Source organism: Myotis nattereri (genome assembly GCF_964212035.1).
Source record: "Myotis nattereri genome assembly, chromosome: 2".
Classification (NCBI taxonomy): Eukaryota; Metazoa; Chordata; class Mammalia; order Chiroptera; family Vespertilionidae; genus Myotis; species Myotis nattereri.
The window spans coordinates 168,036,119-168,159,739 of NC_138076.1; the positions used below are offsets into that span (position 1 = coordinate 168,036,119).

Below are 123,621 nucleotides of genomic sequence, written 5' to 3' on the forward strand. Positions count from 1 at the left end.
AAAGTCATTTATAAAACCTAACGCAGCGTGTCCAAAAGTATGAACGATGAAAAAGCTTTCCACTAGCTGCTCCAGGAACACGTAGGTTTGGACAGCCCTGCACCTTACAGCTCCTGCTTGAAGAGTTCCAACACAGATTCACACATGAGTGGCTCTGAGAAGTCCTGTTGTGAAGAAATCTATTTAAGGTTGGCTCATGCATTCATTTAAATATTTATTAAGTTTTACAGTGTGCCAGGCATTATTCTAGGCACCAGAGCTGTGGCAATGAATAGGAAAGCTATAGTCTTTTTTTTTCTTCATTTTATTTGGAGGAGCAGATAATACACAAGTCAAACTGTTAAAGATTGTGATGAAGAATAATGTGGTGGGGGTATCAATCTTATTATACTATTATTTTTTAAATATGTTTTTATTTGTGTGTGTGTGTGTGTGTTTGAGAGAGAGAGAGAGAGAGAGAGAGAGAGAGAGAGAGAGAGAGAAACATTGATTGGCTGCCATCCACACTCGCCCTGACTGGGGATTGAACCTGAAACCTGGGTATCTGCCTTGACCAGGAATCAAACCAGTGACCTTTTGATACATGGGACAATGCTCAACCAACTGAGCCATACAGGCCAGGGCGGAGATTATCTGTTTTAAATGGCAGGTCAGGGAAAACCTTCTCTGGGTATGTGACATTTAAACCAAGACCTAATGACCAAAAGAAGCCAATTATGTGAAGATCTTGGGGGTACATTCCTGACAGAGGTTCTAGCAGATGCAAAGGTGCTCACACTGGAGTGAGCTTTTGCATGTTTGGGGTCTGAAAGATGGAAGGCAGGTGCACCTGGACCAGAGGAGAACAAGGGGAGAGCTGATCATTAGGAAGGAGCTAGAACACTCAGGACCTTGTCATCCTCAGAAGGAATTTTACTTTACTCAGCATTTTCTAGCCTTATTTGACCAGAAAACCCTCCCTCCCACACCCGCTGCCGGTTTACAATTATCTACCAAGACGCCATAGAACTAGTTTGCAAAACCCAGCCTAAAAGCTTTATCCCTTTCAGAATGTTTGCATCCTCTTGAGGGAATTTGTGTTCTAACAGGGGTTTAAGTAGAGTTGCAGACTTCAACAAGCAAATGGGAGAGTTTTTGTTTCTTTCCTCTTTTGATGCTTATTTTAATAATAAAACATGCCCTGGTTGTCAGAGGTCATTTTAAAAGTTCATAAAAGGTTATGTATGTAAATTATTGGTTTTGTAAGTTTTAAATATTTTAATGCCAATGTTTCTTGAAGGTTGGCTTTTAAAATTACATCCTAAAATGTTTTAAAATCAGTATGATTGAACAACAGAGAGAGGAGGGAGGGGTAAAGCAATTAAGATTCTTTTGTGTGGAAAAGAGAAGAGATGGGAACGGAGAGTTTTTATCACAGAGTTAAAGATCAAGGGCAGTTATTCCTTATCCTCCCTGAGGAATGAATAAGCACATCGGCCGGGGCCCAGGAAAGGGAATTGAAATCAGAAATCAGGAAGAACCTCAAGACCAACAGAAGAATGTGGCCCTGCAAGAAATTACTGAGAAATAGTATAGAATGTTCTAGCAGCTCAGGAGCCTGGGGAGATTTTAGGTTAACTTCCTGGAGGTGACAGTGGGAGGGTAAGACATCTGGGGAAGGACTATTTCAGAGTCCAAGAAAGTGAACAAGAAATAGTTTCACCACGAGAAATAACGCAGCTTCCAAAGCAAATCAATATTATTGAGATAAAAAGCAAAGGAATAGTATCTGACATTTATTGAGTACTTGCTACATTTCAGACAACCCGCTACGTGCTTTGTGTATGTTATGTAATTTAATGTACAGACACCTCTGTGAAGTAGAAAAAAAATCCCTATTATACAAATGAAGAAGCTGGGGGTTCACGTGGTGATATAATTAGCTCAAGGTCATGCAGTTATCGAATGGCAGGCCTGGGATTCAAATGCAGATCAGTTTGAGCCCAGAACCATAATACTAATCACTGCCCAAACGTGGAGGCAGAACATTGATTATTAACTTGTTGAATTTGAAGGTAAGATGGGGAAAAGGAATTTTTTAAAATCTTAGATCCATGTACAGATCTCTAAACTATTTTTTTTTCTTGTCTTCAGAGAAGAACACAAACAGCAGAATAAGAAGACTGAGCCCTAGCTGGCTTGGCTCAGTGGATAGAGCGTCAGCCTGCGGACTGAAGGGTCGGGTTCGATTCCTGCCAAGGGCACATGCTTGGGTTACGGGCTCGATTCCCCAGTAAGGGGTGTGCAGGAGGCGGCCGATCAATGATTCTCTCTCATCATTGGTGTTTCTATCTCTCTCTCCCTCTTCCTTCCTCTCTGAAATCAATAAAGAAATATATTAAGAAGAAGAAGAAGAAGAAGAAGAAGAAGAAGAAGAAGAAGAAGAAGAAGAAGGAGAAGAAGAAAAAGAAGAAGAAGAAGAAAAAGAAGAAGAAGAAGACTGAGATGTAAGTGGGCAAGATTCCTGCAAAGGATGGTGACAAGAAGTTCATGTGAAACAAGACCTTCAGCCTCAGATAACAGGATGGATTTGTAAACTGGAGCCTGGGGCTGTGGAATGTGGAGAGATGTCCAAACATGAACAAGTCCGGCCCCAGTGGGAGCTGAGGAGAGCAGACCTGAATGTGCAGCCCTGGGAGGAAGCACGTGCCAGGAGTGACTGGGAAGTTCAGAGGGCACTGTGAAGACCGTGCACACAGTTACCTGAAATGATCAGATAGAAAATGAAAAGACTTATGAACACAAATTTAAAATGAGAAACTGGACTGTATAATGGAGTCAGCCTTAGTGAGAAGAGGTAAAAAAGGAATTCCACCTACTGAATGCTGCTCTTAGCTCATGCCCACCACCTCAACATGTCTACGTAGCTCACTTACACATCTTTCATTGAGGTAGTTAGTTATTATCAACTAATGCACATGCATATGATTCAAAAAGAGCATATTATGATTATACACAGTTGAATTCTAATTCTAGTACATGTTACAATGAATACCCATATGTCTAGATTAAGAAAGGGAGCAATATCAATACATCAGAAGCCCCCTCTGTGTGCTATTCCCCTGACAGTTCCCCATTATTCTAAACTTCGTGTTAATCATTTCCTGTCTTTCTTTATAGTTTTGCCACCTGTGTATGTATCCCTACCTATTATATGATCTAATTTTGCATGCTTTGGGCATTAAATAAATGAAACAATTTTGTATATATTATTCTGTCACTTGCCTCTTTTGCTCAATATCATATTTTGAGATCCAACCATGTGGGTATGTATTATTGTACTGCCTTCATTTTTTCACTGATTTATAGTACTTGATTTTTGGAACATACCATGATTTATCTATTATACCACTGATAAATATTTGTTGGGCTGTAAGGTTTGAGTGATAGGTGTTCTCTATGCTGGCTCCAATATACCCTGCCTTCTGATTCTCCTAAAACTTGAGTTGACTGACTTTAATTGGGAGGTGTAAAGTAGTATTTTATTTTGATTTTAATTTGTATTTTCCTGATTACTAATGAAGTTGGATCTCTTCTTTCTGGATACTTATGGATCATTTGTGTTTTCTCTACTGTGAAATGCCTATCTGCTCACTTCTTTTTATGTGACAGTATTTTTCTTATTGACTCATAGCTGCTCTTTGTATATCCTTGATGCTGATCCTTTGTTGGTTATCTCTGTGGCAAATCTCTTGTTCCACTGTTTGGCTTATCTTTTTACTCTTTTGGTGGTCTGTTTTTATAATCAGAAGTTCTCCAGTCTAATACAGTCAAATTTGTTAGTCTTCTCTTAGTTTACCCCTTTCCTTTCTTGTTTAGGAAACTTTTCTTTTAAAACATTCAATAAACTTTTAACTTCAGAATAGTGGTTGATGTGTAGAAAAGTTGAAAGAGTATTACAGATGATTTTTATATACCATGTCCAGTTCTCCCTATTGTTAATATCTTACATTGGTACAGTACTTTTGTCACAGCTAATGAACCAATATTGCTACATTGTGATTATCTAAAGTCCATATTTTATTCAAGTTTCCTTAGTTTTTCTGTTCCAGATTCCCATCCAGGTTACCGCAGTACATTTAGTCATCAAATCTCCTTAGGCTCCTCTAGACTATGACAGAGTCTCAGACTTTCATTGTCTCTGGTGATCTTGAAAGTTTTAAGGAGTACTGGTAAAGTATTTTATAGAATGTTCTTCAGTTTGGTTATGTATGATTTTTTTTATGGTTAGGCAGGAGTTATGGGTTTTCAGGAAGAGGACCACAGAGGTAAAGTGCCATTTCATTCTATCATATCAAGGTTAAGTGCTTTAACATCACTGATGATGTTAACCTTGTTCACTTGAGTGAGGTAGTTTTGTCAGGTTTCTCCACTGTGAAGTTCCATCCCTCACCACTTTCCATCCTCTGCTCTTTAGAAGGAAGTCATAATGTGCATACCATACTCAATGAGTAGGGAATTATGCTCCACCTCCTTAAGGGGACAGTATTATAAATTATTTGGAGTTCTTCTCTATAGGAGAGTTGTCTATTCTCCCCTATTTGTTTACTTATTCAATCACTAATTAATATTTACTTATCCTGGATATTTATTTGTGGACCATTGAAGGTGGAAGCCAAGTTTCTCACTATTGGAGAGGAAGGTTACAGATAAGTAAGGGGAAAGGCTGGAACAAACCATGTCATTCTAGTTGAGAGTTGAAGACATTAATATGAACTCAGGTTTAGCTTAATATAGATATTGACACTTAATATGGATAAATATAGCAATAATTATATATGTGTATACTAGTATACACATATATTTCCTAGCTCTGTCTGCTGAGAGAGTCTACAATACCCCAACAATAATGAGCACACCCAACAATCAGTTTTTAATTTCTAATACCATTCACCAATAAAAAGAACCAGAGACCTTGGAGAAATGTCCCATTATAGGGTTAGGCAGGAAATATACAAGATGAGCCAGGAGCATCTTAGAGGGACAGAAAGTAAGGAAGTGCTCAAAATCTCACAATGATGGGGGTATGTCAAAGGAACACAGAAGCCTTGAGAGCTCCTTGTGGCCAAAGTTGGAAACAATTTGAGCAACAAAATAAATTATAGAGTATTGAGTTATAACCCAAAGTATAAAAAAATCCATTTTTAAAGTCAGTGTTCTATCAGGAGTCTCCCATATTATCTTCTAACAGTTTTCTAAATTTGCATTTTCCCATTTAAACCTTTAATCAACTTGTCCTGGGTTTATGTATTGTGTGTGAGGGAGAGATTCAATTTAATCTTTTTTTTTCATATGGATAACTGGTTGTTCTAGCCTTCTGTACTGAGCAGTCCATCCTTTCTCCACTAACATATAATACTCAGTCTATTACAAATAGGACTCCATTCATGTGTGGGTCTGTGTTTCATTTCTGATTCATTGGTCTAATTGTCTTTCTCTGCCTCAATATCCCAGAATATTAATTCTTAGAGTTTTATACTGTGACTTGATATTGAACAGAGTGAGTAACCCACCTTATTCTTTTTTTTTAATCAGAAATATTTTGTCTGTGATTGGCACTTGATTTTTCAAATAAATTTTAGAACTAGCTAACCCATTTCCAAGAAACATTTTTGTTGGGTTTTTATTGGAATTGCATTGAATTCATAATTCAATTTGTAAATAATTGACATCTTTATTATACTGAGTCACCTTAGCAAAGAACATGGTGTATCTCTCCACCTATTTGATCTTCCTTAATGCATTTCTGTAGAGTTTTATATTTTTCTCCTTGAAGAACTCAAACACCTTTTGTTAGATTTTATTTCCTGGAACTGTATATTGCTGCTATTATTACAAGTTTCTTCTTTTCACTCTTTTAATTTTTCCATCAGATAACTGATGGTATATAGAAAAGCAAGTGATTTTATATTTTGTTTCCAGCAATTGTCTTAAACTGTTATTAATTCTAATGTTTATTTGTAAAGGATTTTGGGTTTTCTACATAGATAATCACATCACCTACAAATAATGACCATTTAACTCCTTTCTTTCTAATCCCCATAGCTTCTGTTTATATTTCTTGACTTATATTAACTGGCCAGTACTTCCAGTATAATGTTGAATAGAACTGGTAATAATGGGCATTCTCATTTTGTTCTAGGTTTTAATAAAAATATTTCAAAGCATCATTGCTAAGTATGTTGTTTTCTACATGTTTTATCAGATTATGGCAGTTCCCATCTATATCAAGTTTTCAAATGTTTTTCAAAAGCCAAGAATGAATGTATCATTTTATTGAACACTTTTTTTTGCATATATTTTAGACAACCATGTGGCCCTTTCCCCTTTAATCCATTAGTGCATTACACATTGCTAAGTTTGGTTTGCTAAAAGTTTGTCTAACATTTTTCTGTTTATGTTAATGGGTGAGATTAGCTTGTAATATTCCCTTCTTATACTGTTCTTGTCTGATTTTAGTATCACGGTTATACTAGTCTCATAAAATGAGTTGAAGAATGTTCTTTATTGTTTGCAAGTGTTTGTATAAGATTGAAATAATGGGGTCTTTGAATGTCTGCTAGAACTTATTGAGCGCATCACCTCTTGTGTCTCACTTCACACCACTTTTACTCCAGAAATTGCAGTGAGAACCAGCTTCCCCCGGGTGTGAAGATGCTGGTGCCACCAGACCAGAGCAGTCTGGACACAGAGTTACACATAGTGGGCAGCTACCCTGGACAGCTACCCTGGCGGGAAGTCTGCACCTGAGCAAAAAATAAACATCATTGTGTCAAGCTACTCAAGTTTTAATGTTGTAATCACAGCCTAATCTAGCTTATCCTCCTGGTATTATTTCCATTTTAACTGAATAATGGTCAAAGAATACAATTAATTTGAAAGCAATCTATTAACCTGACAGCATCTCACCTCAGCTGCCTCATCTATCTCTCACTTTAAGTCCTAGGTTTTCTTCACTACTGCTGTTGAGGGGAGCCTGGAGAAACCCCTAGCACTTGAGGGTTTGCAAGACTGGAATTTCAAGAAAGTTAACACTACCTTGACCAATGGGGGATGGAAAGCAGTGGATAAATGCTTTCCTCTTCCATCCCTTGGACAAACAATTCTAAGATGCATTCTACTTATCAGGATTGCGCCCTATTTACCCATAGTGGTGACACCATTGTGTTGGCTAGTCTTCTTTCCTGGTTCCCCATTCCCACAATTAAACATTTAACTTTCTAAAATAAACCACCTACATACAAGCTCTTGACTCAGGCTCCACTTTCTGGAGGAACCCAGGTGTCATAGCTATGTCACAGGCTATGACACTGCCTGTGATTAAGCTGTTTGGTGCTTTCTTCATGGGAACATTTTTCACTATCAAGTCATTTTTTAAAAATAGACTATTCAGGTTTTTATTTATTCTTTTTAAATATATTTTTGTTGATTTCAGAGAAGAAAGGAGAGGAAGAGAGAGATAGAAACATCAGTGATGAGAGAGAATCATTGATTGTCTGTCTCCTGCACACCCCCCACTGAGGATCCAGCTCACCACCTGGGAATATGCCCTGACTCTATTTATTCTTTTTTTTTATTGTTTAAAATATTACATATGTCTCCTTTTTCCCCCATCAATCCCTCCCGGGCCACTCCCACCCCACAGGACAAGCCCCCACCACCCCAGTGTCCGTTGGTTATGCTAACATGCATGCATACAAGTCCTTTGGTTGACCTCTTACCCCGCCACCCCTACCCTCTCCTGTCTTCCCTCTGAGGTTTGACGATCTGTTCAGTGTTTCTTTGTCTCTGGATCTATTTTTTGTTCATCAGTTTATGTTGTTCATTATAGTCCACAACTGAGTGAGATCATGTGCTATTTCTCTTCTTCCAACCTGACTCTATTCTTAATCAGTTTTGGCAAAGTGTGTTTTTCTATGAATTTATCTCTTCTAAAATTTCAAATTATTGGTAGAAAGTTGTTTGTATTTCCTTATTTAATTTCTACATCTCTAATTAGAACCCCCTTTAATTGTTGATACAGTTTCTTTGTACCTTCCTCCTTTTTTTTGATTAATCTTAACCTTTGTCTTGCAGTAGGTTTGTCTAGTTGTTTCAAAGAACCAACTTTTGACTTGGTTGATCTTTCTGTTATATATATATTTTTTTTTCTAGTTTAATTTCTACTTTTTAAAATAGTTTTTGGGGCCATCCCCCCAACTTCTTCCACAAGATACTTAAGCACATTAATTCTGAACTTTAAAAAATTCTAATATAAGCACTTGCAACTATAATACATGGATTCTGAAGCCAGATTGTCCAATCCTGGCTCTGCTGCTTGCTAGCTGTGTGGCTTCATTTGCTTCTCTGTGCTTCGGGTTCTTCATTTATACATGCTTCCAGGGTCATTATGAACATCAAATGAATAAAATGTGTAGAGCACATAAAACAATGCCCGACACATAGTAAATGTGAAGTAAATGTGAAAATTGTATATTTCGTTTAAGTACTATTTTAGTTATGCCCATAAGTTTGGATGCATAATATTGTTATTTTTAAGTTCTGAGTATCTTCTCTTTTCCACTATAATTTATTCTTCAGAAGTATGTTTTACAATTGCTAGTTGTAAAGTTTCTTTCCTGAACCTTTTGTTATTGATTGCTGTGGTGTTCATCAATATTTCCAGTTGTCCTCCCTTCCTGGATCTATGGGAGGATTACACTCCACCGACCCCTGAAGTTGATCACAGCCAAGTGACTTGCTTTGACCAATGAAATGTGAGTGGAAGCATTTAGGAAAGCCGCATGCAATTCTTCATGCTTTGTTCCTTTCCATGGGGATTGGGGGAAACACATGCTGAGGTGCAGGTGCCACCAGACCAGAGCAGTCGGAACACAGAGCTACACAGCGGGCAGCTACTCTGGACAGCTACTCTGGAGGGCTGTCTGCCCCTTGAGTAAAAAGTAAATGTCAAGCAACTGAAGTTTTGATGTCATAACCACAGCATAGTCTAGCCTATTCTCTTTGGTGTTATTCCCATTTTAATTGAATTATGGTCAAAGAATATAATTGGTTTGAAAGTTGTTGAGACCAGCTTAGTGGGCTACCATGTGGCCAATTTCCATAAACATTCCATGTACATTTATATGGAATATTTATGTTTATATGGAATATGCTTAAAGAGAACATTTATCCTCTAATTGTTATGTACAATGCTCCTTCAATGAATATTAGATCAAGCTTGTTAACTATCTTCTCTAGCCTCACTGATTTTTTGTTCTCTTAGTCCATCACTTCCTGAGCGAGATATGTTCAAATCTCCTACTATGACAGTGGTTTACCATCTTCTATCATCCTGTCAGTTTGTTCTATATTTTTGAAGCTGTTATGTCATGCAAATTAAGAATTATTTTTTTAGCTTCCTGATCGACTCTTAACAGTGCATATCTGGAATTTTAAATATCTAACCTCTCTTCATCCTTTACTGGAACATTTATGTACTTGTAATTTACTGTGGTTATTGACATATTTTTATTTATTGCTCCCACCTCACTAAGTGCTTTGTCTTGATTTTTGTATCTGTTTCTTTAATATACCTTTCTTGAAGTTATTATACACTCTTTCTCTACTTTTGATGGTTATCTTAGCTATTTTTATATTTATTCTTACTTTAATGAAGACTGCAATTAATCAATTTCTGTATCTTCCTCTTGAACAATGCAAAGATCTGAGAACACTTTAACCCTAAATGCCCCTGCCCAACCTAGATGCTTTTATTGTCCATTCCTTTAGTTCTAGCCTTCCCCCACCACACATAAATTAAACATTATCATTACTATTTTAAATACTTACTATTTGTTAGTATTCATTTGTGTATTCACCAGGATCTATTCACCATTTGTGCGTGTATGTCAAATGGCCAATCTAAGATCATTTACCTTCTGCTTGAAATAAATACGTGAGAATTTCCTTTAGTGAGGATGTGTTGATTGTAAATACTTTCAATTTTTATTAGAAAATATCTTTGTTTTGCCCTCATTATTGAAAAATGGTTGCACTGGACATGGAATTCTGACCCATAGTCACTTTATTTCATCACCTTGAAGATATTGCTATATCCTTCATTCTCCTGGCCCCCATTTTTACTGTTGCGAAGTTGGCCATAAGTTTAGTTACCCTCATTCTTTTGTAGGTGATATTTTTCCTTAGCAATTTTTACAATCTTCTCTTTTTTCTTTGATGTTTAGTTTCCTATAATATTCTTAGAAGTGAATTTCTTTTTATTTGTCTCTTTGGCATTCACTGGGCTTCCAGAAAGATTCACAATTTCCACAGTTCTAGAAACATTGCAGCCAATGTCTCTTTGAATATTACCTCTTCCCTGCTCTTCTATTTTATTCTAGAACTCTAATTAGGCACAATTAAATTTTCTCTCTTCTTTATGTCTCTTAACCTTTCACATTTTCCATGTCTTTATCTTTCTGGTCTATAGATAATTTTTTTTCATCTCTAGCTTCCAGTTCACTCATTTTTTCCTCAGCCATGTCTCATTAGCTACTTAATCTATCCACCGAGTTTTAAAATTCAACCCTTTTTTTATTTCTAGAAATTCTTTTTGGTTCTTTTCCTAGTTTAGTTATTTATAGTCTCTTATTCTCTGCTCACTTTTTTCTTACATTTTTCTTTATTGATTTTTAGAGAGAGGAAGTGAGACAGGGAGGGAGGGAGGGAGAGGGAGAGAGAGAGAGAGAGAGAGAGAGAGAGAGAGAGAGAGAGAGAGAGAAAGAGAGAGAGAAACAGTTGCCTCCTGTACATGACCCAACAGGAGATTGAACCCATAACCTGGGTACGTGCCCTGACCAGGAATCAAACTCACCACCTTTTGGTGTATGGGACAATGCTCCAAACAGGAGTGGTCAGGGCTCTACTCACTTTTTGAGCTTCTTTTATGTTTCTTTAAACCTATTAAACTTAGTTCTATTCTGTCTCTAAAAATTTCAACATCTGAAGCCTTTGTGGGTCGGTTTCTGCTGATTCTCACTCAATGTGCTTTATTTCCATGTGTGTTTTGTGATTTTAACCAGGAGTTGTAATTTTCCTTGAATTTTCAATGGAGGCAAGTCTTTACATGCTAAGATGAGGTTGAATAAGCCTTACAGAGAAGATTTACATCTGATCCAACCAGTTACCTGAGCAGAACCATCTGGGATCACTTTAAATTTTCTACTTGAGTTTTTTGAATTATGCAGCATGTGAATTTGGACTGCAAACCCAGCTGAGCACTGGCTGTGGTTGTGAATTCTGAGGGGATATTTATTATTTTCCTTACCATCCAGCAAGAACCAGGCCAGTTTATTCGCTGTCACCTTCTATGGGAGGATTTATTTCTCATTCGCCTACACAGAGTTCTGCAATGTACGTCTTGAGGGCCCAGCTTTATGCAAAAGAATCCCTCAGCCTTATCTCCTGACCCTATGCCCTGTGAAGCCATCAAAGTGAAAGCTCAAGATTCGAAAGACTCTCTCAGGGCACAGACCAGCTTTGGTCCTTGCTTACCAACCTGTGCTCCTACTTTCACTTTATTTTGAGTTCTTCAGATTACTTTCTTTTGTGCCAGCTTGGTGATATATTTTTAAAAAATGTTAATTAAAATTGCTGTTATTAAAATTGTTGCTTCAGTTGGAAAGGTTGTTCAGGGTATGTAATACATTGTACTGTTAGAAATGAAACATCTTTTTCAAGGCTGGGGTTGAGAAAAAGGTAATGCAACCTAGACACATGCAATTCTTTGTCAATTGTTCTCGTTCCAACATCATTTGTCCTCAAATGCTCTCTACTTAAAGGGTGTATGCTGTTTTGGAGAAAGAAACATGGCAATAAATCTTTAATTGCTGTAGGTCAAATGTCAACATATAGCTTAATGTAGTAGATAAGGGACTGGAGGGAAAACTCTTATTAATCACAGAGCAGGGATTGTGTCTCCTCACATTCAGAGCTGTGACAAGGAAGTAAACCAGCTGTAAGCACAAAACCAACCTCTATCAGCGTTGTCACAACTAACAGGGTGTACGGTATCAGTCCAAAGTTTAGGCCTCATGGAAAGGGGGAGAATATGTGGGAGGGAAAGGTTATGTAGAGACGGGTGCATCTCTAGAGTTTCAGCTCCCAATAGTGGAAATGGTTGAATTACTTCATTCATCTTTAGGAAGCAACAGTGGAGACTTCGACACCTGCCTATGGGATTTACTTCCAATTCCTGTTGAGATCCAGCATAGGGTTCAAGACAGGGAACTGGGATGCCAAAATTACTTCAAGGACATAGGTCACAAATTCAATTGCTGTAATTCATTGTTCTGAATCCGGCATCCCAGAATCTCCATTCAAATCCGGTGAGGAGCCAAGGAGTTGGGCACCTGAACTCCCTGCTTAAATGTTCTCTCTTGACCTATCTTCACCCGTGTTTTGGGTTTCACTGGAGGAAAAGGCAGGGCAAATGCAGGAAAAGGTTGGCAACTGGGATATTCTCTTTTCTGGGCAGGTCCAAGTCTCATTGACCACCAACTCTGGCTGGCCCTTAAACACCCTATCACTTGACAGATGAAGAGCCTGGTGATGAATAATGTACAGAGGTGTGTGAGGTAAACTGGGGAGCAGAGGGAGGCAGAAAAGCAAGTTTTAAGGAGTACTTGGCTTTTCTAGACAGAGAAGAGTGGGTGGAGGAAGGTTAAAGGCTAAAACATTCCACTGAGATGAGGCCTGTTAAGAAGGAATGGAAACCCCTGATGGTTTGACCTCTTCACCACGTTCTTTCTGCGCTTGGTAGGTGCTGCTCAAAAGTCAGTCAAGCTGGACATCTCTCCTTCCCAGGTTCCAGGAACCCCAACTGAGTGACAGCGCTTCCTGAGAATGAGGGTTGAAGGACGGTTTTTGGTGGTGGACAAACTAAGAATTTACAGGCACTCTCCTATTCCTAAATACCAAAAGTAGGCCACCACCTAGGCTGGTAGTCATTGCCTAGAGTTTCTGTTATTTTCATCTCTGGTTTAATCTGGTTGGGAGCCTGTGGCATCAGACTATTAGTCACTGTGAGACACAGATCTCAATGAATTCTACCTGGATCTTGCCTCAGACCCTGGTTACATAAGCCAAGAATTGAATTTCTCAGCCCTCAACAGGTTCACGCACACACACACACACACACACATACACACACACACACACATACACGGTGTGCTTTCATTTCTCCATGAAGCAGAGGGAAGAGGAGACATACGGTGATGAGAACAGTGAGACCTGGTTTTCAAGGCAGTAGACATGGCCTCTAGTTCCTGCTTTGAAACTCACTGACTATAAACTATAAACATGGATGGGTCACCTAAACTTGCTGTATCTTTTGGGTTTAAATCCTACTTCTCTCTTCTCTAGAGCAAAGGTCTTCCAGGGAAGATGAGCTACATGATCCCCTGGGTATAGGAGGATAGTATCAAAGGATTCCTTTTTGATATTTTACCTTTTAAAAATTAAGCTTTAATATGTTTAATATATAGCACCATCACTTTGTCCTCATATCAGACAGTCAACATGTGAGGGCTTTTGGACGAGGTACCTGAATATGAAGAAGGTAGTGTCAGGGAAATCAGTAAAAATTTCAAAAGTATCAAGAACATCATTTGACATACAGATTTACATTCATTAATGTTGATGATGAATTGGGCTCCCTCCTCTCTGGTTTTTGGGTGCGTCGCCTGAGAACCACCACTGCCAAGTCACTGCAGGTTGGCAGCTCCTGCATTGAGCGTCTGCTCCCTGGTGGTCAGTGCACTTCACAGCAACTGGTTGGATGGGCAGAGGGATACTTAGCATATTAGCCTTTTATATATATATACTAGAGCAGTGATGGCGAACCTATGACATGCGTGTCAGAGGTGACACGTGAACTCATTTTTTTGGTTGATTTTTCTTTGTTAAATGTCATTTAAGTATATAAAATAAATATCAAAAATATAAGTCTTTGTTTTACTATGGTTGCAAATACCAAAAAATTTCTATATGTGACATGGCACCAGAGTTAAGTTAGGGTTTTTCAAAATGCTGGCAGCCGAGCTCAAAAGCTTTGCCATCACTGTACTAGAGGCTTTTGTCAATAGGGTTTTACAATAAAAAACATTTAATGACCACTTCTTGGTTATAGGACGTATGGGTGATACAAAGCAGCACCACACCACTGCCATGTAGTCCAGAGTAAACTCTGCTGAAAGCGGAGGTGGACACCTGAAACATCAGTTTCAACAATGGCGACACATTTAATGACATAGGACAACACAGCAAATACAACAGAGAGAGGCACCTATGTCATACAGTATGTCTGTTCCAGGTCAGAGACCAAAGGCAAAAGAGAAGAGCTGTCAGCATACACATCTTCCTAGAGTTGGGGCCCCAGGCGAGAGTTGTTTAATGCATTCCTGGCTGCTTACGGAATGCCCTTTCCGTTCCTCTGGAGAGAGAAGCTGCCATGCCCAGGATAAGGCACGTGGGGCTTCTGCTCACTGGTAAGAAGAAAAGGAGATCGTCGCATCATCACGGTCCTTCCCTGGACACCTTCCCCTGGGGAAGGAAAGCTTCTTTTGAAAAGAGTCAGGCTTTCCCAACTGACCTGTTCAGCGGTGAAGTGACATTCTCACCTGCCCCCAGGACACCTACCCCCATGCCAAAGAGCCTCTCATCTCACCTCCCTCACTAGGCTCTCCCACAAGATACTTCCCTAGAGGAGCAAGATCAGAATGTCCCAAGGGTGAGAGGATAGGAGTCACTTCATTTCCCACTAGAGTCATTGTAGTGGTTGCAAAACTGACAGCCACAGGAGTCATGGAGGGGAAAGGACCCCGAGCCTCTAGTGTATTTCACTGGTCTCTATGCTTGAGGTTGGGGCTTAAAGAGTCATCATTGTCTGCTGGGGTTTGGATGGGAGCCAAGCAAATACCTGGGAGCTTGGGAGAACTCTGCAGCTGGCTCTGCCTGGAGATGCAGGTGGGAGTCTACACCTTCCTTCATCCGGCCCCTAGGCTCTGTTCACCATGCCAGCAGACGCTGTGTGCGGGCCAGCAGGCTGGCAGCCTAGGGCTCAAGGAGGTGGGAGCAGGTGGGAAAGACAAGTGCCAAAAGCCCAGAGGACAGAGACATGAGCTGGGCTACTGGGAATGGAGGCCTGGAGCCAGACACATTTGGCTTGAATAACCGGCCGTGCCCTACACTTCCTAGGGCAGGCTGAGTCTGTGGACACTCACTTCTCATGGCTTTGCACACGACTCCCCCACAGCTGTCTTGTTCTGGAGGAGTCAGGGTTTCTGAGATGCAATAAAACTTCCTGAGGCTGAAAGGACTCCTCGAAGTTGGAAAATGCAGGAGCATGGTAAGATAACAGCTGAGTTCAGACCACAAAGGCAAACACTGCTTCAGTGACTTAACCCTGACCATGTGACCTTGGAGGGAGAGTCCTCAGCCCCAGAGCCACCGTGGAGCCACTTTAGGGTTCTGAGGGTGCTCTGTATAAGCTGGGCTGGTCTCTCAAAGGCCTTTCTGGGGCTCTCATGTTGCAGGTGCTAAATGAGGGCATCCCATGGTGAGAGGCTTTTTCAAACTTTGGGTCACAATCCATTAGGGACTGTGAAATCGACTTGGTGGATCCCCCAAAAGAAAGACAAAAAGGTAAAAGGAAGGGAGAGAGGGTGAGAAGAGAAAATGATAGAAAATGATTTAAGCATAGATAAACTAGGTCATAATAAAACTTATTTCTTACTATGGGTTGCAGTTAAAATTTTGAAAAACATTGTCCTGGGAGGACACGTTTGTTTGGGTTGATTTATGTCATTGTTTACAGCTTCTTCCATTTATCATCCCATTTTTACCATCTAGAACAAAAACACAAGAGAACAGCCCTAACATAGCATAGAAGAGATAAATTCCTTTCTGGACTTACTACTTTTTAAAAATCTCTAAAACAAGGGAACTGCCTGAGAGGCCTGGTGGTTGCCATCTCTATGAATCCATGACTCTGTCTCTCAGAATGTTCTTTGGGAGTTGGCTGATTGAGACCCTTCCATTCATTCCCACCATGCACATAACCATAAAATTTTTAAGAAGAAAAGGGGGCCCTAAAAAAAGGGAAAGTAAACAGTTAGATGGGAGCGCTCCAGGGAGAGCTCAAAGGGCACATTTTACCTGCATCCAGAGAGTGGCTTCTGGACAGCTTTTAAACCTCTGTCCTTGGGGAGAGGGACTCTGGGAACCTCTCAGGGACAAGGTGATCTACTACAGCCCTGGCACCACGGCAAGAGGTTCAGAGGATGCCAGTCAGCTAAGAGGACAGTGACCAGGCTGCAGTAAAGGGGATCCATTAGCTGAGCATAGTCTGCAGTCCTGTGGTCTGACTGTAGGCCTGCCCTGCCACCCGCAGGCACCTAGAGCCTGGCAGAGGCCGAAAGTCCAGCTCTGCCTTTCCCCTGATTTTGTGAAAGGAAGTACACCTAGGTGGCCTCAGCCTGGCATCTCGGAATCTCTTCTTCCAGGCAGGCCACACCTGGAAGAGCTCTTTTGTTTCTATACAGACCATTGAGTCTATAGCATCTACTAGGTGCCTAGTAGACGGTCCCTGATGTAATTTTTAAGAGAGGAAAACTGACCAAAAAAACACAATCTGAACGTTCTATAAGGAGTACCCTTCCCAGGGACCAGTGAGAATACAAGAAATGTTAACTTTTTGGGAAAGAAAGAAAATTAGTGTTTTCAGCAGAGGTTCTGGTACTTGTAGCATACAACAGTCAAGCTAAAGGAGTTTAAAGCTATTACTTCAAGTACAGGAATGCTGTCTGTCATCAAAGTCTTCAAGAGAACAGGGTATGGATAGCCAGTCCCTAACTAGGAAGAAGCAAGATCAGGAGACAATTAGTGATTATGACAAAACCGGGAGAAGTGAATCTCATGTATTTTGCTTTTCTACTTCTACAAAATAGCATTCTTCCTAAGAATAAAGCTGAAGTAAAAAAAAAAAATCCATCTTTATTCAATAAATACAAGATGACTCAATATCAGGTTATAAACTATGTAATACATAGAATACATGCTACAAAGACCAGAGAATGATAGGTCATTTTGGCCTGAAGATGAAGAGGAGAGGCCTAAGGTGACAGATGGGATCTGAAAGAGTAGAGAGCCTGGAGAAACAGATAAGAGAAGGAAGATCAGGTTATTGGCGGAAGATAAAAAGAACTTGGTTAGGGACATAGTGATGGGGCTGACGATAACATGTGGAGGGACTGCAATGACATCTATAATCCTGTAAATCTGCCAAAACCCAGCAATAGCTAAAACGCCCATGGACATAATTTCTTTTAGAGAGGCACATGGAGCAGTGGACAGTGCAGAGGGAAGACCTGGGTTCAAGTATCCATTGCTCCCCAGCTAGAAGAACTTCGACAACTCTGCACATCAGTTTACGATGGAGAGAGTATTTTCTAGTCGACCTGACTCATCAAATGAAAAACTGTGAAAAGAGACCAACAGTCCATTACTATTGAAACATGTAGTACTCATCTTCTACCACTTTTTGACAAGGTTTATTTTTCCCATGTTCACCTGTTTGGCCAGGTAAGCACCACAGAAGTGACTTCTGAGTCATTTAACTGTGTCCAGAGGCTCATGGTACTTCTTGAGAATGTCCCAAAGTGTTGGTTGTCAGAGATTTCCTCATACTTTTCTTTGCATGAGAATTACTGCTGGCTTTCCCACAATGCTTTGAGCAAGGAGATTCTTTTTACTTTCATTACAGTTGAGAATACATCCATCAGACTGGCGGGACCTCCAAAGGGACACAGTCTTTCCTCTGTTTCTCAGAATAGATGGTCCATACCCTCGTTCAATCAATGAGTCTCTCTTCTATTTTGTTAAATCTTTCCAGAGAGAACGTTTCCATGATATTCCCTTAATGAGCTGCTTCAGTGCTAAACAACCCTCACCATTTGAAGGTTCTTCCTTCTGTTTAGACTCAGTCCACTTTTCTTGATTCAATTATTGAGAGTTTGAGCAGGGCTAGTTACCACATAGTCTAGCATAGCTGTCTCAGAAATGGTTCCGAAGCCATCCGGTCTCTGGTAGTGCCTTCAGCGGTGTGATGTTGGGCAAATCACTTAACCTTTCCATGCCTCCATGTCCCACCTGCTCAGCTTGTGCATCTGAGCCATAGCTTCCTCCTCTGCTAAAGGCGATATCTTCCCTGGCGTGGTGGGCATCTTTGTTGTAGAACAGTATGCTGTAATTACTATTTATGCATACACTCTCCCACTGGACAGAGAACTCTAAGAAGGGGGTAACCACGTCTTCGTATCTCCTCCAGCGTCTAGAGTTGTGCCAAAGAAGCGGAGTAGAATAATCTGTAGCCAAAATATTCTATGGCGAATTTTCCGCATCCACCTACAATTACAGGTTTCAGGATGGACTCCACTCCGCCCTTCTCTTCACACCAGTTGTAAGCTGGAGTACGGGTGGAGGGAACTGGGGACAGGGCCCGGGAGGCTAACACTAAGCTCGCTTGCAAGAGGTTAAGACTGGTCAGGAATGTGGTCAGCCGGGGTCGCGGGTGGGGGCGATGGTGCAACTACACTTCGGCCACGTTTTCTGTTTGCGCTTTTATTTTAGGGTGTGGGGTAGGGCTGAGCTCCCTGCAGCTCTGCAGAAGTAACACACGGCTAGCTGCGCCGGGAATTTCCCAGTAACTCAGTGAGAACCTTTGGTGCTGGCGGCAGGCGCTCCCCAGCGCCCCGAAGACGACGAAGTCCTGGCCGGGTCAGCCCAGGTGGGGGTGACGCACCTGGAAAGTCGTCCGCAACAGGCTGGGTAGAACCACAGCAGCAGGGAGTGGGGGGATACATCACAGATGATCGCAGGCAGAAGCGTTGATCTGCACACACGGAAACATCGAGAACTCTCACGCACGGAGGACAGAAGCATGCACTGCCCTACGGACGGCAGTCATGGGGGGCGACACCAGGCAGAGTCTCCCAAACCAGAGTGCAGTGGTTGATTCCAAGTCCAAGATGGTTGCAGCACAGTTGGAGCTCTAGGCAAGCAAGGACTGGACCTGTGGGCGGGACCTGTGGGCGGGGTCTGCCCTGTGGGCGGGGCCTTGCGTGGGCGGGGCCAGGTGCTGGGCTGTCTCTGCTTGTCAAAAGGCTGCCGCGCAGCCAGACCTCGCCGGGAACGCGGAGCAGCGTGCCCACCCGCCAGACCAGGTGCGGACCCGGGAGCGGCGGGGAAGGGGGCCCCCGGGTCGGGATTAGTCCCGGGGTGGGGGCGTCAGGAGTACCAGGCCTGAGTGTCCAGGTGCAAAACTAGAGTCTAAGTCGCAGGGGCAAACTTGGCGACTAAGATCCGGGCTGTCGTGCCATGAGGCTGGGTCACCGAAGGGACAGACACTGTGGTCTGAGAAAGAGTTGAAGTTCATGCCAGGCTGGCGAGGGAGCAGCGACCTCTCCGTGCCCAAGCAGCTTAACGCAGATACGGTCCGCTAGCACAGTGCTCAGCACTTGGGCAACAAGAACATTTGTTTCCTTCCTCTGTCGGGGTGCCTTGGCGTGGAGTGGAGGAATAAGACAGGGCGAGATTGGCTGTCGATGGTGCTAATGTCTCTTAGGGGCGGACTGTGTGTGGCCTTATTATCTTGTAGGACCCAAGTATGGTCACTTGCCATGGTGGATCTTTTAAGTAGAGTGTTTCTCTTTTCTTTTCTTTCATTTTCTTTTCTTGACTTTTTAACCACTAATGACTTTAGACCCAGTTGGCCCTAGGGCACTGGCTTTATGTTTCAGGAGCTGTCCATAAATGCCCAGCCGAACTCAGGGGCAAGCATCTAATAGAGGAGGGGGCTCAGGGAGTAGTTTCTGTTTTGGAGAGTGAGGAGCTGGCACGTTGTGGGCAGTGGGTGAGGAGGATTCCGGGGAAGTATCTAGGAGGGCACATGTGTTCTCGAGGGAGCAATGGACATTGCCCACCTCCCCATGGACTACTGAGGCTGAGACCCAGGCTGCCTGAGCTGGGAGAGCCCTGGGTCTCTGAGCCCAGGCCCTTCCCGCATCTCCTCCTCCTCTTTCTCCTCCTCCTCTTCCTCCTCCTACTCTGTGTGGTGAGTGAGTCAGCCTCCTGTCTGGGCTCAGTTGCAGCCAGAAGGGCCAGAGCCCAGGCAAGCAGTTGGGCAGGCATTTTGGGAGCATTGCTGAAGCTCTCCTGGGCAGAGTTCAGCTCTGCCCCGGCTCCCGGCTGCAAGGCCATCTTCCTCATGGCCGGTGGTGGCCACTTCTGAAGGAAACACCCAGCACAGCAATCATTATGGATGGCTATGATATGATTCCAGGAGGGATTATGTGAAGGGATTATGGCTTTGTGGTAAATCCACAGCTCTTCTTCCAGGATCAGGAGGAGCATCCCAGCACTGCAGACTTTTCTAGCCCCTCATTCCATGTCTGCCCCGTGAGCTTATTAGCTGCCCCTCTCTGTTAGTGAGGTGGGTGTGCACAAGAAGGCAGGAAGGTTCTGCAGCTAGGGAAGCCATGGTGTTGGCAAAGGTTTTAAGCCAGGCTAGGAAGTGGAGGTGATTTGCTGAGGCAGAAATGGATTATTCAGACACTGGAGTCTCAACTCTATGAACCAAAAGTATTGTGTATTGGGGGGGCCTTCCTCGTCTCCTCCTTGCCCAAGTGCTGGAGGGATTGTGGGTCCTTTTGGGATGGTGTCAGGACTGGGGTGCAGTCAGGCCTGGAGGTACTAGGACTGCAGTTTTTTCTCTGGCTTTTGTTTTGGACGCTTCAGATCCTTGAGCAGAAATAGAGGCCCCCAGAGTCCATTGCCCCTCACTCAACTGGCCTCTCTGAACCCATTGGAGAAAATTCCACAGCCAGTTGTGGGGCTGAATCAAACTGGAAAAAAAACCTGGGGAATTCAGTCGGTACTCTGGCTGGTCCTATGGCTTCTGTTTGGCTGATCTCTCATCAGCCACAACTTGGACCCTTTCCACGGCAAAGAATGAAAAGGGAGGGGAGAAAAAACTTCAGAAAAAAGGAGAGTGGGACAGGAAGGAGGAAGAGGAAGAGAGTTCGAAAGCTTTCCTGACCCCTCACAGCTCTTCAGCCAGGACGTTATTTATACAAATACTGTGGAAGGTCTGATGCTGTCAGGGTGCACTGGCTATTGGTGTTTAAGGTCTCTCAGTCTTCCTCCTCTTTTCAACCTCAGAACTGTCTCCTTTAGGGACTGAGTCCCCAAGAAAGCACCACAAGGACCTCTTGGTCCCCCACCCTTCACTCCCAGAATAGCTAGTGTCTAAAGCCAATGTTTTCCATGTTTGGAGAAAGGCCTGGGGCTCAGTGGACCAGGCCACATGGTTATCCACAATAGGAGAAGGCATTTCGGTCTTTACCCCACATCCGAAGGAGGCAGCGGCCATCCCGGTGGATCGGCCACTGCTGGGAGCCAGCAGGTGGGTTCTAGTGGCCAGGGAGCCAGAGTCAGGAGCACCTGGAAGGCTGAGCTAGTATGACATTCTGGTTGGTTACCGGACAGGATGAGTTACATGACTCCAGTTTCCCACTTGTCACTGCTGCAAGTCTGTTTTGCATGCAGGTAGAGAGAAGTAAGGAAAATGCCAGGGTTTGATTGACAGCCTCTTGTTTGCTCAGAATGACGCCAGACCCTCTGAGCATGAGAGGAAGCAGAACCCACCAGACCAGGCCTCTTCCCAGAGACGGTCTGAGTCCAGGATGGGCAGCTCTGGCTGTTGCTCTGGGCCACCAGGACCTCACTTCTAGTTACATTTCTCTGATTCCCCCTTGACCCTCCTGCGTCAGTGCCCTCATGGATGTGCTGGCGAGTGTCCATGTAACTTATTGCCTATTGAGACTTTTTCATGAAAGGAGGTGCTATTAATAGTTATGTCAGTACAATAAACCAAAACTGTCCCAGGCAGAGTGGCATATGTAATCATTCTAGTAAATATCACTCGAGACCTAGTGGAGGTCACAGAGGGAAAGGTAGGTGGAAATGGGTTTAATGAGGAGGAGAAAATGGGGGTGGTACTTAATGGGGAGGGGAAGATGGGGATAGCTTAATTCTGAGGGCAGCCTCCCCCGCTCCCCCCAGTCTGCTCCCCACGTATTATCAGCCAATTTCCCTCTTCTCCCCGAGGGCAGCCCTGCTCCCAGCCACCCTCTCCCAGGACCCAGCCTACCTCTCATTCGGGTGCCTTCCTTTCACCCTTGACTTGTGACTGGCTTCACCTTTGGTTTTCCTGCCCCACCCCTACCTCAGACAGGGACAGGAAGGCCTGCCAATTCCCCTTTAGCTGCCCCTGGGGGAATAGGATTTATAATAGAGCCAAGACTCAGCCCCATGCTTCCTCTTCCCTCTTCCCCCATTTCTGCTTCCCCGATCTCTGGGGGCCACACCATTCCACGGGAACATCCAGCTCTAACGCAGGTAAACAACTAGAAAGGGAAGCGCAGTCAAACCTTGCCCATGTGGAAAAGGGACACAGGTCACGTGTAATCAGGTTCCGGGGACATGGTAAGCAAAGTGGAAGCCAGAGCCAGAGAGAAGCTGCTTCGCAGGAGATGGGGGTCAGTTCCTGGGCCACTGGAGTTTAACTCCCTGGTCTGATCTGACTATTGGGGAAATGGTCCAGGGTGGAGACAGGCTGTTCTTGCTCAACCCAAGCCATAGGCGTTGGTGGCGGTGACTGCATCCTGCCCTGGTGACATGTGGAAGAGAAACTGCCCTCCCTTCTGAGTCCTTGGTCCTTGTGGTCCAGATGCTCAGGGTGGATTCCCTGGAGAGTCCCCAGAGCAAGTGTTCGAGTGATGGGGACGTCAGCGCGGAGGGGTGGAGCCTCCTTGATGACTGCAGTGGTTCTGTCTATTCTGCAGAAAGGAAGTCATTCTCGTCACTGACAAATGACAAAGGCAAAGGAAGACCTTTTGGGAAGTCCCACCCTTTGAAGTGACTTATGGGGAGGTGGGAAGGGGAGATACCTCCTGGGCCGCCAAGGAGAGGATGGGGGGCTGATCAGTAAATGGCAGGAGTGAGAGGCAGAAGCAGCAGGCTTCTGAGTGTGTGTCATGCTTTTGCAAACCTGCCCTGCAGGTCCCGTGCCAAGGAATAGACCAAGCAGTGTTCCCACAACCAGATGCCACACAAAGTCCCCATTCTGCACAGGGGAGAGTCCTGATCCTGAGCAGGGTGTGGGCAGCTGCACCAGCGGGAAAGTGGAGTTTGGGCAGGACCAGCAGCTGGTTCCTGGGAAGCTGCTGCCTCTCACTGGCCTTCTGATGACAGGTTGGAACTTTGAGGTGTTATGCAAGGTGACATTCAAGGCCCTGTGGGGCACCTAAGGCTTTGCTGGTAATACATCCAGTGTGTGCCACCTGCTGGCACTGAAGCTGTAGCTCCAGGAACAGCTACTTACGGAGCCCTCACTTGTACCAGGTGCTGTGCTAGGTACACGGCATGGGCAGCCTCCCGGGCCTGCCGCCATCTGAGAGAGAGAACTGCTGTGATCCTTTCACAAATGGAAGCTGAATCTCGGTGAGATTGAGAAGCGTGCCAAGGTGACACAGCTGGTGAGTGGGAGTGTCAGGATTCACACTCGGGTCTGTCTTAACCTCCATGGAACCCTACCACCTCTACATTTATGGACAGCCACAGGGCGTTCAGGGCCATGCCTTGCACATAATAGGCCTGCAATAAATGTTTGTGAGCGGCAGGGTTAGATTCACTAACTAGTTTGAACAAGTTGACCTGGGAGCAAGCTTGGTTTCCCCAAAGGTTACTCTGGGGACAGTGGCTTCTCAGAAGGAGGCTCTCTCTGCCAGCACCCTCAGGCCTCCGTGCAGTCCTGGGTAGCTTACTTGGGTAAAAACAGCTGACAGGAACCTGAGAGAGGTGGCTCTGTGCAGGGTGATCGCATGGGAGCAAATAAGACTTGAATGGTCTGGAAGGCAAATAAGAAACACTTTCAACTTCAAGCAAGCCACTTTATTGATAATCTTCTCTGAGCTAAGTGTGCCAAGAAAGAAAAGGCCATTGTCCCATTGTCACCTGGGAGCTATTCTTGCCTTGTTTACCTCTTCCCTTCCTGGCTACCCTTAAAGAATACTCTTGAATCTAGCCCGCATGGAGGGGGAAGTGGACTCTAGCCTCATCTGATAGCTGCTGCTGGGCATTGTGCCCATCACTCTGCTTGTCTCCGTCCATCATCACAGCTTCTCTCTGGAGTAAGTTACTATGATTCTCTCCAGCGTATATGTGGTGAAAATATGGTTTAAAGAAGTGCAGTAACCTGCTCATGGCTGCAATGTTAATCCGTGACCATGCTCTATACCGCTTGCTGGTGCAGGGCTGGTCTTACAAACCCCTCCAAGTGCCAGAGCCCAGACACAGAGGTAGAAGGAGAAAACACTCAGCTTACCGTCCTCAGCTCTGGTTCTCAGGGTTCCTTGGTATACGGCTGACATTTTAGGCAGTGCTATTAAAAGCTGAGCCAGCAGCCTGGTGGGATGAGCGAAACACAGGGTTTGCGTTTGGGGTTCAAATCCTGGTTTTATCACTTTCTGGCTTGTGTCCTTGGGCAAGTTTCTTAATCTCTTCAAATCTCAGTTTTCTTATCTGTAAACTGGGGGTTATAATAACTCACGTGTAGGATTGCGTGAGTATTGAAGATGATCTAAATCAAGCGCCTGGGATGACATAGGCCCTTGAAAAGCATGTGCAGACAGTCATTCAGTAGATACATGTCAAGGGCCTTCTGTGTGCCAGGTAGTATTCAAGAACCTGGGGATTTACTCAGTGAAAAGACTCTTACAGATGTTTTCAAATGTACTAGACCAGAAACTCATCATTGCAAGAGGTTTCTTTAGAATCCAGGAATGGCTGTCTGGGCTAGACTCAGATTCTGTACAATTTCTCTTTCTGTCATTTGTTAGCAGATGAGCGTGGGAAAGTCATTTAGCTTCTCAGAGTCTTCAGTTCTTTTTTTTTTATTTTTTAAACTGTGAAATATATCATGCACACATGAGTATGCAATACACTTATGTATAGATTAAAGAACAATATAATATATCCTGTACCTGCCTCCAAAGTTCAGAATGGAACATTTACAGTACCAGAGAAGCACCCTTTGCCCTGCCCATTTGCATCCTCTTCCTCATTCTCTACTCCACAGTAATTAATATTTTGAACTTTGGTTAATTATTTCCTTGCTTTTCTTTGTAAGTTATCATCTACATATGTTTTACAAAACAATATATTTAGTTCTACATGTCTTTGAAGTTTATATACATTTATGTTCTCTGTGATGCCCTTTTTGTTTTTACTCAATATCATGTCCCTGAGAGGCAGCCATGCCGATACACCCAGCTGTAGCTCATGAGTTTTCACTGCCATGTGGTATTCGTTTGTGAGAATATGCCACATTCATACGTCTTCCCTCTTGTTGATGGGCGTTTGGGGTGTTCCTAGTTGGGGGCCATTATGAGGAGATAATACTGCTTGGAATATGTTGTGCTCCTCTCCTGGCGCATATGTAGGCATTCTCGGGGGCACATCCCCAGCAATGGAATTGTTAGTTCAGACCAAATTCCATGTTTGGCATGACTCTACAACGCCAAACTGTTTTCCACAGTGGTTGTACCCCCTCCAGACTCACCTACTCCTCACAATAGTGAATAAAAGTTCTCCTTATTTCTCATTTTTCAATATTTGGTACAGACTTCATTTCTAAACATTGTACTAGATGAGTTTCTGAAGTCCCTTTCAACTACAATAATTATACCATTCTTGACCTAAGGACCTAGTTTCTGGCTGATGTATATGCCAGTCTGGTGTGTTGTGCTCAGGTGGCTCCGGACGTGCCACAGCCTGACTGAGAGCCTGGGCAGGGTCTCTGGGTGCCCCTGAAGCACTTCCTCTCTGTGCTTCCACCAGCAGCGGGTGAGGGACCCAGGGCTCCACATCCTCCCCACACTTGGCATTCTGTTCCATTTACTCAAAAGCCTGGTGTCAGTGCTGAGCACATACGAGGTGCTCAATGAATGCCCACTGAATTGCATTTTTTGTCAAGTGCATTAAGAGGGATGTATGTTTTCTCTTCCTCGGGCATCAGTTTTGAGAAAAGGACATGGAAGTAACAGGAGCACATGCGTGCTAGCTAATCAAAGCACATGGGGCTGGGGGCTGTGATGGGATTTATGTCTGTCCAGGGCTCCTTGATCATTTCAAGGCTCCAGGTGAGGTAAACTGAATTTAATAGTCCGCCCTGACCGATTGCTCAGAATCTGGCCTTGTTCTTTGACCGTCTGATTTGTCCAATCTGAGCAGGGAGTGGCTGCAGGACTGGCAGAGAGACAACGGAGGTGGTGCCACGTGGAAGGAGCAGAGTGCCCACAGAGAACCCCCTCTCCTTCCAAGGGCTGAACACTGTTCCAGGGGGTGCTGGTTTAAGAGGTGCTAGATGTACCCAGTGTTCTGGCAGCCACGTAAACAGCCAGCTGCCCACTCACCGGACAGAAGAATGTGGCTGGCTGGGCAGTTGCCTGGGCCACCCCAGCCCGAAATCCTGTAATTACTCATCTAGTCGGTGCCTGTCAGCTCTGGAGGCAGGGGAGCACCTCTGCTCGAGGCCTCCTCACCAGGCCCACGCTGGGCTCAGTGTGGGCCCCACCAACTCTCCCGCCATCCCCCACCCCCAACTCTGTCCCTGTGTTTCTCTCTGCATCAACCTTTGACCCTTCTGAAGCTTACATATCACATAATAGCTGCCAGTGATTATTATAACTTCCTCTATTCCAGACACTGTGTGCAGTGTTTCCCTGCATTTCTCATTTATGCCTCTCAATAATCTTATGCGTTAGATAATATTATTTCCCCCGTTTCACAAAAGAGAGAACTGAGGTTCAAAGCAGTTAAGTGGCTTCATTTCTTGCCCAAAGCCACGGAGCTCTTAAATCAGAACCAAAGCTTAAGTTCAGGTCTTCCCAAGTCCTGAATGCATGTCGCTTCTTCGCCTGCTCATTACCTTTCCCACAGTGTCCAGGCACTCAGCTCGGCCCCCCCCCGCCCCCACCCGCCCCCCTAAGGAGGCTGGAAAGGAGGCAGCAGGTGGTGCCCGTGGAGGGGAGTGGGGCAGTCCCAGGCTGGCCCGGAGGATGCTGGAAAACACCTTCGGGGCAGAGTTCTTTGTTCCAAACGCTCTGAATTGCCCGGCCTCTGCCAGGGGTGGGAAGGTACTCCTGTCCAGCCTATTTGGCAAGCGCACCAACGTCTTGGGTGCCATGATGTTGAGAAGTGGGGGGCGGATTGCCTCAGGTAAAATTCCATTATAATGAACTCCATCTGAGATCTGAGCAGCTTTGTCGAAATGGAATTATGTTAACCTGTGGGCAGTGGAAGAACTCAAGTGTGCAGCTTGAGAATCTGGAGGTGAAATGGAGCTAATGTGCCACGGAGTGTTTCTCAGTGAAGCTCTGGAAAGGTTCGGAGCCTAGAAGGAAAGGAGTCAGGCACACCCCCAGTTTCTTCTCAAACGCTGCGCTCCTGGACAGTTGGGGAAGGGCAGGGAGGAGAGAGCTTTGTGCTTAACTCCACCTGACAGGACCGTGACTGCGCAAGCCCCGCTCTGCTGGGAGCCCCGGAGAACAGGCCTGAAACGCACCTCCCAAGCGTCACCATTCACAATACCTAACCCATCGCAGAAACACCCAAGGGATGTTTATTGGGTGGAGATACGTTTGTAGGTAGACTGGGTCCCCTGAGCTAGAAGGGAGATTTGAAAGGCAATTGCTTTGTGTGGCTGACACATCTTTAAAGAGCTAGGCTGCAACTCACATAGATTCTCCCCAGTTATTGAACCAATGGCTCAGAATAACAAGCAACAACCTTTACCGCGCCGGCGCCGTGTGCCAGGCACTGTGCTAAGCACTTTACCTGCATTATTTCATGTAATCCTCAGACCTGTGAGGCCGGTATTGTTACTCTCCTCATTTTCTAGGTGAGGAAACCGAAGTTTAGGGAGCCCAGGTCATTGGTTCTGGTCACACAGCTGGGAGGGAGCAGAAGGCAGGGCCGGGGTTCACACCCAGGCAGCCTGTTCTCTGCATCGCGTCTCCGTGATCACAGAGCTCCACTGGTGTCACTGTGGGCTGGTTCCGGGGGTGAGGCCTGGGGTAAGAGTGAGGCTGGAGGGATGCACACCCTGGTGGGATGGACTGGAGGGCACAAGCCTGGTCTAGGGGCAGTCTTGTCTCAGGCCAGCAGGGCTGCCACTGGAACTGCAGCCCAGTGTGGCCAAATTATCTAATCTTAAAAATAGAAAAATAGACATCCAGATTGTTGTTGTTTTTTTCGAAAGTACCATTTCTCTACTTTTCAAACAGTGACAACTAATTTAAAAATGTATAGTTACTGGTGGTGATGGGGGGGGAGGGGGCGGGGCACACAGAACACAGCCCAGTCACTGCAGGCCTCCCGTGTGTTCCCTGGTATAACAGGTGCCTGTTACATAGAACGGGACCAGGAAAGTCCTCGTTTAGATAGGATTTCTCACTGAAGGCGCGACAGAGCACTCTCCTGGGTACTTTGTAATGCAGAGTGAGGGTTTTTCTGAGAGAGATGATGAACTCTTTCGGCCTGATGCTATTCCATGAATGAATCCTCTCTCCCTCCTCCCCTTTTTCCTCCCCGACTCTGTTTTCCAAGTTGTTTCTAATAAATATTTTTCTAATATGTATTAGAAAGGAAATTCTTAATAGAGAAATCAAACAGAAACTAACAGTAAGGAAAGGATCTCTAAGTATTAAAAAAAAACATGGAATGTTCTGGAGGGCTTGGTAGGCAATGAATGGCGCTTACCACGTATGATCTGCACTTCGGGCCCTCCTGGTTGTGAGGGCCTCACGCTGCCAGAGAGGGTCATGCTCTGTGGAATACTTCAGAATGTTCTCTCACAGCCTCTGCTCTACTTTACACCTGAATCTAGTCCTCCTCCTTCTCATAAATACTGGGAGAATACTAGTAACCTCACTAAGTAACATGTTTATGGGTTATAACGATTTTTATAACACACTTTAAATATTTCATCTCTGCTAATACAACAGTCCCATGAGGTGGGCAAACGGGTGTAGAATCCCCTTTGTGAGGCTTGGTGAGGTGGCAGCGTAGGCGTGGAGGACTGAAGCCCACGGTGCAGGGAGCCCCGGGCTTCCACGGGCCTTTCCTCACCTGCCGCCCTCACTCCTCACCTGGGGTCCACAGGTGGAGGTGGGTGGGGCAGATGGTAAGTCCTGAGCCCCTGACTAAGGTCCCCACCACCCTGAGAATCCCGATCCAGGGGAAGTGGGGGGTAGACATGGGAAAAACTCCCTAAACTGACTCTGGGTGGCCGGTGGCCAGCCTTCTCCCATGCCTACCCCTACCGCCTGTCACCCTGAGCTATTGTTCCCAAAGCTGAGCAGAAAATAGCTCACTAGGGAATTATTTTTGTCTCTGTTAAACTTCAATCCCTGAAGAACCTGGCCGCAGAGTTGTTTTTCAGGTCAGGGGGAGTTCTGGGAAAAGTAAGAGGCAGGGGAGCAAAGGGGAAGTAGTGGGTGGAGGGGCCGTCACTTCTCCCCACTGGGCGGTGATGGGCCACAGCCCTGGCCTCCCCCTTCCCATCAGGCTGCCTGGCTGGCAGCAGCTCCCGCTGACAGAGAGGAGCCTGCTCAGCCAGCCAGAGCGGAGGATCACTCACAGCTCCTTCAGTTGGGCGCAGGCTATGAGCTGGTGCATCACATCTCTTCCCCGGGGATGCTTGCCTTTGCTGGAAAGAGTTGGGTGAAGGGAGTAGGATGTCTGTTACCCTGTACGGAGGCCCAGGTGGGCAGCCAGGGCAGAGGGGGGCAGCCAGCTGACTGCTGAGGAAGGAAAGAGGTCGTTTCTCTGGAGACCCTGGTTTAGCGCCTCCTGAGGCAGCGTTGAATGCTGCTCTGTGTAGTAAATCTGTGCCATCTTTGCCCCTGGGCACCAAAGAAAAACAAGGAAGAGGAAGATGGCCAATGGATAGGGTGGGGGAGGGGGGTTATAGTTTGGAGGGAGTGCATGGGTTACCACAAAGGGAGTTCTTTCATACCACTTGGTGGCCCTGGGAATCTCCTGATAGATTAGGACATTTTGACCCGAAACATTGAAACCAAAGGATATCTTCTATCATAGCTCTGAGGGGAAGGCTGAGCTTGTATTACATAAGCCAGCAGTGATGTGGACACCCTGACTCAGAGTGTGGGCTGGCATGTGCCCACACGTGCAGGGAACTTCCCACACATGTCCATGGTGCACGTTGTTTGTGACCATCGTGTATTTGTGGCTGATGCTCTTCCTCAGAGCGATTCCTGGAAACGAGGAAGTGACCTTGTTGACCAGGAGAGAGGAGTGGGCCCTGGGGTTGGGTGGAGTTGGGTTTGGGATCAGTTGGCTGTGTGGTAACTTGGGTCTCCCTGTGCCCAGCAACCATATCTGCCACCCTGGACAGATTGATGCATTAAATATGGATTGAGCTGGTGATGTGTGACTGAGAGTTCACCAACTTCCATCTGCCCTTATTGAACCTTTTGTTCTTTCTTTTCATTTTCTCTCAGAAAACAGTTTTCCCTATTCATCTGGGCTGAATTTTCCAGAACTCTCTCCTCTGTTTCTCCCTTCCAGCTCAGTTACTGATGGTCCAGGGTAATGGATTCCACTCCCCTGCCCCAAAGGAGGGTAGGGGTGGTGGTTCTGGGTGTGTACCAGCTGGGACCTTAACTGAGCTACAGGGGTGGCCACTGCTTTGCTGACCTTGGGGGCCCTTTTCAAACAAATTGATGGAAGGGGGGCCCGTTTTAATTTACTTTACAACAATCAAGGCTGATTCATTTTGGAATGATTCAGGGAATCTGAATGGAGCCTAAAAGTCTTCCGTTTCAAAATATTACAATAATTAAAAATTCCTGGTATTCAATTCTCAGTGGTTTTACTAGAAGAAGTATGCAGTAGAAGAAAGAATAGAATAGACTTCCTATTAAAATGGCCAGTTGTTCCATCTCTTCCTGATGCCCCCTCTCTCTTTCCAGCCATACAGAGCTAGTTTCTCTGCCTCAGCTACACTCTTCCCCTTTTGCTGCTTAGCCTTTGCACATGCATATCTGCTAGGGACCCTTGTTCTCCTTCTTACCACTGCCTGTCTCAGCGGAGAGGCTGGGAAGTCACCTTCTCTAAAGAATCTTCTCTACCTGGCCAACACAGGCCAGATGTTCTCCTGCACACTTCATCACCCTGTGCGTACCTGTACCACAGCATGGACTGCACTGAGCTGTAGTTCCTGTTGGCCTCCCCCAGTACACTGTGCGCTTTAAGATGGCAGTGTCTGTGTGTGGCTTGCCATCATGTCCGTGGCTTCTAATATAGGGCTTGCCACGTAGTCAAGTACTTAAAACCAGGCAGGGTCACCATCAAGGATAAGGCATAGGAAGCCAGAACCAATGCCTGCTAAGAAGAAATGCTGTGGCTCCCTTGGCTTTCCAAGGGTTCCCCCAGAGGAAATCTATGCAGAAGAATGCTGGAACCTGACCATACAGAAGCTCTGGAAAAGCTCTCAAGGGGGGAATCATTCTAATCAGGACCCGAGGAGCAGCTGGTTCACCCAGGGTGACTGCTCTGCTCTCTAGGTGAATGGGAACCTCCCTGTTGGCCTCAGCCCTAGAAGCTTCATGAATACATGAGGAGTGTCTACCCTGGCGAACAACCCAGAAGATAGAGAGGGTGCCTCTGGGTAAGTCATCCTCTTATGGGATGGAAGCTGCCTGATAGAGAGTTATCCCAGCCCTCCCCATCTCAGAGGATCCGGGTTCCTTTACTGATTCTGACAGAGGCTTCAGAATCTATCCCACGATAAGTGAATGGCCTCCCAAATCCTCCAAGAGCTGGAGGCAACCAGGAGTCCAGGCCCACTGAGCCATAGCCAGCCCAGTGTCTAGGTTAGGGGTCACAGCAAGGCTACCTGCTGCCAGGGCATCGTCAGCCTTCACTGCCACCTTCAGGTTCCGCCCCCCTGGCACCCCACTGCAGCCTTTCCCAGTGCTCTGCCTTCTGCTGCATGCGCTGATGGGTGGGGGAGGAGGTGCCACTGCCTTGATGACGAACAGGGGGACATGATGGGATTGCTGAGCTTCAGGCCCCACTAAGAGGAGAACAGATGCATGACAGATGTAGGACAAGCTCTAGATGACATAGGAGGTAGGAGAGAGACAGAGCTGGGTGACAGAGGGAAGGGAAGGGTGATGAGCATGAGAAAGGTTCGTAATCAGTGACACCTTAGAAGCCCCAGGCCTTACCTTCCTTATGGAGGAAAAGTCCACATGTGTGATTCAGCCACCCTGCTCGTTGGAGAGACAGTAGAATGATCCATTTCTCCCCACCCTGAGCAGCCAGATTTTTGGAAGCCACAGCCAATGGGTGGGGTGGTCAGTTGCTTCCCAGTTCAGCAGAAATGTGGCTCTCTGAGCAACGTTTGCTTGGAGTGGAGCGTTTGGGGTGAGAGCGGGCTTCCCGCCCCCACAGCACCTCTTTGGGCCCTGCAAGTCTTCTCATTTTCCAGGCCCTCAGCTCACCAACTATTGTATAACAGCTATAGTTCTAAAAATGAGCTAACATATACAACTACAGTGTGCCAGGAGCCGTGCTGAGTGCGACCCAGATATCTTGGTCCCCGCAATAGCCCTGAGACAGCAGTGCTATCATGTCTCCAGGAATGGGTTGGGGAGAGCTGGATGGTGGTTGGGTAACCAAGGGCGTCAGCTGGCCATGTTGCTTGTGAGGTAATCAAGGGATGTGATGCCAAGGATCTTGAGTATCTCAGAGCTGGCGGGCCCGGGGGATGGGTACTGTCCTTCATACAGAACAGGAAAAGTCTGAGTGATTCAGAGATCACACTGGTCCCAGAAGAAAAATGAGGAAAAGAAGACTGGCTAGGGAGGCTGTGGGTGGAGCAGGCCTCCAAGCCATCTCTCTGAGCAAGGGTGGACTTGGGCTGGGGGAATGCTTAGTCTGGGTAGAGGCTAAAAACTGGCCTGAGAATCTCTTGGGAAAAAGAAGCAGCTCTCTCCTACTGTTCTGCAGCCATTGGAGTCTTATGTGGGGAGGGAGGATTTCATTAGCCATCAACTGCATCAGCAACAGCAGGGGTTCAGGTCTCCCCGAAGAGGCCTAGCCTCACTCGCCCTGTATTCTTGATGTTCTTCCTTTGGGCCGCCTTGGTTTCTATTCCTTGGTCTCCAAGTCACCGGACACAAAGTCTCCCTGCCCTATCAACTTTCGCCTGTAGCTGATACCCCAGGGAAGTACCCTCATGCTGGTATCTCAGGAAAGCAACCCAGAAGAGGGAGAGAGCAGGTCAGGTGTATCCTACTTCCCTCTCAAATGGGGATGGGGAACCTTTTTTATGCCAAGGGCCATTTAGACATTTATAATATTCTCAGGCCATACAAAATTATCAACTTAAAAATTAGCCTATATTTAGTCACACATTTAATTAAGTCATTCCTCATGCCTTGTCAGGGCCAGACCAAATGATTTCGCAGGCCTTATACGGCCTACGGGCCAGGCGTTCCCCACCCCTGCTTTAAAATAGTCCCTGTCCTCAGTCCTCGTCCATTTCTTCAGGCCATGAAGCCAGAGCAAGGGAGCTGGAGTTGGTCAGGCAGGACACCCACCTCTTTGTTTCTCTGTATTGCGTGTATGGATGGAGGCTGTGTTGGGTGGTCCTACTGCAGTCTACACCAGACTTCCTGCGTGGCCTCCCACAGCTCCCCTCCTCTGAAGAATGAAATTCCCCTTCCTCCCGTGGCCCGTTTCTCTCTCACCCGACTCTGTCCCCCTGGAAGCTGCTCAGGCTGGCGATGAGAGGTCTTGGGATTTGGCCAGGGCGGAAGTGGAGAGTCACTTTCCCTCGTTGTGTGGCTTTGGACAAGTCGCTCCCCCTCTGATGGTCTCATTTCCTTCAACTGTAAAACCAGAGATATTGGGCTGTAGCTTATGAATGGGTTGGTGCCCTATGCTTCACTGGCCACTGCTGCTGCCCACACTTTCCAGCAGTGACAGGGCATGGCCTGCCTGTTACCTGGAGAACAGTAATCAACCCAGAAATCTTGTTGACAAGGCTGAGGGCAGAGTTTCCACTGGAAAAAAGCAGCTTGCAGGAATAATTGCTGTAGATAAGAAATGGAAATATATCAAAGTAAGCTATGTATCTCCTGCTCCATGGCCTGAGGCCTCCTGAGACCCTGCCTCTAGACGCTGCTTGGCTCCAAGAAGCTGCCAGTGCTCTCAAGAGTGACAGGACAAGCAGCCAAGGCAGTCCTGGGGAATGGCCAGGCCAGGGAGTTTATAGCCTCATTTCTCTGGAGTGACCTGTTAACCCTTGACACTGCATGGGGCATCAGCCCTTGACTTTTAGAAGGTTCTCCAAGGTGCTGTCTATTCCCCAAAGAGTTATTTGCTGAGATTGCGGGTTCAATCCCTGGTTGGGGCACGTGTGGGAGGCAACCAATTGATGTTCTCTCTCACATCAATCTTTCTCTCTTCTCTATCCACCCCCCCCCTTCCTCTCTCTAAAGTCAAATTTTGTAAAAAGAAGCACCTTCAGAGCTACACTCCTTCGTGCAACTGCTGAGTCATCAGCCACTTCATTTCCCATCATTCAGTCAGTCATTGAATAGCTCGGTGCACCTCATCTGTGTCTTAGAGCTCAGTGCTGGGGCCAGCCTACCCTGGAAACAGTGGAGCCCCAGACGGAGGAGGCAGGAAGGCTTGGTAGAGCTCATGCAGCTGTTCACACTCCTCCACAGCGTCCTTTTCTTGGGCTAAAGATTGTCCTCCCCAGGTGAAGGCCACGGAGGCCGATGCTGCCTGCATTCACCCTTACTTACCCTGTGGGACTCAAGATCATACCTGGCAAATTTATGAGGTCAAATCAAATTCAATGTAGCCCAGTCTAGCCTCCTCTGCTTCTCCCCTGCCACCTCACTCACATCATAACAATTTTCCTTTCTTTCTTTTTCATGACAATTTTTTCAGCAGATGGAAAATGGGCCCCTTTTTCTAATTTGCACAGTGGCACCATGTGGTGGCCCGGCTGACCCCTCCTCTAGAGACCCCGTGGGAATGGCCCACTAGGTGTATCTTGGGTGGCTGCAAAGAGCTGGTCTAGGACCAGTGATCTAAGCAACATAATGAAGAACTTTCTAAACATAGAGCCATCCAAAGAGAGTGGATTGCCCTGGGAGATTGTTCTCCATGAGGAAAAATGTTCAAGGGCAGGCTAGCAAACTGGCTAGAATGTTATAGGGGTGGGGGCGGTTTAGGTGGTTAGACTAGGTGGTGTGAAGTTTCCTTCCCATCTTGAGATGTTCTGAGATGACTGGTATCTGTTTGCTTTTACTTTGGACATTGTAGTCTGCAGAAAATAATTTCCAACCATTATCACCCATATTTAAAACATGTGCATGCAGGAGCTGGGGAGACAACGGGGGTAAGAAGTGGATTGCACAAGGTATCTGTTTCTATAGTACGCTCCCTCTCTTCTTGCCCTCATTTTTGTCCTGTTCCCCCTCGGCTTCTTTTGGGAGGTAGGTAATGCCGAGACTGTTCTGGAAAAAGAGTGTGGGTATATGTTTGGGCTAGTGGAGAAGGAAGAAGGGGCATCACCCTGGCTGGCCATGATATTGCTGTGCCTAAGTTACAGAGGCATAAAAAGATGCCAAATAAAGAATAAGGTGGGTCAAACAGTGTTCACCACTCTATGGGCAGAGCTGGAAGGATGAGTAAATGCGAAGCTGCGAGGAAAGGGCGTGCACGCACATGCACAGTTGTGGCTGGCATCCACACGGGCCTGCCTGCTCCCGAGAGCCCACGTGTGGTTGACTCTGTACCAATTTTAGGAAGCAGCAGAGTTTTCTCCCCTTCTGGGAAATTACTTAGCTTTCCATTTCTTTCTAGACAGAGGAGGATCTTGTGTCCATGTCAACAACTGGAAAGCCCAGTTTTGATCACTCCAGTTCCAAGCCCGCTGAGCTAGGCCCGGCTCCTGCGCTTCCCTTCCCAATGGGGCTCCTTAGGGGCCACATCACTCCTGCCCTTTCTGCTCCTTAGCCTCTGAGGGTGAGTGGGCCTCCCTTGCACTAGCATGTACGTTGGGACTCATCTGGTTACTGGGGGTCAGGGAAAGCTCGGTGAGGGAATCTCACTCCTGAATGGTCTTAGGCCTCATCTGATGGGGATTCTGGCCTTGGGGTGGCACATTTTCAGAGCAACAAAGCCCTGAGAGGTCAGACCTCTTGTCCACCACTTGTCCTCCCAGAGTCACAGCTGCAGCACCCTCAGGGCTCTGAGGAGAGTCCAGTGAATGTGGTGGCGTGACCCTGAGCCCAGTGGCTCTTTGATCCTTGTCTTGCCTGGGCTCTGCCCAGGACACCCTGCAGACACCACTTCACGAGGCTGACCCGATGAGACTTGGCCTGGGATGCCCATTTCCCAGAAGCCACTGGAAGATGGGGTGCCTGCTGTGTGAGCCAATGGGCAGACGTGCCGGAGAGGCAGTGGTTTTGGTTTGGATGACTGGAAGGAAACCTGTTATCTCTTCATTTCTTGCGAAGGCGAGGTCAGGCCTGGGGTCAGGTTCAGGCAGGCGTTTGATGTGGGATGCAGACCCTAGAGGAATGGAAGCCAGGGGCTTTCTGCAGGGCTGAGCTCCACCCCCTCTGCCTCTCTATGGCTCTGCGCTGGGCTTTGGGTATTTCTAAAGCAGAGGCAGGAGGGGGTTGCTGTGGGGACAGCCCCAGCAAAAGTAGTGGGACGTTCTGTGTACTCAGAACATGAATTGGGGGTGGGAGTTATGACGCGGCAAAGGGGGCTGGTAGTAAGTGGTGTTTTTCCACTTGCCCTTTTATTCACCCTGTGTCTTTGCCTCACATTCCATGCACTAGGACCTGAGAGCTACACCTAAGATAATCTCTCTGACAAGGACCATCCAGTAGTGCACAGCTGCATGGGGAGGGGAGGCCGGTATGTGGAATGGTATTTTCCCAGATAAGAGGGACTGGTTGGCGCTAGCCGGTTTGGTTCAGTGGATAGAGTGTCATCCTGCGAACCAAAGGGTCCGTTTCGATTCCGGTCAAGGGCTTGTACCTCTGTTGCAGGCTCCTCCCCGGTCCGGGCCCTGGTCAGGGCACGTGCAGGAAGCAGCCAATTGATGTGTTTCTCTCACATCAATATTTCTCTCTGTCTTTTCCTCTCTCTTCCACTCTCTCTAAAATCAATGGAAAAATATCCTCGGGTGAGGATTACAAAAAAAAAAAAAAAGAGTTGATTGGTAGAATGGAGGTCCTGACTGAGGCCTCCCATGCCCTGATTTTGGGAGCCTTGGGAGGAAAAGACATTTTCCCCTCGTGGCTTGGGGGTTATTCTTTTCATTACTCCCTGACTCAGAAGTGAGAGGTGTCCAGGGCTTTGGCTTGGGGAAATGACAGATGTTTCCCTTGGGAAAGGCAACTGAGCAGAGACTCCGGGCTAAGATGCCTAGGTTCATATCTGAGCTCCAGACACAATCGAGTTCTCTGTGCCTCAGTTTCCCACTCCTGAAATCGTAATAGTAACAGTACCCACCTCGAGGTTGTTGTGAGGACTAAATGAGTGAGTGCATGTGAAGAACTTGGGGCAGGGCCTGGCAGAGTGATAGTGTCTATGCTGATGCTTATCGCTGGGATGGGAGGAGCCAGCAGGAGGCAAGGGACGCACATGAGCATGGCAGTCAGCCTGTCCTCGTGTGACCCCTGGCGCCCCACTTGCCTGGCCATGGAACCCAGGGCAAGTCACTCAGAGTTCTCTGGACTTTGATGCTGCCATCTGTAGAAGGGGCTGCTGCTCACCTCACAGGATGTTATGAGCTGACGTGAGATCCTGCGTGCGAGCTTTGCAGACTGGCACACAGTAGGTATTCCATGCACTTTATTTTTTAAACTCAAGAGTGGTGTCTACCTGGATCTCATGTCTGACTTCTGAGCATCTTAGAGGTGAAGGGCAGGAAAGCAGGGATCCTTTCTGTTCCCACTGGGCTCTCACCTCAGCCTCTGGGAGCAAGCAGGGCATCTGAGGGTTGATAAGGCCAAGGGGTAGAATCCTGAAGTGCATGGTCAGCCGGGGCCTTGGGCAGTACAAGTAGAGGGAGCAAAGGAGAACTTAGCTTGGGGGTAAGTGACACCATGTTTGTCCCCAGCAGATATGCCTCCTCCCACCCAAGGTCCTGGGCAGTGGGCCAGCCTAGCCCAGGTTACCTCAGCTCATGATTCACTGATGTCTTCCCCGGATGTTCCATGGGGCTGGCAGTGCCTGAGAGGGTGGCAAGTGGGCTCAGTGGGCTGGGCCCAGATCTTGGAAGCCCCTTCCCTGTCTAGTCGGGCCACTAGGAGGCAGGGAGACCAAAGTTGGGGGTCTAAGCCTTCCCCATCTGGGAGGCTGTCACCAGGTTGCAGCGTCAGACACCTGCATATCTATATATCACCCCAGCCACCTCCTGTTGGCATCAGTGAGGGGAGGGTGTGTGTGTGTGTGTGTGTGTGTGTGTGTGTGTGTGTGTGTGTCTACGGGTGGATAAGCAGGGCTGGGTGTGGGTGGAAGTGGGGAGAGTGAAATTCTGCCAGCCCCACCTTGGTGACCCGTCAAGCCACTAAAACCCAGAATCTGAGCAGCAGAGTCACCTTCAGCCCTCACTGAGGCAGGGGGAGTTGAGAAACTGTCTGGGGAAGAGCTAAAAGTGGCAGAAAACATCCTGTTTGCGAGTGCGCAGCTGGATTTAACCCTTGCAGCACTGTGCCGCCTACACCCAGTCTCCACAGACAAGAGATCCCAGACACCTGTCATTGAAGCCGGCCAGGCCCTGGGCCGGACCCCAGCCTACAGCCCCCAGCTCCCCTAGGACACCCTGTGGCTCTACTTCTCCAAACACCCCTCACACCTGGGGTGAGGGCTATGGAGCAGGAGTGCCCCCTTATAAAGAAGCCCTCCTCCCCTTGACACCCTCTCTGCGAGGGGAGAGCCTCCAGTCCTCACTGCCCTCGCTGCTCCTTGCTACTGCCTGCCCCAGGGAGGGCCGTGCTGCCTGGCTCCTGCCCCTCAGCCCTGCCCGCTCTGACATGGCACGCCTGCCCTCAGCAAGTCACTTCTGTCAGGTTTCAGTCCCTGACCTGGAATCGATGTCCCTGGAAAGAGCCTCTGTCACCGGCTTGCTGGGCTCCTTAGAGGACCGGCTGTGAGGTCAGTGCTGAGCTGTAAATAAAATGTTCCCTCTCTTTTCCTTTCAGAGCCCTTTCGGTCAGAAGTGTCTGCAAGACCTCACAGAAGGGACCCCTGGGCTCGCCTTACCTGCCCCCTGCTCCTCCAGGTGGGTATTCCACCCTGACTTTCTGTTTCCCGGGGCGGGATGGGCCATGGGAAGGTGCTGGGCTGGGGGAGGAAGAGGTCACTACCCTGGGCTTCCCACATGCGGGTTGGTCCCGTGTCAGCGGAATTCGAAGCAGCCCACAGCTGAGGCCCAGAGACCTGCCGGAGAGGCAGTGGGGGCTCAGAGGGAGGGGCCTGCTGCCTCCCAGGCTGGGACCCCCGGGGACCGTCCAGCATGGTGATGTCTCCGCGCCCGCTCGCAGCTCCTCTTTCTCTCTCCTGCCCTCCACTCTCTGCCTGTGTACATTTGTGGGACGGCCAGGCCCCAGGCCAAGATGCCCAGGCCTCTTCCAACTCTGGACTCTGGTTCTCGACTCTGGCTTCCTGGCATCAGCAAATAACCCCATGCAGGGCTGAATTTCCTCGCAGCTCACCCGGAAAAGGTGCTTTTCACCGGAAGCCTCTGGCTGCTGGGCCCAGCCCTCCGGCCTGCCTAACCCAGAGCTCCGCCAGGAGCCTTGCTGATATCAAGTCCTCCCAGCCCTCGTGTATCATCACATCTAATGAGCCCGTGTGATGCCGGCCATTTCTTACACGGATTTGACTGATGTTCCCCCACCCCCACATTTGACTTCTCTTTTCCACCAGATGTTTGGGCTCTTAGATGATGCAGACTCTGTGGCAACGTCATGATGGCTGGGAGTTGCAACATCTCAGCTGACCTGAGGTTAAGCCACAGGCATCCTAGACAGTTTCTCTTATTGCCCTGCAGTGCTATTGGGCCTCTGGGATCCCTGCCCAAATGTTAGATGTGTGTGATACTCTCGTAGCCCAAGAGTCAGCCTAGACCTGGGGTGGATTATAGGGACACTGTTGACAGACCCACAGTCACTTTTTTTTTTCTTTTTAAATTGTTTTAAATTTGTGAAATGTTTTCTGTATACAGACAGGCATATAAAACATAAAATAGTGTCTTAATAATAAGATACCGTATACTTACCACTCAAAGAAATAGAATGTGGCTACTACATGATGCCTCCACATGCCCTTTCCCATGCCCATCTCACCCACTCCAAGGTTAACAAAGGTTTCTGTTAATCATTGCATTATTCTTTTTTTTTTTTTAAATAGTTTATTGATCTTTAGAGAGAGAAGAAAGGAGAGGGAAAAAGAAAAATATCTATGTGAGGACACAACATCTCCCCCTACTGGGGATCGAGCCTGCAACCCAGGCATGTGCTCCGACCAGGAATCAAACCTGCAGCCTCGTGGTGCACAGGATAACACTCAACAAACCGAGCCGCACCAGCCAGGGCTGCATTGTTCTTTATTTTAAAGTGTTTCTCTCTCTGCTCCTCTGTCTCTCTCTCTTTCTCTCCCCTCACACCTCTCTCTCTCTCTGTCTCTCTCTCTCTCCCTCAGTATATATAAACATGATAGTTGAACAAGTGTCAATCTAGCTGCAATAGGAAGAGGTAACAGTGTCACTATTATTACATAAAAGTTCCCAGCAGAAGAAGAGCTGAAGGAGAAAGTTAGGGGACCTACTACACCTGTCCGCGATCAGGGCTCCTCTGTGCCTTTGGGACTGACATTCCATATCCTTATCTGCCCCACTTTCCCTTGGCTTGAAGCTCTTTGTGGAACTTTTTAAAAATTAAGTATTCATTTTGTGCATTTTATAATCATAGTTGCTAGAGATACCTCAAGGTTTGGGCTTCTCTGGGCCTCATGTGTAAAGAGAGTGATAATAGCACTTCCCGCATTGGGGTGATATGAAGATGAACTGAAATAAAACTCTCATGGGCTTTGATGTGTCAAACCCTGGCCCAGAGAGCATGGGTGGGAGGGTGCACAGAAGGGTGCTTATCCCCTCATAACTGGCCTTCTCTCTTATTTTTCTTCTGACCTGAGGGACCCTCCTACTGTGGGGCCAAGGGGCCACTTACACCTGTGATGACCCTTGCGAAGACTCAGATAAAGCTGGGAGGCAGCAGGGTCTGAACCCATTTCAGGGAGGCCCCAGGTGCCCCAGAAGCAGCTCTGAGGCTGACCGCGTTCAGGATCAGAGGCAGCAGGTGGAGCCAAGGGCCCAGTGTGCACAATGGGAGAGTCACATCAGCTGTTTCCTGAAAAGGATTTCTCTGAACTATTATAGTTTGTTCCTTCTATCTCTTTCCCCCTTTTCTCAAGTTTGAAATCCATCTCTAGATGATAATGCTTATTTATAAAAGCCATCTCTGAAAACAAAATCAGTTCATTGTATATGACTCACATTACTCAGAAAGACATTGAAAAGAATATGCTAAATTTATACTGGGCGGGTGGGGGGGTGGGGGGGAGAGGGGAAAAGCTTGATTACCCTGGTAAACACAGCAGGGGCACAAGGCCTGTGGGTCCTGAGCCGGATGGCTGTGAGGAACTGGGACAGGAGTGACAAGGGCCCAGATTTGGGCGTGTGAGTCCTTTATTCCCCCGCCTTCAAGAACCGAGGGGATGAGAGGTCCTCTCTGCATGTGAGGTCTGAGGCTATGGGTGGTCCTCTCCTTTTCTCCTGAAGGGGCACTGGGCTCTGGGCTACACAGAGGCCTCTGCCCGGCTGCTGATGCCAGTGGAGCTGACGCCAGTGGTGCACATATGTTCATTCATATAGTCCTTCCTCTCAACCTTTAAAGTAAAACTCCATTCTTCAGACGAGGACGGTGGGGCACAGAGAAGCCAATCACTTCACTCAGGGTAGCCCAGCTAGTAAGTGGCAGCGGCAGCCTTTGCCCCCAGGCTATGAGCAACTTCACCACAGCGTCACCCACAGATTTGCTTTCTTGGGGGAGGGAGCCCTGCTCCTGCTGGTGGCCAGGAGGGTAAGCTGGGATGCGGAGAGTCATGTAGTGAGGGCACCAAAGAAATCCTGCGCAGGCCTCGAGGAGCTGCCCGGCTCCACAGAGCTCCCGATAGATGGGGGCGGGGGGTGCCCAGGATGCCCGCTGGCCCCGGTGCTGACTCTGGCTCTGGCCACAACCTGCCGGCTGTTCTGGCAGGGATGGAGGCGATGGCGGCCAGCACTTCCCTGCCTGACCCTGGCGACTTTGACCGGAATGTGCCTCGAATCTGTGGGGTGTGCGGAGACCGAGCCACAGGCTTTCACTTCAACGCGATGACCTGTGAAGGCTGCAAAGGCTTCTTCAGGTGAGTCCTCCCCGAGGGCAGGAAGAAGGAGAGGAAGCAAGATTTCCTCTGAAGAAAACCCCTGCGTTTTCCATGTCCCCTTCCTTACCGTGCCCATGGCACATGCCAGTTCTCACCGCCACTGGGAGCCACAGGGTCTTGGTAAGGGGTGTCTCCTCCCACCCTTCTCCTCACTCCACCTGTGTCCTCTGACCCTCCAAGAAAATGCCTTCTTGAGGCCACTGTGCAGGTCCCCATCGTTCCATTCTCCCTTGGCCCACAGCGCCCTGCACTAACCCATGTGTCTGTCCTTCCCGGTGAACTTCCTCCCCCGTTGACATGAACAGCTTTGTAATCCACGAGACAGGCATGTCCTTGGGGAAGCCCAAGACCTTGACCTCAGAGCTTGCCCTCCCATCCAAATCAAACTATTTCTTGGAATGAGGGAAACTGCACCCCGAGCCGGACCTCCATCCCTGATCTCTGCCCATATCTTCCTTCCCCTGTGCTTGCTTGTCCCGGGTTGGAAAGCAGCCTCAGAATCCCAGGCAGTGTCAGCGGTGTGCTGTTTGGCCAGCGCCAGTTTCTCTACCAGCTGCCTCTTCTCTTTCTCTGTGAGCCCAGCATTACCTATGGGGTCGGTGTGGGGAAAGGCCTGGTACGGGAAGGAAGGCGGTTCCCATCCAAAGCCAGGAAGGGAGGATGGGAAGGTGATGGACTACGGTATGGGACTGGGAGCCATGAGGAATTAGCACTGGGCATGTATTGGAGGGAGAGAAACCTGAAGAAGGTATCCGGAAAGGAGCTCTATGCAGGAGTCTTGAGTGGAGGTAGGCAAAGGGAAGGACAGGGCTGCAGCCACCAAGAGCGGAAGGAGCAAACCTAGTCCAAAACAAGGACACGGAGGTCAGCCTGGCTCCCTGAGCTGCTGGGCTCTTGGCTTGGAGGACAGAGTGAATCAGAGGCCTCGGGACCTGTGTGGGTCCCCTCTGTAAACACAGGCTCCAGGCTCACCTGCCCTCTGTCCCGGGAATCAGCAGGCCGGGAGTTTCATTGCCTTGAGTAATCGCTGGGCAGCGGGGTTTCTGTGGGTGCTAATTGCCTGTTTGGCCTGGCACGGGATGCCCGCTCCCCAGCTTGGGGAACCAGACCGGCAGCATCGCTGGCTCTGACTCTGTTGCCACGTCTCTCGTTCCTCTGGCCTGAAGCCTGCACTTCCTGCAGCGTGGGCCTTCCAGAGCCCAGGCCGAGGGTACCGGGAGCCACCTGGACCCTTTCCTGTGAGGGCCTGGGGATGGGGAGCTGCTCCTCAGTGACCATGGGGGAGTCTGGGTGCACATGAGGGCCTGCTTCCTATCACGAAACCAGTCAGAAATGTGTGAGCTAGGTCGCTGGCCATGCCATTCGTTAACTGTATGTTCTTGCTCAAATCTCTTGACTTCTCCATGTTGCAGTTACTTCAACTAAACCACATGGTACATTAATATATAATCCCTCTACTATGTACAGTTAATCTGAGGGTTAACAGGATTGTATATAAAAGTGCTTTGAAAAAAACATAAAGTGCAAGATAAGTATATTATTTTTAGTCAATGGGTCAACACTGATGTTCTTAGTAGAACCCTTCCCTAATAAAATAACGAAAGTTTCTCCAGCCATCCACCCCCCTTTGGGTTTTCTTTCACACATTCCTTCATCAGATTTTAATGAGCATCTATGATCCAGACATTGGCTCAGAGTTACTAATATGGAGACTCCTGATCTTGAGTCCCACAGTCCCACGGGGCTGGTGAGAAGGCAGGTCACATCTCCCCAAAGGTCTGCAACAGCTACTGTAATGAATCGTAATGTAAATATCTGATATGCAGGATGGTCTTAGGTGACCCCTGTGAAAGGGTCGTTCGATCGCCAAAGGGGTCGCGACCCACAGGTTGAGAACCGCTGCTCTAAGGAATCTTGGAGAGAGGAGCTAAGGGTGGGATATGGTAGCCTAGTGTGTCCACAGGCAACATAGCCACACTGTTGATCTGTGGTGACATGGATGGCTCTGGGTCTGTTATCTTGTTACCTTGTCCTCGGTCTGCTTGTGTCTTTACTGTCCCTGTCTTGATGACTGAGTCTGGCTACACTATCTGAAGCATCAACATCTCTGGTGGGGTTTGGTTTGAGTTTTGTTTGATAAACACACACACACTCAGAATCGATCTTCATTATTTGTGAATTCTGTATTTGCAAATTTGCTCACCTGCTAAAATTTACTTGTAACCTCAAAATCAATACTTGAGCAATTCTGTGGTCATTTGTGGGCATGTGCAGAGCGGTAAAAAGTTCGAGTCTCCCAATGCACACGTTCCCAGCTGAGGGCCATGTTCTTCTGCCTTCTGTTCAGCTCTTGTGCTGAACAAGTGTCCTTTCGCAGTCCACTTAGTAACAAGTGTTTTGCATATGTGTGCTTTGGGCTGATGATTTCACGTTTCAGATGGCCCCCAAGCCTGGTGTGACGTGCCACCAAGGGTTCCCAAGTGCAGGAGAGCTGTGAAGTGCTTTACAACGAAAATACACGTTAAGATAAACTTTGTTCACACATGAGTTCAATATTAACAAATCAGCAGCATATATATTAAATAAGGTGTCTTTAAACAGAAAACACACACAAAACAAGGTTATGTATTGATCAGTTGACGAAAACATTGTGATTGGAGGCTCACAGGCTAAGCCTGTATTTCCCCCAGAAGCAGTGGTTCAACGTTCCCTAATTCAGTGTTAGGGTTGACTTTATAGAATGTAACTACCTCGCATAACAAGAATGGACTGGATTTACATAATTTATCCTTTTCTCCTTAGCTTCATTCAAATCTACTTAGTATTCTTCCATTTTAGTTTAGTTCAAATAGATGTTCGAGAATCCCTTGTCACTACGTCTGTGAAATCCTGAACCCAGTGTCAGTGGTGGGTGCCATCTACGTCGAGCACTGCAAGCTTGGAAACACAAAGATAAGGCAACCAAGTCCTTTCTCTCGAGGAGTTCGCCCAACCCTTTCAAGCCAGTTCTCAAGGAAAAGGCATCACTTTGGTGCTGGGTCACTGGCTATTTTTCAAGCCCTGGGACCAGTAATCCTGTTTTTTTTTGTTTGTTTGTTTGTTTGTAATATATTTTATTGATTTTTTACAGAGAGGAAGGGAGAGAGATAGAGAGTTAGAAAGATCGATGAGAGAGAAACATCGATCAGCTGCCTCCTGCACATCTCCTACTGGGGATGTGCCCGCAACCCAGGTACATGCCCTTGACCGGAATCGAACCCGGGACCCTTCAGTCCGCAGGCCGACGCTCCATCCACTGAGCCAAACCGGTTTCGGCAGTAATCCTGTTTGACCATTAGTGTTTAATTGACTTCTAAGGTAGTCAAACTAAACTGCTTAGGAGCTAGTTGTGGTCATCCAGCAGGTCCAAAACTCATAATCAAGCTCCCAGGGGAAATACAAGGTCAGTTTCCTGTGAGGTTCTGATCACAACATCTCATCAATAGATCAATACATAACCTTGTCTTGTGTGTGTTTTCTGTTTAAGCACCTTATCCTATATAATAAAAGCCTAATATGCTAAGTGTCTGGTCATCCAGTCAGCCATTCAACCAATCAAAGTGTAATATACTAATGATATGCTAAGGCCGCTCAACTGCTCTCTATACAGTGATGTCGAACCTATGACATGCGTGTCAGAGGTGACACGCGAACTCATTTTTTTGGTTGATTTTTCTTTGTTAAAAGACATTTAACTATATAAAATAAATATCAAAAATATAAGTCTTTGTTTTACTATGGTTGCAAATATCAAAAAATTTCTATATGTGACACGGCACCAGAGTTAAGTTAGGGTTTTTCAAAACGCTGACACGCTGAGCTCAAAAGGTTCGCCATCACTACTCTATGATGTGCACTGACCACCAGGGGGCAGATGCTCAATGCAGGAGCTGCCCCCTGGTGGTCAGTGTGCTCCCACAGGGGGAGCTCCACTCAGCCACAAGCTGGGCTGACGGCTGGCAAGCACACAGGTGGTGATGGGAGCCTCTCCAGCCTCCATGGCAGCACTAAGGATGTCCAACTGCCGGACATCCCCCAAGGGCTCCCGGATTGCAAAAGAGCACAGGCCTGGCTGAGGCCCCCCCACCCCCACCCCACCCCAGTGCACAAAATTTCATGCACCGGGCCTCTAGTTTGATACATATTATTGATTTATTAACATTGAACTTATGTCTGAACAAAGCTTATCAAACATGTATTTTCCCTGTAAAGTACACCACAGCTTTCTTGCACTTAGGGACACTTAGGCCATCCCAGCAGGTCCAAGACTCACAATTAAAGTGAAGTGTGATGATGAAGGCTGGACAGTTCTGTTGCTGTATGGTCAGGAATTAGAGACAGTTGTGAGCCAGTCCTTCTACAAGCTAATTCATGTTGCTCCTGCTTTCTGCTCCTCTGGAATACATGGACATCCTCAGAGAAAGATGACATGTCCAGTGCATGGGCAGGCTTGTAGATGGTTATATGTCTTGGCTATATGTTAACAACCAGAGTACAAGTAAGGGCCAGAGGGGGAAATATGTAGGACTCCTGCAAAGTATATTATGTAGTGGATGACCTGTGGGTGTGCATGAATCTCTGGTCATGAAAGGCTTTGTCCAGGCTCTAATGTAAAGGGAATGGTGTAAAGGACAGAGAAGAAAACCAGAGGGATCCCTTGATAGAGAGAATGAAGATCATGGTGAAGTTTAAGAGGATGTCCTGGAAGGCAAGACTGAGAAGGAGGTCACTGTTTGCCTCTCCATCTTGTCTTCATCCTTCCTGTTAACCTCTCCTTAATCAGAACCCTGTGAAGCTGTATGTTGCAAAGTGCCAAGTGAACAAAGACAGTGTGGAGAAATGCCTTCTCAATTGCTAGCTCTGAAGTTCTCAGGGACCTTGTCAGTTATGGGTCTTGTAGCATGCAGGGGGGCAACGGGAAGGCTGATGAGGACACAGGAACACAAGAAATGTTCTTTCAGGAAGTTTCCCCAGCTGAAATTTGTAGAAACTGTGATGTGAAGGGAAGCAGAGAAATGGGGCAGGTGTCCAATGACTTAACACTCAAAGTGCTTAAATGTCAATGGAGTAAATAAGTAGAGAGGAGGGGAGGAGAGGCCGCACAGGCCATTCAATGGGCACAAGTGAATGAGTCACCAAGAAGTCAGTGTTGCTGGGGGAACTTTGTCCAGGTCAGCCTGGCACTGGCCTCCCGCCACAGCTGCTCAGGAGTGTGAATGGAAGAGAGCAGGGGTGGGCTGGGCACATTCTCTATGGATGGGCTAAGAGCAAGGCTGGAAGCTTGGGGAGAGAAGGCCGGAGTATTTGGAAAGGGAAGATCACTGGAGTTGTCAGGAAAGGCAGCTGCAAAGAGGTGATGAAGACCTTACATGTCTTTTTGGCCAGTGTTTTGTTTCTTTGGGAACTCAGCACTTTTATCAGGGTGCCCTGGCATGAGTCCACTCTGCACGATGGTAATGTAGGGCCAGCAGAGAGAACGGCCAGATGTTACCTACACTTCCAAGCCGCACAGCTCAGGTGTGCCTCTGTCCGTGGCTTGTGAGTCCAGGGGAGTCCTTTAAACATGCTCTCGGGCTGTTGGGGGCATGTTTTTGACTGCTGCTCTCTCTGCGACTGAGATCTGGGAGATTCCTGATAAGGACCATATTACGTAAGAACCCCAGAGGCTTTGGAATCAAACAGAACTTGACACTAATCCCAGCTTTCACATTTGTTAGCTGTGTGACAAGAAGTGATGTCACTTGGGCCCTTGCGTGTCACCTGGAAAAGGGGGATAATCCCTATTCTGGAAGGGTGCTGAGAGCCTGGAAACAGGTGATAGGTGAAGGACTGGCATGAAAAGGCTGAGTAAGCGACAATTATGCTTTCCCTTTCCAGTATCTTAGTTTCTGAGAACAGGTCAGCCTCTCCCCTCCTCCATCAGGGATCCTGGAACGCCCATGACTGTGACGTGTCCTCAGGGATCTCTGAGAAAAGGGGCCTGTGCAGAAGTTAGCTGTCAGGTGTGAAGAAGGAAGGGCTGGGCCAGGAGGCTCTAAGCGACCTTTACTCCAGTCAGAGGCTCCGCGGAGACCGGCTGGTGCTCAGGGAAACCGGACAACCGTCCTGTAACTCCCACAAGGGCTGCGGGCCTGAGACACCAGCAGCAGCAGCATAAAAGGCAACAGCATGTTCTGAGCCTCCGCGGCCTGCTGAGCCCGGCGTTGGCTCCCAGGTGCTCAGGTTCTCGCTGGGATGGAGCAATACCGCCTTCTGCAGCCGCCCCCTGGCAGCACTCCCTCCCCCGCCTCTCCCTGCCCTTGAGTGAGTGTGTACTTTGTGTCCAGTCCTGAGGCCTTTACTTAATCCTCACACCTTCTCTGTGGGGTCGCTTTCATTTTACAGATGCAGAAACTGAGGCCTGAGGAGATTAAGTAACGTGTCCGCGGTTGTGTATTAGGATTTAAATCCAAATCTAACCAAAGCTGTACCTCCTTTTAAATTGTTACACAGTTATAGCGGATGGTAGATATTTTTGGTTTAAAAAAACAAACCCCTGCGTATGGTTTTTGATGTTGTTGTTTTTTAAAGATGCAAACCGTTCAAAAGGACATATTAGTGACAAAATTAAGTCTCCTTCTCAACCCAGTTCTCAGGCCCCTCTCTCCTCCCCAGAAGCTGTCTCTGTTACCAGCTCAGATTATTTATATAAAAGTGGGGGAGGGGCGGGTGTATTCTAGTCGCCATTCTGTGCCTTGCTTTGATCTGGTGAGGAACGCTTCTTCAAGCTTGTTCCCGTCCCAGCATCCCTCCTGTGTCCTGCCCACAGCCACCTCCTTCTGTCTGCTGCCCTCGCCTCCGTGACCAGGCCTCCATTGCTGGGCCTTTGGGCTCCGTCCTGGGCTTCTCAGCGCCGCAGAAACCACCCTCTGCACGTATCCTGGGGCCCATGGGCTGAATTACCCACAGGATGAGTTCCTGGGCGTAGACTTACTGTGTTAGAGACTCTGTGCATTTTACATGGTGGTAGATATTGCCAAACTGCCCTCCAAACAAATAAGGCCCGTGCTCTTTACTACGTCGTTAACCTACCTTCTGTTAAAGTTGATTTTTTAAAATCGCCTGCTGAGAACGCTTGGACGCCACCACATACAAACAGGCATGTAGGTGCCACCTGTCAGACCACATTGGTCTTTCCTACCGGAAGCTCCACCCACCAGGCTCCTGTATCCAGACCAGGTTCTGAGATCGGTGACACTCAGAGCAGCAGCAGAGACAGCCCAGAGCTGGTGCTTGGCCCCAGGCTCAGGTTTTGTAAGCTGTGTCTCTGCTGGCAGGGTCACCTCCTGGCAAAGGACCCTGCTGTCCCAGGCCCGAGACTCTCCTGGCCCCAGGCACTTTATGCTTTTGTGAACTGCTTGTCTCTCGTGCCTTGGTGAACGGGTCTCTGGCATGAGATTTGGTCTATGTCCTCTCTCACCCCTGACTTTCTAGAAACGGTGTCTATGTTTAGCCCTGTTGCACCACCCCTCCCCCTCCTGAACTGGGATGTAATTGCCAACCGTCCAGAGGATGACGGGGTCCAGAGTCAGAGCAGCAAAGGCAACAGGCTCCCGTGGAAACCCGAGGCTCACAGGCAATTCGCGCTGGGAAGAAGGCAGGGCAGGGTGTGCATCTTCAGGACAGAGCACAGAGCCAGGCCTGGCCAGGCCCGCTGCCCTGACTCCTCATGAGCATATGATAGCCGCACGTGTGGAAGTGTCCTTGGAAGGCAGGAGAAGAGCTAGGACGTGGGGCCCTCGGGACCTGTGTCCCGGCAAACAGCCGTGCTGGGCCAGACACAGCTGAGGGGCTGCTCTGGGATCTGGGCTCCACGAAGGACCTGGGGCTGCCTGGTGAACTGGCGAGGGAGCTTCCCATCCCCCAAAGCTGACCCACTCCAGAGTCGGATGATGCTCCAGGTGACGTGTAAACTCCGTCTTCCCTGCTACAGTTCCAGGGCCTTTAGAGGAGCATGGGGAGAGCTGCTGACTGTGTTTTTTTATAATAATAATTGAAGAGCTTCGGAAGTGTATAGGTGACTTTCTGTATTGCGCAAATAATGCAGAGATGCCCTGCAAGGTTGGTGAGCGCTGGGACAAGGTGTGGCCAAGAGTGAAAAGCATGGGTGGCATTCTCACCACAGGTCTGGGCCCTGCTGTGAGATAATGTGCCTGGCCCGAGGACTTTCAACTTTCTGCTTTTTTCCCTCCCTCTAGCCCTCCCTCTCTCTTTCCCTCCCTCCCATCCCCCCCCCCCACCTCTTCCTCTTCATCTCTCCTTCCTCCTCTTCTTCCTCCTCCCTTTCCCTCAATACTCCTAGGCTTCATACTGCAACTATGAAGCTGGAAGCAAGGGCACTGCTTTCTCCACAGCCGGGGCTGGCGAGAGGCTTTGGCTCATGTGTCTGGAGGTGCCCTGTGTGTGTCCTCCTGGAGCCCATGGCCCAGAGAATGAACAGGAAGATCACTGAGCCTGACAGGGCAGTGGGTGGGAGGATATAGCCCCTCAGCCCCGAGGGGGGGGGGGGCGGGGGAATGCCCAGTTGTAAAAAAAAAAGGGGGGGGGCGGAGGGGAATGAGAGTTTGCTCTGAATTAAAAACTTCTGGTCTTTGAGTAGGTTTAGAGAATTATGGGCATTCTGGGGGCTTGAGCATTTGTGGTAACAGGTGGAGCCTCAAGAACTGCAAAGTGGGAAGGAGTAAGGGGCGGGGGGACCAAGCTCACGTTCCCGAGTGAGAGAGACGCCCTGTGGTGATGATAGCATGTCATTCGGGGTAGCCCTCACAGTGCCCAGAGTACTTCCACACTCTCCCGTCCCCTGGAAAGCTGCTGGGAGGAATGGGGGCTCAAGGGGAAAGGCTTCCTATTTCCATAAAGGTGGGCAAACGCCTGCCATACGGTGTTTCCCTGGGTAGTCACCGCAGGGGCAGGACACAGCCTTGGGTGGCCTGGGCTCGGGACCAGACCACCCCCAATAGCCTAGGCTACTCCGCCTCCCTGTAGAGCCCGGTCTGCTGGTTGGCCTCAGGTAATGAGGGTTGTGACAGGAGGGACAGGGGCCAATGCCAAAACCAACAACAGCTACTTCCTGGACCGCTGGGTTGTCCTTCACCTTGATCTGTGCTCAAGGGCCAGGTGCTCGGAGCCCCTGGCCTGTGGGCTCAGCTTCGTGCGGCACATTGAGTTTCTGGGGATGAAATAGCACCTTCAATCCAGGAAGCTAAACGCTGAGCACCACATCCCTAAGGATTCCAACTTGGGAGCCTTCACTTCTTGCTGAATCGCCTCACTGATAAGTTTCTTTCCATCAGCGGTCCCTTCCATGCAACAAGGGGGTGCACTGGGCCCCTGCGGGCCTGAGGGACCGTAACTGCCAGCAGAGCTGGTCCTCTGGTCTCTTCTCCCCTATCTCTAGGGTCAGGTTGGCTTGGCCCCCATGTGTCCATGTCAACTGATTGTGTTTTTCCTGAATCCCTGTATGTTCTAGTGAATGTGAACAGTGAGTCATTTGTCACCAAGAAACATAATGAGTGTGTGACATCTGGGGAAGATGATGTCACCAACTCATCTCCAGGAAAAGGAGAAGGTCAGACCTGGGCCTTCAGTTCTAAGGCTTAGCGCCTGGGAGGATGCTACTCAGGGAGAAAATGATTCTGCCATCCTCTTTCCCGGCTAAATCCCGCCACCTGTCCTGGGGGGAAAGAGGGCCTCCCCTTGCTGGGGCTGGGGCTGGGGCTGGGGTGGGGGCGCAGAGGGGGAGAGAGGAGCCTCTAAGACATGGGTGTGGGAGGCCTCTCAGAAGGTGGCCTTGGTGCAGTGAGAGAGGAAGCAGAACCAGGAAAATGAGTTTGCACACATAGATACACGTTTACAGTGGAGACCAGGTGGGTGTTGGCTTCCTAGCCAAGAACCTCTGACAGTTTTCTATTCTTACAGAACCTTTATTTCCTTGCCTTTCAGAAAACCAAAGCCAGACCTTAGGGCTCCCCCCTGCTCACCTGGCCCCTTCTCCTTCTGGACAGATTATGTCGATGTCTAAAGCTATGGTTGGGCCTCTCCTCCCTTCTCCCTGCACCTGTGCACATGTCTTTCCCTGGGTCGGGGATGCCCTACCCCCAGCCTTCCAGCTCTCTGGACTCTTAGGAAGTAAAGGCTGACACTAGCATCCTCATCTCTCAAAATGGCTCTGTAAAAGCAGTGAGGGCTACTTTGCAGATTTCAATATTTAAAAATTTTTTTTTTACTCGGTTAATTCACTCATATATTTCCTGTGTAATTAACAAGAAGGTGAGGGGTAGCGTTCTGTAGACGTAAATGAAGCAATGATGGGAGCAGAGCAGACAGGGAGGAGGAGGGCATGACTGCCATGGTTGGGGGGGAGGGGGGTGGTGGCCCAGTCCTTTGGGGAGAAATGTACATCTGGGGCCTCGTGGGCAGGTTCCTGCTGTCACAGCAGCCAGGACTGGGGACCTGGAAGGTGGGTGACCCAGTGGAGGGCGTGTCCTCTCTTGGCAGACGCAGCATGAAGCGGAAGGCGCTGTTCACCTGTCCCTTCAATGGGGACTGCCGCATCACCAAGGACAACCGCCGCCACTGCCAGGCCTGCCGGCTCAAGCGCTGTGTGGACATCGGCATGATGAAGGAGTGTGAGTGTCCAGGGGCCAGGGCGGGGGGTTGGGACAGGCCTGGGGGCAGAGGAACCTCTGGCTGCTGTTTATGCGGGTTTGGCCAGAGGGGTGTGCCCGCCCTTTCCCCATAGCTGCTGGCATCCTGCCATCCGGGGCCAGCAGCCTGGGGAGGGTGGCCGAACCGCCAGAGTGAAAGCCTCTGTGTGTATGGGTCTTGGAGGCCAGGAGGAGCCCTCCAGTGAGGCTGGTGGGAGGGAGAGGCCGGGCACTGCCTTCCTGAGCTCCCAGGTCGGTCTTCCTCCGAGATGCCATCCCTGTGCTCACAGCTCCCTGGATCCGAGAGGAAAGAATGAGGCTCAAGGACCCCAGGATGCTTTGGCCTTTGGGAGAGGGGCCTGCTGTGGTTGGGGCGGGGAAGAGTGGTGGGAGAATGAATGTTCCGAGCCTGGCTGGCATCGGGGTCCGCCCACCCCAGCCTTCCAGCCTCTCTGGCCCCGGGAGCAAATCTGAGGGCTGGTGCCCAGGGGATACTGGGTGGAAAGATTCTGTGAGCGGAAGCACTGGACACTCGATGACCCTCTAGATCCAGACAGAGGAAGAGGAGCAAGCCTGCAGGACATTCTGTCCAGCTCTGGGCGGGAGGAGAGGATCCGTGGGGCAGTTTCAGATGTTCTGACCCCTGGACTTTGCATCTGAGCTCTGGCACCAGTTACTTGGTAACCAGAGTAGACTGAATTCAGTAGATCCTGGGAGGGGCTAACCAGCACCTTCCGGGGCTCAAGGCAAGGGCACTGAGCTGGCCTGGGCATGGGTGCCCTCTGTACATTCAGCCCCTGCTTTGCCACTTGCTCACTCCTGTCTGCAATCTGCACTCAGCCCTGGGACAGGGCCGAGGCCCTCTAGGCCATAGGCCTGAGGAGGTTGGGGAGGTGCGCTTAGACCTGGGGGGGACGGGGGGACAGGTATAAGGAAGATGTATCTGGAACCAGAGGAAAAGTCACAGTACAGGGCTGAGGGGATGGGAAATTTCTTCCTTGATGGGAAAAAACAAGCCCCGTTGTTGAGAAACAGAGGCGAGTGGAGGCCCTCACCTGGGGCCCCTCCTCAGGCCTTGACAGGGTCCCCTCTGGCTGGTCTCAGCCCCTCACTCCTGATCCCAGCTCGCCAGCCAACACTGGCTGCCCTGGCAGGAGTTTCCAGGCCCTGTTCCTCCTCGCCCCCACGAGAGCCTGCGGGCCCCGACATGCCCATCGCTCCGTGCCCAGGCCCCTGCCCCGCCCGGCTCCTGTGTTTATCCTGGAGCGTGCCGGCTGCAGGCCTGGGTGCCTCCTGGGCTTCTCACGCGCTGTTCAGTGCGTCCTGCTGCGTGTGAGCCGGGGCTGGACACAAACCAGGTGCAGCCGCAGCCCCTGCTCCGCCCCGGGGAGTGCCTGCGCAGCCTCCGGGGGCAGGGAGACTGGTTCCATGGCTCCAGCCAACCAGGAGCAGCAGAGTCACACCGCTGGGATTCAGTAAGGCCCTGCCCCAGGAGTTCCGGTCAGGGCCGGCCTCCCTCATGTCCCGGAGCCCCTCTCCTGTGTCTCAGGGGAAGCAGATGATCCATCCGCTTGCAGCAGGAGGAACACTTAGAAATCCTCTGAGCGCCATGAAGGTAAAGCTGTCAGGATTGGAGTCAGAAAGCAAGTTGAGACTCGACTCCAACTCGGAGTCCCCTCCTCGATCCCTCCTGGGCCCCGCGGAGAGCTTTCAGCCATAGGGAGGAGCAGACCTTGAGTGGGTCAGGGGACCCCTGCCCAGGAGCACCCTGTGGTGGGGCCCGCCATCCAGAAGTGGGTCCTCCCCTGCCCCCAATCAGCTTTGCGCCTCAGCCACGCCAACCCTAGCCTCAGTCCTGCCCATGGAACCCGTGTCCCTGGGTCTGCTGTATGCCCTGTGCGGCCCATGCCCACCACTCCCTAGGTCCCAGTGCAGGGAGCCACGCTGAGCTAGGGATGGGCCCCAGAGCTCCACTTAAAATAGAAAACTTGGCCCAGTTGGTTGGAGCATCATTCCATACACCAAAAAGTTGTGGGTTCGATCCCCAGTTGGGCATGTTCAGGAGGTAACCAATCTCTCTCTCTCTCTCTCTCTCTCTCTCTCTCTCTCTCTCTCTCCCCCTCCCTCCCTTCTTCCCTCTCTCTAAAATTAATAAACATATCCTCGGGTAAGAATTTTAAAAAAGGAAAATAATAGAAACCTTGGTCTAGCACTAAGCTCTTAGACCACTTCCTGGAAGGGAAGTTTATTCCAGGGACAGGTGTGGTCCCTGCCTTGGGACAGCCCAGCTTTGGGAGGCCTGTCGGCTCCCGGTCATATCCCTGGGCCCGGAGTTCCCAGTCATATCCCTAGGATTGCTGCTCATTTATCACCAGGGCTGGCTGTTGCCCCAAGGCCTCCCTCCTAGAGACAACTGAGTGTCAGCATTTGTAAACCATAGGACACCCAGCTCCCTGTGAGAAGCCCTGGGTGCCCGGCCCCTTCTGATGGGGCAACGGAGGTGGCCTTTCCCTGAAGGAGGCTAGGAAGGGGGAAGGGATGAGCCTGGGAACCAATGTTTATTGACCACCTACTGAGTGCCAGATATGTGTCAGACACATGCATTCTCTTGTTAAATTCTTATAAATTCCTAAATATGTAAATACCCTTTAAGATTTAATAGATGAGGAAATTCAGAAGAATTAGAAGAACATGCCTCTCAGCTAATAAGATGATGGCGTGGGCATTCTAACCTAGGTCTGTCTGTTTCCAAAGACCAGACCTGTGGGCTCCAGCCCAGCACAGCCCCCAAGGATCCCCAGTAGGCCAGAGCTCCTTCATCGTGCATTTCCAGGCACTGCCTAGGGCCCTACCGATGAGCTAAAGAGAACTTTGTCCCGCTGAAGTCTCCCTTTCTCTCTCTTCAAGTCCTAGTTGACTTTATGTCCTTGGAACCCAAGAAATTTCATAGTTGAGTTCTTGCTTCTTGTAGACCAGTCCTGCACAGAAGTACGTATTCTGTTCACTGGTTTAACATGCTCACAGTTGTGCATCTTTTGCACAGAGCATTAGCACAGAGCCTGGCACATAGTAGGCGCTTAGTAAACGTGCTGAATGATTGCATGTTTGCTTCTCTGTACCACTACACCTCCCACTGGTCTATAGCTCAAGAAGATCCCCCAAACCTGACATTATCTGTGTCATTCATTTGGAAAAACTTTATGTCTGCTTCCCGGCTGTTAGGCCACCAGTGACAATTTGAAATGTTTGTAAGTTGTTTGTGCTTTCAGATCTTGCCTCCCTAACTCGATTCGCTGGCATGGGAATAACTTGCCCAAAGCTATTTTCTCGCTCGGCAAGGAACTTAGTAGGAGTGGAGAAAAGCTACTAGGAAGCCATAGAGGTTTCACAAAATCCATGTACAGCAGATTTTCGAATAAGTTTTATTCAACGTTGCTTCATTATAACATTGATGAAATGTGGTAGGAACTAACTCTTATTCCCATCATTTAGGCTGTGGTAAAACAGTTTTTGTTATTTGTCATTTTGCTTAGTTATAGAACCTACCCACATGCTAGGTAAGGACTTAACTGCACATCTCATGCACTTTATTCTTTGGAGAGCCCATCAAATGCTCTTTCAGAGCCTACTTGCTCTTGTTCTAGGTCAGTGGCTTTTAACTTCAAAACATATGTCCTCCTACTTGATAGTAATGGCGTTTTTAGTTGCAATTCACTGAGCCAGTGATAACCCCTACGGAATTAATAACCCCTTAAACAAATGATGTATCTCCTAAATCACAATAGCATCTGCATATGTGGGAGACTTAGGAGTTATTCAGTCTCCAGACAATGTGGCCTGGAGGGAGGCCCACGGATGGGTGGCCCCTGTTTGAAACCAGCAGATCCCAGCATTTCTTCCTCTGGGACTGCACGCAGGATCGTGGTCCCTATTGATACAAGTGATCCAGCGGAACAGTGTCATAAGGTCAACATTGAATCTTCTTAACTTTGTCCTTTCGAAGTCAATCATTTACAAACTTTGCTACTTTAATTAATTTTTCATACTCTTCAGATGGATCGGAACACTGTGTGTGTTCAATGCAGAGGACCAGGGCCCTACTGAGCTCTTAGCCGATTCTAATCAGAGGCCCTATGAGGTCCTAGAAAAACTATGGATTCTAGAACCACCCTGGCCTGAGATGAATACCAGCCCCACCACTTGTTAGCTGTGTGACTCTCCGCCTCCGTTTTCTCATCTGCAGTATGGGGATAATGGCACCTGCTTTAGGTGGTTCGTAAAAGGACTAAATACACGTGAGTTAATATGAAAAAACAAGACCACACTTAGAATTGTACCCAGTACATAAAAACCTCTATATATTTTATCCATTTTCATTTACACTTTTTTATTGCAAAAAAACTTGATCACCAGCATTTCCAGCTCCCAACAGATTTGAAGTAACTCTTCAGGGGAGAAGGCACACTTTTAAGGGCAGGCACCGAAAGGAAGAGACAACACATAGTTTAACAGAGAGAAGGAGACCGAAAGCCATGGAAAGTAGCACAAGAAAAAAATCATAGCAGGCTGAGTCATGCAGTGCAGGGAAACAGCCCTGAAGAATTCTGAGGTCATAACCTTGTTCCTGCAAAGTCCAGTAATTGTTCAGAATGATGCCTCTGAATCATCAGGAAAAGGTTACATGATGTTACAGGTGCTCTGTTACAAGGCATTCTGTGTTGAAAATATGTCAGTAACAATGATTTAAATAAAAAGGTAAGCTCAGCTCAGGATCTGGTGGACTGGCCTTCAGTGTGTGTGTTCCTGACATTGGAGGGTACATGCAGTGTCGGTGCACCTCGCACAGTCCTTTCCTGGGCCCAGGGCAACTAGCACATTATAGGGACAACCAGTTTTGATGTGTTGGAATCCAATACATCCGACTATTGAATAAGTACCATGGCCAGAAAACTCCACTGGGCTAGCCTTTATGGGGGAAACAGGAATTATAGGATGTGGCCCCTAGCCTTACCCAATAGCCTATAGTTCCAGTGAAGGAGACCTTGAACTTCTTAGGTTCTCTCTATACAGGCATTTATTGCACACCGTACTAGCCATAAATATTACAGAGCAGAAGGCAATTGGGTGCCAGTGTAGGTAGGAAAAAGCAGACATACCACAGGATTAAAAAAGGAGAGGTCAGGGCAATCAAGAAACGCTTCCTGTGAAAGACAGCCAGCTGTGCGCTGGGTGCAGAAGAATAGGTAGAACTTGCACAGCTACTGGGGAGACAGGTGTCCAGCAGGAGTGGAAATATGGTGCCAAGAGGGAGCAGGTCGTGTTCACGGGTCAGCAATCCCAACACGACTAGAGCGCAAGTACATCCACAGGCCCTGGGGGGTGAAGTGGGAAAGTCAGGAAGAAGCGAAATCGTGGAGAACCTTGACGTTAGTTTGCACGTGGTAAGCAATAAGGACCCAGGAGAAGTTTCTGAGAGGAGAGACCTCAGAGAACCACAAGGACTGGCTCAAGCCTGTGGGCACCCTGGCGTGACGGGCAGAGCCAGCCCCCTCCAGTCCAGTCTCATCACTCTTCTGGCCACCCCTCGGGTGAGCAGGAAAGACCAGACACTTACTCTTGGGTTCTCCAGGCTAGAGCCTGGCACCCTGCCTGGACTGGGATGCTCCCTGCTCCCACTCCACTTGACCTCTTGGGGTCTGAGCAGACACCCTCTGTGGGAGGACGGTTGGCAGCAATCCGGGCAGGTGAGTCAGTAAGCTGGGCGCGGCCTCCTCCCAGTCCTCTTCTTGGTATGGCTTACCTCAGCTGTGGATGGAACGCACCATCTTTTGCTGCAGGCATCCATTTTCTGCTGTGCCCCGGGCTCTGGTTGCCCACTCCTACCATCATAAGCTTTTCCTCAAACCCCCACCACCACCACCACCAACTTCTCTCATCCTCCCCTCTCCTGAATTGCCTGGGCAGATGGGCCTTCCTTGAAGCCTGGAACCCACCCACTCTGAGGTTCTGGTTGCTTTCCCTGCTCTTGTGAAACTCCCCAGTTCTGTGGGCAGAGGCCCTGGCAACACCAGCGCAGAGCAAGTAGCTACAGGCCACAGGCCCCCGTGCCCACTCCTGCCGTCAGCTCTCGGCAAGCCCCGCCAGGAGGTCTGTTTGCCTGGCTTCTGTGCCAGGCATCCCTGCCACCAGCCCCGCCCTCCAGGCAGCTGCCCCAGCAGCACCCCCAGCCCCTGCACGGCATGAAGGGGTGTGAGGTCTCCCCATCTTCAGACACTTGGGTAGCAGCTGGAGAGAACTTCTCAGGTTAGGACAATGAGGTGTGGTTGCCGGGGACTGGAAAACTTCCTTGGGCAGAAATTTCAAGACTGGACAGGCTGGGGAGGTATTGTTTTGCAAGGACCCAAAGATGAAAAGTCTTTCGCTGCTGGTCAGAATGGATCCGATGCCTGGATTCCATGCCCGGAAAGTTGGACGTGGGAATGGCCACATGGGATTGTCTTCTCAGCAACTCCCATCTTCCAACACTGTGACTGCCCCCACCGTGACTCATTCACCCTCTCTTCCGCCTGATGTCTCCCTCAGGATCAGGGAATATGGGGAGGGGGAGGAGAGGGGGAATTAATGCTGAATGAGCAGCTGCTTTGTGCTCAACGTGCATCGCATTCAGTTCTCAAAGCAGTCCATCTTTCCAGGCAGATATTTTACTTTGCCACCCCTGAACACATTTTATGGAGGAAGGAACAAAAAAAGGGGCCTTAGAAGAGATTACATGGTCCAAACTTGTCATTTTTAAAACATATATTTATATTGATTTCAGAGAGGAAGGGGGAGGGAGAGAAAGAAAAACAACAGTGAGAGAACGTCATTGATCATCTGCCTCCAGCACGGCCCCTACTGGGGATGGAGCCCGCAACCCGGGCATGTGCCCTGACTGGGAATCGAACCATGACCTCATGGTTCATAGGTTGACGCTCAACCACTGAGCCACACCAGCCGGGCCAAACACAAGCCCAGAGCGTTCAGATAGTTTGTCCAGATGCATACACCCAGCCTCTCTAATGCCCAGGCCATCCACCTCGCAGATCCTCTTTTCCTCCTCTCTCAGGGGCCTGCCTTTTCAACATAGAAAATCCAATTTTCTACCCATAGAGTGGGTTTGGCCTCCCCTGCGGCAGGAACCCACTTCCCCCTTCCGTGAGATCTGAGTGTGTGGTGGGGGAGGCAGCCTTCACATCTTGTGTCTTTAGAGACCAGAGGAAGGTTTCTTGAGGAGCTGCAGACCCGCCCTCCCAAAGCTCTCTTCTCACCCACAGTCATCCTGACGGATGAGGAGGTGCAGCGGAAGCGGGAGATGATTCTGAAGAGGAAGGAGGAGGAGGCCTTGAAGGACAGCCTGCGGCCCAGGCTGTCGGAGGAGCAGCAGCGCATCATCACCATCCTGCTGGACGCCCACCACAAGACCTACGACCCCACCTATGCTGACTTCAGCCAGTTCCGGGTAGGCCGCCCACTGGCCCTGAAGGATGAGCCACAAGGGGATCCTGGGCCTGGGGGGCGGGGGGGAGGGGGGGCAAGGCCTCCCAGTCCAACAGGAAGGGAGCAATGGAGGCTGCTCCATCCCTCTCACTTCAGGGAGGCCACCCCCTCCCATGGAACTTCCTTAAAGCCACTCCTGTGGGAGATCAAGGCCAAAGTAGGAAGGTGGCCTGAAATGTGAGCTCCTGATACTCCAACTTTCCCTTCCAGCCTCCGGTTCGAGGGCCTGAGGGTGAAGACAGCCATCTGTCAAAGTCATCCTTGAGACACATGCCCAGCTTCTCTGGGGACTCATCCTCCTCCTGCTCAGATCAGTACACTGGCTCCCCAGGTAAGCAGGACCGCACACCTTGCTCCCTGGTGAGCGGGGAGAGGAGCCCAGAGCTTCCCCATCTGCCTGTCCGAGGCTGCCAATGGGAGGATGGTCCTGTCACACTGTGGGCCACATGGTGTCCCCAGAACAGGTAGAACTCAGAACAGGTAGAACTTGCCCAAGGGCCCACGCTGGGAAGAGGCAAGCTGGGGTCCCAGGCAAGGTCTGCCTGCGGGAGCTCTTGCTACTCCCTCTGAGCCAGGCTTCTGCCCCTGGCTCCCTCCTTGGGGGAGACCTAACTCCTCTAAATGGTATTTTGAGCCTGGGCCCTATGGGGTTTTTGTTTAGTGTTTCTGGTTTTATTGAAATATGATTGACAGATCACACTGTATAAGTCTAAGGTGTACAACATAATGATTATATATATATATATATATATATATATATATATATATATATATAATCTCCAATGAACATCTATCACCTTAGTTACAAAGATTTTTTGGTGTGATGAAAACTTTTTAAGATTTACTCTCTTAGAAACTTTCAAATATTCAAAACAGTATTGTTAACTATAATCATCAGAGCCTGAGTCTTTTGGAAGGTGGGATTTGGCATGGAAGAATCCCCTTGTAGCCAACTTTACCCCAGAGTCCCAGGGGACTATTAAGGCCCTAGAGGACCTGTCACCTCCAGCCCATCCTTTCTTTTCTTCTTATGTGCTCTTTTTCTGCCTTCCTCTTCATCTTCCTGTCTCATCCTCCCCTGCTCTTGTCCTTCAACCCACTACCTCTCAGCCAACCCCAACCCTGCTGCCCTCAGCCTGGGGCCTCCTCTCCCCCCACCCCAAGGAACTAGAACCCTTCAGACTCACTGATGGATATGGGTCCCAAATCCAGGGCAGGTGGCAGGGGTCCCAGTGCCAGCTGGACAGAGATGGCAGTGGAGCCAGACATTGGCATATTCCTTTGCATCAGTGAGGGTCCATCTGCATGTCACATTTGTCTGTACTTCAGTTTTTAATAATAATTTTATATTATTTAGGAGTTTTGATACCCTCTCATAAGTTAATTGACTTGAGATGCTCACCCCCCATGGTATTACCAGTAAAGCATATGTTTATTTAACAATTCAAACTAGTTAACTTTTTTATTTTTTAATTATCATACAAAAGTAGTACATGTTTATTGTAGACATTAAGAAAATAAAAATTAAATTATATATATGTATATATATATATATATTCTTTTTTTAAAAAAATATATTTTATTGATTTTTTACAGAGAGGAAGGGAGAGAGATAGAGAGCCAGAAACATCGATGAGAGAGAAACATTGATCAGCTGCCTCCTGCACATCTCCCACTGGGAATGTGCCCGCAACCAAGGTACATGCCCTTGACCGGAATCGAACCTGTGACCCTTCAGTCCACAGGCCGACGCTCTATCCACTGAGCCAAACCGGTTTCGGCTATTCTTTAACCCTACTACCCATTTAATCAGTTAGCACTGTGATGTATCTCTCCCGTTTTGTAATTTTTATTTATGTATTTTAAATATATTTTTATTGATTTGATTTTTTTAATATGTGTGTATTGATTTCAGAGAGGAAGGGAGAGGGAGTGAGATAGAAACATCAATGATGAGAGAGAATCATTGATCGGCTGCCTCCTGCATACCTCCTACTGGGGTTGAGCCAAAACCCAGGCATGTGCCCTGATCAGGAATCGAACTGTGACCTCCTGGTTTATGGGTGGATGCTCAACCACTGAATCATGCTGGCTGGGCTATTTTTATTTATTTTATACGGAAAAGAATGGAGAGGGAGAGAGAAACATTAATCAGCTGCCTCCTGCAAGCCCCCTACTGAGTACTGAACCTACAATCCAGACGATCTTTAGGTACATTGGGCAATGCTCAACCAAATGAACCACACTGGCCAGGACTCATTTCTTAAATAAATACATTTGCATATTCAGAAATGGAATTGTGCCATACACAGTCTGGTACTTTGCTTTTTTCTCATAATAATATGTTGTATCATATTTTCACTCAGTATACACCCAGAATATTATTTTTAAAGGTTGCATGGCAGTCTGGGGTATGAATGTACAAAAACATATCTAAATCCCCTACCATCGGATATTTAGATTATTTCCCAGCTTCTCATTAAGATAACAGTATACTTGTTGCTAAATATTTGCACTTATTGGGAATGTCTTCCTTGTGATGAATTCCTGGAAGTGGGAGTAGTGGTTAAAGAATATGCATAATTGTCAATAGCTTACGAGGTGACTTGCGAAGACTGGTGCCTCCTTTAGTGCACAAAATTGCCTAGTTCCCTGCATCTTCATAAATATTGGTCTCAACATTTAAGCATGTTTGTTTCTAGTTTATAGGTGAAAAGTGTCAAGGTTTTATGTGACAATTTTTTATTTTTTTTATCACTGGTGAGGTTAAACATTGCTTCCCACAAGTTTATTGGTTCCAAATTAGCTTTGATTTGGCAGCATTAGGAACAACACACAGAACATAAAATCATGACTTGAGGAAGTCTCATTTTGGAGTATCTGTGATTTTGGGTTTTACTGCCCCGCTCTGCTGAAAGAAGTGATGGGGGAATCCTAGAGGGAAGCCTGGCCTGAAGAGTGACCTTGGAAGAGGTGGTCACTGTGGGATTGCCAACTGGCCAGCTGCCAGGGCACAGGAGGCCCGCACAGGGCCCAGCAGGAGGAAGCCAGGCTCAAGTATCCTTAAGGAGTGCCTTTTCTTCCCTCTTCCTTCCTCAGACTTGATGGAGCCAACCAACTTCTCCAACCTGGATCTGAGGGAAGAAAACTCAGATAGCTCTTCTGTGACCCTAGACCTGTCCCACCTCTCCATGCTGCCCCACCTGGCTGACCTGGTCAGTTACAGCATCCAAAAGGTCATTGGCTTTGCCAAGATGATCCCAGGGTTCAGGTAAGAAGATGTGGGGACACCTGGGGAATAGAGTTAGAATCCTGGAGTGAGTTGCAAGGAGGCTTGAAGATCACAAGTCCACTGCTTCCCAAAATATAGTGAGGCTCTGCCACAGACCTCCTAAGTAGAATCTCTGGGCTAAGCCCAAGAGTCTGTATTTTAGGAAGTGCAACCCTCCAGCATTACTTGAGAGAGCTCTTCATGCCCCACACCCTGTTGATGATGAAACAGAAGCCCAGGAAGGTTTAGTGGCCAATGCCAGGACTCCCAGCATTGGAGCCCGTGGGTCAGAGCCAGGTCTGGAACTCTTAGCTCACTGCTGTGTCCACTCAGCTGGCTTGGGCTTAATCCTCATAGTATGCCTTTAAGTTAAGCCCTCGTTAGCCCTCCACACTCAATTCGGAAACCAGAATGAAGTGGTAGAGGGGAGAGAGGGTTGGGCACGAAGACCTGTGAAGGCGCTTAGGAGTCCTAGGGAGAGACAGATTTACCGGCATTTAAGATCTGGGCATCCTTCACCCAATATACCCTTCACCCAAGGCCATTTCCTAACCATACTGAGACCTTTTTGCCCAAAAGGGTAAGTATAAGGAGTTCTACTGGAGTAGAGATCCTGTTATGGATTCATTCATACAAATTTCTTTCACTCATTCAAGTGTTTTAATGGCATGTATAATACTCGTATTTAAAGTGTCATGCTGTGTCAAATAGTCTTTTTTTATTATTTTTTACAGCCAAGTAGTACTCCATTGTGTCAATGTACCACTGCTTTTTAAAAAATTCTTTATTTTTCAAAATATTACATGTCTCCTTTTCCCCCCATTGACCTCTCCCCAGCCGTTCCCACCCCGAAGCACATGCCCTTCCCCCATGCTATGTGTGTCCATGGGCTATGCTTATATGCATGCATACAAGCCCTCTGGTTGATCTCTTATCCCCTCTACCCTCCCCTGCCTTCCCTCTGAGGTTGGACGGTCTGTTCGATGCTTCTATGTCTCTGGGTCTATTTTTGTCCCTCAGTTTATGTTGTTCACTATATTCCACAAATGAGTGAGATCTTGTGATATTTATCTTTCTCCCACTGGCTTATCTCACTTAGGATAATGCTCTCCAGTTCCATCCATGCTATTGCAAATGGTAAGAGTTCCTTCTTTTTCACAGCAGCGTAGTATTCCATTGTGTAGATGTACCACAGTTTTCTAATCCATTTGTCTGCTGATGGGCATTTAGGCTGTTTCCAGATCTTAGCTATGGTAAATTGTGCTGCTATAAACATAGGGATGCATATATCCTTTCTGATTGGTGTTTCTGATTTCTTGGGATATACTCCTAGAAGTGGGATCACTGGGTCAAATGGGAGTTCCATTTTTAATTTTTTGAGGAAACTCCATACTGTTTTCCACAATCTGCATCCCACCAGCAGTGCATGAGGGTTCCTTTTTCTCCACAGCCTCACCAACACTAGTCGTTTGTTGATTTATTGATGAAATCCATTATGACAGGTGTGAGATGGTACCTCATTGTCATTTTGATTTGCATCTCTCAGATGATTCGTGACTTTGAGCATGTTTTCATACATCTCTTGGCCTTCTGTATGTCTTCTTTTGAAAAGTGTCTATTTAGGTCTTTTGCCCTTTTTTAATTTAAATTCTTTATTGTTTAAAGTATTATATAAGTCTCCTTTTTCCCCCATTGACCTCTCCCTGGCCACTCCCACCTCACCCCCAGCACATGCCCTCACCCCCCTACTGTCTGTGTCCATTGGTTATGCTCATATGCATGCATACAAGTCCTTTGGTTGATCTCTTAGACCCCTGCCTTCCCCTGCCTTCCCTCTTAGGTTGGACAGTCTGTTCAATGCTTCTGTGTCTCTGGCTCTATTTTTGTTCATCAGTTTATGTTGTTCATTATATTCCATAAATGAGTGAGATCATGTGATATTTATCTTTCTCCAACTGGCTTATTTCACTTAGCATAATGCTCTACAGGTCCATCCATGCTGTTGCAAATGGTAAGAGTTCCTTCTTTTTTTATAGCAGCCTAGTATTCCATTCTGTAGATGTACCAGTTTTTTAATCCACTCATCTGCTCTTTGCCCATTTATTGATTTGATTGTCTATGAGTTCCCTATAAATTTTGGAGATTAAACCCTTATCAGATATAATATTGGCAAATATGTTCCCCCGTGCAGTGGGCTCTGTTGTTGTTTTGTTGATGGTTTATTTTGCTGTGCAAGAGCTTTTTATTTTGATGTAGTCCCATTTGTTTATTTTCTCCTTAGTTTCCATTGTCCTAGGAGCTGTATCGGTAAAGATATTGCTACGACATATATCTGATATTTTGCTGCCTATGGATTCTTCTAAGATTTTTATGGTTTCCTTTCTTACATTTAAGTCCTTGATCCATTTTGAGTTTATTTTTGTGTATGGTGTAAGTTAGTGGTCTATTTTCATTTTTTTTTCATGTATCATCCAATTTTCCCAACACCATTTATTGAAGAAACTATCTTGACTCCACTGTATGCTCTTGCCTCCTTTGTCAAATATTAATTGAGCATAGTGGTTTGGGTCAATTTCTGGGTTCTCTATTCTGTTCCATTGGTCTATATGTCTGTTCTTGTGCCAGTACCAGGCAGTTTTGAGAACAGTGGCTTTGTAATATAGCTTGATATCTGGTATTGTGATCCCTCCAACTTTGTTCTTCTTCCCCAGGATTGCTGTGGCTGTTCAGGGTCTTTATTTTATTCCATATGAATTTTTGGAGAGTTTGTTCTAGGTCTGTGAAGTATGCCATTGGTATTTTAATGGGAATTGCATTGAATCTATAGATTACTTTGGGTAGTATGGACATTTTAATTATGTTTATTCTACCAATTCATGAACACGGTATATTATTCCATTTGCTGATGTCTTCCTCTATCTCTTTTTCCAATGTCCTGTAGTTTTCCAAGTACACATCTTTTACCTTCTTAGTTAAGTTTATTCCTAGGTATCTTAATTTTTTTGTTGCAATGGTTAATGGGATTTTTTTTTTTTTTTAGTTTTTCTTCCTGTGAGTTCATTATTGGTGTATAAAAAGGCCACAGATTTCTGGGTGTTAATTTTGTATCCTGCTTTATTGTCAAATTCATTTATTAAGTCTAGTAGTTTTTTTATGGCATCTTTAGGATTTTCTATGTATAAATAATATCATGTCATCTGTGAATAATGAAAGTTTTACTTCTTCTTTTTCAATTTGGATGCATTTTATTTCTTCTTCTTGTCTGATCGCTATGGGTAGTACATCCAGTACTATGTTGAACAGGAGTGGTGAAAGTGGGCATCCCTGTATTGTTCCTGTTCTTAGGGGAAATTGTTTTAGTTTTTGCCCATTGAGTATGATGTTGGCTGTAGGTTTGTCATATAAGGCTTTTATTATGTTGAGGTATGATCCCTCTAGTCCCACTTTGCTGAGAATTTTTATCAAGAAAGGATGTTGGATTTTGTCAAAAGTTTTTTCTGTATCAATTGATATGATTATGTGATTTTTGTCTCTCAATTTGTTTATGTGATGTATAACATTTATTGATTTGTGGATATTGTACCAGCCTTGCATCCCCAGAATAAATCACACTTGGTCATGGTGTATGATCTTTCTAATGTAATGCTGGATCTGATTTGCTAGAATTTTGTTGAGGATTTTAGCATCTATGTTCATCAGGGATAGTGGCTTGTAATTCTCTTTCTTTGTAGTGTCTTTATCTGGTTTTGGGATTAGGGTAATGCTGGCTTCATAGAGCTTGGAAGTGTGCCTTCCTCTTGAACTTTTTTGAATAATCTGAGGATAGGTTTAGTTTTTCTTTGAATGTTTGGTAAAACGCCCCGGTGAAGCCATCCAGACCAGGGCTTTTTGTTTGCTGGAAGTTTTTTGATTACTGCTTCAATTTCATTGGTAGTTATCAGCCTATTCAGGTTTTTTTATTCTTTCTGATTGAGTTTTGGAAGATTGTATTTTTCTAGAAATATCTCCATTTCATCTAGGTTGTCCAGTTTGTTGGAGTAGAGTTGTTTGTAATATTTTTTTTTACAACCCTTTGTATGTCTGTGGGGTCAGTTGTTCCTTCACTTCTTTCATTTCTGATTTTGTTTATTTGGGTCCTCTCTCTTTGTTTCTTGGTGAGCCTGGCGAGAGGTTCATCAATCTTGTTTATCCTTTCAAAGAGCCAGCTCTTGGTTTTATTGATCTTTTGTTTTTCTTTTCTTTTTTTTTCTTTTTGTCTCTGTGTCGTTTATTTCCTCTCTGATCTTTATTTATTTCCTTCTTTCTGCTTACTCTGGGCTTTTCTTGTTGCTCTCTTTCTAATTCTTAAAGTGGTAGGGTTATATAATTTATTACTGTTTTTTCTTGTTTTTTGAAGTAGGCTTGTAGAGCTATGAATCTATGAATTTCCCTCTCAGGACTGCTTTCACTGTGTCCCATAGATTTTGGATTGTTGTGTTTTCTTTTTTTTAATATATTTTTTATTGATTAAGATACTACATATGTGTCCTTATCCCCACGTTACCCCCTACCCCCCCCCCCCCGCTCATGCCCTCACCCCCCCCCCCATTGTCCGTGTCCATTGGTTAGGCCTATATGCTTGCATATAAGTCCTTTGGTTGATCTTTCCCCCTTACCCCCACCCTCCCCTACCTTCCCTCCAAGGCCCGACAGTCCAATCAATGCCTCTCCGTCTCTGGATCAGTCCTTGTTCATCAGTTTATGTTGTTCATTATATTCCATAAATGAGTGAGATCATGTGGTATTTATCCGCTCTCCAGTTCCATCCATGCTGTGGCAAATGGTAAGAGTTCCTTTTTTTCTTCCTCTTCTTAAAGAATACCTTTCAGCATTTCATATAATGCTGGTTTGGTGGTAATGAACTCCTTTAGCTTTTTCTTATCTGTGAAGCTCTTTATCTGACCTTCTATTCTGAATGATAGCTTTGCTGGATAAAGGAATCTTGGTTGTAGGTTCTTGCTATTCATCACTTTGAATATTTCTTGCCACTCTCTTCTGGCCTGCATGGTTTCTGTTGAGAAATCAGCTGACAGTCGTATGGGTACTCCCTTGTAGGTAACTGACTTTCTTTCTCTGGCTGCTTTTAAGATTCTCTCTTTGTCTTTTGCTCTTGGCATTTTAATTATGATGTGTCTTGGTGTGGTCCTCTTTGGGTTCCTTTTGTTTGGGGTTCTCTGCGCTTCCTGGACTTGTAAGTCTATTTCTTTCACCAGGTAGGGGAAGTTTTCTGTCATTATTTCTTCAAATAGGTTTTCAATATCTTGCCCTCTCTCTTCTTCTGGCACCCCTATAATTCTGATGTTGGTATGCTTGAAGTTGTCCCAGAGGTTCCTTACACTATCTTCATATTTTTGGAATCTTTTTTCTTTTTTCTTTTTCGGTTGGGTATTTTTTGTTTCTTTGTATTTCAAATCTTTGACTTGATTCTTGGGATCCTCTTGTCTGCTGTTGGATCTCTGTATATTATTCTTTATTTCAGTCAGTGTATGCTTAATTTCTAGTTGGTCCTTTTTCATATCCTCGAGGGTCTCACTAGATTTCTTGAAGGTCTCACTAAATTTATCAGCGGTTTCCATAAAATTCTTGAAAAACCTTATAAACGTGGTTTTGAACTCTATATCCAGTCATTTGCTTTCCTCCATTTCTGTCATTTGTGACCTGTTTCTTTGTCTCCGCATTTTTTATGCTTCCCTGTGTTGGTAGAGTGGTTTTGTGTGCTAGGTGTCCTGTAGGGCCCAGTGGCTCAGCCTCCCTAGTTACCTGAGGTGGACACTCTTGGTGCACCCCCTTGTGGGCTTTGTGCACAGTCTTGTTGTAGTTATGCCTTGATTGTTGTAGGATCACTGGGAGGAATTGACCTCCAGGCCAATTGGCAGTGAGAATCGGCTGTGTCTGCAGTGGGAGAACTTCTGTGCTGAAGACACCCTTCTGGGGCAAGACTTGCTTCAGTGGGGCTTTGGTGCTCACTGAGTCTGCCCTCTGGGTGTGTCCCTTATGGATCTGAGGAGTTGTAATCCGGATGGTCCCCCTCTGACCACTGGGTACACTGGCTCTTGGAGGTTACCCAGCAAGAGCTATGAAGAGAACTGCAGATTCCCCTTCCTTTTTTGGAGTTTGGAGGTGCCCTGATGAGGCCCAGCTGTGAAGCAATGCAAGCTGCTGTGGGGCCTTGGGCCTTCTCTTGGAAGTGCTGGGTCTGTGGCCCAGCTGCAATTTGTTAGGTAATTTTCAGGTTGCAAAGGGCCAGGGCATTCATATGCAAAAGCCTCTGCCTCAGCCTGGGTGGGGTGGGGTCTCAGGGAATCAAAGGGCAGAGCAAGGAACTATGGTGGATTCTCAGCCCTGCCCTAAGGGGCCGCGCGCGTCTCAGTGTCCCGACAATCCAATTGCTGCAAGCACCTCTGAGGGAAAGCCGCCCTCGAGTTCCAAGTTCTGCCCACTGCCAGACAGTCCAGTTTCTCCCCGTATGAGTCCTGGGTTCCCAGAGACTTCCTGGAACCAGAGTTCAGAGCAGTCGGGAGCTTGTGACTCCCTCCGGATTCAAAAAGACAGCTGCGACCTCAGGTACTGGCCCCTTTCTGTGCACTCTTGAGCCTCCGTACCTTTGCACTTTACTTCCGCAGCTCCTGACCCTCAATGTGCTTTTCTCCTTCCTTCTAGTTGTAGAATGTCCACTCCGCCAGCCCTCCTGTAAGTTCTGGATGATGTCCGTTTTGTCTGTTTATTGTGTTTTGAAGTTGTTGTAGGAGGCAGCAATTTTGGTGTTTCCCTATGCCGCCATCTTCGTTTCTCCCTGTTGTGTTTTCATTGTCATTTTTTTCCGGGATGCTTTTTATTTCTTCTTTGATCTCTTTGGTAACTAAATCATTGTTTAGTAGCATGTTATTTAGCCTCCAAGTGTTTGATTTTTTTCTCATTGTTTTTATTGTAGTTGATTTCTAATTTTATGCCATCATGATCTGAGAAGATGCTTGATATGATATCTATCTTCTTGAATTTGAAGAGACTTTGCCTGTGTCCCAATATATGGTCTACCTTTAAAAATGTCCCATGTGCACTTGAGAAGAATGTATAATCTGTACCTTTGGGGTAAAATGTTCTGAAGATGTCAATTAATGCCATTTGATCTAGTGAGTCATTTAGGATTGCTGTTTCTTTGCTGATTTTTTGTTTAGAGTATTTATCCAGTAGTATCAATGGCATACTAAAGTCCCCTACTATGATTGTATTGCTGTCGATCTCTCCCTTGATATCTTCCAGAAGTCTTTTTATGTATTTGGGTGCTCCTGTATAGAGTACATATATGTTTACCAGAGTTATATCCTCTTGTTGAATTGCTCCATTTAGTATTATGAAGTGGCCCTCCTTATCTCTTTTATGGACTTCACTTTGAGGTCTATTTTGCCCAATATAAATATTGCTACTTTTTTATTTTCATTTGCCTGGAAATTTTTTTGCCATCCCTTCACTATCAGTCTGTGTGAGTCCTTTATTCTGAGAGGGGGTCTCTTGGAGACAGTAAATATATGGGTCATGTTTTCTTATCCATTCAGCTAGCCTATGTCTTTTGATTGGAGCATTTAATCCATTTACTTTTAAGGTTATTATTGATAGGTACTTTTTTTATTGCCAGCTTTATTCTTTATGCCTGTGTTCCTTCTTCCCTTTCTATTTATTCTTTTTACAGAAGTCCCTTTAGCATTTCTTGCATTGCTGGCTTGGTGGTAATAAACTTCCTTAGCCTTTTTTTTTATCAGTGAAGCTCCTGATTTCACCTTCAATTTTGAATGATAGCCTTTCTGGGTATAGTATTCTTGGATTCAGTCCCTTGCTTTGCATCACTTTGTATATTTCATTCTTTTCCCTCTGGCCTGATGTGTTTCTGTTGAGAAATCAGTTGATAGCCTGATGGGAGATCCCTTGTAGGTAAATTTCTGTCTCTCTCTCTGGCAGCCTTTAAGATTCTTACCTTGGCCCTAGCTGGTTTGGCTCAGTGGATAGAGTGTCAGCCTGAGGACTAAAGGGTCCTGAGTTAGATTCTGGTCAAGGGCACATGTCTGGGTTGCAGGTTTGACCCCCAATGGGGGGCATGCAAGAGGCAGCAAATCAGTGATTCTCTCTCATCATTAATGTTTCTATCTCTCTCCCTCTCCTTCCCTCTCTGAAATCAATAAAAATATATATTTTTAAAAAAGATTCTTACTTTGTTGTTGATATTTACCAATTTAATTATGATGTGTCTTGGTGTTGGTCTTTTTGGGTTCATCTTGTTTGGGACTCTGTGTGCTTCTTGGGCTTGTGTGACTTTTTTCTTCCCAACATCAGAGAAGTTTTCTGTCATTATTTCTTCAAACAGGTTTTCTATTTCTTGCTCCACTTCCTCACCTTCTGGCACTCCCATTATGTGGATATTGTTTCGTTTCATGTTGTCCCAAAGCTCCCTGAGGCTCTCCTCCTGCTATTTAAGTTTTATTTTCAGTTGCTGCTTTGCTTGGATGTTTTTTCTACCTTGTCTTCTAACTCCCTGATGCAGTCCTTAGCTTCTTCTAGTCTACTGTTGAAACTTTCCATTGTGTTCTTTGCAGCTATGTCATTCTTCATTTCCTCTTGATTCTTACACATGTTGCTGAATTTGTCTTCCAGTCTTTTCAGCATCCTTATAACCATTGCTCTGAATTCTTTCTCTGACAAATTGCTTGCCTCCATTTTGTTTATTTCCTTTTCTGGTGATTCCTCCTTTTCTTTCGTATGGGTTGTTTCTTTGTCTCCCCATTTTTGTTGTTCCTTTGTGATTGTTTCTATGTATTAGAATAAACTGCTATGCCACCCAGATATTTTGAGTTTGTCTTATATAGTAGATGTTTTGTGGGACCCAATGGTGCAATATCTCAGGTCTTCTGGGCTGAGTATTCTAGGGATGCCCCCTACTTGGGATATTTGCATTTTCTTGGTGTAGTTGGGTCTTGAGTATTATTCTTCTGTTCATGGATGAAGTCTCCTTTCAGGGTGTCTAGTTATGTGGATCACTCTCTACCATGTTGACTGAACAGCACAAAATACAACTCAACAAGACACAACACAGAGGAAAGAAAACACAAATGTACTCACTACACTGATAACCCCAATAAAAGTGACCACCAGAGAAAAGAGAATTAGGAGAGAGAAAAGAAAGCAAAAGTGATATTGAGAAAAGGAAAAAAGGTAAGAGAGAAAAGAAAAAGAAGAATAAATATATGTGGAGAAAACACCACAAAGCAAACAAATAAACCAAAAAATGCAAACAACAAACACCCAGAAAAAGGGGAGGACAGAATCTGTAGAGGCAGAACTTATACACAGAAAGTAAGATTAAGGAATTGAATGAATAAAGGAAGGACCACAGTTCAGTATAGAGGAGGTAGAAAGAGAATGAGTGGATAAGAAGAAAAAATAAATAAATAGATAGAAAGATAGAACAAAAAAAATTTTAATTTAGCTATTCATTTATTTTTGGACAAGGAGAATAGAGGAGAGAGCAGACAGACTTGAGTTAATGAGTGAATCTAATTAAACAATTAGGAGAAGAAGAGAGCAAGAGAGGAAAGGAAAATAAAAACATAAAAAAACTGACTAGTGAAGAAAGAAAAAAGAGAGGGGTGCATGGACTTGGAGCAGGGGAGAGGAAATTAGATATATGAATAAGCCAACAGAGACTACAATAATAATAACACATCAATAAAGCAGACAAAGAATATCAGTTTTTAACAAGGGGTAAAAAGAAAGGAAAGAGAAAAACTAAAATGGGGACAGGAGAAGAGATGAAAAAGGGAGAAGTGAGGAAGAAAAATGGTGGGGAAAAATAGATAAAATAAAATAACAAAAAAGAATAAAAATAGGATGAAGAAAAATAATACAAAAAAAATTCTAATAAAAAATAAAATAAAAAGTGAAGTGTCGCTCACTTCAGCTGAGTTTTAATGCCCTGTAGGGGCTGGGTTAAGATCTCACTCTTCTGTCTGTCTGCCACTCAGTTTCCTGTTAGGTAGTCAGCACCGTGTTGAAGTTCTAAGCGATCCACGGCTCCTCTGTGTCTATCTCCACAGCCTTGGCTGCAAGCAGGCGGGACCATCTGCCCACTTTGCCTGTCTGCCTGCTGTCAATCTTAATCACTCAAGCATCTGTTTCTGACAGGACTTTAGGTGGGGGTCGTGCTGCATTGCTTTCTGGGACTGAACGCTCTTTGGGGCTATTCAGAGTCTCTGTTTCCTTTGAAAAGCTCCTGGTGTAGACTGGATGTGGCTGTATTAGCTGCCTTGAAGCTGCTGGGAGGGGCTGGCTCTTCAGGGGAAAATGCCTGCTTAGGTGTGGAGGGTCAGGAATGTCTCAGTGCCAGATTCCCGGTCACCTCTCCCTGTCCTGCTCTCCTCTACCACTTCTCTCCACACTCCACAAATCTGCACCTCTACTTGCACCACAGCTTTGGGTGAGGGTTTGTAATAGAAAGGTCCTATGAATTAGGTTTAGCGAATTAAAGCAAAGACAAAACAGAAGCAAAACAGCCACATGACTACGAGTTTCTCTCTCCCCTGCCCCCTTCCGGCACTGTGCAGCTTGGGCAGCTCTTCAGGCCGCCTTTCTGGGCGCAGCCTCTCATGGCTGTGGACTTAGATCTAGATTCCCCAGCTGCCAGCAGCCCTGTGGACTTCCTTTCCACAGTCGGATGTTACACCTGTCCCCAAGGGACACGGACTTGGTGCAGTGTAACTTCTTTCTGACCCTCTCAGCCCAGTGGTCACACGTCTCTCTCCTGCCCAGATTCCCGATCCTACCATTCTCAGGCGTCCTCTGCCCTTTCTGGCTGCAAATTGTCTTGCTAGGTGTGTCTAATTTGCCAATTGTTGTTATTCAATTTAGTTGCTCCTTCTATTTGCTCTGGAACAAGGCACAGGACATTTCTGCCTATTCGGCCGCTATTTTTCCTCCTCTTCTGTACCACCTCGAATAGTCTTAAAATAGTTAAAAGTTGACACCTTTAGTAGATATGTTGGGGGGGGTAATTATATCTATATGTATGTATATTCATATCCTCATTCTTTCTAAAAGTTTATTTAGAACAGTGGTTCTCAACCTTCCTAATGCCGCGACTCTTTAATACAGTTCTTCATGTTGTGGTGACCCCCAACCATAAAATTATTTTCGTTGCTACTTCATAACTGTAATTTTGCTACTGTTATGAATCGTAATGTAAATATCTGATATGCAGGATGTATTTTCATTGTTACAAATTGAACATAATTAAAGCATAGTGATTAATCACAAAAACAATATGTAATTATGTATGTGTTTTCCGATGGTCTTAGGCGACCCCTGTGAAAGGGTCGTTCAACCCCCAAAGGGATCGCGACCCACAGGTTGAGAACCACTGATTTAGAACATCGTCATAATATACATATACAATGTGATTGAGAAATAGAAATAAATCAATCGTTTCAAGTAATGACAATAGTTGCAATTGTAGCAGCAGGCACATGATGGCTCCTAGATACTGATGTTCAGATTCAGTGCTGGAGCCAGAAAACAATTTCACATTGGCCAGCTCTGAATGGAAACTAAAATGGGGTACCATTTATTGTTTTGTGAATCTCCCTGCTACATAGGGAAGTCATCAGTTACTATCTAAGTTACCACAGTGCCAGCTAGATAATGGTGATTCACAAGGCTAAAACCCAGCACTTCCCAGTTTGTTTCTGCCCCAAGACCGCTGGCTCTGTGTTATTTTATGCCTCTCCCCACTCCAAATACCAGGGGGTGTTCCAATGCTCTTCCCCTAGAATTAATGGGAAAACTGTAAAGAAGAAAACAAATCAAATGGCATTGAGACGCTTACTGCATTGTACATTTGGTTGTAGCAAAGGGAATAAGGGGCGCTCTGGCAGTCAGGCAGGAGCGAGCTGCTGTCACCTGTGAGCTCAGCGTTGTGCGGGGCCTGGGATCTACCCTGAGCCTTTCCTTGGAACAGACAGCACATTCCGCTCAGTACAAGTTCCAACTTTCTCCTTCACTCTTCATGTTATTGTTTTCAAACTCCATGTGTTCCAGAGTCTTGTTTTATGTAAACAGCCGTAGGAAAAAAACACCTCAGGGTGCCAACGGATACATGGCAGCACCCGCTCTCATCTTAATTTAAGGGAGCAGTTCTCATTTAGGCAGGGCCCATCCTTCCCTGCCAAGTGGGGAGGGGGATGAAAGGCCATCTGATGCTAAGGTTTGGTGATTCTAAGTGGTGGCTGGGATGGCATACAAGGGAAATGGTCCCGAAAAGAAAGCCACTCATTTAACCAGATTACCCCATGGCAGCCCCCTCCATTACGTCACCCAAACCCCTATTTTTCTCCCATGCCCTTGGCCCCTATCCCTTAACCTCGGCACATATACGCCTACACAAATCACACTACCAGTTCTTCAATTTCTCTCCCCGAGGATGAGTTGAAGTCTTTCACTTTTCTTCCCTTTCAAGCCTCATTTCCAGAGTTCCTTTGTCTAGCCTTGCAGTCATGGCCAAAATGACATGTACCTGAGCAGGTACTGGAGCTGTGCAGTTATGGATGCAAAACCGTGTAACTTGATCCTGACATGCTTGGGTTGGCTTCCCTCTCCTCAGCATGACTTGAGAAGTCACTCATCGGACTGTGTTCTAATAGAAATGGAGCAGGCCTTGGAAAGAGCTCTTGGGGGTACACTGATGTGGATACAGAGGTGATGTGGAGCCTGGAAGAGGGCCAGAGCCCAGGTTCTGGAGCAGCAGTTCTCAACCGGTGGGTTGCAACCCCTTTGGGGGTCGAACGACCCTTTCACAGGGGTCGCTTAAATACATCCCGCATATCAGATATTTACGATTCATAACAGTAGCAAAATTACAGTTATGAAGTAGCAACGAAAATAATTTTATGGTTGGGGGGTCACCACAACATGAGGAACTGTATTAAAGGGTCACGGCATTAGGAAGGTTGAGAACCACTGTTCTGGGGTGGACCCAGGTGAGGCCAGCCCATCAGCTCTCCGGTTCTGCCGGTTTCTGTACTTAGGGGTTCTGTTTTTCCAAGAAGTGCAAGAACAGTGGCTATGTCCTTGGTGGCTTTGATCTTATTGCCTGTAGGCAGGGGTGGAGGGTGTGGGGAGGGCAGGATTAGACGTCTGTGTGGGTGAGTGGGTGGTGAGGGGAACAGGATGAGACTCTAATGTGGGCATGGGACCAAAGTAGGGTAGGACCGGATGGACTGTAGGGTATGAACAGTGCTGTGGTGTGGCCTGGGCCCTGCTCCTGACTCCCTGCTCCCCTCCCTCAGACTCCCAGTCTGCACCCCAACGATATCCCTCCCTCCGTGTTGCAAAAGAAATGCATGGAGGAAGTGGGGCCAGGAGCAGTTCTGGATCTGGGAATCAAGGACCACAGGTTTCACTGCCAAGAGAGGTGCATGAGAGACCAGGCCAAATCAGCTGGAGCCCGGCCCTGTGGGCTAAGAGCCTTCAATCTCACTGTCATTTCCATTCCCAGGGGCTCCTTCCTGAGTCTCAGACCTGAGGGACAAAGTGTTTCCGATGTCCTTCCCTTTGCGTTCACTTGTTCATCTATCCAACCAGCTGCTTTCTTACATAAACTGTGAGGGATTAAAGTTGACAAGAACACAATCTCTGTCCTCCCAGGATCAGAGTCTGATGGAAGAGATAGACATGTAAACAACTGCTGGGAGGAGATAAGAGCTCTAGAGAGGCCTGCTAGAGGGACCGTGGGAATACAGGTGGAGGGGCTGGATTCTGCCTGGGGGGTGGGAAAGCCAGGATTGGGACATAGTTCCAGAGCTCATCACAGGTGCCCAGAAGCGGCCACAGGTGCAAAAACTGATCAGGGTATAAACACTACACAGGCCCAGGGAGGAAGACAGAGACTGTGCTGGTGTCTGTCATAGCAGGAACAAGGTCTCTTAGGGTTTCTCCACCTCTACCCTCACCCCCACCAGTTCCAGTTCTGGCTGTGAGCTGCACTTAGAAATGCCCTGTATTTTCAGGCCATGGGTAGTAATTCAAGGTCATTCTAGGTTTGCTTTCATAGAAGTCCAGATCACAATAGGCAGTGGTCTCCCCAGCAATCTCTCTGGCCAAACACCCATGGGATGTTTGACCACTTCTGGACATTAATTTTTAGTGGGCCATTGAACAAAGGGTTATGTTCTAAGATAATTCTCACAAAATTACTTGTAATAACAAAAATTAGAAGCAACTAAATGTCCCAAAATAAGTGGATAGGAGACTGATTAACTAACTTCTAGTATGTTGATATAATATAACATTATCCAACCCTCTATGAACTGGGCTAAAGAAATTTTAGTGATGTAAAAAGTGGGACACAGGCCTAACTGGTGTGGCTCAGTTGGTTGAGCATGTCCCATGCATCAGGAGGTCACAGGTTTGATTCCAGGTCAGGGCACATGCCCAAGTTGCGAGCTCAATCCCCCGTAGGGGGCATGCAAGAGGCAGCTGATCAATGTTTCTCTCTTGTTGATGTTTATATTTCTCTATCGCCTTCTCTCTGACATTAATAAAAACATTTTGAAAAAAAGGAGTGGGACAGAATTACTATGAACTTGAGTATGTTAAAAAGATATTTGCATAGAAAAAAAGGTAAGAAAATATACCAAAATGTTCATTGTGGTTATGAATAGTTTTATTTGTTTTTATATTTTTTCTGTATTTTCTAAAGATGTAATGATGAACATGTATTAGCTATATAATGAATTAAAACCCAAATGAGGGTGTTTCTATTTTTTTAAATGTGGATTGAGCATCTAGAGAAAAGTGACAAGGATGGTGAGATGTCTAGATGCCGTGCCATTAGGGCTGTCTATTCTGGACAAGATGCAAGGGGTGCATGGTAGCTTTCTTTAAAAGGTTAAAGGGATGCCCATAGCTAATGGAAAGGTCTGGTTCTGTGTTCCTTGAGAAAATAGAAGTACAAGCAATGTGTCACCATGTGAGTTATAGAGCAACAGAATAAAGACTCTTAACGAAGAGCTAACAGATTTGTGGCTGAATCTAGAGGCCATGAGCTCTTTGGCTCAAGAATCCTGGGGAGGCTGTGCGGGAACCATGTGTCAGGAATGCTGAAGAAGACACTGGACCACACAGCCTCTAAGAGAGGTCTTCCAACTCTACCACTCTGTGGTTTTTTTCAATGTAGACTCTTTGCTAGTCACCCTAATCATCTTTTTATGAACCACAGTATAGCCACAGAGAGGATGACAGCCTATCTACAGGATATCCAGGCAGAAATATAGAGTCAGGAAGAGAGGGCAGGAAAAACCAGAAGCAAGTTGATCTGCAGGCTCTGCTTTTTTATTGTCATTGTTCAGACAAGCCCAGCTCATGATGCAGAATAGTGGAACGAGACATTGGACTTTTGATCCATTAGTCCATATTTGTTGACTTTCTCTTGTGCTCAGGGCTAAGTGATCAGTGTGTGGGTAATTAAGAGGTGATGCTGGCCTTCAAGTAGCTTACAGTTAAGGTCCAGATCAGGCATATAAAAAACAAAGCCAAAGGGAGAAAGACAAAATAGGAGTACAAGCAATGTGTAGGGGGTTGTAAGGGAATGGCTCCAGTTCTATTGAAGAGAATCAGAGGGTGGGGGACTCCAAGGGAGACCTCATCAGATTTAGGATCAGAAGGACCAGATGGGGGGGAAGAAGAAGGGCATTTTTGGCTGCAGCTGTCACATGCTCAGAGGTATGGTGGTGTGAGAACACAGCATCGGAACATGGAGTGGTCCACAGTTGTTCGAATGGAGGGTTGGTGGGGTTTGCAATGGGAAATGGGCTGGAAAGACAGGTTGGAGCTAATTTATAGAGTACAAGCTTGATCCTGGGTATTTGATAATCAGTGAGGATTTCTAAGCACAGGAGTGCGATACTTCCCTGTAGCAGCAGTAAGAAAGATGAATGAGAGGCACAAGAGTTTTGACTCCAGAATTCTAGTAGGAGGCAACTAAAAAAGATGATGGAGCTATAACCGTCATCTGGGAGTGGGAATGAGGTCAAGGGTTCCAGAGATGTCCTAGAGACAGAGTTGGCTGACCTTACTACTAGGAAGGACTGAAGGACAGGAGGAGGGGGTTGGGGGGGAAGCATGGGAGCTGTTGAAGATGATTCTGGCCATACATTTGTAGACCACATATTCATGTCATAACCCTGGGAGCTTCCTCAGACTCTATCCTCCTGTCCCTAAAATACCTCTGGTTGATTAGAACTGGGAGATCCTGGCAAGTCACTGGGTTTTCCTCTTTTTTAGTAGCTGAGCTACTTCATTTCTTATCTTGACATACAGTCTTGAGTTGTCTCCCTCAAGAAACAGTCTTGTTCTTTCCAACTAGGCTTTAAGCTCCTCAGTGGAGGATCCAGGGCACATACTGGTTACCTGGCAAGTATAGACCTGTCAAAACACTACACTGATTTGCATGACTTGCAGATCTAACCTTCACCTCTGCCCTCCCTGGCAGAGATCTGACCGCTGAGGACCAGATTGTGCTGCTGAAGTCAAGTGCCATCGAAGTCATCATGTTACGCTCCAATCAGTCCTTCACCATGGACGACATGTCCTGGACCTGTGGGGCCGAGGACTACAAGTACCGCATCAGTGATGTGACCAAAGGTGTGTCTGGGCTCTGTCTTTACCCTCTCTTAGCTCCCAGACTCTGGTTCCACCCATTCTGGGATCATGGGCCCTGCTCAGGCAGCAACAGGGAGAGAAAGGCAAGGGTCAGGCCTGGTCAGGGTTGGAGGTGGGGTGGGGTGCAATGGGTTTCTCCTCAGTTCAGCCCACAGCATCTGACCATTCTCTCTCATAGCTGGACACAGCCTGGACCTGATTGAGCCACTCATCAAGTTCCAGATTGGTTTAAAGAAACTGAACTTGCATGAGGAAGAGCATGTCCTGCTCATGGCCATCTGCATTGTCTCCCCAGGTATGAGGCCTAGTAGTGAGGAACTCAGGGACCTGGGACATGGGGAATAGGGAAAATGAAGTCCTGATGAGAGCCAGCATGGCGGTCTTAAGAGAGAAGTGAGCGAATTTTAGACAGACAGACCAGGAAACAACCACGTTGCTGCGTTTGCAAAGCTCATATGGTTTCTGTACACTGAGGGCCCCCACTGTCCTTGGCCTTACCTGGTGAGGCGGTTAGTGATTCATAGGTGGCATTCTTGGGAGCCAGGTAGATGGGGTTTCTCAGACCACAGAGAGTCCTGGACAGTCCCAATATGCAGGGTTTGCTCTTGTGTGAATAACACCGAACTTCCTTGACACTTGAGCTCTCCTAGAGGTCAGGGTAAAAAAACAAAAACAAAAACAGACCTGGGAACCAATGTGTGGTTCTGCCTAGACAGTATACCTGACTAATTTTGGAGGCAGTGTGCTGTGTTCCATGAACTTTTCTACCTGTTTGGGATGGGAAGAGGGAGAGAGGCTGAGGAGGAGGTTATTGTGGTCCTAAGGATTTTATATTTGGTGATGAGGCCCAAAGTGGTGCAGCCCTGTCTCAGCTACTCAGGGAACAAGTAAGTGACTTCTACCCAGGGGTGCTTTCCTAGGCTGGGGAACCAAGGAATGGATATGGGCTCCCCTCCCCTTTCCAGCCAGCATTCACTCATTCATTCATACATACACTCAGCAATGATTTATTGAGCACCTACCAGGTACTAAGTACTATGCTGGGCATAGGGATTCAGCAGCAAACACGATTTCTCTCCCATGAAGTGTAAGAGGAGACATGAAACAAATACTATTTAACAACTAATTTCAAATGTAATGAGAGTTTTAAAAAAATAAAGAGGTGTGAGATACTACAGATGGGTATAATAAAAGGAGGGAACCTGATGTAGTCTGGAGCATGGAGGTAGGAAGTTATCAGGAATGGCTTTCTTGAAAGTCTTTTAAACTGTTATGTGAAGGATCAGTAAAAGTCAGGCAAAGATAAAGAGTTGAGTTCCAGGCAGAGGGAACATAAATGTGTATCTGAAGGCCAAAGACTCTGATGGAAAGACTAAAGATAGAGGGACAGGGCCAGATGGGCCCATAAAATTACCTGCAGCTTGATCCTAAATGCAATAGGAAGTGGTTGAGAGGCTTTAAGGGCTGTGATGTCACAGGTCAGTAGTCATACAGGGGTGACTTAGGAGAATGCTGAAGTTGGGGGTCTGTCTATGTGGACCAAGGGGTGGTGGGGAGACTGAATAGTAAGGACCCAGCTCAGAGCTCCTGTACCTCCTCCTCCTGCCTCCCTGTGCCTACAGACCGTCCCGGAGTACAGGATGCTGCACTGATCGAGGCCATCCAGGACCGCCTGTCCAACACACTGCAGACCTATATCCGCTGCCGCCACCCACCCCCAGGCAGCCACCTGCTCTATGCCAAGATGATTCAGAAGCTGGCTGACCTGCGTAGCCTCAACGAGGAGCACTCCAAGCAGTACCGCTGCCTCTCCTTCCAGCCCGAGTGCAGCATGAAGCTCACACCTCTTGTGCTGGAGGTGTTTGGCAATGAGATCTCCTGACTACAGCACCCTGTGGTGGTGCCTGGGTGGGGCTGCTCCTCTAGGGCTGGGTGACCGGGCCGGGGGATGGCTGCTGCCCAACAGCCCTTCCCACCCACTCTCCAGTATAGCCCCTCTTCCCCTACCTTTTCTCCCTGCCCAACCTAACACCAGGTCCCGGATATCTACAGGCCACAGGCTGACCCCAGTCCCTGAAGACCTCAGTTATGAGGAGTTGCTGTTTATTTGACAGAGAGACTCAAGTCGGGGCAGAGGGCAAAGGCTGAAGGCAGGACCTCACCTGGGAATGTCCCCACCATTCCAGAAGTGGCTGCTGGCTGGTGCCCAGGGTTAGGAAAGGAAAAACAGGTGGGCAGGAAAAACACACCTATTCCTCAGGGACAGATACCCATACCTCCCCCCCGATTCAGGTCCACATGTCCAGAGCCTAGTGGGGATCTCCCTCCCCTGCACCACCATGATAAGGAACTGGCCACAACCCCCACTTTATCCCCACCTCACCCTGCCACCAGTCTGTGCTGCTCTGTCTCAGGGCAGCATGCCATGATGGGGCCTTCTCCCTCTGTCTTCCCATCCCTGGCCTGTCTAGGATACTCACTGCCAAGAATGACCAAAAACTGGGTGGCTAAGGTCACAACTCCCCCCTCACCCATCCCTGTTGGCCAAAGTGCACTTGCCTTTCCCTCAGAGCCCACTTTCATCCCATCCCCATGGTAACGTTCTCCTTGGAAGTAGCTATGGTGAGGGAGCTTTCTCCCTATGGCTGGGCCACTGGCCCAAAACCCACTTGCTGGGAGAGCCAAGGAAGGAAGAAAGCAGGGCCCAGGTGGTGGGACACAGGCAAACCCTGCCTTACAGAAGAGTAGTGGGTGGTGACCACAACTGTCCCCTGGCTCCTCAGTCTGGATCTAAGAGGTTAGCTGAGGCGGGAGCTCTCCTTGCAACAATCCACATGGCAGGACTGAGTTGTCCCCAGGTTTCAGGGAAGCACCAGGCACCGTCCTCATCCTCCCTGCCAGTGCCTTACCTCCCACCCCAGAGAGAGACCTGCTTCAAGCTCCCGGGCCCTCCGACTGTGGCCACGGGTGCTGGTGGGACCTCATCCTAGGATGGCCAAGGATGACCCAAAGATCCCCCCACTCTCCTAACCACCCCATAGTCTAGAGAAGCAGTGCTCTGCTTACCAGTGGGAGCCACGTCTTTTCCCCCTGGTGGGTGGGATGGAGGTGAAGGCCCTCCAGACCCCAACAGCCTAAGTCACACTCTCCCTGCCCACCTAGCTGTAGTTCTAAGGTGGCCATTCCCTCAGGAGACCCAGGAGCTGTGCTCTGAGACCTCAGGATGTGGGTGCAGGGAGAATGGGCTGGCCTCTGTGCCTAGTCGGAGAGCATTTAGGGGTGGAGTTGTGTGGGGCTGGTTCCCCTCTTATTCTCGCTCCACCACCCCAAAGTCATAAGGAGCCTGGCGGGCAGGGTGGGGGTGGGGTACATAACTTCAGACTCCGTGCTCTTCGTAGCCAGCCCAGCCCAGGAGATGGCAACTCAAGATCCGTTTACTCTGGGGTGGGGTTCCTCAGTGTAGGTATGTGGGACCAACATACAGGGTTCTCCCAGGAGTCCCCGAGGGTCCTTCAGATAGTCTCTTGAGTTTGGTGGACACAGCCATATTCGAGGTCTCAGTACGGAGGAGTTCATGTCAGTAGGCTACCCTTCCTCCTGCATCTGTGTCCTCTGAAAATGCCGGGAGCAACCCAACTTACCACAGCCAGAGCTGTCAGTGCCCACCTGGCCCAGCGTGTCCTCAGGTGGGAAACACCTGGCAGCCACAGTCCTCATTGCAGAATAGCATCCTCATGGCCGAATCTTGTGTTTTATTAGATGTGAGTTGTTTTTGGAATCCGTCTCCACTTCGCACTACACTCTAATATAGCGGGTAGTAGGCACCACTGATTAAGAGGTATTTATGGGGGGAGAACTTATATTGTGAAAATTCTATACAGTAAATATTGTTGTTATTGTTGTTGTTTTATAACTTTGGGGGAGACCCTTATTATTTGATTTTTAGCTGCAAAACACATTGGTCCAGCTTGCTATTCAGTGGGAGGAAAAGTTTGAAAATCGCTAACATCATTCAGCCTCCTTATTAGAGAAAACTGCCGCTTAGAGGAGGGCGTGACTCACCCCAACTCATATAACTAGTTAGAAGTAGCGCCAGGACCGGACCCTGACTTTGGACTTAAGGTCCAGTGCTCTTTTCACTACACCACGCTTGAGCTCAGACCCCGTTGCTCATTCCCCCAGTGGCCAACCCAGTCCTTTGGGGGAAGTGCTGGAGTTTAGACAGAGCAAGTCTAGATCCCAACCCCCTGCCTCCCTTCCCGGGGTTGTCACCCCACTGACCCATCAGGAGTGTGAGGGACACCTCAGCCTGTGTCTCAATGTGAATCAGAACCCCCACCCCCAGGGTGGCCCTGACCAGATGGGGTCTCTGCCTCATCCCTTATAATGCTGTTGCCTTATCAATAAAGTGCATTTGTCTTTGTGGTGCCTCCGCCTTCCCAACTCTCCCCCTGGTCCTGCTTCCTCTAGGTCCCGACTGGACATGGAGAACACCAGCTCCTCAGCCCTGGGCCCACAACAACCCACCCCACTCCCAAAGGGAAGTCTGGGAGCTGGGATGGAAGAAATAAAAAAGGAAAAGTGGGGTTTCAAGGGGCTGAATTGGAAGGAAATGTGATGATCATCTGTTTTGCTTTAGAATGAGAGAAGGTGAAGGCAGATGTTCATAAATCGAATACTTTTAAAATATATTATTGGAAACTCTAGAAAGTGTGTGCCCCAAAATGCCAACTAAACAAGATTCCGGGAGAGAGCTCCTTCCGCTGCCTCACTGGGAATAAGTGGGAGAATCCAAGTGAGGAGAACAGAGAAGATTGGGGTGTACGACAGACTTGGCGAAAGCTGGGCATGAAGCGGCAAAAGCAGGCTTTATTTAGTTAGTTAATCCTCACCCGAGGATATTTTCCCATTGGTTTTTAGAGAGAGTGGGAGAGAGAGGGAACGACAGAGAGAAACATTGATGTGAGAGAAACTCATCAATTGGTTGCGTCCTGTACAAGCCCTGACCAGAGTCCCAGGCCGGGGAGAAGCCTGCAACCAGGGTTCGTGCCCTTAGCCAGAATGGAACCCGGGACCCTTCAGTCCACAGGTAGGTGCTCTATCCACTGAGCTAAACCGGCTAGGGCCAAAAGCAGGCTTTAAAGAAAGCCTCCTGAGTTATTTCCAAAGAGAAAAACAAAACAAAAAACGTTTGCCAGAAATAACCCAATGAAGAAAGGCTTGCTTATGGTAATAAAAATGACTCATACTACTTACTTCATGGCAAGTGCTGCTGTAAATAAATGCTTTATGCCACCAACTTGCTTTGTCCTTACCAGGACCCCAGGGGAGATGGACTGCCATCACCCCCATTTGACAGAGGGTATCACTTGCCCAAAGCCACGCTGGTGGAGAGGTGGGATTTGAACCCTTGGCAGCTAGCTCTGGAAGCCTTTAATGAGCTGCTACACTCTGCTGCTTCTACTGAGCCGAGTGACCTGACAAGTCACAGTCTTGCCAGCTCTCTGCTAAAGAGCATGTGAGGGAGGTTCCCATTCCTAAAGGAGGCCCGAAGATGGGAGAATTGGAGGGGCCGGATCAACTGGTGTTCGACTCTCAGGAAACATTCAATGGGGTCCCATCAATTATGGCCCTTAACTGAGAAACTCAAGAATGAAAGCCAAGCAACAGTTGACAAAAATATGTTTTGTGTTTGAAATGGCTGCTGTGCCAGTGATGGAGAGTTGCAGGGACCAAGAGACGCCAATGCGCCCAGCTCTGTTTCCCAAGGATGTGGGGTTTATGATAAAGGGCAACATCGCCTAACACAGCAAGCAAAAATAGCCCCCGCTTCCCCAAACCACACAGTCATCTGCACGTGGGGAAGTCATGTCCAGCCAGAGTAAGTATTTTGGATAAGTTGGCCTGGGAACCTGCAGGTGTGATTTACTTTACTTTTTCAGAAGTATCTGCAGAGATTTCAAGCCAAATGTGTCACTGGGGGTGGGGTAGGAGTAGAACTGAGGATAGGGCTTGAGGGCCATTTGTCATGAAAAAAATGAAAGGACTTAGAAACAGCTGCTTAGACAGTGTGCATGTCTCTGGCTGGTGAAGTGTGAAGATGAAGTTCATAGAAACGGTTAGGAGAACCTATTTGGTGTCTTATAAATGATCTAGAACAGCGGTTCTCAACCTGTGGGTCGCGACTCCTTTGGGGGTTGAACGACCCTTTCACAGGGGTCGCCTAAGACCATCGGAAAAACACATATATAAACAGTGGTTCTCAACCTTCCTAATGCCTTGACCCTTTAATACAGTTGCTCATGTTGTGGTGACCCCCAACCATAAAATTATTTTCGTTGATGCTTCATAACTGTAATTTTGCTACTGCTATGAATCGTAATGTAAATATCTGATACGCAGGATGTATTTTCATTGTTACAAATTGAACATAATTAAAGCATAGTGATTAATCACAAAAACAATATGTAATTATATATGTGTTTTCTGATGGTCTTAGGTGACCCCGTGAAAAGGTCGTTCAATCCCCAAAGGGGTCGCGACCCACAAGTTGGCGACCCGCAGGTTGAGAATCGCTGATCTAGAAGAACACGAACTCTCCAAGCCTGTGTGTTACAATAAACGCCAGGTAAACTGAGAGAAATGCACCCAGAAAACCTCAAAGTTGGGATAAAAGGATTTTAAGTTTTCACACTCCACTTCTGATTCTACATGTGTGCTATTCAACGGAGTAGCCACCGGTGACTTTTTCAATTAATTAAAACTAAATTAAAGCAAACATGTAGCTCTTCTGCTGCACTAGCCCCATTCCCATTACTCAGTGGCCCCAGGGCTACTGGAAATGGCAGTGCAGACACAGAGCAGTTCTGTCATCGCAGAACATCCTGCTGGACAGCACGGGTCCGCACAACACCTTTTTACCTGGTACTAACCGTGGATGACACGCCCTGGCGACCTGTTGGGCAGGTAGTCACTAAACTGTTCAACATCTATAGAAGATAGAGAGGGACTACCCTCCCTTTACATCAAGCAATGCTGCTACTGGATGCTATGAACAGGGCCCTCAGAAAAGACATAAAGGAAAAGCAATTCACGGGCCGTGGGTTTGACAGGTTTAGAGCTTCATGTGGCAGAGATAGGTCAGTGGTATGCTGGGAAATACCGATTCTGTAGTCGGAGGGCATCAAACAGGGCCTGCCAGGAGGGGCCAGAGCCGTCTGGTCAGTGTCTCTAGCTTCTGCTGGGACTCCTTGGAGGCTGTCTGTGTAGTGTGAGGCCTCTCCGCCGGCCCTCAGCTAAGGAGACAGAGCAGCTATGGGGATGCCTGCCAACACCCTTTCAGACGTTAGCACTCATGTGGGCAAGAAGTCTGTGAGGCTCCTGAAGGAGTCGGCGTGCCAAGCGACCAAGAGGCACAGTGGGGTGTGGAGCAGAAGCGGATGGGGGGGGGGCGGATTCAGGAGGAGGGGGGTCCTGTTCCAGACAGCTGCTCTGAATCTCTATTCAGACATGTCATATAAGACAGCGGTCACCAACCTTTCGGACCTCACAGACCACCAGTGGTCCGTGGACCACCGGTTGGCGACATCTGATTTGTGATACATGAGGTAGTGCAAGTTGGGCTCTGGGGAAGCTGACTGTGAAATGTAGGTGGAAGGGCGGGGAGTTTACTGGGGAGAGGTCCCTGGGTCACCAGCTTTGATGGCAGGGAGGGAAGTAGGATCGATCAGGTAGAGGGAGAAGTTGGTCTCACAGGGGTCTCAACCAACCCTCCTGGGGAACTCTGAAATGGGATGGCACTTGCCAGGTTTTTATATTCCTTCATCGGCTAGTCACTGGATGTTGGCTGTTCCCACAAAGAGTGTCTGTCACCTTCATGTGACCTTGAGCTAGGTGGCTCTTTTCAGCCAAGGGCAGGTAGGACTGAAAGCTGTTCCTTCACATTTTGTACTATCAGGTGGGCCCCTTCAGAATGGGCTGCTCTGCCTTGGGGAGGGGCTGGAAGGCTTCCAGGCCCTTCCTAGGGCTCTAGGTAGTGGGACATTACAAGTCCCAGACACTCCCTCTAGAGGAGGATGTCACCAGCTTCTCCCCAGCTCTGGACTATCTGTTCTTTTCCTAAATCATCTGGAGCTTTACCACTAGGTGGTGCGACTGCTCTACATGGACAGGTCTGAGCTGTGGGCTTGGCTTCTCTCTTCCCTCCACTCTCCTCTCTCCCCGACTCCTGTCCTTTCTCTATTTCTGTGAAGCTGAGTCCCTTGGGGCACTTGTGTTCATCTCTCCTCACACCAGCGACCAAGCAGAACACTTAGGGACCTGCTCTCTGGCTTTCCAGGACACCTCTGGGGTCACAGCCAGGGAAGATTCTGACACTCACACCTTAGCCAATGGCCCTCTAAGGCTGAGCTCTGGGCTGGGGCCTCTGAGCACCTTTCATGGAAGCCCCAGGTTCCCTCTGAGGTCCAGCCTAGTTGTTTCCAAGCACAAGCACAGCACTGCACTCAGTGCTGGGGATACAGCGATAAGACAGTCACTGCCCCGGGAAAAGGCACAATCCCGTGGGAGAAAACAGACCTATAAACAGACCATAACCAAGCAGTACCAGCAGAAGCCACAAAGTATAACATTTAACAATATAATCTGCTGGGTCCCTGTCCTGGGTCTGCCACCTGTTACCTGTATGACCTTGGACAAGTTACTTAATGTTTTTGAGCCTCAGAACCTTCATCTATACAACAGTAATAATAATAGTACTTACTTCCAGGTTTGTTGTTGTGTTGTAACTGTGTAAAACATTTATCACACCACCTGGGCGTAGCCATGAATCACAAATGCTGGCCAGCATCATTATTACGTTGCAGAGTGGAGGGATGGTCAAATCAATTTTCATCAGATGTTGACCCTGCTCTCATCCCCTGACCATGGATGCTTGCTGCGCTTTCTGGACTGGCCCCGGGTGATCTCTTAGGCCTCGGGAGCTATGGGCTCCAGGAGTATCTACTTCAGGGGGAAGGCATCATTGTGCCATCTGGCCACCAGGGGGCAGCTATGCAACTTAATAAGCCAAATGGGTCCCAACTGAAACAGCCTGCTTAGAGAGAAAAGTGTGGGAAAGAGATGGGAAAGTAGGCACATAAACTGAAACACATGGGACTCTAGCTAATATGGTCCCCAACTTCCTTCAATTATGGTCTTTCTTTGCCAGCTTTGCTTCCCCAATGACTACCACCACCCAACTTCATTGCACACATAACCAACCCATAATTATTGCTGGTATTCTCTGGTAAGAAGTGGCTCATACCCAGAGAAGGGGAATCAAAATGAGCTTCAAGAATCAGGTTTACTCTATGTATTTGTTTTGTTATTGCTTCTCATTTTTACCAAAGCACTTCCCAGGTCCTAGCTCCTTTGGTGAGATAAAGCCTACTATGATCAGGTCTGTCTGCTTCTCCAGGTTCACGTGTCACTGTCCAGATGTTGGAACTCAAGCCCCTGACACCTCCAACCACTTGCTGGTCTCCAACCATGTGCCTTGGCAGCCCGCCTCCAGGAACCAGCAGTTCTCAAGAGAAAAATAAGCACCGCAAAGAGCTTTTGTTTCTGTGGGTTATATCCATCAATATTTACCATGTTAGAAATTTAAATTAAGAAATTTGAAAAACATATTTTAAAATAACACTAATGAATCCTATATAATAAAAGGCTAATATGCAAATCAACCAAACAGCAGAACGACCATTTGCTATGATGTGCACTGACCACCAGGAGGCAGACACTCAAAGCAGGAGCTGCCCCATGGTGGTCAGTGCACTCCCACTGTGCCGCTCAGCCAGAAGCCAGGATCACGGCTGGTGAGCACAGTAGCAGTGGCAGGAGCCTCTCCTGCTTCCGCTGCAGGCAGGCAGTAAGGAGCAAGGGGTCCCAGACTGTGAGAGCCCCAGACTGCATGAGGATGACTGACTGCTAGCTTAGGCCCAATCTCCCCAGACTGCCAGTTTAGGTCCCTAAGCTGGCAGACAGACATCCCCCGAGGGGTCCTGGACTGCGAGAGGATGCAGGCTGGGCTGAGGGACACCCCCCCCTCCAGTGCACAAATTTCATGCACCGGGCCTCTAGTCTATTATAAGTTCACATAATTTTTATTAAAACAACCTTTTTCCCAAAGCAGAACAAATTTAGTGACAACAGGGTATGGTTTTACAGTCTTGCAAGTCTCTTTAAAGCTGGCTTACTAGAAGGCTGCTAGATTCTCATATCTGCTTCTACAATCCGTCTGTTAGAATATCACACATCATGGAAGCTCTGGACAACTCCTCTGTAGACAAGTGAGAAAATGAGAGTAAGAAGGCAAATGATGTCTTAATTATTATTGTGAAAAGAGTTTTGACCTTGCAGAGCCCCTAAGTGGGGCTTAGGGACCGTGGGGATCCCCAGACTACACTTTGAGATCCACACTGTATGCATTTTTATGTGTTGTTTCCTGACATACCCTCCACTGGCTCTCTCTCCCCCAGTTTTCTCAACTGGGCAAACTCCTACTGCATCTTCGGTTTCCAGTCCAGGCTTCATGTCTCCCGTAAGTTCTTCCCCGGACGTCACCCCGCTAACCCCCGCCGGCCCCATCTGGGTAGAACTGTGCGCCGACCCTATTTATAGAATGAGGTGTACACTGTAGTGGGTTTCACGTTTCTGTTTTGCTGATAAGGCTCCCTTCCAGACTGGAACAAAGGAGGGAAGGATTCCATAAATGTAGCTGAAAAGATGGATGGATGAATGAATGAATGAATGAATACAAAGCCATGTACTACCCACTTCTGTGAGTGTCTGCTCTACACAAGAGGTGTCAAGTTTAAAAAATCCTGCTCAGGTCCCTACTAGAAAATGAGATGCAAACAGACTTATGCAAATTTAAACACCTTCCCCTGAACTTTGGAAACTGAGAAGTTAAGTCCGTGGCTTCAGAACCCACATGCTAACTACCTCTCCCTAATGCATCTTTCTGTAGGTGGACGGTTTGCTTTCTGTACCAAAATGCAGAATTGGCATATTTTCCTATTCACATTTATCTGATTTGATTTATCCCACCTCTTAGCCTGCTCAAATGTTTGAATCCTCATCTTGTCATTCAGTATTCTGACCCTCCTCCTGGCCTTGCATCTTCCAAAACTTAGGTCTGCAGACCATGCACAAAATTAACTCACACAGAGCCCTGGGCCAGGCCCTCCTGCAGGTTGCGTTCAGGGTTCTGTGGTTCGGCTGTTCATGACCTCAGAGGGAGCCAGAGAAGGGGGCGTGTGGTGAGAGACTGAGTTGCAGGAGGGAATAGTTGCAAAGACCCAGGCATCCACCGCAATTTGGGAAACCCGTCCATGCTTCCACAACCCCTCCGTCCTTAGGACCCAAGAGTCTCACCCCAAGTGTGGACAGATCCTTATGGAATTAAACCATATCTGAGCCAAGGATCAGAGATCCAATGATATCTGATATAGGGATACAGGGAGGAGTGGATCAAGTGTCAAATTCCAAGCTGGATTGTTCTGCAAATTCTGTCTGAGCTGCACTCGGGAAAGAAAGGCATGGTCTCCTAGATACTGGTTGCTGAGAGGAGAAAGGCGACAACGGGCAGTGGGCAGAATGCTCCTTAGGCATCCCTATCGTGGTAGGGATGGAGAAGTCACATGTCGCCAAGCCTGGCCATCCTCATTTAGCTCCACGGGGCCTCCCCACTGCCCTCTTCACTTGCACTCAGAATCCTAAAGACATCTGGAAAGGCCTGTGCCACCCCATCTAATTAAGAATCCCGTAGATGCCTGTGAACATCTGTGGCAGCTGGCACAGGGCTTGGGTCTCGGGTGAGGGGAGGCAGGGGCCCCATGTCTGCGCCTGGTTCCTGTTTCTCCATTTGCCTACCCGAACAAGCAGCCCATCAGAAGAGGCTCTGCCACCAAGGCTAGCCCACCCTGGGCCTGCAGGACTGTGAGCACCAGCTTCAGAGTGCCAGGGCAACCCCTTCCTGGGGTCCCTCTGTTTTCTCCACCCCCTCCCCAGTCTCACCCCCATCCCACTGATTTAAATGTCTTCCCCTCTCTCCCCCTGGAGCCCCACAGAGGTGGCAGGGAGGGGGTGGTGGAAGAGCCCTGGGTGATAAAGTGGGGATGGGGAGACGAGATAAAGGAGGTGGCAGAGAGGCCAGCCCCATTTCCGCTCTGATAGGGACCCCACCCCAAGGGACTCGCTGACTTCTGCTGTGTTGACAGGAAAGCCTTGAGGTGGTAGAGGAGTGGATGGGAGGGGAGGGAACGCTGTCGCTGGGCAGGATATCAGTGGCCTTGGGAGATGCCCGTTTGCTGTTGTTTCTCTTGGTTGTTAGTTCATTCTCTGAACTCCTCCTACCACAAGCCAGCAAGGTGCTAGGCTGTGAGGGCTGCAAAGGCAGAGAGAGCTCAGGTGCTCTCCCAGGCCCGCTCCCTGCCACTCCCAGCCTGGAGGGAAGCAGCCAAGGTGGTGCATAAGAACATGGACTTTACAAGTAGATCGTCTGCCTCTGAGAGTGTCTCTCACTCGCTGTACAACTTCGGGGAAATTACTTGACCCCTCTGAGCCTCGGTTCCCTCTTCTGTGCATGGGGACAGAGAGTCTTTGTGACGATAACACCAAGAAAGGCTTGCAGCATGGTGCCTGGCAGGGCCTCATCTAGGGTAGCAGGTGAGGACAGCAGAAGCAGCACCGAGGGGAACAGGGTCTGACTTCCGTGGGGCTGCCGGCAGCCTGTAGTTGTCCTGTCCCTTCCCTAAAGTGAAGATAATGGAACCCACTGCATAGGTGTGAGTTCATACACAGCATCTAGAGTTGTGCCTGGCGAGTAGGAAATGTTGAGAACAATTAGCCTTTACTAGTATTTTCATCACCCCCTGGCACCCTCTCCTCTACACAGACATCCTCTTCCTTACAGGGACCACCCTCCCCCTCACAAACACACATCCCAAGTCAAGGCTGAAGGGGGTGGGAGTTGGAACTCACAGATGGGCCCTCTCATTGAAGGACTGAGATGGCACCCCAGCCATGCACACAGCCTGCTCACCATGCCCCTCCCAGCTCCAGGGCAGCAGGGCAGCTTCTGTCTTGAGTGGAGCCACCCCAGGCAGGGGACCCTGTGGGGGGGGGGGGTTGGTAGAGGGGCTCCTGGCCCTGGGCCCCCTGTTCCAGGCCAGGGCTCTGCCTCGCCCCATTATCTCCTCCTGCAAAACCTCCTCCACCCGTCAACCCCCAACCGAGATTATAGACCCTCAACTGCCTCCAACTGCTCTGATTCATGGATAAGGCCGGACCCTGTCCCCACGCCACAGTCCCTGGCCACCCCCACCTCTGCCTGCTTCTCTGGGAGCTGGTGTCCCTGGGGCAGGGGACCAAGGAACAGGGTGGCCAGGAGGACGCTGCCCCCCACCCGTGGGTGGCCTCCAGAACTCAGAAGGAAAGCCAGTCTCTGATGGGGAGGGACCTGGTCTCCCTCTGTCTCCTTCTTGATTCAGTGCTGCTCAGCCTGTCTTGTTTCCGTGTCTCCAGGCTGCTCTGTAGTTTCTGCCTCTCAGGCGGCTCTTCCCCCACCCCCAGAGCACACCTGGCTCCTCACATCAGATAACCCAACCACAGCAGCTCCCCTTGCCCTAACCCCGCTTCTAGCAGCCCCCTTCTCGCCCCTCGCTCTCTTCCTCCCCCGCCTCCCCCACCTTACAGCTCCCCAGGTTCACCTAGATTCCCCTGGGAGGCCTGGGGGCCCCCAAAGCCTTACTGGGTAATGAGTGTGTGAAAGACAACTCTTCTTACCCGCAACACACACACACACGCACACACGCGCACACACACACGTGCACACATGGTGGAAACTTTATACCCATGTGCCATGTAGGAAACAGAGTGAGGGGGAGGGACCCAGGGACCAGCCTTGAGGTATGAGGAAAATCCAGCCTGAGGAAGTGAGGGATGGGGGGTCGCAGAAAAGGCTGGGGGTTCCACGGTTTCCTGCTTCTAGGCAAAGAGAAGCATCTTCCCTCTCCCAGGGCTTCCTGCTTGCATGAAGTCATCCCCATCCTAGGACTGGAGGACTCCCTCAGACCAGGGTCTGGGCAGGGAAGCAGACAGATGTGATCTGGGCCCTTCACAGCCCCAGCCCCTGCCTCCCACTCCCCAACAAAGGCCGGGGAGGGAGGAGTTGGGGTGTGGGTGCAGGTGGGACTGGGGGATGCTGGGTTCAGGGAGCAGGGATGAGGGTGAGATCTGGGCAAGGGGGGCGGGGACACAGGAGTGGGGGTCAGGGACTGGTGGGTGCCTGGGAGGTGGGCCTGGAGGTTTTAATGCCTCTTGACAACAAATGAATCATAGGCAAATGATGTGGAAATGATGGCGTAAATAAAGACGTGTTATTTCAAGGCCCCAGTGTGTCACTGTAGGAAGATAACTGAGGGGGGAGGAGCAGGAGGCTTCCCGGGCAGATGGTGCCCGTAGGTGGGGGCCCAGGTAGAGTTCCTGTGGGGGGCGGTGGAGGTGATGGCCCACTTACATCTCATGTCACCTTCAGGCAATGTGAAATGGCAGGTGGCTGACCACAGCCTGCCAACCCCTCCCCCAGAGCAGAGCAGCCCTCCCATCCCCTAAGCTCCTTGGGGATCCCTCCCACCTCCCCTAACCTCCCTGGGCCACTGCTACCCACACACACTGTTTCCTTTCCCCAGGATCTGTTCTTGACCTTCCTTGGTTCTGCCCTCTGGGGCCGCCCCTCCAGGACCAGGACAAGGTCCTGCTCAGCAGGGACACAGGAGCCAGTGGAACGCCAGGAGCTTCCAGTGGCCAGAGCACCTGGGAACCCAGGCCGAAAACCTGGGCTTTTCCCATCAGGACAGCGCTGAGCTAACACCCACAGTGACAGTGCCTGGCACATGGACAGAGCCCAATATATACCTGCACCTGCTAAGTGAATAAATTCATCACCTCCAAGAGGATGTCAGGGGCCTACGAGTAGCCCAGTCTAGGATTCTGGCCAACCTTTATCCCCACTCACCACAGCTCTTTACAAGGTTGGCAATTATTAAATAACTAGAAAAATGTGTATACTCATACCACCTTACATAATCATTACTATTGCATGCATTTCCTCTGAATCTTTTTCTCTGTGCTTATGGTGTGTCTCTGTGTGTGTGTGTGTGTGTGTGTCTTTAAGACAGTTGCCATCATGGGGCATACACAAATCTATATTCTCCTGAGATACTAGGCTGCATTCATATGCATCTTTTTATCAGCTTTATAATTTTCTATTAAGTGGAAATACAATTTACTTCAAATTTTCCAGCTGTAGGTGTTCAAATTGTTTCTAATTTTCCCCATTACAAATCCTGTGGTGGTGGACATCATTATGCACTTATTCCATTCTGTTTCAGCTATAGAAAGCCAGTTTAGGTACATTGGGTGGAGTTACTGAGCCAAAGGGTAAAAAACATTTTATAGCTCCCACTATATATTGCCAAACTGATTTCAAAAGAGGTTACACCACCAACAACAACGTGTACATTTCACCACACTCTCACTGATGTCTGAAAGTGGCTTCTACCTTTATCTTGCTTTAATTGGCATTACTTTGAACATTTCCTTACCTTTGCTTACTAGCTCTGTTTCCTCTTTCCCTGAAGAGTCATTTCTGTGCTTTGAACTTAGTCTAGCATTGTTTCCGTGTTTATCGATCCGTATGAGCTCTCTCTATAAGAATGATTTTAAAGCATCATCCATTCCAATTGCGCCCCATCTCTCCTTTTGGACATTTTTCCCCCCTTCGGATTCAGACCGGGCACTGACGCCCGCTTCATTCACCTCTCCGACTGCTGCCTCTCAACCTCCTTCCCTGGCTGCCACCCCTCTGCTCACCTGAAACCTTTGTTTTCTCAAGTGTCTACATCGCTCAGCCGCCTCCTGCATGTCCCCTACTGGGGATGTGCCCGCAACCAAGGTACATGCCCTTGACCGGAATCGAACCTGGGACCCTTCAGTCCGCAGGCTGACGCTCTATCCACTGAGCCAAACAGGTTAGGGCATCAGCAAATTAACTCTTAATATTGACTTCACTGGCCTCCTCCTCCACTTCTTGAGCCTCTTTCCCAGCAAGAGACCACAGGGCTGACGAAGAGGTTACGTTAAGCCTGTGCTGGTCAGTACAGAAGCCACCAGCCCACGTGCTACTGAGCACTTGCAATTCTGTGTTTTGGTGTGTTTTTTGTTTGTTTGTTTTGTTTTTTAATCCCCACCTGATATTTTTCCATTGATTTTTAGAGAGAGTGGAAGAGAGAGGGAAGACCGAGAGAAATATCGATGTGAGAGCAACACATTGATTGGTTGCCTCCTGCACACACCCTCACCAGGGCCCGGGCCGAGGAGGAGCCTGCAACCGAGGTACCTGCCCTTGACCAGAATCGAACCTGGGAGCCTTCGGTCCACAAGCCGATGCTCTATCCACTGAGCCAAACTGGCTAAGGCTTTTTATTTTATTTTATTTTTGATCACTTGCAATTTTGTTAGTTAGAACTGAAATATGCTATAAGTATAAAACCTAAACTGGATTTCAAAGACTTGGTATGAAACAAAGGATGTAAACTATTAACAATTTTTTGTTTTGGTTACATGTTGAATGACAATATTTTACATATATTAGGTTAAATAAATATACTATTAATATGAACTTCAGCTTTTTACTTTTTCTTTTCGTAAGGAAAATTTAAAGTTACATGTGTGGCTCACATTCTGTTTCTTTTGAACAGTGCTGATCTAGACCGCCCTGCAGGCAAAACTCGGGGCTCCAGGCGAAGAGGCAAAGACAGGTCCGCACAGATTTAGATGCAGACCCCGCTGGAGATATCACCACCCAGTTGGATACGCAGGACAGACTTTGAGTGGCCCAGTGGCCTGGACAAGGCAACATTTCCTGGGCTGGCGTATGGCTCTCCAGAGCTTGCTTCTGTGATACCCTGTTACTCCAGACACAGTCACCCAGAGCCACCCACCTCCATAGTTCATGGAGAAGTTCTTCATTCATTGAGGCCAGGCCCTGGGCCCCTCTCCAGAAGCCCAAAGGCAGGGCGCTAACATTAGTAATAGGACACCGTCTCATATTTCTCCTGTCTAGCGCCCTCTTTCCCACCCACCTGCGCTTAGGCTCAGCCCACCTGTGGGCTGGAAGGGGATGAGAGAGGGAGGCGCGCTTGACATGCCCCTGGGCCTGTAGATACATTGGCTGGGTCAGCAGATGTATTTTATGCTCAATTTTGAATTTCTGTCCTTCCTGTTGTCCCACTGATAGGGGAACAGAAAGGGAATAGGAGGGAGCCAGGAGGGAGGGCACAGCCCACTGGGCTGCCCTTCTCCACTTCCTTCTCTCTTGCCTGTGCCCCAGGAGAGCCATAGGAGGGCACCAGGAGCTGGGACCACAGTCTGCACGGGTCTGCCCCCCTTCTCCCGCCTAGATGACTCCACCTCTCCCAGGTCCTGGCTGGGATCCGAAGGCCCCAGGCAAGTGGGGGAAGAGGAGCCACTCCTACTTTCCCAGCAGCTGCTGCTGCTGCCTCTTCCTGTTTTGCTAAATCTCTGGCTCTGGACCCAAGGGGGTGGGGGAAGTTGCCAGCCGCTCCCGCCCCCCCTAAAGGTCAACCTTGTCCCCCTGGTCCTCTTAGCTAGTTATTTATAGCCCCCCAGGCCCTGGCTGAGGAGCTAGATCTCTCCTCCCTCAAATGTCAGCAGCTGTGGCTATTACCCCAGGGATGCAGCCAGATGTGCAGATCACTCCAGATGTGCTGTTGCCAGGATGGGGAGAGGGGCAAGGCTCTTTCTACAGCCGGTTTGGGCATTCCCAGCAGCCGGGTCCAGGTTCCCCTCAACTCTGACGCAACTGAGACAACACCAGAGGACTGCGGGAGGGTGGGTCCAGCAAGTGTCCACACACCCCTAGCCCAGCCAAGCCACCCGGCACGCCCCGCAGGGGTCAGCTTGGGTTAGAGACCCATGTGGATTCCTCTGCATAAATTAGGTCAGCATCACTGAGATTGAATTTGTAGGGGAAACTGCGGCTTGGAGGGACAGAAGAGACAGGGCACTATCTCCTGTTACTAATGTCAGCATCGAGCTCCATCCCCAGCAGAGCCCTGTGTGCGTCAGGCTCTGTGCTGAGCACTTCACGTCCTGATCTCAGGAGTCCTCACAACAACCCTAATATGGCAGGCACTCCACACCGCCCGCCCGTCTGCAGATGAGGAAACCGAGCCTCTGAGAGGTCAAATTCCGTGCTGCAGCTCACGCAGTGGGTGAGCCACCAACACCAACCCAAGCAGCCCGACTCCAAATTCTTGCTTTTAACCACAATGTGCTGCAGCCTCCCTTCCCCATTCCTCTACAGGTTTCTAAATGGTTCCTTTAAAGCTCATTGTGGAGCGCATCCTCAGGGTCTGCCCAAGAGTAGAGGGTGGCCTTGCCTCTCGGCCTCCCAACTACTGCCTCAGGCACGGAGGGGGCAGGTCAGAGCAGGATTAGTGCCCCGGCTAAAGGACCAGTAATCCATTGGGTCCTTTCCAACACGGAACTGCTGTGACCCTGTGAACCCAGCGTCTCCTTGGCAGCACCGGCTGTTGGAGCCCCTGTCTGACAGCTCTCATCCAGGCTCTTTTCGGCTGCCTCCTGCTCTCCAGGAAATGATGCATTCCTCCATGATCGGACCTGTGGCTTCTTTTGCCTCGGTGTCCTGCCCAAGGACCTGGCACAGAGTAGACGCTCAATAAATAAGTTACACTCGATGAGAAAGAGTGCAGTGGTGGTCACATGTGGGTGGAGTACTTCAAAGTCTTAGTAAGGACACTCCCACCCATGTCCCTTCGTAGCCACCTTCACCCCATTTCACCCTCACCTCACTCAGCTCATTGCTCCTTTCCTGCCTCCACTCCCTGGACATGCAGGGACCTGTCCAAACCCACTCCAAAAACCACTCCTGGGGAAGAGAGGTGAGTGCCCGTAGGCCAGGACCTCCTCAAGGCCTTCCCTGGGGGTTCCCTGGCTACAGACAAGTGCCTCCTAAGAGGCACCTTTACAATTTGTAACAAGGTGGGACCCAGCCCTCCAGCCAATGTAGCCACTGGGGCTACAGGAGGTGCTGTTGGGGGCATGGAGCAAAGCCCAAGCCCCAGGCTCACCTGTGGGTGGACCCCAGCATCCCTGCAGGGGCCCACTGGAGCGAGTAATGTGAGCTGGCTGTGGAAAAACATTCTGCAACTCAGACAAATTTCTTCTTGCTCATGATTAGTGTATGGCCCGGTGGCTGCCTCCCTGACTGTAATCTCTGCTGGCACAGGCATCTCCGGGCTGGGCAGTGCGGGCTGTGGAAGGAGCGCTGACCTAGAAGCTGGGACGCCCGAGTTCTCTGCTTGCTCCCCCCTCTGATTCATGACTAACCATGTCGTCTCTGGCAAGTTATTTTTCCCCGCGGGTGTTCAGTTTCCTCATCTGTAAAAGGAGTGGTTTGGATTAGGCCAGGGGTCCCAAACCTAACCACGCTTTAGAATTACCTGGGAGCTGCAGATTACTGGGTACCCCCCACCCCAAAGGGTCTGAGCAGGTCTGTGAGGAGGCCCAGGAATCTGTTTTCACAGGTTCTTCCAAGTGATTTTGATATATTATCAGGGTTGGGGGATCCTACAGACTAGATAATCTTGTAAATCACTTGAAGCTCTTAGGAGCAAAGATTCTAGTAAATAGAACCGGCGAGTATCAGGAGGTTTGGGTGCTGGGAGGTTTTATCACAGGGCAAGTGAAGAGTAGTTTATTTCATTGTCATCATCATCATCACTATTATTATTATTACTGTGCTGACATTATTGTTATGGAGGGAGATGGCAGTGACCCCAGCTGTTTGTTTCCATCACTAATGAGGCTCTGGCTTCAGGGGACCCTCACTTACCTCCAAGTTGGGGGTGGGACTGGGGTAAAGGGGAAGGGAGGAATGGGCCTTCTGTGGTGGGTGGGGCCTCTTGGCAAGGGAACCTTTCCTTCCCTCTCCTGGGTGGAGTTTGGCTGCATGGGCTTTGGCACCGACCTCTGGGGCTGAGAGAGTGTCTTCCCACCCATATTTCTCCCCCACTTTCTGTCTCAGCTGTCTGAGCCCTGGGGACTGCCCCTTCTCCTCCTCCAGTCCTGACTTCCTCCCCAGACTCCCTCGGTCCTCACCAACCTCATTCCTGAGCCTGCTAATCTGTTTGCCACCCCTCTGCTTCCTTGCCTTGCCCTGGCACATGCCTTTCTCCCTACCTGGAATGTCACCCCCCTGCCTCCACACTGACTCACATTTCTGGGCTCCTGTAAAACCCAACTCAACACTCGCCTACTTCATTCCAGCCAGGCTCTGCCCAAGTCTCTCCTCTTTGCTATGTACCCATTTGCACTTGGAATAACAGAATCAGAAAACTGCTTTAGACTCAGAAAAAATAAGTAGAGATGATCCAAACCAGCTCCCTCATTTGACAGATGAGAAAAGTGAGGCCCAGAGGACTTGTGACTTGGCCAAGATCGCACAGATAGTGAGATTTTTTAAATAGTTGGCTTCCCAAGAGGCTTTCAAGTATTTTATGTGTTTGTTTTGTTTCTTCAACACATTGTGATCTATATGAGGGCAGAGGCTGTGTTTTTGTTTTCGCCTTTAATGTTCTTTATCTCCACGGTGGAGTGTGTGTCTGCGCGCGCGTGCACGCACGTGGTGTGTTACACCCAGGACTAGAGTAAGTAATTATAATATTTCTTATGCTCTCAAGACAATACTTCTAAAACTCACACTGGTCCAAACTTTTGCATATATTATTCACATGATCTCAGAGCAGCCCAGTGAGGTATGTAGCCAAATTATTGTTATTTTACAAAGCAGGAAGCTAAGACTTAGAAAGGTGAGACCCAGGAAGTTAATGGCAGAACCAGGCCTAGAATTCAAGTCCCTTGACTCCCAGCCCCAAGCAGGGGCCCTGATACCCACAATGCCGCTCTTCGAGCTCTCTCCCGATGTTCCTGGGCACCTGGAATCATCAAGGGGGTGATCTTTGCCATCTTGTATATTTGTTGCTCTTTCTTCGTCCTGGGGTTGAGGAGAGCCTGTCTTTGGCTTCCTGCCCCTCCCCATCCTGTCCCACCGCTTTCTCCTTGTGTCCCCTCACAGCACTGTTGGCACATAGACGCATACACATATACTCAGAACTGCAGGTGTCTAGGGCGACAGACCACAGGGGAAACCACATCACCTTTGTTGACACTGAGGGAGGGAGGGGCGCAGGGGAAGGGACTTGCTTAGTTCTCGCCACCTGCCCCAGTCCCCACGGTCATCAGCCTCCCAACCAGAGTCATGTGGACTGAAGCCATGCCCCAGCCTCTTCTTCATTTATCCATCCAGTTATGGCCCAGGAGGCTTATCACTTCTTCTCTCAGGTCCTGAAATCCTGGATGGGGGTCTTCCTCGCTGCATCCCAAAGCCACACAACCCACTCCCCAATCCTAGCCAGAATACTTAGGTAGCTCCCTAATCAATACAACTGTGAAAGGTGGGAACCAGAGGTGAGATAACAGGGCTGGGTCAGTGAGGAAGAAAACTTGGCATCTAGGATGTCACACATAGGTCAGCTGGGACCTCAAATAGCCACGTATTACCAGACCTGACAGCAGGTTCTCTGTTGTTGTGACCTGCTAGAAGAAATTGCGCAGGCTCTGCATCAGACATATTCAGGATAAAGTCACTTACTGGCTCTGTGGCCTCGGGGAAGTCATTTTGTTGTTGAGTTTTAGTTTGCTCACTAAAACAATGGGGATAATAATGAGACATAAGTGAAAGGGCCTTGAACAGCATATGATACAAAGGAGACGCTCAGTAAATCCTAATGATCTTCCCTCCCTTCCTTCCTGCCTTCCACTAACATATCTGGTACCATGAAACCCTTTATTTGGAGTTGGGGACCTGCCCCTCTATTAATCTGCCCCTTCAAAGCCCTATGAAATGGTGTTTGATCCCAGGTTCAGAAACTGGAATGCAAGGCCCAATCCAACCCAATGAGGGGGTCTTCAGAGATCTCTCCAGCCTTTGGGGACGGAGAGCTTTTTGATTGCCTTTGTGGAGAGTGTGTGCGAGAGTGTGGACTGGGGGATGGATTGTGGCTTTGGCTGCTAAATCACGTTGGCCGGATCAGGGGTGATCTCGAGCCCTGAGTTTAGACCAGATGACCTTCTGGAGCTTTGAATCCTGGCACAAGGAGGACACCTGGTAATATTTGTTGTATGAATGAATGGCCCCTTCACTTACTAGTTGCGTAACTTTGGTCAGGTTTCTTAACCCTTTATGAGCCATACTTTAATCATGACCATGATAAGGGTTATTGTTAAGAATAAATGATCTTCCCAGTGGCTCAGTGGTTGAGCGTCAACCTACTAACCAAGAGGTCACGGTTCAATTCCCGGTCAGGGCACATGCCCAGGTTGTGGGCTCAGGTTTTGGGCTTGATCCCTAGTGTAGGGTGTGCAGGAGGCAGCTGATCTATGATTCTCTCTCATTATTGATGTTTCTATCGCTCTCTCCCTCTCCCTTCCTCTCTGAAATCAATAAAAATATATTAAAAAACAAAATAAAAAATAAATGATCTGATTTTTGCCAAGGGGGTAATACAGGACTGTTACATGGTAAATAGAAAAAAAGAAAAGAAAAAAGAAAAAGCTAAGTATGGGAAGAAGAGGAAAAGGAGGGGAAAAAAAGTCAAGTAGGCCCAGAACCACAAAGAGGAGCCAAAGAGGAGCCTCTCAGGCTTTGTACTGGGCAGAGGTTCCAGGAAGACTCAGGAGACAAGGCCGGTCCCATGGAGCTCATCTCTTCTGCTGGGTGCTGAGTTGAGCAGTCTGTGAGAAGCCTGCACTCAAGAGCCTTTTATAAAAAACTTCCCATGGTAACCAGGGTAGAGGAGAGAGAGGCAGCCTGTACTTTTCTGCCTCGTGTCTCGTGTCTCGTAGGGTTCTTGGAGGCTCTCTAACATATCCCAGCAAGGGTCATGAGACTTAGAAACTGGCTTAAGACTCGGTTATGGGAAGTAGGGCGTGTGAAATGGTAAGTAAACCTGGGAAGGGAGGGAGGGGCACAGTCTGTCTTCCCAGATGCAGGTCCCACAAGCTATCTCTCTGTCTATACTTTGGGGGCAGTGAGTCCTGGTGTGTGCAGAAAGTCAGGTGCTGGGTACCATGGGGTAGACACAGGCAGGGGGAGAGACCCCCTTTTTTTAAATGTATTTTTATTTATCTCAGAGAAGAAGGGAGAGGAAGAGAGAGAGAGTCATTGATCGACTGCCTCCTGCACGCGCCCTACTGGGGATCGAGCCTGCAACTAGGGTATGTGCCCCTGACCGGGATCGAACCTGGGACCCTTCAGTCTGCAAGCCAAAGCTCTATCCACTGAGCTAAACCAGCTAGGATGGGAGAGACCGTTTTTGCTCAAATCTCTCAGAGCTCGGTGATTATGTCAAAAAGAAAGAGAAGGTTCACAAATAAATACATGATTGATGCACACGGTAAAAATGAGTACACAAAGGCCTGATTTCAGTCCAGAAATAATGACAGGAGTCCTGAGGGGATTAAGAGAGGGCGGGGGCGGGGTGGGTGCTAAAGGAGAGAGACACAGGAAAAAGACTGAGTGTCTGAAGTAACCAAGCAATTTTTCTGGAGGCTATGGGCACAGAAGAGGCATCTGGAAGGAGAGTGATCTGGTTTGGAAGTAAGGGCTGGGAAGAACACACCTGAGGTAGAAGAACACACCTGAGGTGGAAGAGCATGTGTCTTGCAGAGTCAGCATGGGGAGTCATGAGTGAAAAAGGGTGTGTTGGAGGTGTCCAGCTGGGGTATGGTCCTTGAAGGCCATGAATATCTGTCCCAATTCAGCAAATAACTATAGGGGGCTTGAATTCTGTGTAAGGCACTTAGCAAGACACTACAAGAAATGCCGTCACGACTAAGGCAGTAGCTGGGTTCAGGGGTGTCCACTCTTGAAGGAGAGTTGAGACAGCCTGACAACGTGGGGTGGGGTCCTTTAATGGAAGGAAAGATCCCTCTGGCTATGGGAATCGGGGAATGGCTGCTGGAGAAGCTGGTACAGACTTCAGGACTGGAAAGATTTCAACAGGAGGAGAAAGGGCTCTGAGGACATTCATTTTTGGAGGGAACAGGATGAGCCAAGGTGAGGGAGTGGGAAAGAATGAGAACACAATGGGGAGCAGCCAGCAGCCCACTTTGGCTGAAATAATAATAGTAATCATAGCAACTAACATTGTTGAGCACTAAGTACCAGGAGGCACTGGACAGAACAGCAGCAAAAGAGAGAGAGAGATTGTGCAGTATGGTGCCAGGCAGCAGGGGGGCTTGGAGGCCAGGAAAGGATTTTGGGAGGATAAGTTAACAAGTGCACTCACCGCCCGCTGACTGAGTGCTGGGACACCCACAGGGACTGAAGACTGAAGACGGACTTGGACATCGGCTGCTAAAAATCCCAGTTAGCAACCAGTGGTGAGGCTGGAGCTGTGCTTGTGGAGACTAGGAGTCTATGGTCAGAAGCTGGACCTTGGAATGGCCAGGCCCTCTTAGGCCACTGTGGACTCTTGTTTCTCCGTCTGGCATGGTTCTGCCTCTGGCTCGGTTCTGCCTCTGGCTCAGCCTCAATTTCTCCTTCTGTAGAATCCTGAGACTCTTGGGGTTCCTAGGAATAAGGGAAGATTGGGGTCAGATGGAGGTTGCGCCCTGCCTTCCAGTGGTGATGCCCCACGGGAACCCAGAGCCTGGTGGATCAGGCTGTGGACCTCTCCCCTTCCCAGGAGCCACGGTGTCTCTAACCCAGCAGATTGCCAGAGGCGACAGGGCTGACAGACTAGGCTGGGAAGCAGAGTGGTGAGGTCCTCAGCCTCTGACCCCTGAATCTGACCTCCCTCGGCTAAAGGGGTGGAGGGGGTCAGGGAGGGCGCTGCGAAAAGCCGGCAGGAGCTGAGTTTATTAGCCGAGGGAGGGCTGGAGGCGGCTGCATTCCGACTCACAGACTGGAACATTTCTGTGATACGCTGTAATGCACTGGGAGACACTGGGCACATTGCTGAAGTTTGACTCATAGGGACCGGGAGGGGGAAAGAAGGGGGTAGGGCGGTGGGGGGAGAGGAATGGGAGGAAGAGAGGAAGAGGAGCGGAGGGAAGGAAATCCCTTGAGAAATTTCTTTAAAAAAAGAAAAACTTTCAAAACCCGCACCGCCCCCATCCCCTTTTGCTTTTAATAGGAACAGGCTGGACCCTTCGGTTCCCCTCTGCAGGCGTTGGGTGGGGGGTGGTAGAGGGGGAGGGCTGGGCAGTGATTCAAATCAGATCCTGGAACTTTCCTCAGGCAAGTCGTGCGGGGGGCGGAGCGGGGGGGGTGCCCAGGAATCTCGGAGGACTGGGGGCTCCACGCGTGGCCCTCCGTGTGACTGTTTGCTCGTGGGCTGTACTTGTCTGAGCTCGTGCGCGCGGAGGTCCTTCCAGGGCGTCAACGACTCGGGCCCTGTGTCAACATGGATGTGTGTCTGTGCCGTGCACGCAGGGCTGTGGGCGCTCAGGTAGCCGAGTTTCCGGGAATTGTGCGCGGGTCGGGGCGCCGCGCCTCGGGCTGGGCGGCGGGCAGCGCGGCGACCGCGCGCGGAGAGGGGCCGCGTCCCGCGCCCCGCGCTCCTCCCCGGCCGCGCGGGGTGTCCGCCGCCGCGCGGGGCACGTCTGCCGGGCGGTGTGTCCCAGGGCCGCGCGCGCCGGCCCCCTCTCCCCTCCCCCTTGGCCCGCTCTCAGCCTCAGATAAAGCATTTCCTTCCATTGTCATCCTACCCGGCCGGCCAGGCTGCCAGGGCCCTCCCCCTCCCGGCCCCCTCCCTTCCTCTTGCCGTCTCTCAGTCGCTCTGCAGCCTCCGGCGACTGGGGGGATGTGAGGCCGGCGCCCCGGCCCCCAGCCCCGCCATGAGCCCCCCGCTCTGAGGGCCGCGGCCCCTGGATGCACAGTCCCCGCGCGGGTGAGTACCGGGCAGCCGCCCCCAGCCCCGCCCGCCCCGCCCTGCGCGGTTCCTCAGCTCCGTCCGCCCGGCTCGGGCTCGGACTCGGGCTCCGGGTTGGGCTCCGGACTCCCCGCGGCCCGGCCCCGCGTGCGCCCCCCGGCCGCGCCCGCCCCACCCGGCTCCGCGGGGCTCGGGCCGGCTCCCAGCCGGGGCTGGTTCCGGGGCCGGAGGGCTCGGGCCTCCCGCTGGGCGCCCACATCCGCCCGCCCCGGGGCAGCGACAGGCCCGAGGGAGGGAGTCGGAGGCCCCGGGCCGCCGATGCTCAGGCCCGGGGTCCCTTCGCCCCCATTCCTGGGGAGGACGGAGCCGGGGACCGGGGAAGGAGGGACGGCCACCGCGGCCCCGGGAGGGGGCGGTGCTCCGGGCGGAAGGTTTGGAAGCGCGAGGGCAAAGGGCAGGACCCACTGAGTTGTGGCCGGGCCGGTGGTGCTGGACATCCCATCCCGCGGACCCCGGCAGGGCCTTGCCCCGGCCCCTCGGCTGGGGCCAAGTGACCCCCTGGTTGGAGGGTCCGGGGCTGGGAGGTTTCCCCGAGCACCGCCCCGCACCCTGCTCGCCCATTAGGGTGAAGAGACACCTGTGCCCCAGTGCGCTGCGGAGGGGCTGACAGAGGTAGAACCGCAGGCGGTGTCCTGAGTGTTGGGGACAGGATGTGCGCACCCCCAGGCCTGGGGTCTGCTGGTGCAGGGAAGTGTGAGAGCAGACTGCAGATCTGGAAGCTGGGCTGGGCTCTGACACGGGGAGTTTCTAGTCCTGTGCGCTGAGAGAGAGCTCTCTGGGGCCTGCAGGCCACCCAGGTCCCCCCAACCCCTTTTTCCTTCCCTCTGGCTGCCCATTCGGATCTGCACATTTGGATCTGACCTCGCCAGCCACTGCTGCTCCTCCCACCAAGTCCAGGCCATTCCCTGGTCCCTGTTGGCTGTCCTGCATACCCAGAGGCCTCCCCCTGCATCTGGACACTGGCCGTATTCCTCTGCCCATCCCTCCCCACACACAGTTCAACATCTGCTTGAGGCCCAGCTCGGCCTGCCAATTTCTAGGGTGAGAATGGGGCATTGGGTTTTAGTGGCCCTGCTGAGGACTCAACCTCTGGACTGTTCAGCCCGTTCCTTCGGGACTTGCACCTGGACCCAGGGGCCTTCTTTAAGACTCCTTCTCAGGCACTGGGCTGAAAGAAGGGAGACTGTGACTCAGTTTCCCACCCCCTAACGGGGCACCTTGGCAGCCCATTTCTCCCCAACAGGACCCGTCCATGAAGTGGCTTAGGTTGCCACACACACTTCTCTCTTCACACCAGCCCTCTTAGACATCCCAGGCTCTCTTTTCAGCATCTGCAAGCCATCTCGTAGCTTCTCATAGCTTAGCATCTCATTCTTCTTCTCTGCTCTCTATTCCCTCTACCCACCTCAATTAATAAGTAATTTAATTACTCAATTAATAAGTAATTTTCCTCTTTTCTGCAGTCACTTCTGAGGGAAACTAAGGCACAAAGCAGATGTGCTGTGTTATGCACAGTGAACCAAGACTGGAACCAGGTCCTGGACCTGCTGGGACTCCTCCCTTGCCTTTAGTCCCCTGATGCTCCTGGAACCTAGCAGGGCCAGGCTCAGAGCTGCGGCTGGTGTTACATCTGGAACGGTCTGGGGAAGTGTTCTCCTGAGGCCTCTGTATTTGTTAGCTTGAGCTCATGGGTGGATGTCTCTTTGGCCACCAGGTCTTAGGCTGGGATTGTGAGGCTGGGACGTTGCATTCAGGTCTTGCACTGACCCTCCCAAGAATCTAAAACGGTCACTCTGCTTTGATACTGAAGTTCAGTTTCCCCATCAATAAAATGGGGAGAAAATTTCAGGTGCACTTCCCAGAGCACAGAGGAGGAGAGGTTAACTATCAAGAGAGGGATCCGTGTTCAGTGTGAGGGCTATTATGACCCCCCCCCCCCATCCCCCACTACCTTCAGGAATAACAAACACCAGCTTTCATCCTCGGTGGCTTCTGGGAATGAGAGTTGGAACTTTTCCTTCCTCCGTCCCTTCCTTAATCCTGATAATGGGAGTGAGCTCATGTGTGATGGGAGAGTGGGGGCCCTCTCTTGGCTGTGGGCATGCTTGCCCAAAGCCTGTGTAACCTCCACCTCTTCGTCTTCTTTCTCCTGGCCTTTCGTTACGAGCTGGTAATTTAGAAGTTGGCAGGGGCCTGAGAGAAGATGAGCTAGTGTAAGGCCCAGGGTCACACAGTAGGGAATGGCGGGCCGGGTGGAGCTGGAAGCAGACCTAACCCTGCCGGTGCCCATTCTCCTGGCCTGGCTCAGGTCCTGTCCATGCCTGCCCCTCAGAGCTTGGCCCTGGTCTGCCTTCAGCCAGACTGAGACTGGGGCCTATCATGGGCCTGGGAGCTGGGGGGAGGGCAAGTGTCCTCCCTGAGGCTCCAGGACTGCGTTTGTGTGTGTTGGATTTGTTCACTAGATGGGGTACTTCCTCTGGGGCAGGAAGCTTTGATTTCCTGTGGTGGGGGCGTTGGTAGGATTAGGAGTGGGGGGCTCAGCTCTGGGTCATCTCTGATGTTGTTGTTTGGAACCACAGAGGGGGCAGACTTGTTGCAAAGGCTGTGTCCCCCAACCCAGGGAAGGCCGGGTGGAGAGCACTGGTGAGGAGGCCCAGGCCGAGGCTGGAGAAGGAGGCTGTGAGGCTGCTGAGTGAGGGGGGTGGTGGGCAACACAGCAGGAAGCCTGGTCACCAGGTGACCCTGCCGGGTATTGTGTTTCCCTGTGATATTTCCCCCCGTTTCTGTGGTAACCTTCCCTGGGGGACCCAGGCCTTTGGGCTGCAGGAAGGTGCCCCCAGACAGCCCTTTCCTTAGAGGCCTGAGTGTTAGGAGGAGTCCCTAAATCTGGCCACTTCCTTAACCCTTTTGGCTGCTAGGACCAGGGCCTGGGAATCTAGGCAAGTGGGCAGAGCACTGAGGGGTGACTGGGCAGAGGCCCTTTTGCATCTTTTTGGGGTGAGGGAAAGTGGGAAGAGAAGGGCTGCTGGACTTCGGGGAGGGCTCTGTGCCTGCACTCATCCCATCTCCTCACTGCCCTCCTTCAGCATCCCCCTACAAGGGGGAGGTGGACAGCATGCTGCCTGGGGGCAAGGGATAAGGGTGGAGGTGGCGGAGGCGGGGAGGGGTGTTTTCATCAGCGGAGCATAGCTTCTTTGGTCCTGGACCAGTTCCCAGAGACAAAATAAATTCAGGATAGTGACTCTTTAGTGTGGGTCAACATGTGAGGGGTGTGTGTGCACACTGGGTGTGTAGTGGGGGCCTGTGTGCCCCAGGCTATGTTTGCAGGTGTGGTTCTGTGACAGTTAGTGATCCACGTAGTGGCTTTGTGTTGGGTCTTTTGGGAGTATGTACATGTGTAATACAGATGTATGCCATCTGTATAGTGTATACCTGCGCTGTTTGTGGCTCTGTGTGGGGAATATGTTCATGTTTTGGGGAGCTGTACACCTGTGCAGAAATGGCTTTTTAATAGAAGTCCAGATGTTGGCTGGGAAGCACCATCTCATTTGTGGTCCTCAGGCTCAGTTTCTGGACCATTTGTTTGGGAGTCACCTGGGAGTGTATTAAAAAGAAAGATCCCCATCCAGACAGATTCAGAATCTGCAGGGGAAGGGCCTGGGAATCTGGATTTTAGGCAATTCTGGTGCAAAGCCGTGTTTGAGGACAGGAGGACCACCGATGTGGGCCAACCTCTTCATTTTTAATTTTGAAGAAACTTTGAGACGTTTAGAAGGTGTGCAGTTTGTCCAGGGACACAGGGCTATTGAGAGGAAGAACCAAGACAAAACTCAAGCTTATGAAGACTGGTCCAGGGCTTAGCTGTGCATCCTCTGTGTATGCAGGTATGCCCCTGTCCACACTCAGCGTGACGGAGGGGGCTAGGTGAGGCTGGTGCACACACTAACTGACCCTTGACCTTTCTCTCGGGGTCCCAGGCTTCCTAATCTTGCTCTCTGGTTACATCCTGCTTCCATCTCCCTGGGGAAATCCTGGAACTATTGAACATCAATCCTAAAGGTAATGTTGGCAACCAGGAGGCCCTATTTACTGAGCCAGTCATTCAGCTCTTCATCCATTCACTGGTTTCTTACTGAGCCTTGACATGTGTCAGGCACAGATATGCAGTGAACACATCAGCAGAGCATCTGACCTCAGGGAACTTCCACTCTAGTAGAGGAGACAGCCAGAACAAGTAAGCAAGTAAAGAAATGAGTATGTACATCTAGTTGCACATTGTGATAAGCTCTAAGAAGGAAATGAACTGGGTGCAGTAATAGAGAATAACAAGGTGGGACTTCCTTAGAAAGGGTGGCCAGGGGAGGCCTGCCTGAGAAGGCGACGTTGACGCCTTCTCTCACCTCCCCAGACTAGAAGTGAGCCCTCAGAGCCTTCTGAGCACGCTTGGGAACTGCCTGGATCCAGGTGGGGGATCTGAATTGCCAGCCTCTTGCCTGGCATGGGATACAGCAGGGTCTCTGTTCCTCAAGCAGCCCCCAGAGATTGGCCAAGGAGAAGAGGAACAGGAAGAGCTGGACAGGGTCCACCTGGAGGCCACTCCGTGGCTTGGGAGAGCAGCTGCCTTCATAGGCGAGTCCAGGCCCTGTGGGCATGTTGGATGTTGGGAAGGTAGCAGCCTCTCCAGGAGCTCTCAAGCGCCGCCCCATTCCTGACCCTCCTGCCTCACCTTCCTCCCACCTCATTTCCTTCCTCCCCATCTCCCCACCCTGGAACTCCTGTGCCAAGTCCCTCCCCTCTAGGTCTAGCCTGGCTGCCTCTGTGGCCACCGGAATTTATTTACCTGGCTCAGAAATCACTGAGGAGAGAGGGAAGGGGTCTAGGCTGAGAGAGGGCCTAGAGCCCTAGACCCTGGAAAAGAGGACAGAACCCGAAAGAAGGATTGGGCAGATACTGTTGAGGATGGGGCCAAGAGAGGGCGCGGAAGACACCTTGGCAGGGTGCCGCAGAGCCTCTCTTGGGCCCTTGGAATCTCTCCCCAAACTGGCTGAAACTCTCAGCCCAGGGGGAGTCATCAGCTAGAAGGCAGTGCCCCTCTCGGGCAGGTTAAGGGCAGGTTAACTTTCACATCGGCCAGCAGCCTTCAGGCCCTTTCACCTCCAGCCTCCTCTGGGAGGGCACCCGGGGCTGCAGGCTGCAGAAAGGTGCAGCCCTCTCTAGAGCTGAGACTTAGAGGAGCCTTCATCTAAGAGAAGAGGCCCGCCTGTCCCCGCCTCGACTGGCATTCTACCCTGGGCCTCCTTTAGGCTGCTCAGTGCAGAAACCCCCTGGACTCCTGTGCCAGGCTCAGCCCTAGCCACTCCACAACCTCCACAGCAAGGTGGGGAGGGGACTTCTCCTAATGAGGAGGCCCTGGGCTAAACTCACCATCCCCACCCTGTCTCCAGCCACTTCCTTTTTTCCTTCAGTTACCCGCAGGGATTGGAAACCCTGGCGCTTTGAGACTTTGGGCCTTCAGGGCCCAGCCTGAGCCTTGGAGAGAATGAGGGGTGCCCTATTCCCTTTCAGGAGTCCCGCTCAGCTCACTGCAGAACCCATTTCAAGGAGCCCAGCTCTGGCTCTGTAGTCACCCCATTCCTCCCTCCCCCAGCTCCCAGGATGGCAGGGAGGAGCAGGGCAGGCTGGGAGCCACAGGGTCGGAAAGAGCCCGGGGTGGGGGAATTTGGGGACTGGGCTGAAACTGGCTTGTTTTGCTTGCCCCACAAACCTTCTTGGGCATCCGCTGCGCCCTCTGGGGCGTTCAGGTTGTGGAACTGCTCTCAGAATGACAGGCCGGTGGCACCCAGTTGGGTCAGGGGGTGGGGGTGGGGTGAAGGCGGGGAGCCCCAGGCAAGGGGGAGCTGGAGGGTTAAAAATAGCAGCAGCCGGGTTTCAGTTAGCAAATGTGGAGGCGGGGAGCTGGAGGCGGGGCGGTGGCAAGCAGTGTTTGCCCACAGCGCAGGGCTGTTTCCCCTGGGTCCCAGGAGTGAGTCACCGTGGAGCTGCTGAGGAGGTGCTGCCACCTCGACCCTGGCGCAGGGGTTGAGCGCAGGCTTCATCCCGGGTTCGGGAGGATGTGCAGCTCCCTTCCTGGCCTTCAGGGCTGTCTTGAGAACTGGGCCAGGGGGATGGTGACATATAGGGGAAGAAGGGTGCCATTCTGAGGCCAAAGACCTGGGTTTGAAACCCAGCCGACTGGCTGAGAGACCATGGGCAAGGTTGCCAAGGGGTCTGAGTCTTGGTTTCCTCATCTTTCAAGTGGGGATTTTCTCACATGCATGTGTAAGCACTTGGTGGGTTCTGCAGCACCCGACAGAAGTTAATTATCCCTTAGGTTGCTGTGCCCATTGCAGAGCTTGGCGGGAGGGCCTTCCTGTGAGGAGGACACAGGGGGAGGCCTGGACGACCTTTGTAGAGTCCTTTCTCCTGCGAACAGCTAAGTGTAACCTTAGGTACATGGTTCTCTGTGCCTCAGGTTTCTCCATCTGTAATGTGAAAATAACAACAGTTTCAGCCTCATGGAGTTGCTATAAAGATTAAAGTAAGTAATGTTAACACCGTGCCCGGTATGAAGTCAGTGTACACAGAATATTCGTCATTCTCATTAGTGTTATTTTCATATTTTTGAAGGTCAGGGATAGGGAATGCTGAAGACGCTAAGAACAGAAACTGGGCCCAGCCCCAGTTCACAGAAAAAAATCAGGCCAAATTCACTGTTCCAGATTCCTCCACCCATAAGGGCCTGGAGCAGCAGGCATCTGGAGCCAGCAGTCATAGGGTGGACTCCTCTCTCACTTCACTGCTCCCAGCCTTCCCCAGTGAGGTAGGATGCCGGGGACCTGAGTGTCTCGAGCCCAGCTGGCATTGGAGAGGGCCTGGGATGGGACCACCTGAGGGCCCCGATGTGGAGCACCTTGCCAGCATCTGCTGGGGTGACCTTTCGCTTAGCCCCTCCCTGGCAGCTCTTAGATGAATATGAGGCAGAGTAGGGATGGGAAGGTCAGTGATGTCAGCAGTGAGTATTCCCAGCACAGCGTCCTGGAAGAGGCAGAAGGCATTTCTCTCAGTAACTGATCATTATTCAGCCTGCAGGCATTCATTGAGTAAGTCCTGACTGTGTGCCCAGCCCTGTGCTAGGTCCTCTGTGTAATTCAGGAGAGGCAGAGGACGCTGGGTTGTAGATCACTCAGAACCTCAAAAGACTTGAGGTCCAAGAATTCAATACATGGAGTCAATGAAAGCGCAGTGGTCTGGGTCTCTGGGAGCCAGAGGTTGGGTCTTGACTCTGCAACCCATTGGCTGTGTCAGTTTATATTTGTGGGTGTGTGTGTATTCTGTTTTTATTATTATAGAAGCAGTTCATGTACTTTGCAGGTATTCAGACAACACAGACAAACAAAAATTAAAAACTAAATAAAAACTTCACAATCCCAGCTGTCAGAGATCACTGCCAGGATACCTGGGTACACACCTTCCCATTTCCTGACAGGCCTTTGTACACCATGCTTTTTACCTAAGTGAGATTACATTGTGTGTGCTGTTCCTCCAGGCAGTGCTCTCCACCTTCCACTAAGGTCACTTTTCATTTTATCAAATTCCCAGTTGGCCAGAAATTGTTCACATCTGGTTTGTCCAAATCAGTACCCAGGACCAGGCATCTGGCTATTGCATTCCCTGAAGGCTGTGTAAGCACCCTGGCTGGATTTGTGATCTGGAAAAATCCGGCTCACCAAGTCTTAAGGGCAGCCTTGGCCACAAAAGGGAGTCATGTCACCTGGAGAATCTGCCCTAAACACTGGCCATCTTCCAAAAATAACAGGCAAAATAAGGGAGCTACCGAGGCCTAAGTGGGATGGCAAGCTCCAGGGTATTTACTGTCATTAATATTAATGTGGTTTCCCTGTTAATGCCAGCATTCATCAATAGCTTGTTGCTATTCACAGACTCATACCCATGATGCTCCCAGGCCATGGAGCAAGCCAGGATCCCCGCAGTGGCCTCTGCCTTCCCCTAACCCAGATGCAAGGATATCAGTGGCCCTTTGGCTGTGTTCTTAGTCCCCAGGAGCCTGCCATGAAGGCGGGTGCTCCCTTCTACACTAGTGGGTGCTCCATCCCTTCTACCAGCCCACGGGTGCTGTGTGTGTGTGTGTGTGTGTGTGTGTGTGTGTGTGTGTGGCCTGAGAGAGAGAGAGAGAGAGAGAGAGAGCGCGAGTGAGCACGCGCGGGACAGCATCTCTTCCCAAGGGAGTTTGCTCTCTGTGAAGGGTGACTTGCTGTGGTTATGCAACCTGCATTTATGTAGGCCCCACAGTTTGCAGAGTGCTTCCACACAGCCTGTGATCCTCCCTGCAGCCCTGGGAGGTTTGCTTGGTTAGTTTACCCTGCTGGAGGCAGTGCACAGGAAACAAAGTGGTAACATGTACATTGAAAAAGCAGGAAAAATATAGGATAAAAAAGGGAGTGAAGATGGAGTTGGGGAGTGCCTCCTGGAGACCAAAAACATGTGAGGGACACATGCAGAGATTATTCTCTGTTTTCATTTTTGTTGTTGTGGATGTTTTCTGGATGGAAGACCAGCACACTGTGGGAACATGGTGGCACTGGGAATCGCCCCCAGGCCTTCAGAGGCCGGCCCCTGCTGTGCCCTGTGGGCCCTCAGTGAGGTGGGTGGAACTAGTTGTGCACACCAGTGTAGTGATTATGAGCTCAGGTTCTGGAGTCCCAGAGCCCTTCTTGCCATCTGTGTGATTTTCCTAATTTCCCTGAGCCTCCGTTTCCTTCTTTGTAAAATGGTGATAATAGTATCTACCCTAATAGGGTTGTTTTGAGGACCAAACAAGATAGTGAAAGAGAGATGTCTAGTACAGTAACCAGCACACAGTGAACATTTAATACATGGTTGTTGATCATTACTAACATTAATAATTATAATACGATAATTATTAATGTAACTTAAACTTTTCCCTGGCAGTCTCTGGAGTAGCTGAGTGGCCTCTTAGTTGGCATAGGTGAGAGGAGCTGAGGAAGGCCCCTCTCCTGGCTCACGTGCAGCAGGGAGAGGCAGATGGGCGGGCAAGCAGGAATGGGGTACACACACAGGGAGGCAGGGTCTGGCCATGGAGGGCCCAGAGCCGAGGAGCAACGAGGAGGGCAAGTGAATGACTATGAGACTCTGAGGGGGGAAGGAGAGGCCCTGAGAGGTAGCCCCAGGCGCTGACGATGCTTCCTGTTGGGGCAAGCACTGGCCCTTGAGAAAGATTGTCTAGGACTGTCTGCTAAGAGGAGTAGCTGGTTTAAGTGGAGCACCAGGAGGTGGGAGACGGGCGGAGACAAAAGCAGAAGCTGGCAGGACCTCACCTCTTCTCCTCATGTTACCGATGGGGCTCCCATCTTGACTGCTCGGGATGTTTTGCTTAAGATAGGAATGATGGTGGTTAGACATTCGGGTGAACTTCCTGTCTTAGGGATTGGAGCTACTGGAGCGAGGAGTGAGAGTAAGTGGGAACTTTTACTTCTGAGTGCTTCAGGACCTGCGAAAGTGGGGCAGTCTGGACCAAGGGCTGGGACCAGGGGAGCCTGCCTGCTCAGGAATTCCCTAAGTGGCAGGGCAGGCAGGCCTCCCCTGCTGCAAGAAGGCTGTGATGACAGGAAGTGGATGCTGCCTCCCTGAGCAAGTAGCTCTGCTCTTGCCCTCACACCTTCACAAAGAGCAGGCTGGGAGGACCGAGTGGTGGGTCCCAGAGGCCCCTGAGGCCGGCAGGACTTGGAGGAAACCCCGTTTTTTCTTTGCTAAGGGACTGTGAGGCTCTCCAGAGAGCGCTAGTCCCGAGAACCGATCGCTGCCCACATTCAGCATGCCCAGTTCTCCCTGCCTTAGGGTCCAGGGGTCTCCATCCATGAGAGGCATGGAATGGAAGAGGACCTGGGGCTGGGCAAGGAGCCAGGGAGGGCGCTTTTCCCACCCCTGGAGAGCTCAAGCTGCCGCTGCCATGGTTACGTCTGCTTCCTGTTTGATTCATCTCAAACAGCAGAAAGAGGGGGGGCGAGGCTCCCAGCTTGGCCACCGCTGCGTGGGGCTGTTTACAACAGCCGCTTGCGGGATTCCCAGAAAGGGACTCCAAACCGGACATCCTGCGGCTGCAAAATACCCAGGTGTCAAGAGCTAAAAATAGCTGCCACCCGGCCCCAGCGCGGGGAAAGGGGCAGGCTTGCTGCGAAGGCTGGAGGGCCAGCTCTGCGGCTCTCACATCCAGCCTCCTGCTGGCGTACAGCTGCTGAGCCTGCAGAGCTCCATTCCCCTCGCCTTAGACTGACAGGAGGCCTTTGTCGTGGCAGCCCCACGTCCCAGGCAGCTCACCTGGGAGCCCAGCCTCTGCCCCCGTGGGCAGCTGGCCCCTCCGCCTGCACTGTGGACCTTGCTTTGGGATGCTAGTGAGAGAGCCTTGAGGGGCCTGGGAGCCTCTAGAGAAGGGATATGGCAGAGCACTGGAGAGCAGGGGAAATGAAGCGGGTGCTCCTCCAAGACACCCCACCCCCACCCGTTGCCAGCCCCACATGCCCACACGCAGTTTGAAGTCATTGCGTGGATCTGGGAAGCCAACAGTCAGTTGTCATCAAGAAGTGATTCTTCAGGATTGTCTTCGCGGGGCCCAGAGATGAAATAGGCAGCTTCTCCCCTCCAGCCTGCAGCAGGGGTGGGGGTTTACTGCTGGTCGGGGTCTCTGGGGGCTGTGCGACTTCCCCGGTGCCCAGCTAGGTCCTGCCTTTGCTCTCCCCTTGCTGGCCTGCGGGGAGAAAACGTGTTGGGGAGAAGCAGTTGGGTGTGTTGGTTGAGAACTGGTTGAGAACTTGGATTCTGGAGCCCAGTTGCCTGGCTCAAGTCCCAGCTCAGCCACTTCCAAGTTACGTGACTTCAGACAACACTGCTGGGCCTCAGCCTGCTGATCTGTGTAATGGCAATAAAAACAGTAACCGTCTTGTTGGTTTGTCATGAGGGGTAGATGAAGTAGCACATCTAAGGCACTTAGAGCAACTCCGGGCACACAGTCAAGTGTTAGTTTACAAAAGTTCAGGTGGAAGAGCAAGCGATGAGACTGGTTGGGAGAGGCATGGGATCACGATGGGGCTGGGGACGGCGTCCGGGAGAAAATGGACTGTGGTAGAGGAGAGGAGGATGAAGTGCTTGTGCCAGAGGGAGGCTGCAGGCAAGTTCAGGGGTCAGCAGTATTGATCACAGCCATGAAGGCAGCACCAACCACATGCTAGGTGGCTCACGCACAGCGTGGTTCATCTCAGATGGCTGCTCCCACGCAGATATTATCCGCTCATTACAGGGGCAGCTGAGGCTTGACCAGGTTACATCGTGTCCCTGGCTCTCCCTGCTGGTCACTGAGGGAGTCAGAGTTTGAAGCCAGGTCCATCTGACTTCAAAGCCAATGTCCTCTACTCTGAGGACCCTCACTTCCATGACTTCATGTGGCAGGAGTTTCCAGGCAGCTTCCAGCTCCCTGGGTTCTGGGTAAATCTGAGCAATAGGCAGCTTCGTGCCAAGAAAATTAGTAAGAGAATTTCTGGAAGGGAAACTCAAGAAACTGTCAAAAGGGGTTGATTCTAGGGAAGTTCAAGGGAGTTGGATGAGCGAGAAACTTTGTTTTATACTTCTTGAGGCTCCTTGGAAATTTGTTAGTATCTACGTAGCATTTTTTAAAAATTTTTTTTTAAAAAGTGTGCTTTATTTTAAACTCCTTGAAAGTGAGAACCAGATTTCATTCCTATTTCCATCTCTTCAACGCCCAGAGGAGTGATCTCACAGGGAGGACCTTCGTACCTGTGTCTGGGACTAACTTTTTGGGTTTGATCTGGCCTGGCTGTACCACTGACCTGCCGGATGACCGTGACCCAGCCCCTGCCCTCTGTCTCCCCTCCTCTGTGTTACTCTGAACAGCCTCTAAAGCCCACCGTTCCTAAAGTTCTCGGACTCTGTGACCTGAGTGCCTTCAAGAAGAGCTGCTCCGTGCTCAGCCCTCGCTGTGTCAGAGAGGTCTGGCAACCATGCTGTTCTTTCTTGTGTTTGTTTATTTTGGGATCTTCCTGAAGCCATTTCACCCCCCAGCTTTCCTCTTCTCTGCCAGCCAAATACGGAGTCAAGCTTTGTCCCGCCTGTGTCAGAGCTGCAGCGTGGGGCGGGCAGGGGTCAGCCCTGACCTGGCATTTGGCCTCCTGCTGCTGCTGCTGCCTGCTGCTGCCTGCTCTCCTCTGGCTGTTGGGGCCTGGGCCTCCTTAGCTGGTCAGGAGGCCAGGCATGTGGAACCGCTTAAGAAAGATTTTGGAGGTGATGGGAGGAGGCTTCTGGGTGGCAGTGCTCCTCGGGAAGCCCTCTCCCTGACCAGGGGCCTGCCATCCCTGGGGGAGCAGGTGATCAGACAGGCTCAGGTTTCTGCGGGGCAGGTAGGTCCCAAGGCAACAAGGTAGGAGGGGAGAGCAGCTGGGCAGGTGCCCAGGGATAGAAGAGTGGCCTTTGTGTCTGCTCTGGAGGTTGCTGAGGGCCGGGGAGGACCACTGGAGCAGGATTTCTGGGGCTCTTTGGTTCTGGATGAGAGCAGGTGTTCTGGTTTGGGGAGGTGACTCGGTAGCCCAGTGCCTCGGTACTGAGTAAACTGCCCCTTCAGCCTGACTGCAGCTGCTTCCCAAGATGGTAGAAATGAGGGGGAGGGGTGGGCAGCCAGGATTCCAAAAAGGAGAGGTCCCCACCCTGGCCAGGAGATGTGTGGAGAAGGATCCAGCCCTATGAAGCATTCTCGGTCCCTCAGGTCCATTCACTCCTGATCTTATTACAGTTTCACCCCAAATTAGTGGCTCTGAGAGGGGCCAAGGAGAAGAAGGGTCCCCTGCCTTATCCCCAAGCCTAGGATGCAGGATGTTCACTTTCTGGTTTCAGTTCAGCCACCGACTGTGTCCCTTTTAATACCTTTCCTCCCTCTGGGACACAGGAAAGCTGTTCCCGGGATCTTTTCACTATTGTTCTGGGCTCTTCTGAACTCAGAGGTTGTCAGCACGGAGCCAGGGAGTTAGGGGAGAAGCAGAACTTTTTTCCAGGAATTGCTTTGGAAGCAGCCCCTGTTGGCAACACACACACACACACACACACACACACTCATACACTCACACACTCACACACACACACACACACACACACACTTTTTCTGAACAGCATGTAGACCATCAATCAGCATCACAGAACATCCCTTGGGGCCACACACTACAGAGTTCAGGGCCATTAGTTTTCCTCCAGAAAGTGCAGGGTGTCCAGAATCCGCAGTTACCAGGGGAGCGAAGCGCAGAGAACCGGGTTCTGTTCCAGAGCGTGAAGGCTGCTGACCAGGCCTCAGGCAGGGACCCCCGGAGGTAGGAGAGAATTCCCCAGAGGCAGGGACTCCAGGCCGGACGTGGCCTCTAAGCATGCACCCTGGAGCCTGGTTCAGAAACCTGTCTTGGGGGACCAGGTCCTGCAAAAAAGAGAGGCGGTCCTAAGAGAAGCTGGGATAGGGGTTACCACGTCCTGGGGTGGAGAGACTGCCTCCCACGCCAGTGTTCCTTGGGGCTCACAGACCTTGAGAAATGTTCATGCCCTGTCCCAGGCAAGGGGCCAGGAGAGAGTCATTATGTTCCACTCACCACTTTCCGCCGTGTGCCCAGCAAGGTGTTAGGTGCAGGTGGGCATGGCTTACAGACGACACCCAGGGACCATAATTAGTGGAGTGTCCAGGTGGTGGACACAAAACGGCTGCTCTGGGAAGCCAGGAGCGGTCAGGATGGGCTTTAGGAGGACATGGGTGTGGACTGGACTTCAAAAGATGGGCAGAATGTGAATAGGTGGAGTGGTATTTCCCTCCCAAGCATTGTCATTCAAAGCTCAGGGCCCTGGTGATGGAAGCCAGTTGGTGGGAGTCTCTCTGTGCCTGGAGTTGCCCCCTCCCCCAGCGCCTGCCTGCAGGGAGTTCTCCTTTTCAGCTTTGGAAGAGGAACTGTGGCTGCCCCTTAGACACAGCCCAGAGAGCAGCACCCACCAGTTGTCCTCCAGAAAAGATTCCTTGTGCCAAAGGAGGGCTTCTGTGTGTCCACCAGACGCCCCCTCCCAGCTTTCCAATCTCCTGGCCTCCTGTCTCCTCCACCCTGAGCTGGGACAGCAGGAGGGGAAGTGTCCACTGTGGACAGGTGGCCTCTGGACTCACCTTGTCTTCCCCCACCCCATCCAGTCTGCATTCCTCAGGGCCTCTGTGCTGCTCACAGCTCTGGCCCTATGTGGCGTTTCATGGGCTCTGAATGGATGGGTCTGAGCTGGGCTTAGGAGGCTGTGACAGGTGGCCATTTCCAGAAGGAACCACTTCTGTTACAACTTATTCAAGAAAAAGGCTGAGCAGTTCTTTCTCTGGGCGGGGGGCCAGGGGCTGGGGGGAGGGGGCTGGCTGAAGGGCACAGCTGGAGCAGTAGGAGGAAGGGGTACCTACTATGGGGTCCTTGGGCTGCGCATTCCAGACCCATCACTTTACAGCGCCCACCAGGCCTGACTTGACCTCCAGGCCATGACCTAGTCCCTCCCCCACTGTGAAGCCTCTGAGTGGGCTCAGGTCCCCTTTTCCAAGCCTCCTCCTCCTCCTCCTCCTCCCCCTTGGCATCTTCAACAGGTCTCACCAGCCCTGCTGTCCCACCTCCAGCCCCTTCTTTCCCTTGGGGCTACGGGAGCCTGGGCCCAGGGAAGATTGTATCTGAGCACATTGGGAGGGCTGAGGGCATTGTTGGGTGAACGGGGCCTCCCTGGGTCCCTGCTGTGGACTGAGCTCCCGCAGGGTGAGCTACCTGAGTCGCTTAGGAGATTGGATGAGGAAGAGGGAGCTGAGGATCGCTGTCATCCGCATGGGGATTTGAGGAATGGGATGGGATGGAGTCTTCTCTTTTTGGTGAGCTTCTGTTAGAGGGGCCAGGTTTTGGAGGGCTCACGCTGGAGGGGGGGCCCCTGGAGAGGCAGGGGCCTTCCTGGCTTGGACATGTTCCCTCCCTCTTCCTTGCCCCCTTCCTGCAGCCCCTTCACTCCATCTCTCTTCTCTCTACAGATGGGACCCAGGTGACCCCGGGTGCCCACTGCCCCAGCCCCCCTGGCACAGGTAAGCATCCTGAGGGAGACTGGGTGGGAAGTGGGAGCTGAGGGTGGAAAGGACATGAGGAGGGCGAGTAGCTGAGCAGTGGTTGGGCAGGGGAGCTGGCTGATCTGCCAGAGAATCAGGAGGTTGGGGTTCTGGGGGAGGGGGTGAATTGGGGTTGCATGGAAAAGGGTGAGGAGTGGAGATAAAGAGGCCACTCTGGATCCAGGCCAGCCCCAGTGCTAGGAAGCACGGCAGGAAGAGGAAAGGCAGGATGCGGTGAAACAGGAAGGCAAGTAGGAAGCTCATATTTATACTCAGGCCCCTGCCTCCCGTCGGGCTCATGTTCTCGGTTGTTGGCTCGTTCTGTCCTCGCGCCAGCTCTGCAAGGGCATGGCAGCTCTTGCAGGATGGAGGATGCCTTGTGCTGCTCAGGTAGGAAGGGAGGGACCCCTCTTCCTGGCTCTCTCATCTCCCTTGCCTCCTGTTACGAGTAGGCTGTGCTGAGCAAGGAGGGGAGTGGACTTCCTGCTGCTGCTCTGGTTAGGACATGCCTGTGGGCTGAGACTGGGGCTGGGGCTGGGTGAGGGCTCCCTTCTTCAGCCAGTATCCACTGAGGACCTACTGCCTACATACCTGATGCCGAATATTACACATGGCAGGGAGAATTGAGGGCCAGGTGTCCTCTTTGCATCCGTCCTGGCTGTCCCAAAGCTTACAGGGAGGCTGGGGAGATAGGACACAAAGAAAGAAAATAGCAGACTGCAGTATGTGACCAGTGCCAAATGAGGGGACCTCTGGTTAAAGTGTTGATCCATTCATTCAAGAAACATTAAATTGACCATCTATTATTATTTAGTCTTCATAGATGTGTAATTTTCTAAAAATTAAATTTAGAAATTAGAAAAAGAAAAATTAACCCCATCTCTGTGCCAGGGGCACCTTCCTATGCATTTTTGGGGGTTGGAGGGGAACAGATTTATTTATTGATTCAACCAGTGTTTATTGGGTGCCTATCATGTCCTGGGCACTGTTCTAGGTTCTGGGATAGGGAGCAATAAGCAAAACCAAGTCCCTGCCATTGGGGCTTCCCTCAGACCACGCAGTGCTTGTGGGGCACAGAACTGTCAATGTCACTGAAATCCATGTGGCATTGGGCTGGGTCCAGGGAAGAGAAGAGGGAAGATTCTAGCTGGGCTTGGAAGGGTGGGTGGGACCTAGAAAAGTAGAATTAAAGGGTGAGGACAGCACCAGGAGGGGGTCATTTTAAGCAAA

The 123,621-nt window shown here is 49.3% G+C and overlaps 1 protein-coding gene across 1 annotated transcript; it reads left to right on the forward strand.

The window, feature by feature from the left end:
- Positions 1-39,490: 39,490 nt before the first annotated feature.
- On the forward strand, positions 39,491-82,909 carry VDR (vitamin D receptor; the record flags this gene model as incomplete). The annotated part of the gene is made up of 9 exons (XM_081082657.1): positions 39,491-39,553; positions 42,591-42,738; positions 53,335-53,465; positions 60,797-60,981; positions 61,230-61,350; positions 64,119-64,290; positions 80,858-81,009; positions 81,206-81,322; positions 82,650-82,909. Exons 2-9 carry the CDS (start codon positions 42,593-42,595, stop codon positions 82,907-82,909), a joined length of 1,284 nt encoding a protein of 427 aa, XP_080938783.1. The 5' UTR covers positions 39,491-39,553; positions 42,591-42,592.
- Positions 82,910-123,621: the final 40,712 nt, after the last annotated feature.